General features: G+C 52.1%; 5 protein-coding genes and 2 long non-coding RNA genes across 29 annotated transcripts in view; 5 read left to right on the forward strand and 2 right to left on the reverse strand.

Moving 5' to 3' along the window:
- The first annotated feature begins 2,827 nt into the window (after nt 1-2,827).
- Nucleotides 2,828-15,943, forward strand: SH2D5 (SH2 domain containing 5). Of its 10 annotated transcripts, none has more exons than XM_070510842.1 (10): nt 2,831-2,960; nt 7,772-7,903; nt 8,259-8,342; nt 8,808-8,882; nt 9,914-10,060; nt 11,337-11,585; nt 11,751-11,922; nt 12,301-12,436; nt 12,884-13,043; nt 13,703-15,943. In XM_070510842.1, exons 1-10 carry the CDS (start codon nt 2,901-2,903, stop codon nt 13,904-13,906), a joined length of 1,419 nt encoding a protein of 472 aa, XP_070366943.1. In that variant the 5' UTR covers nt 2,831-2,900; the 3' UTR covers nt 13,907-15,943. The 10 variants fall into 10 exon arrangements, with proteins under 10 accessions (XP_070366946.1, XP_070366943.1, XP_070366945.1 ...); XM_070510840.1 differs by having other exon boundaries at nt 2,833-2,960; nt 11,748-11,922; nt 13,703-15,941; XM_070510841.1 differs by having other exon boundaries at nt 2,835-2,960; nt 8,262-8,342; nt 11,748-11,922; nt 13,703-15,939.
- Nucleotides 15,944-17,111: 1,168 nt separating this feature from the next.
- KIF17 (kinesin family member 17) lies at nt 17,112-64,369 on the forward strand. 9 transcript variants are annotated; one of them, XM_044769882.2, is made up of 14 exons: nt 17,112-17,564; nt 24,985-25,131; nt 26,130-26,231; nt 31,212-31,401; nt 34,269-34,721; nt 39,046-39,152; nt 43,117-43,264; nt 44,801-45,357; nt 48,018-48,229; nt 50,683-50,914; nt 59,642-59,900; nt 61,056-61,126; nt 62,942-63,077; nt 64,013-64,369. In XM_044769882.2, exons 1-14 carry the CDS (start codon nt 17,334-17,336, stop codon nt 64,189-64,191), a joined length of 3,024 nt encoding a protein of 1,007 aa, XP_044625817.2. In that variant the 5' UTR covers nt 17,112-17,333; the 3' UTR covers nt 64,192-64,369. The 9 variants fall into 9 exon arrangements, with proteins under 9 accessions (XP_044625817.2, XP_044625819.2, XP_044625821.2 ...); XM_044769884.2 differs by having other exon boundaries at nt 17,198-17,564; nt 62,957-63,077; XM_044769886.2 differs by having other exon boundaries at nt 17,198-17,564; nt 62,960-63,077.
- A 2,444-nt stretch (nt 64,370-66,813) lies between these two features.
- Nucleotides 66,814-74,603, forward strand: DDOST (dolichyl-diphosphooligosaccharide--protein glycosyltransferase non-catalytic subunit). The gene is made up of 11 exons (XM_014855159.3): nt 66,814-67,150; nt 67,361-67,471; nt 70,260-70,346; nt 71,402-71,505; nt 71,643-71,737; nt 72,027-72,120; nt 72,396-72,544; nt 72,985-73,132; nt 73,736-73,856; nt 73,981-74,087; nt 74,179-74,603. The coding sequence occupies exons 1-11, from the start codon at nt 66,997-66,999 to the stop codon at nt 74,326-74,328; spliced, it is 1,320 nt and encodes a 439-aa protein (XP_014710645.1). The 5' UTR covers nt 66,814-66,996; the 3' UTR covers nt 74,329-74,603.
- Nucleotides 74,604-75,864: 1,261 nt separating this feature from the next.
- PINK1 (PTEN induced kinase 1) lies at nt 75,865-90,764 on the reverse strand. Of its 2 annotated transcripts, XM_044769891.2 has the most exons (8): nt 90,280-90,764; nt 84,844-85,131; nt 83,275-83,375; nt 80,107-80,289; nt 79,406-79,569; nt 78,326-78,453; nt 77,718-77,954; nt 75,865-76,562 (listed from the first exon to the last, which is right to left on the reverse strand). In XM_044769891.2, exons 1-8 carry the CDS (start codon nt 90,676-90,678, stop codon nt 76,305-76,307), a joined length of 1,758 nt encoding a protein of 585 aa, XP_044625826.1. In that variant the 5' UTR covers nt 90,679-90,764; the 3' UTR covers nt 75,865-76,304. The 2 variants fall into 2 exon arrangements, with proteins under 2 accessions (XP_044625826.1, XP_044625827.1); XM_044769892.2 differs by lacking the exon at nt 80,107-80,289 and having other exon boundaries at nt 90,280-90,756.
- Nucleotides 90,765-101,279: 10,515 nt separating this feature from the next.
- CDA (cytidine deaminase) lies at nt 101,280-122,879 on the reverse strand. 3 transcript variants are annotated; one of them, XR_001400292.3, is made up of 5 exons: nt 122,493-122,879; nt 110,381-110,492; nt 105,163-105,220; nt 103,831-104,034; nt 101,280-101,795 (listed from the first exon to the last, which is right to left on the reverse strand). XR_001400292.3 is itself a non-coding variant. In XM_014855161.3 (4 exons), exons 1-4 carry the CDS (start codon nt 122,644-122,646, stop codon nt 101,682-101,684), a joined length of 438 nt encoding a protein of 145 aa, XP_014710647.1. In that variant the 5' UTR covers nt 122,647-122,879; the 3' UTR covers nt 101,280-101,681. The 3 variants fall into 3 exon arrangements, 1 of the variants encoding a protein (XP_014710647.1); XR_011503588.1 differs by lacking the exon at nt 101,280-101,795 and adding an exon at nt 102,063-102,109 and having other exon boundaries at nt 122,493-122,859; XM_014855161.3 differs by lacking the exon at nt 103,831-104,034.
- On the forward strand, nt 110,588-114,721 carry LOC106840024 (uncharacterized). 3 transcript variants are annotated; one of them, XR_006527573.2, is made up of 4 exons: nt 110,610-110,815; nt 111,611-111,761; nt 112,730-112,866; nt 113,185-114,721. It is a non-coding gene; the product is annotated as an uncharacterized lncRNA (long non-coding RNA). The 3 variants fall into 3 exon arrangements; XR_011503589.1 differs by having other exon boundaries at nt 112,682-112,866; nt 113,185-114,696; XR_006527572.2 differs by lacking the exon at nt 111,611-111,761 and having other exon boundaries at nt 110,588-110,815; nt 113,185-114,702.
- Nucleotides 122,880-134,652: 11,773 nt separating the features above from the next.
- The window catches only part of LOC123285466 (uncharacterized), a 10,734-nt gene continuing 7,365 nt past the window's right edge, over nt 134,653-138,021 (forward strand). Inside the window, exon 1 of the long non-coding RNA XR_006527199.2 lies at nt 134,653-134,765. This is a non-coding gene — a long non-coding RNA (uncharacterized lncRNA). The remainder of the gene's footprint in view (nt 134,766-138,021) is intronic.

Below are 138,021 nucleotides of genomic sequence, written 5' to 3' on the forward strand. Positions count from 1 at the left end.
CACCTGGCCAAACCTGGCACCTTAGCTGGCTGTGGATGGGGAGTAGGGTTACAGAGAAAAGGGCAGCCACAGTGGATGGCGGTCTCCCTATGTCTTCACATCCCCTCCCTCCACGTGTCTGTGTCCAAAGTTCCTTTCTTATAAGGCCATCAGTCTTACTGGATTAGCACCCACCCTGATGACTGCCTTTGAATTTAATTCTCTCTTCACAGACCCTGTCTCCAGACGCCGTCACGTTCTGGGGCGCTAGGGGTTAGGACTTCAACTGTTAATGGAGACGGGGGCAGAATTCAGCCTAGAACACGTCTTAGAATTTTATCAAAATTTCTGTTCTAGGCCACATTTTGGGGGGTGCAATATTGGGGATAAGTTGCAAGGACAGCCGTGCGGACATACCTGAGAGGACAGAAGAATGGTGCTTAAGGCGGAAAGTATCAACGTGGGAAGATGCTACTGAGGAAACATGGAAGCATGTGCTATACAGAGCAGACGCGTTTGAGCTGCTGTGCTGAGCCTATTCCAAGCTCACCATCTTGGCTCCAGTGTTCAGTCCTATTGTTGGAGATCAGCTTCGAAATGATTCGCTGTTACTTCCCACTCACATTCGTCAGCTGGCAACTCCAGGACCAGATTCTGGGATTATAAAGAAAAGGAGAGTGTGATAGCAAGCTCACACCTGTGTAGTTCAGTAATTGTCACTGACTCATCAGGAAATACCATGCGCCGTAACGTGTTCAGGAATCATGACCCCACCACCCGAGTTTGCCTTTTTTGTCATTCCTTCCCCTGCTTACTATAGGTAACTTCTGTGGGCTTCCTGAAAAAGTGAGTCAATAATCCCATGGTTGAAGTCCTACCCTGGGATGTGTCGTCATGAGGGTGGGATGAGATACCTGAGGCAAGGAAGGATGCAGTGATGGCTGTTTTATGCCACGGTCCTGAGTGGAGCTGGGTTGGCTTGCCCAGGACGTGGCTGACACCCACTGGAGTTTCTTCCCTTTGGTGCGAACCTCTGAGCTTGGAGGTCTAATGTAGCATTAGGCAGTCTACGTGCGTGGTAGAGGCTTGGAGCGCCTGTGCTTTGAGTTGAATTAGATCAACAAATTTGGTAACCTGACGAATAGCTCAGATAGGCAGTTAATTACTTTAATGCATGAATAAAAATGAAGGAGTGAACTTCAAATGTATAAATGCATTTGGTTTTGAAACATTGTATTCCTGAGTGGGGGTGAAGACCAATAACGGGATCCTTAGTGTTTGTGGAGTCAGGAGTCACCGTCACATGCATCTTTCACACATTTCTCTTTCTGGATCTGGTTTTGTGGTGGCTCGTGTGTTTTGTTGTAATCTCCAGCCCCAGGACCTAGCGCAGTGCCGGCCACTCAGATCTTGACCCTCTGTCCCCTTCTGAGAAAGATTTAGAGGGCAGAATTCTCCCCTTGGTTTTAACTATTTCACCATCCGAATTTAACTCCTTGGTCTATTTTCATTTTGAGCTGAAACAAATTCCTGTCACTATTTTAAAAATGGTACGCATCAGAATTAATTGCGTCAGAAGCTTGTTAGAGCCAGTAGTTAACACAGTTGTGGCTTGTGTTGTTTCCTCTGAGTAGTCTCAAAGTGGGGACTGTGAATCTAGTAACTGGCAAGTCCTCTATTTAAAATGTACATGCTGGGGCCGGCCCCGTGTCGAGTGGTTAAGTTCGCGCACTGCGCTGCAGTGGCCCAGGGTTTCGCTGGTTCGGATCCTGGGCGCGGACATGGCACCGCTTATCAGGCCATGGTGAGGCGGCGTCCCACATGCCACAACTAGAAGGACCCACAACTAAAAAATATACAACTATGTACTGGGGGGGGTTGGGGGAGAAAATGCAGGAAAAAAAAAAAAAAGATTGGCAACAGTTGTTAGCTCAGGTGCCAGTCTTTAAAAAGAAGAAAAAAATGTACACACTTTTTTGGAAGGCTAGCAAGAATTAACCCTTTATCCTTTGTGTACTCTGAGTTTCATAAATTGGGATTTTTGGAAAGCAGGACCAACTTGTAAACTGTCTCCATCCTCATCACTGGACTCAGGCTGTCACATGGCCTCAGTGAAGTGTTTCCTGGAGCACTTGGCACGTGGAACCCAATAAACACTTGCCGTTCAATCATACAGGAAAGAAACTCAAGAAGAAAAGCAAAGTTTAACTCCAGCTAATATTTACTGAGCACGGCACTTCCTATGGGTCAGGTACTGTGCCAAGTACTTAGTCCACACTGGCTCATTGGAATCTTGACATCCCTGTGAGTCAGGTGTTAGTAACACAGATGAGGCACTGGAGGATTAAAGGGATTAAGGTGTTTGTCCAAGGCCCCACATGTGGTAAGAGGAAGTGCCCAAATGGCCACCCTTTACTCCTCATGCTGCCTCTGGAAGGCCTTCTCGGGAGACAAAGGGAACGAATGCCCAGTGGGCCTGCATGGCTCACACCTGCCCCCTCCTGGGGCCCTGAGGCCCCCAGACCCAGTCAGGGTGTTCCCTCCTGGGATGCAGCCCTTGTCTCCCTCCAGGACCTGAGCCCCGTGTCCTAGCCTGTCTGAGGGGTAGCACATAGGCGGGCTCTGGTGTTTCCTCTCTGCAGATTTCATGTTTAGTACACTCTAAAGGTTGGGCTGAATCGTGCTTGCGATATATTTTTTGGCACTTGCAGGTGTTGGCCTGATGGGAACAAAAGTGCCCTCCAGCTGAGAGCTGTGGCTGGTTTCGCTCCCCAGTTTCCCCCCATCTAAGTGGATTTCCCCGAAGGACAGGGTCAAGGCTCCTGCGCAATGATAACGTTCATGCCAAGACTTCTCAGAGCGGGCCCTGAGCTACGCAGGCTCAGTTAATCCTCCTACGAGAAGGGCCCGGAGGGAGGAGGATGAAGACGGGGATGCGCGACACCCCCACGCCCAGCCCTCTGAGGATGACGGAAGGAAGGGTGAGACTGACCCGCTTCCCCCAGAGGCCAGGTCCTGAGCGCATTCATTCACTCGTCAAGACAACCACCACGGAATGCCTCCTACGAGCCACGCTCTGTCCCGCGCACCGGGGACGGAGGCTTCTCCTGATCAGTGCCGCCTGCACTCTACAAAGAGGAGTGGGATGACCAACAAGAGTCGCGAGGGCTCTGCAGGGGGTGGAGGAGTCACTGGTGGTCAGGGAAGGCTTCTCTGAGGAGGAGCTGCTGGAGCCAGGCCAGGGGGCGGGAGGGGAGGGACTCTCCAGGAGGAGGGAACTGGCAGCGAGGCCCGGGCACCCAGCGCCCCCAGCCCGGGAAGATGCTTCCTAGGCGGCGAGGATGGCCCCTTCGCTCTCTAAGGCGGAGCGCCGGGGCGCGAGCCGGCGGAGGCGGAGCCAGAGCCCCTCGCGGCCGCTGATTGGGCGGTGCGGCCGAGCGGAGCCGCTCCGGGGGCGTCGATTGGTGGGCGAAGGCGGGCACCGCAGCCAGGGGACCGCGGGCGCTGGTTCCCGCGGCCACGTGGGGGGCGAGCGGGGCGGGGGGCGCGGGGGCGGCGGGGGGCGGGGCGGGGCGGGGCTGGCGCCGGGCCGGCCGGGGGCGGAGACGCGCGCGGCTGCGCGGGGGTCGCCAAGCCAAGCTGCAGCGACGCCACTCGAGACTCGGCTGGCGCGGTGAGTGAGCGCTGGGGAGCCGGGCCGGGGCTGGGGCCGGCGGGTCGGCGGGAGCGGGGCTCGGTCCCCAGGCGCGGAGAGGAGGGAGGGGATCTGGTGGGGAGGAGCACCTCCGTCCGCTCGCTCCGTCGCTGTCCATCACCTTCGCCGTCACCGTCTGTCACCTCTGCCATCACCTCCACCGCCCCTCCGCCAGCGTCCTTCCTCGCTCGCCCCTCGGTGGGTCCGGGGAGGTTCTCTGCCCCGGGCCGGGGGCTGTCACTGAAAGCCTGGACGCTCCCCAGGCTCCAGTAATAGCGGGACTAATGACCCACGCGGTGGAGCGCTGCGTGCCGCCCGGGCGCCGGCCTGGTCCGCGGGTCCGGCGACACTTCATCCTGCAAACGGCGCTTTCCGCTCAGTGTCGTCTGTTTGGAGAGGCCGTCCTCGACCACCCTGGGCTGGATAGCATCCCCCAGCACGCACGAACATACACATACATCTCATACCCTCCTCACCCTGCTGTGCCTTCCTCCAGATCGCTTAAGCCCCCTGAAATGCTGTTGGCTTCCCGTACCGTCCCCCCAGCCCAGCCTGGGCACTCGGTGAGGGCAGGGACTGTGTTTTCTTCACCTGGCACGTAGTCGGCGCCCGGAAATATTCTCAGAAGGAACAGATAGAGGCACAGCCCGGAGGGAGCTGCTGTTATCACCCCACTTTACAGCTGAGGAAATGGAGCCTGTGAGGTTAGGTGACTTGGCCAGGTCGCATCAGCCAGCGTTGCCTGCACCCCACAGTCCGACCCCACAATCCACAGTCTGAACCCCAGGCCGCAGGGTTCGGTCTCCTCCCACCCTGTGGCCCCGAGCAGGCGGGAGGAGGGAGCACCAGGTGGTAGGTTGGGGCAGGGGGCTCTTGTGTGTGGCTGAGCCAAAGGCAGTGGGGGTGAGGCAGGTGAGCAGAGTGGCTCTGGAAGCCCCGGGCCACCTGGCCGGGAGGCAGTCAGAGAGAGAAAGCGGCTGTTTTGCTGATCAGATCAGCCCCTGGCAGCTGGGGTGTTCTGGGCGGCTGATAGGCTGGGACCCACCAAACCTCAAAGGTGGACGCCCTGCTGACTTGGGAGAGCGGGGTCTGAGCAGAAGGGCCCTGCCGTGGCCTAGGGGAAGAGACCCAGCTTTGCTTCCCAGCTACCCCCTTGTGCTCTGTGACCTTGGGCAAGTGACTTCAGCCCCCCAGTCACCCTTTGCAAAGCCCAGGCTGAGTGGTCTCCCACGATGCTGTGAATGTGGGCCCTCCTTATGACACAACCCAGCTAGGGTGCTGTGCAGCCAAGGGCCTCTGTCCTTGACCCTCAAGGCGAGTCAACCCATCCAGTCCCCTGTCTCTAAGCAGGGCCACCTGGAAAACCTCAGAGGAGCAAGAGAAGAGCCCCAGCCTCATCCAGATGTGTCCCCTTAGGAAGGTGCTGGCGCAGCCAGGCTTCTGTGCAAAACCTTGGAAAAGCAGGTCTGGTCCAAAGAGAGAAATGGACATTTGTGCCTGGAACGGGTCAGCAGGTCTGTTGCCTGGGTGAGAGTGAGCCTGGTGCCCTCCCTGCGCCCCTGGGCAGCCCCCAACTTGAGGCCCCCCTCCGACTTGGGAGGGAGGTACGGGAAGGAGGAAACTTCTCCTTTGCCGGGCATGGGGAAGGATCAGGTGAGGGTGGGTGAGGGGGCCACTAGAGGGCCTGTGTCCTGGCCTCCCCACCCCACAGCCGAGACACTGGGGTGTCCCCCTGGAGAGCTGCAGCTCTGAGTCCGGAGGGAGGAGGCTGTCGAGCCCTCGGCACGGCCGTCCGGGCGAGTGTGCGAGCGAGTGTGTGCATGTGTGATGACCCACGTGGCTCCTTCGCATCCCAGACTCTGGGTGTCTGGGGGCTGTGTCAGCAGCACAGGCCAGATGCGAAATGTGCTCCCTCTCTCGCCCTCCTCCCATCCTCCCTCTCGCTCTCCTTTTGTCTTCTCCTCACGGCCCTTGGTTCCCACTTCTCTTGCTGCCTTTTCATCCTCTGTTCTTTCCCCCTCTCCCTCTCGCCAGCCCGTTTAGTTTTTGGTCTTTGCCTCCTCTGTTCCCCACCGCCTGCGAGTACCGGGCAGCGCAGCCCGTGATGTGAGTGTGAAGCAAAGAGCCGATTCCCTGGAAGCCCAGCTGCATACCTGGAGCCGGGGCCACGTGGCTTTTGTGCCAGTTGCACATCTAACCTTGCTTTATTTAAACATAAAATGAATGATAGGTGATGGACACGATGTGAAGAGTGATCAGGACCGAGGAGCAGAGGGGTGTGAGCGCCCAGAAAAGCAGGAGGGCAGAGGGTGCAGGAGGGAAGAGCCAGGAGGGCGCCAGGGGACGGGGCAGCCTTTATTTTCAGGCTCTTCCCGTGCTGAGCGGTAGATTGCTGCTGGCGACTCTCCCCTGGCCGGAGCCTGGGCTGAAGGTCGTGGGCAGCCAGAGGCAGGGGCCAGTCCGGAGCTCTTGGCACAGAGAGTGTCAGTTCCAAAGCACACAAACCGTCCTTCTCCAAGGGCTCCTAAAGCTGGGGGGAGCACCCCCGGGACGCACCCATTTCCTGCCTAGCAACCTGTCTGATACCAGCCTTCTGGCAGGAATCATGGCCCCCAGACCTCCCCTCCTGCCCTCCTGGACTGGGCGCTCTCCTCTCAGGCGTGGCCTGGTGCAAGGAGGGCACTGAAAGTGGCCCGACCTCGCCGTCCCCCCAGCTCCCTCCTGAACAGCAGGCTTTGGGGTCCCCTCTCCCCCGTGAGACCGTATTTGTTGAGCATCAGCTGGGAGAGTACCTGACATCGTGCTGCTCCTCCATTCCGTTCTCACCAACTCCTCACATTATCCCAGGTTTGGGATCAGGAAGTGGAGGCTCAGAGAAGTGAAGTGGCTCGCCCAAAGTCACACAGGATTTGGACCCAGATCTCTCTGATCCCAAGTGCAATGATTACAAGTAGCCAGGGGAGACGGAACCCGCCAGGATGCGGGACGGGGGTGGGGGTCTAAGTTGGCCCCAGGAAAGACTGAGGGATCTGCGTCCTTGGGGACTTGGGCAGAGGCATTCAGCCAGTCCTCTTTGTGATGCATCCACTCCACATCCACTGAGCACCAGCTGTGGTCCGGAGCTCTGGGAGGAAGGGCTCTCCCTGCCCTTGAGGACAGTCTGTGAGGGAGCTTCCTCCTCTCCTCCACCAGTGGAACTGGGAGACGGGCCCAGGAAAGACCAGAACCTGGGCTGGGTGGGGGCACAGGACTCCTCAGCCCCCAGGCAGTTGTCCACCCTCCCTCCCTCCTGACTCAGCATCAGTGAGCGTCTAGTTGCAGCTGGGGGCTTCGGGCAGGGGCGGAAGCCAGGCTGAGCCGAATGAGCCAGGGGCCTGCGAAACAGTTCTAGCCATCCAGTTCATGGGCCGCCCCCCCCCCCCCACGGGACTAGAGAGCTCCTGCCCTGGAACCTGCGATGGCTCCCCACTGCCCACAGGCAGAGCCTCAATTCCCTGGTGTGACATTTAAGGCTGATCTCAGCCTGGCTCCAGCCTGCTGCTCTGGCTGCTTTTGCTCCTCTGTGCCTTTGCAGACTCTGTTCTTGTTGCTGTCACACCCTTCCTCTTGGGCAGTACCTTCCCAGGCTGCCCCCCACCCCCTGGCGCTTTGTGTAAGCTGGACACGTGTCCATACCCTCGACTTCCAGCCCAGGGCAGGCCCAGAGCACAGAGGACCCAGGGCGTGGACTGCCACACCCCCTCCTTCAGTCCTCTCCCCAGACTTCAGTCCTCAGTGACGCCCTCCTGGCTGCTGTCACCCCCCAACCCCGCGTTCCACATCCTCATCTCCGCTTTATCACCATCCAGCATATTCCATAGCTTATCATTTAGTGTAGTGTCTTTCTCCCCGACAAGAATGTTGGCTCCGTGAGCGTAGGCAGGGCGTTTGTCATTTTATTCAGGGCTGGGTGTCCCCGTGTCCCCAGTGCCCAGGACATTGCCTGGCACACAGCAAGTGCTCAGTAAGAATTTGTCGGATGAGGGGGCGCACCGGCCTCTGATGGGGAGCACTGTGGCTCTACCGCCTGGAACCCACTTTGCCCCCTCCCCTTTGCAGCCTTCCCCCCGACCGGGGAACTTGAAGCTGAGTACCCTGGGGGCCATGCAGAAGGCTGGGGCAGGGGGCCGGAGGGCCTCCGACTGTGGCCCTGCCCCTCACCGGCCCAGGTGCATCACCAGGTTTGCACAGGTGGGTGGGGCTGCCTCGTGGGATGTGCTCTGGTGGGTGGTGACAGTGGCAGCCTTGGGGGTGGGGAGGAGCTGTGTGTCAAGGATCTATTTCCTGTCTTCCCTCCCTGCCCCAGCCTCTGGAATGTGTATGTGTGCACAGCCGAGGAGATGGGGCCTCAGAGGGGCTGAGTGGCTTGACCAAGGTCACCTCCTGGGAAAGTAGCAGAGCCTGGACTCCGAGTCCAGTGCTCTGTCACTGTCCACACTGACCTGACAGAGCAGAGTGTGTGTTTGAGGGGGAATTTGGAGGCCGGAGATCAGGAGCCAAGGGCCTGACTCCCCTGCCACCGTCCCTCCCCCACCCCACCCCCAAGCAGTATGTGGGGTCCTTCCCCGTGGACGACCTGGACACCCAGGAGAGCGTGTGGCTGGTGCAACAGCAGCTCTGGGCACTGAAGGTAGCGGGGCTGGGGAGCTGGGAGGGGACTTCCCCCGTGGGGATCGCAGCCTTGCAATGTCGGGCTGGGAATGGCCCCTGAGACCATCTGATCCATCCCACCCCCAGTCATAGAGATGGAGCAAGTGAGGCCCAGGGAGGGGCAGCACCAAAGCCGTTCTGAGAGGTGGGCCCAGTCAGGACCACACCTAGGTTGCTGGAACCGTGTCCCTTATACCCAGGGACCCCTTCCCTTGGGCAGTCGTGACCTGTGCCCGCAAGTAGAAGCCACAGGTGTGAGATGTGGGGGATGGCCAGCTATGGCTCTGGCTGGGAGGTGGTCTGCCATCCCCACTTCCCCGGCTCCTGGGGGTCCACTGTCCTGGCAGGCAGGGTGGGCTTAGCTGACCAGCCTGTGGTGACTGGTACTGAGGCTGGGCAGGGCCCGGGAGGTAATGCCTGCGCCCACCAACTCTCTCCCTCCCAGGACTGTCCCCGCCGCCGGGCCGTCATCCTGAAATTCAGCCTTCAGGGCCTCAAGATCTACAGCGGGGAGGGTGAGGTAGGAGCCTGTGTGGGTGCCGGCGAGGCCTGGATGGGACAGGTGTCCTGCTCCTTCTGGATGCACTCGCCTCTCCCCGGGCCCTGCGCTGCCCCTTGAGCCACCCCGGCTTCCCAGCCCGCTCTGGACCTTTGGGCATTCTCTCTCCAAGGGCTCCCCCCAGGGCAAGCTCAGGACCATCCAGCCCCGTGAGGTCTTGCAGGTCCCAGCCTCTTTGTCGGCCTGCGCAGCGGTGGCCCGAGGGCTGTGGCCAGCCCCTTATGACTGTGGAATGGGGGCCAGACGCAGGCTGGGGGCCGGTTGGGAGCCCCCGCTTGGATGCCCCTCCTCCTCCTCCTGGGGCAAGTCAGTGTTTGTTGACCACTAACTGTACGACTCTGTATTCTGTACTGTGTACAACTCACACTGCACAACTCTGGGCCGTGGCGCGAAGGTGTCCCAGAGCTGTGCATCACAGGGGCTCCGGGGTCGGGTCCTGTGCCCTTTGCATGAGGCTCATGAAGCCCCACCAACAGCCCTATCAGAGGGGTTCGGTCCCCACTTGACATTTATCATGAGAGGGCTCAGAGGGCTGTACTCACCTGCCCAAGCCACCCGAGAGTGAGTGGCAGAGCCGGGACTCGAACCTGGGTCATCTGACTCCAGAGACCAGGCGTGCCCCCCAGGGCCTGCTGCCGCGCCTTTCCCTGCGACTGAGCAGGCCGTGAATGCGCTGCCCCTAGTGCCATAACATGGCGTGACCATCCCAACCAGCAGCTCGGTGGCGGCGGGGAGCAAGGGATCCAAGCCCCGAGGCTTCGGGGAGAAGGGGGGTTCTGATTTGAAGTGGGGTTTGGGCAGACCTGGAAGGAGGGAAGAGTTCTTCACCCCAGGAGCCGGGTGGGCCCTAAGCTGGGCACGCAGGCTGGAGAGCAGACCCAGGAGGCCTGCCAGCAGGTGTGTGGGGCCCGCAGGGCTGGCACGCACTGGGGTGGCAGCTGCAGGCCAGGTGGCGGGTCTGATGGAGGCCGTCCTGCCCGCTGCCTGCCCAGGTGCTCCTGATGGCGCACGCCCTGAGGCGCATACTCTACTCCACCTGGTGCCCAGCTGACTGCCAGTTTGCCTTCATGGCCCGAAACCCCCGGAGCCCGGCCAGCAAGCTCTTCTGCCACCTCTTTGTGGGCAGCCAGCCTGGAGAGGTATCTGGGACCCAGGGCAGGGGGACCGCCACGTTGGCTGGAGTGGGGGGTGTGCTGTGCATCAGCGTGGGTTCCAGGGCCCGAGGCCTGGGAGGGCTCAGCCACATCGGCCCGAGCCGCCTCCAACCATGCACCCCTCACCACACGGGCTCCTTCTGTGGCTCTGCCCACTGAGCACTCCACCACAGCAAATCAGTGGGCTCAGCATTCCCCAGGGCTGGAAGGTAGGGACCAGGCCATGCGTTTAGAAATTGGAGGCTCATCCTGCCAGGCCTCTGCTCACACTGTTCTACCTGGAATCCCCTTCGTTTTCTCATCCTGACAGATCCCAGCTTGCCCTTCCAGGCTCAGCCTGCGTGTCTGTGAGGCCCCCCTTGAGTCTTTTAGACCCCCCCTCCTTCTGCGGTCCTGTGACGTAAACCACACTCTATCATCGGTCTGTCCCTAATTACGATCACTGCCGTTCTTTGAGAGCAGAGGCTGGCTCCAGGTCTCGAACTGTTCTGGTGCTTGGTCCTGTGGGACAAGCGGGTAGGCAGGTAGATCCTGGAAGTCAAAGCCAGGATGACGCTGTGAACAACGGAGCGTTGGCAGCCAATCTGGCAAGCAGAGGCTGGGTTTCATTCCATCCAGCAAGCATTTGCCGTCACCCCGGTACATTGAGCCCTGTGCTGGCTGCTGGAGTGACAGGTGGCTGAGATGTGGCCCTGGATCTCCTGGAACTCACGGTTCCAGCGTATTGGGGCTGGATGATGTGTGTGGCAGGTGGAATGTGCTGGGCCTCTGCTGGGGGTTTTCTGTGCTCCATTTCACTGAAGGAGCACAGGGGGCTGAGGATGAGGAAACTGAGGCACAGAGGTGCCAGGCTCTACCCAGGGTCACATGGCAGCTCCTAACTGACAGAGCCAGGATTGGATCCCCGGTTCTCTGCGTCCACGGCCTGGGCTCTTAGCCACTCCTCTGAGAGGGCACTGCCCAGTGCGCAGGGAGCGGGCGGTAAACCGAGGGGTGGGAGAGCATTTAGCCCGTGGATTCCCAGCTCCAAGCGTGGTCCTGGAATAAAGGAGACGCTCAGTATTTGTTAAATGAATAAAGGAAGCTGGTATGGGAGGCTGCATGGTGGTGAGCTTTTGAGGGATAAGTCGGCGTTTTCCTGGCCAGAATGGGGAAGAGCACCCCAAGCCGGGGGCCTGCATGCACCGACCATGAGTCGGTTGATGCCTGAAGGTTCCCCAGGAAGATTCGCCCAACTGAGCCCAGCCCGCCCCCTCCCCAGGTCCAGATCCTGCACCTGCTGCTCTGCCGCTCCTTCCAGCTCGCTTACCTCTTGCAGCACCCTGAGGATCGGGCGCAGACTGAGCCCTGCCTGGGGCCTGCAGGGGACGCGCCCCTGAAGCCACTGTCGAGCCCTGGGGGCCCCCCTGGCCTTGTGCGGGAACCCTTCGGCCGTGATCAGCTGTCACAGAATGTTCATGCACTGGTCTCCTTCCGGCGGCTGCCAGCAGAGGGGCCCGTGGGCAGTGGGGTATGCAGCCCCCCAGCCAGGGAGCGGGCAGTGAACAAGGGAACTGGGTGAGGGTTTAGGGGTCCTGTGGGGGGTGCTGGATTTCAGGGGAGGGGGCTCTGCGTGACCTGACCCGGCTGAGCCTGAGTCTGCCTGCCCTGTGGGCCCCTCTTGGTGCCCTAGAAGGAGCTGGCAGAGTTGGAAGGGCGTGGGGGTGCCCGCCACACCCGCCTGGGGAACCCCTACTGCTCCCCGACGCTGGTGCGCAAGAAGGCCATTCGCAGCAAGGTGCTGCGCTCCGGGGCCTACCGCGGCTGCACCTACGAGAGCCAGCTGCAGCTGTCGGCGCGGGAGGCCTGTGAGTACCCGGACGCCCTGCCCCATGCATGCCTGCGTGAGTGTCTGTCTGCACCTGTGTGAGTCAGACAGGGTGGCCTGGCGTCCCTTTCTGCACGGCTGTGCCTGTGTCTCCCAGCAGATGCCTGTGTGTGGATGTGCATCCAGGGCTGTGTGCCTGGGGCTGGCACAGGTGACTGTATAGCTGCCATGTGCCTTAACTGGGGGCTGGGTGTGCATGGGGTGTGCCTGTGTGTGGAGGTGTATTTTTGAGGGGCTGGATGTGTGCCTCCCGGGCTGGGGGTGGTGGCTTGGTGAAGAGACAAGCATGGGGTGATGGGGCCTGTGGGGGTGAGGCGGGCTGAGCAGGGGGCCTGGCCTTTCTCTGACCCCTCCATAGTGGAGGGGTCATCGGTGGTCTCCACAGTTCCTGCCGCATGGGAGGCGTGGCCCCGGGGTCCCGGTGGCCCCTCGTGCCTGGTGGAGAGCGATGGCAGCCTGACGGAGAACATCTGGACCTTTGCTGGCATCTCCAGGTAGGAGGGGCCTGGCGGGTGCCCAGCCGCTTGGGGCGGACAGAGAAATAGGCCGTGGGCTCCCCCAGGGCCCTGACACGGGCACAAGGGCACAGTGCTCCTGACCTCGGCGACCCCAGGCCAGGGACTTCACTGCCCTGGCCTCAGTTTTCTACAGAGGTTCAAACCTGTAATCCAGCTAGATCCCTGCGCACCTGGCCTGTCGCAGGGGACGGCTGGCTAGATGTCAGCTCCTTCAAGCTCTCTCCTGATTGGGTCTTGGTCTTGTGAACAATTAAGGACCCTTAGAAACCTTTCAGAAAGGAAGTCTCAGAGCTTTCCTCGTCCAAGGCGTCTCCGGACAGGCGCCTGTTTCCCGTGCTGTGGGCTGTGTGCCCTTGCCCAGGGGAGACGGGAGGCTGCGTGCGCCCAGGGGTCCTGCCTTCATCCCCTCCCCTCCGCTCCCAGGCCCAGTGCCCTCGCCCTGCTGCGGAGAGACGTGCTGGGGGCCTTCCTGCTGTGGCCCGAGCCGGGCGCCAGCGGCCAGTGGTGCCTGTCGGTGCGGACGCAGTGCGGCGTGGTGCCCCACCAGGTCTTCCGGAACCACGTGGGCCGCTTCTGCGTGGAGGTGGGTGCGGGCAGCCGGCGCCCTGCCGCGCCCCTTCTCACCGCGCGCTCCCGAGCCCGCCTCTCCGTCCCCGTCCCCGTCGGCTCCGGCCCCGCCCTTCATTTGACTCTCCATCCAGCTCCTTGTCCTTGGCCCTGCCGCCCCGCCTCCCCGCCCCCCGGCCCCACCTCTACCCGCGGGCTCCGCCCTAGGGCCGCTCGCCTCATGGCGCTTTGGGAGGGGTGTGTCTAGTAGAGTCTGGGGCTGGGGTCATGCCTCACGTTTCTGTAGGAATCCCGGCTTTTAAAAGTCTGCCTTTCCCACACCCTAACGCATCCTTTAGCAGAGGAGGAAACTGAGTCAGAGAGGGTAGGGCTTGCCCCAGCTCGTACAGCCCCTGAGTCTCAGGTGTGGAGTGGCGGCCCGACGGCAGGTGTCCAGGGAGGGCAGCCAGGGCTTCTTACATGTGCGCCCTTCCTTGGCTGCCGAGCGTCTCAGTCCTGACCCTGCTGGGAGGGGAGAAGGGAGGAGATGGTGGGTGACCGTGCTGTGAGCAGGACGGGGACCTCTCAGCTCAGATTCCCTCCTCTCCAAGGTGGGGCGGGACCCGTGGGCCGGGGTGGTGGTACCCCGGTGCGCTGTGGGGAAGGGGACGGGAGCTGAAGGCCCTTCCCCCCCAGCACCTGCCAGCCGAGTTCCCCAGCCTGGAGGCCTTGGTGGAGCACCACGCGGGCACTGAGCGCAGCCTCTTCTGCGCCCTGGACATGGGTCGCCTGAACCCCAGCTACGAGGAGCAGGACTGCGGGCCCGAGGGCAGGCCTCCCCGGACACTCCGGCCCCTGGGCCACGCCAAGTCGGAGGCAGAACTGCAGGGCCTGGGCTAAGAGGCTGGGCCCCACGCCAACGGCCCTGCCTCGCCCTGGCTGCCGGGCCTCAGCAGGCCACTCTGTCCTTCCACCCCGCTGGTCACCTGTTCCATCCAGTCACTCTGCCCCTTGGACCAGTCTTCCATCACTACACCACCCGTGGGGGGGAGCCCTGAGATTGGGGATTGCCAATGGCTTCTCGCAGGGCCTGGGACCTGTTGGGGTTGCCGGAGGGGCAGCTGGAGCTCCAGGCTTCTGTGAACTTGCTGGGTGACTCTGGATGCTTGTCATCTCTGGGATTCACTTGGCTCCTAGGAGGGGAGCTCTCTGACGTGGGCCAGCAGGTACGTTCACGATGGAGGTGCAGCCGGGGCCAGGCCTGGGGCCCTGCCTGGGAGTCCTCAGAGAGCTCCCGACTCGTTTGGGAGAGGTGTTTGGGGAGCCCGGAGCAAGTGCTCACTTTGGGTAGAGGCCTGGGGGGAGCCGCCCTCTCCCCGGGAGCAAGCAGAGATGACACAGCGGGGCTTGTGGCCACATCCGGGCAGACAGACAGAGCCCAGCCTTTCTCGTGTCTTCTGGGGGTAAAGGAGTCTTCCTGTGAGTTCTGAGGGACCAGGGTTCAGAGGCCGCAGAAAGGGCAGGGTGGACGGAGAGCCATGCCACCCAAAGCCCACATGCAGGTGGCCACTGTGTGCAGGTGGACGTGGAGCAGCAGAGTGCAGAATCTCATGCGTTGCTTGGGAAGGTGGGTTTGTCTTCACTCAGAACCACAGGGTTGTGATCCCTGCTTGCTCGGAGCGCATGTCCTGGTGCCATCCCCGTCCCCAAGCCCCTGAGACCCACCAGGATGCGCACGCACCCAGGCTCCTTTCCTTGGCCGTTTGAATGGGAGGGGCCAGCAGTGAGCCACAGGGAGGCCCTGCCCCCTTGTCCTGCAGGCCAGACTGCGTTTAGTGGCTGTCTGGGAAGCCCCCCGACGGTGGCATTTTCCTTAATATGGCACTGGCCATGGCTGTCAGGGGCCACTTCACTAGGCCAGCCCCATTGCGGATGGGGTCAGAGCAAACCTTCCAAAGACAGAACTGATGGAGGCCCTGCCAGAAGGGGCTTGACCTCAGTGGGCAGTGGGGGGCCTGGGGGTCTGGGAAGACAATTCTCGTCTAATGCAGTGGCCCTGCAGTGACCGAGAGATCAGGCGTCCCCCTTTATAGGTAAACTTGACAGGCTGACTTGAATCTACCGACTAGAGCTGGGGAGCAAGTTCACTGAACGGACTCCTCTTCCTGAGGCCCAGGCCTCCTGGCGCATCTGGGGCTGCCCCTCCCTATCCGTGAGTGGGCTGTGCCTGTTCGGCGCCTTGAAAGTCAGACTTCTGGCTCCTGGAAGGAAGAGGGCAGCCCCACAGAAGAGAAAGAAGGTGGATCCTGGGGAGCTGGGGCCCCCTGCCCAGGAAGTGGTCTTGACTAGGGACCTTGTCACTCTCGTCACAGGGGTAGGAGGAAGCAGTCCCCTGGGGGTCTTTTCCCTGGACCCTCAGCCCTGATTTTATACTGAATGTGAGTGGGAGCCAGGACTCATTTTATGGCCATTTCTACTAAAACCTGTCTCCTCCCTGGGCACAGCCCTGGTCCCTGGGGGAGGCCGCCAGGAGAGGGGTTTGTTGATGTGGGACCGGGAGCACAGGTCTGGAGACGCCCTGGGAACCGGCCCAGGCGGAGGCCGGAGCTCATCGTATGAGGGATGTGTTTTGTTGCACAAATGACCCATGTGGATGGGGCGTCAGGAATGTTCCCAAAGCACTTTAACATTCCTTCACACAGCACTTACTGATCACGTGGTACAAATAGGACAAGGTTTTTGACCCATGTGTGCAAACGCCTCAGTGTCTTAATTATAGATCACCGCTTCCTCTTTGTTCCAACCAGCACCACCCGGGGAGCGCAGCTCTCCTTACTGCGTGTACTTGAAACAAATAAAATGTGTGTCTTCCGATTGTCTGGGCAGACTTTGTCTCTGAAAGGGAGGTCCTGGTCCAGCTGGCCTGCTTTGTTTTTGTTTGCCAAACATACCTGGTGCCCATGGCGAACCAGACGGAGGTCCTGTCCTCAGGGGCTCAGAAGGTCCAGAAGGAATCAGATAGGTAGATTTATTCAAATCCTGTCCCTCCTGCTGAAAACCTTCAGTGGGTGTTTCCTATGGGAAAACAACTCAAGTCCTTATGTTCTGGCAACTCAGGCTTTCCTTCTGCTTCTGCAACAGGCTACAGGACCTTTGCACAGCCTGGACAGGTCTCCTTGGCTTCCTCCCCTCCCTTTGCTTGGTTGACTCCTCAAGCCTACTGTCTCACAGTTCCTGTCGCTCTCAGGAAGCCTGCCCTGACCGCTCGTGCCCGCCCAGGTCTGGGTGGTATCATTGGTCTATGTTCTATAGAACTAGTTCTTTAGTTTGCAATTACTGTTTCATTGATGGGATTTTTGTCTGTGGGATATTTGTTTCCAAGGTCAGTCTGCCCCCCAGAGACTATGGGCTCCCGGAGGGCAGGGATTGGGGTGTCTCCCAGGGCCTGTCATAGTGCTGGAGCATAGCTGACAGTTTCTGTGCAGAGGGGGCCCAGAGGAGGCGTGACAGCTGCTATTGTGGCTGGAGGGGCTTGTGCTGAGCCAGGAGAGAGAGGCCAGGAGCCTCTCCAGGCAAAAGCCTTTGGCTTTCGCAGTTTGTTTTGTTTTGTTTTGTTTTGTTAATCTTGAGTCTTAGAAAAAACGAGGGGTGGCATTAGAAGGAAGCTGTGTTCTGTCCTGGGGGCTGTGACAGGCTCTGGAGCAGCCTTCCCCTGAGGCAATACAGGGGTGTGGATAAAGGGCAGCAAGGTCCATGTTGCCTTTCTCGGTAGGTCTCTAACCCCCTCGTGAGGCCCATCCTCTTGTAGCCATCTCCGAGGTGGAGTCAAGCCCGGCCTCCTTGTCTTAGCTGGGCAACCTCGGGCAAGTTGCTTAACCTCTCTGAACCGGCGTGAGGATTAGAGAAGAGAAAGGATGTGGAGCGCCTGGCACGGAGCAGGCAGACGCTCCTGCGAAACCAGCGCGGGGCCTCCCCGCGGGCAGCCCTCGCGGGCCGGCCTCCAGCCAGGGGATGGATGCTCCCCGCGGCGGGAGCGACCACCGCGCCGACGTCCCCAGGACCGCGGCTGTGACGCCACGGGGGTTGCCCAGCAACCGCGAACGCCTCGGCGCGTGCGTGCTGCGGCGGCGGCCGGGCGCTCGGGGCGCGGGTCCTGCGGCGGCGCCTGCAGCGCGGATCCCCCCTTCCCCGCCCGGGCCGGGCCACAGGGACGGGCGAGCCCGCGCGCGGGGACAGGCGGCGGCCCCGGCCCGGGTCCTGCGACTCCCCGCCGCTCCCCCCTCCTCCCGAGGCCCCCGGCCGGGGTCGCGCGTCCCCGCCGCGCGCCATGGCCTCGGAGGCGGTGAAGGTGGTGGTGCGCTGCCGCCCCATGAACCAGCGGGAGCGGGAGCTGAGCTGCCAGCCCGTGGTGACGGTGGACGCGGCGCGCGGCCAGTGCTTCATCCAGAACCCGGGCGCCGCCGACGAGCCCCCCAAGCAGTTCACCTTCGACGGCGCCTACTCCATGGACCACTTCACCGAGCAGATCTACAACGAGATCGCCTACCCGCTGGTGGAGGTGAGGGCGCCCGCCAGGCCGGCCCCGGGCCAGGGCTTGGGGCCACCGGAACGGACGGCACTGCCTCTCGCCGGGCGCGGAGGCCCTTCGAGGGGTGCAGGTGGACACCTGCAGGTTGATCTGAAGACTTTCGTCCAGGCAGGAGCCAGCTGGAGCCCGCCCGCAGTGTCGCCTCCGGGTGTGCGCTGTCCCCAGTGCCAAGGCCGGTGCTCAGCCCCATCCCTTCCAGCCCGTTTCCCACGAGGACTCCAGCCCCCAGACCACTTGCCCTCCAGCCTCGGCCGAGAGCCTCAGGATTTCTCTGACAGCTCGGCCTCTTCCCCAGCCTCCTCCTCCCAGGCCACCCCTCTGCTTTCCCTCCCTCCCGCCTCTGCCTCCTCCTCCGTCGGGTTTCCCACCGCTACCAGCCCGTGTGGGGAAAAGACGTGGCTGGCTCCCCGCGTCTGCAGAGAGAAGGCCTGGCCTCTGTCTGGGAGGAGCGGCAAACCTTTACCTTTGGTGTAAGGTGCCATCGTCTTCCTCCTCAGCGCGGAGGGACAAGGAGCCAACGGCTGTTTCTCACTCTGTAGGGCTTTTGCTTTCTAGAGCGCTGTCACACTAGGTGGCTCCTTGGGGCTTCACAGCAGGGACGGCACTCAGGTTTCACAGATGGCGAGACTGAGGCCCAGAGGGAGGAAACGGGCCAAGCTCCCACAGTGAGTTTCTGGCAGAGGTGGGGCTGGAGCTGCGCCGGGTCTCCTGGCCAAGGGCTTCCGTTCTACCGTCTCCCCAACTGCTCAGCGAATAGCTCATTAAGTGAGATGTCACAGGTTTTTCGAGGAAAGAAGGAAAAGTTTGGGAAATGCTGCATACGCCCTCCCTCGCTTGAAGCTGCACAGGGATGCCTGAGGCTCTGGCCAGCTCACGTCCCCGAGATCACCTCCTTTGGCTGTCCCATCTCTTCTGCCAAGAGTCAGTCAGAGCCCTTGAGAGGGCTGAAGTGTTCTGAAGCCCAGAGCTCCCCAGTGGCTGGGGCCTGACCAGAGATGACGCCCAGGGCATGAGGGTAGCCCCCCCCCCGGGGGATGGTCCCAGCGTCTGGGGTTGGCCAGGCTGTCCTTCTGCCATCCCGCATTCCCAGGCTGGAAGGGACCTGAGGGATCATCTGTTCACACCTCCCTGCACCGCTCCCCGCCCCCCCCCTCCCCCCCCCCCCCCCCCCCCCCCCCCCGGCCCCTGGGGTCCTTAAATGGCCAGCCAATGGCAGGAGCTCACTCTTCCCAAAGCAGCCCGTTCCACCTTTGCTTCTTGGCTCCAAGAAGACCGTTCTGCACGGTGAGTCAGGGTCAGCCTCCCTGAAGCTTTCGGCCACCTCCTGGGCTCTGTCCCTGGGGCCCCAAAGAGCCCCTCTGCTCCCTCCAGCAGGGTCAGCCCCTCAGAGAGTTGAAGATCCCGGTGTGGCCTGCCTCCTTGGCCTTGCCTCCTTTGGGCCTCAGCCTTGCTTGTTGCCGGGGGCACTCAGTTCCCTCTTCATCCCGGAAGTAACCCAGGAGAGGCCTCCCTTGTCAGGGTCCCCAGGAAGCCCAGCCCAGAGGAGGAGACACTGAGGACACAGTGACTACATCAGAGCTCTGCTCCAGCTCTCCCGTCTGCCCCAGGTTCCCCCAGCACTTGGGACTCCGTCGGCCCCCTGGACAGCCCGCGGCGCCTCAAACTCAGCGTGACATACCTTCTTTCTCATTCGTTCATTCAGCTAACAAACAGCCTCTCCATCCCAGGCCCCATCCCAGGCTTGGGGAGCGCTGCGCTCCGCGAGCTCATGGTCAGGTGGAGGAGCAGCTGAGCTGATAGCTCTGATCCAGGGTGATGAGCGGGAGGAGAAGCCCTGGGGACTTCAGCAGCATAGGGAAGGCTAGCACACCTGGGCTTGGAGGGGATGGGAAGAGAGGGCAGGCAGGGAGGGCTTCCTGGAAGTGGTGAGGTCTAAGCTGAGGCCTGAAGGATGAAAGGAGTTGGCCAGGCAAGAAGGTGGAGGAAAGGGCCTTCCAGGTGGAGACCAGCGCATAGCATTTGATCTTCACCAGGCTCTGTGGTGGTGTGACCTGGGGTCATCATTCCTGATGGGGAAGCTGAGGTCTGGAGTGTCTCGGAACGAGTTAAGGGCAGATTCCCAAAATGTGTGTAAAGTTGTTTTTCCTTAACTCCAGAACAGGACTGTCCTATAGAACTTTCGGCAGTAATGGACAGGTTCTGTATCTGGGCTGTCCAGGTAGGTGCCACTGGCCGTATGTGGCAAGTGAGCACTTGAAATGAGGTTGTTGCTATGGAGGAACTGAATTGCAATTTTAATCAAGTTACATTTAAGTAACCACCTGTGGCCGGTGGCTCCCATATTGGACCGCACAGCTCGAGAGCAATGCTTTCTAATACAAATATAACATGAGCCACATACATAATTTGAAGTTTTGTAGTAGCCACATTTTAAAAAGCGAAAGGAAACAAGGGAGCTTAATTTTCTTTATTTTTTTTTTTTTCTTAGGAAGATTAGCCTTGAGCTAGCTGCTGCCAATCCTCCTCTTTTTGCTGAGGAAGACTGGCCCTGAGCTAACATCTGTGCCCATTTTCCTCCACTTTATACGTGGGACGCCTACCACAGCATGGCTTGATGAGCAGTGCTAGGTCCACACCTGGGACTCAAACCTGTGAACCCCGGGCCGCTGAAGCAGAATGTGCGCACTTAACCACTGCGCCACCAGGCCAGCCCCGGGAACTTAATTTTAATCCTACATTTTATTTAACCCAATACTTCCAAATCATTATCATTTCAATAAAACATAACAATAATAGATATTATCATTATATAATAACTATTAATGAGCTATTTTACATTCTTCATATGAAGTCTGAAATCTGGTATCTATTTTACACTCGGCATGAATCTTCAGATGCTAAAGTGGTAACGGTTAAAATGAAATGAAACACAAAAAATAAAATTGTGTTTAGTGGAAAATATTTTATATCACTTCAGTTTTTAAATATAAATCAATTAAAATAAGATAAAATAAATTCAGTTCCTCAGCCGCACCAGGCACATTTTTTTTTTTTTTTATTGAGTTGTTAGGTTACAATCTTGTGAAATTTCAGTTGTACGTTAATGTTTGTCATTCGTGTTGCAGGTGCACCACTTCACCCTTTGTGCCCACCCCCCACCCCACCTTTCCCCTGGTGTCCACTAAACTGTTCTTAGTCCATAATTTTAAATTCCTCATATGAGTGGAGTCATACACAGATTATCCTTCTCTCGCTGGCTTATTTCACTCAACATAATTCCCTCAAGGTCCATCCATGTTATTGCAAATGGAATGATTTTGTTCTGTTTCGCAGCTGAGTAGTATTCCATTGTATATATGTACCACATCTTCTTTATCCATTCGTCTGTTGATGGGCGCTTAGGTTGCTGCCACGTCTTGGCTATTATAAACAGTGCTGCAATAAACATTGGGGCGCACAGGACTTTTGGGATTGCTGACTTCAGGCTCTTTGGATAAATACACAGTAGTGGGATAGCTGGATCGTATGGCAGTTCTATTTTTAATTTTTTGAGGAATCTCCATACTGTTTTCCATAGTGGCTGCACCAGTTTGCATTCCCACCAGCAGTGTATGAGGGTTCCTTTTTGTCCACAACCTCTCCAACATTTGTTACTATTAGTTTTAGATATTTTTGTCATTCTAATGGGTGTAAGGTGATATCTTAGTGTAGTTTTGATTTGCATTTCCCTGATGATCAGCGATGATGAGCATATTTTCATGTGTCTATTGGCCATCCGTATATCTTCTTTGGAGAAATGTCTGTTCATGTCGCCAGCCCATTTTTTTTTTTTATTGAGTTATTGATAGGTTACAATCTTGTGAAATTTCAATTGTACATTAATGTTTGTCAGTCATGTTGTAGGTGCACCACTTCACCCTTTGTGCCCACCCCCCACCCCACCTTTCCCCTGGTATCCACTAAACTGTTCTTGGTCCATAGTTTTAAATTCCTCATATGAGTGGAGTCATACACAGATTATCTTTCTCTTGCTGGCTTATTTCACTTAACATAATTCTCTCAAGGTCCATCCATGTTATTGCAAATGGAATGATTTTGTTCTGTTTCACAGCTGAGTAGTATTCCATTGTATATATGTACCACATCTTCTTTATCCATTCGTCTGTTGATGGGCACTTAGGTTGCTTCCACGTCTTGGCTATTGTAAACAGTGCTGCAATAAACATTGGGGTGCACAGGACTTTTGGGATTGCTGACTTCACGCTCTTTGGATAAATACCCAGTAGTGGGATGGCTGGATCGTATGGTAGTTCTATTTTTAGTTTTTTGAGGAATCTCCATACTGTTTTCCATAGTGGCTGTACCAGTTTGCATTCCCACCAGCAGTGTATGAGGGTTCCTTTTTCTCCGCAACCTCTCCAACATTTGTTGCTATTAGTTTTAGATATTTTTGTCATTCTAATGGGTGTGAGGTGATATCTTAGTGTAGTTTTGATTTGCATTTCCCTGATGATCAGCGATGATGAGCATCTTTTCATGTGCCTATTGGCCATCCGTATATCTTCTTTGGAGAAATGTCTGTTCATGTCTCCAGCCCATTTTTTGATTGGGTTGTTTGATGTTTTGTGATTGAGTTGCGAGAGTTCTTTATATATTAAGGATATTAAGCCTTTGTCAGATATATGACTTGCAAATATTTTTTCCCAGTTAGTGGGTTGTTTTTTTGTTTCAATCCTGTTTTCATTTGCCTTGAAGAAGCTCTTTAATCTGATGAGGTCCCATTTGTTTATTCTTTCTATTGTTTCCCTTCTCTGAGAAGGCATGGTGTCCGAAAAGATCCTTTTAATACTGATGTCAAAGAGTGTACTGCCTACGTTTTCTTCCAGAAGCCTTATGGTTTCAGGTGTCACCTTTAGGTCTTTGATCCATTTTGAGTTTATTTTGGTGAATGGTGAAAAAGAATGGTCAATTTTCATTCTTTTACATGTGGCTTTCCAGTTTTCCCAGCACCATTTGTTGAAAAGACTTTCTTTCCTCCATTGTAGGCCCTCAGCTCCTTTGTCAAAGATAAGCTGTCCATAGATGTGTGGTTTTATTTCTGGGCTTTCAATTCTGTTCCATTGATCTGTGCACCTGTTTTTGTACCAGTACCATGCTGTTTTGATTACTGTAGCTTTGTAGTATGTTTTGAAGTCAGGGATTGTGATGCCTCCCGTTTTGTTCTTTTTTCTCAGGATTGCTTTAGAAATTCGGGGTCTTTTGTTGCCCCATATGAATTTGAGGATTCTTTGTTCTAATTCTGTAAAGAATGTCATTGGGATTCTGATTGGGATGGCGTTGAATCTGTAGATTGCTTTAGGTAGAACGGACATTTTAACTATGTTTATTCTTCCAATCCATGTACATGGAATGTCCTTGTATCTCCTTATGTCGTCATCCAATTCTCTCAGAAAGGCCTTGTAATTTTCATTACATAGGTCCTTCACTTCCTTAGTTAAATTTACCCCAAGGTATTTTATTCTTTTTGTTGTGATTGTGAATGGTATTGTGTTTTTGAGTTCTTTTTCTGTTAGTTCGTTGTCGGAATATAGAAATGCTATTGAGTTATGCAAATTGATTTTGTACCCTGCAACTTTGCTCTAGTTGTTGATTACTTCTAAGAGTTTTCCAATGGATTCTTTGGGTTTTTCTATATATAAGATCATGTCGTCTGCAAACAGCGAGAGTTTCACTTCTTCCCTCCCTATTTGGATTCCTTTTATTCCTTTTTCTTGCCTGATTGCTCTGGCCAAGACCTCCAGTACTATGTTAAATAAGAGTGGTGATAGAGGGCATCCTTGTCTCGTTCCTGTTTTCAGGGGGATGGGGTTCAGTTTTTGCCCATTGAGTATGATGTTGGCTATGGGTTTGTCATATATGGCCTTTATTATGTTGAGGTAGTTTCCTTCTATGCCCATTTTGTTCAGAGTTTTTATCATAAATGACCAGGCACCTTTCTACTGCAGCTAGGGGCTGCCCTCCTGGACAGTACAGCTGTATTAATTTTAGTATAGAACCCCTTCTCCAGGTCTGGGTGACATTGGTGCTCCTGGAGCGGCACCATGATGTTCCTGGGCTTCGTGTACCCCTGCTGTGGAGGCTACGGGTTGGGTGATCGGTCTGCCACTGCCCCTGCCCAATGACGGGGCCCATCCCTGTGTGTGGCCCCCGCCCTCTGATGAGCTGCAGGAACCCACACAGTGGTCAGGGTTTCCTTGGACAGGGGACAGGTGCTTGTCCAGTTCTGCCCATAAAAATGAGACCTGTCCCTCAGAGGAGCTGTGGTCTCCTTCCCCAGCAGTCCCTGGGGAGCCTGAGCCCCCTGTTGGTCTGCAGGATGGGTCTTTGCAGTGGAACTGGGCGTAGATGCCGTGTGGGCCCTCGGGGCCTGGGAGCAGTTCTCTGGGCCCACGTTCTGATACAGGATTCCTCCTCCCCCATACTAAGTTCTAGAATTTGTGAGTTCCTGAGCTGTGTGAGGGCAGGGACTGGGGTGTCCGCCTTGTTCATTGCTCTGTCCCAGCCGAGCTCAGTGCAGGCACCGAGAAGAGTCAGTATCTGTGGAATGAGCGCATCGGTGCATGAAGAATGACTCAGTTTGCCTCCTGTCTTCCTTCCAGCCTCATCTTCCATCCCCGTCCCAGCTCCCCCTGCTCATAGCCCCTCACCTCTCTGCATCAAGCTGTCCCCTCAGCCTGGAACGCCTTCCTCTTCCTGTCACCTGTCAAAATCCAAGCCACCCTTTCTACTCCCCCGGTTCTACTCCCACCTGCCAGGAAGCTTCGCCTGGTTCTTCGCACACTGTTCGTTCTCTTTTCCCCTGTTTGCACTCCCTCTCGTTGCCTGTTGCCTGACCTGCTCTCATTACATAACTGCCACTCGCCTTCTATGAGAATCCACATCCCGGGCACATTGAATGAGCACGTCTCTTTGCCAGCACTTCATGTGCTAATGCAGGTAATTCTTGGGTAGACCTCAACAGCCTTAGAGGAGCTGCTTTTCTAATCCTTTATTACAGATGGGGAAACTGAGGCTCCATGAGCCTAGGTAACACCAATTCATTGGCACACGCTCAGTAAGAGCGGAGACTGCATATGAACCCAGGTGGCCAGGCCCCACAGCACAAGCTCTTAACCACACCCGGGGACAGTGGCCTACCCACCAGGCAGTGAGCTCCTTGAGGACAGAGCTGTGCCTTATTCATCTCTACACAGCCCAGTACCATTGTGGTGGGAGACCCAGGGAGGGGCCCTGAGTCTGTGAGTTAGAAGGCAGCCCCACAGACCTGGGCCTGGCCCTCAGCCTGGCTGGGCTCGGCCAGCTGAGACAGGGTTCTTGTCCTGCCACGCAGGGCGTCACTGAGGGCTACAATGGCACCATCTTTGCCTATGGCCAGACGGGCAGCGGGAAGTCCTTCACCATGCAGGGCCTGCCGGACCCGCCTTCCCAGAGAGGGGTCATCCCCAGGGCCTTCGAGCACATTTTCGAGAGCGTCCAGGTATGGGTCTCGTGGAGGGAGGGGGCAGGGCTGGTGTTCTGGGCTGGCGGCTCCCCGAGCGTTGCCACAAATGGCCCCAGAGCACCTCTGACCCGTGGCATCGACTGTAGGATGCAATCAGAGCCAGCCTTGACTTGGCATGGGGGAGCAGAGGCTGGCTCTGATTTCTGAAAAGGTGATGGGAGAAGAACTTAAAACTGAGAAATTCTACCTACTGGTTCCGTGTTTTTCTCCTGCCATTTTTTGATTTTAACATTTCATTTAGCATTTCACATGGATACGATGACCCAGAGCGTTGGCCCTGAGAAGCGGTTGTAACAATCATACTTCTGTTTCTATTAAGCAGTTGCAAAGCCCTTTGCATAATTATCCCACTGAACCCCCGCCCTGACCCAGGAGGTGGCTATTATCCCCATTTTCGAGATAGAGAAGCCAAGAGTTGGAGCCCTTATGGGCCAGGCCAGGACTGGTTATCCCGGTGTCCAGGCTGCAGGGGAGAATTGCCCTGGTGACATTCGTGGCAATGTGCAGAGATCCCTGCATCTGGGAAAGGGCAGAGCGGGTCTAGGGCCCTGGTCAGCTGCAGAGCCCCCTGTACCCGCTCCCGGGACTCATTTTGGTGACCCCCAGGAGTATCTGGCAACAGGCAGAGCTGCCAGGCATCAGCCCAGGGCCAGAGCTTGGGTCGGGCCTTAACTGTGGCCTCAGTTTCTCTACCTGAATAATGGGGAGGCCTCTCCCGTTTCCTTTGCCGTGAGGTTTATAGAGAGAGCATTAGACCAAAGCAGTATGAGAACTAGTGAGAAGCAGCTGTGAGAAGCCCGAGGGCCCGCAGAGCTGCAAGGAGGGGAGAGCTTGCCAGGCAGACGGGGCTGGGGACGCCTCTCCCCTTGACGTCCCCCCTCCTGCCATGATGTCGTGGCTGCAGAGGCTCAGGTCGCAGGGGCACGTCTGGCGGCAGGCACTGTGTCTTTGCTCTCTCTGTCCGCTCCCTGCAGTGCGCGGAGAATACCAAGTTCCTGGTCCGGGCCTCCTACCTGGAGATCTACAACGAAGACATCCGTGACCTGCTGGGGGCTGACACCAAGCAGAAGCTGGAGGTAGGTGCAGACCTGGCGAGGGCAGGTTGGGGGGAGGTTGGCATCAGGTGGGGTCCCCTCAGAAAAGCCGGGGAGGTATCTGGAGAGCCAGGTGCTGGCTCAGACCGGAGTGGGGACTTTTGAACTTGATTCTGGAGTATTCTCGGAGTCCAGGTTGCAGGGGAGGGGTTAATGGGCTGACCCTCCACCATACGAGGTGGGGCTGGACCTTGCCTGGGGTAATGCCGCCTGTGTCTGTTGTAATAGATGTTTTGTGATAGATTTCATTTGAAAAATAGGTTTCACTTCTAAAAAATTATTTTGAAAACCTTCAGGCTAAAAGGAAGGTAATAGTGATTGTCACTTATCAAGCACTTACTATTTCTTTCCTGAGTGCTTTAGGCACATTATCCCATTTGACACTCCCGTAACCTTGTTAGGTAGATATGGTCCCAGTTTGCCGATGTGGGAAGGGAGGCTTAGAGAGGTTAATTCATTTGCTCAAGTGGCCAAACCTGATTTGAACCCAGGTCTGTGTCTGACTTTAAGGCCCTGAATCTCAAAAATCATATTTTACTGCTGCTTGGCAATAAATGGGTTCAGATTCTGGGATGTTGTTCCCATTGGAAAGAGGTCAGGTGTGGGGGCGCCCAAGGACCAATCATATGACCTCATAAGGCCGTTGTGAGGACTGAAGAGAGTAAGGAGGGTGAGCTGCTTGGCAGAGTGCTGGCGCATAGTAGGTATTCGATGTGTGAGCTATTTCATGCGATTGGGATTCTGAGAAAGGACAGTGGGTGTGACTGGGGCTTGCAAAGTGGAGTCCTCGGGAGAAGGAGTCAAGGCCTGATGGGGAGCTCACCACAGAAACAGGTAGGGCTGGCTCAGTCAGCCACTGAGCGCTGATAATTACGTTTTGTAAATTGTCCTCAGTTTCCTAAAAGGCCAGAATCAGAATGAAAGAATATCATTTCCAAGCAGGGTGAAGCAGAATTGGATGCTTTGAAGGTTCTGTCAAGATAGGCAGAACTTGGCTGACCCTTTGGGGAGCCCAGTGAGGTCAAGTGACCTGCCAGGACTGGACACCAGTTGGTGGCAAGACTGGACCCAGGTCCAGACCCTTGGGCCTTCATTTAGTGTGAGGTCTTGGTTATGTCTCCTGCTTGGGACTCTTTAAATGCTGGGTGGGCCTGGTCAGGTCCAAGGAGGGGAGCACAGTGGGGAGGAGGCTGACGCAGATCTGTGTCCAGAATGCTCATGGCTGCCCCCCCAGCTCTGGTGCTTCTTGTCTGACCAAGCAACCAATAGACCCCCACGAGGCCCACAGCCAGCGTCGGGGGTCAGCCTACCTCCATCAGGTCGGCGGGCCCAAGTCGGAGGAGTATCAATGATTAATGAGCATCGACCCAGAGGGTGCTATGGAGATGCCCCTTTTATGGGTGAGGAAACTAGGCTGGGGAAGAGGAGGTGACTTGCCTGAGGTCCCCCGGCTAAGAAGCCACAGAGTCAGGGTTGGACGTTTTCCATGACCTGACCTGCTTAAATCTCCCCAGGACACGTGCCTTGACAGCTACGGGGAGGGGGGCAGGGCCACCTAAAGGGGCTGCTGCTGATGCCTCTCGAGCCCCCTGACCCTCAGTGACCTCTCGATGGACGGGATGTTGGAACCACCTGATTCCCACCCCACCCCCACCCATGTGGGGGCAGGACTGTTTCTTTGCTGAGCTCCAAAGCCTTCTACTTGCCCCCTGACCCCCACTTTCCTGGCTTCATTTGAGGGGTATGTGACCATTCTATGGCCCAGCTGAACAAATCAGACCTCAGGGATCAGCTGTCTTGAAAAATCTTGTTTGCACTGGTCATATTGTGGAAAAGTCCTTAAAAATTTGAGCCAGAAAGACCCTTAGCTTCCAGTCCAACCCTTTCCTGGTACAGATGAGGAAACTGAGTCCCAGAGAGGGGAAGAGTCTTGGCTGAGGTCACACAGCAAGTTACCAGTAATGGTGTTGGTGCCAGAACTGTAGGATCTGAGTGATTGGGTGCTTTCCTCCCAGGATTTTGGGGGGTCAGCAGTTATAGGAAACCCCTGGGCAATAAGAAGCCAGTAATGGGGCTCCAGTCAAGGGAGGCACAGCCTTCGGAAGACTTACTGGGATGACCTGGAGGGCGCCAGGCCACACGCTGCCGCAGGTCCACACAGGTGTGAACGCCCTCCCTCCCTCCCTCCCCATCGCCCTCCAGACCAGGACCCGCCCCCACCCCTCCTCCTGGGCTCCTCCCAAACACAGCAGCGCTTTGCCGTTTCTAGGCAAGAACCTCCAGCCGCCCACCTGGCATCCTTCTCTTGTCTTCTCTATCCTGGAGCTGGAGCAGCTGAGTCATAGCTCAGCCCCCAGACAGGGAAATGGGGAGAGGAGGAAGGCGCAGGGCCCTGATGCCAGGTGTCAGCCCTGAAAGACCAGCCTGCAGGATCCGGGCCCCTGCCAACCCACACGGGCAGCAGGGGCCGTCCTCCCCGTCTTCAGCACTCTGGACCCTAGAATGGCCTCCAGTACCCAGGCCCTGAGGGGCCAAGGGCTGGCAGCTGCATGCACTTGCCCCAGCTGGGCCAGAGGCCTCAGGCTGCCAGTGACAGCTTGCTCAGTGACAGTCCCCATGAGCACGCTGGACTCTTGACCTGCTGCCTCGTGGAGGGGGTGCAGATGAGTTCTTGTAGAAACCTCACAACTGCCTTAGCAGGAAGTGCTGTTCTTCTCCTCTATTACAGATGAGGAAACTGAGGCTCAGTGTGCCTAGGTAAGACCAGCCCACGGGCACACAATCAGGAAAGGGTGGAGACCGGATTTGAACCCCAGTGGCCAGGCCCCACAGCAAAAGCTCTTAACCTGTGCTTAACACAGGGCCTGATAATTCTGGTAATTAGGGGTTATTATATTAGCTAGAGCCAGCAAGAGATTCTGGGAAGAAGATTACACCCCCTCCCCCCAACCATCACGTACCACCATCATGGAACCCAACCCGGTACTGCGCAGTCGAGGTGGGGCCATTGGGGGCTCTCCACTTGGTTCCCACAGACACTGTACGGGCAGCGTGTCAGGATCCCCATCCTCCATGAGGGCGTTTCCTGGCTCTGGAGCATCCTGCCTGCCCTGGCCATATCCCAGATGGTTGCCATGGCAACCTGGCTCTGGCCTGCGCTGCCCAGTGGAGCAGTTACCGAGGAACGAGGAACGCAGCCGCAGCTGGCAGCTGTCACTCAGCGCCTCCTGGGCATGGGTGGTGGGTGGGGGCGGGAGGAGCAGGGGAGGGGCAGAGGGAGCCCAGGGTGGAGGGGGATCATAAGGGGGGGGCAAGCCTTCCTGGGCCTAAAAATAGGGAGAGTGGGCGACCCCTCGGCGAGAGCTTGCCTCCCTGCCCCCTTTCCTGCTCCTGAGGTGGCTCAGGTGACACAGAGCAGCCTCACCCTCCCTGTGACCTGGGTTCACTGAGCCCCCTCCAAGAACCCACAGAACTTTTTTTAGATCCCTTCTCCTCTTAATCCTCATAATAGTCTTGCAGAAGTAGGATTTGTTATCCTCATTTTCCAGTTGAGGAAACCGAGGCCGAGAGAGACAAGGTGACTTCCCCAGCCACAGTGACAGAGCCGGGTTCTAACCCCGGCCAGCCTGGCTGACCAAACAGGAAACCGCGTTCTTCTGAGGCCAAGAGCGGTCGTCCGCTCAGCCACTCACCTGGGCCTGCTTTGCGCCGGGTGGGCTTCTAGGTCCTGGGGCTGTGGCAGCGATCGGAACGGGCAGCCCTCCAGGCACGCAGGTGGGCCGCGCAGCATCCACGCTGCCTGCGAGCCACTCTGTGTCGAGGTCTCGCGCTCGTGTCCTTTGTGCTCCATCCTCACAGCCACCTCCTAAGTCAAGGTCAGCCCTTTGTCATTCAAGCTGCAGTTACTGCTGGTGCTCCAGCCTCCCCCAAGCTCTGCCTCTGGAGTTCCCACTGCCTGTGACCCCTTGCTGCCCTGCTACGAATAGCTGTGTCACTTCAGCAAGTCACTTAACCTCTCTGTGCCTCAGTTGCTTAGCCCTTCCATGAAGCCCAGACCTTCTGGCTGGGTCTGGCTATTGCTCTGGTTCAGCAGACAGGGCACGCCTGTGCTTGCCCCCACTGCCCCCATCACTGTGCAGCAGGGGCCCAGCCCACCTGGGACCCTGAAGCTGCCCGGAGCAAAGCCTCTGAGCCTTCTGGGGCTCAGACCAGCAGACAGACGACTTTTGTCCTGATTCATTCTGCTCTTGCCAGAGTGGTTTTATTTCTTCTCACACTTGAAAAATATTGCGTTTCACAGCTCTGTGTCAGCAACAAAACAGTTTGGCTGCCTGGAGAGCAGGCAGGGAGCAATCAGATTAATTTACTCACTGCTGTCGCGTGGAGGGCTGGGGGCCATTTGAGCTGTAGGCCAATGGGAGTTCCGGGCAGCAAATGGCCCTTTGCCCACCATGATCCAAGGATCTGGGCATGTTCCCGTTGCCCTGGAGCTGTGACAGAGAGGTGAGCAGGAGCTGAGCAGGAGCTGTGTCTACGGGGCAGAGGAGAAGCACCTGGAGCCCTTGTTGTGAAGCTGGAGCTCCCAGACGAAACCACCTTCACCATCACAGCACCAACAACAGCAATGAGGAGAGTGGCGGGCATTTCTGGGGCACTTCCCATGTGCCAGGCTCCATGCCAAGCACTGTATTAATTCACTGAATCCTCACCACCTCCCTAGGAGATAGATATCTCATACCCATTTTACAGATGTGGACACTGAGGCTCAGAGAGTTGTTAAGTCACTGGCCCAAGTTCCCACAGTGAGTAAAAGGCCGAGGTGGGTTTGAGGCTGGAACAAACCCCTTGCCTGTTGTAGGGTATTTGAGGTGCCAACCCGCACTGCAGGAGGGGGAAGCTGGTCTGAACTGGGCCCTTCCCTCAGGTTCCTCGGGATCCCTGACCCACCCCTCCTGCCCACAGCTGAAGGAGCACCCGGAGAAGGGAGTGTATGTGAAGGGGCTCTCCATGCACACGGTGCACAGCGTGGCGCAGTGCGAGCGCATCATGGAGACGGGCTGGAGGAACCGCTCGGTGGGCTACACCCTGATGAACAAGGACTCCTCGCGCTCCCACTCCATCTTCACCATCAGCATCGAGATCTATGCTGTGGGTATGTGGGGCCGGGGGCGGGGGAGGGGCCGGACAACCTGAGCCGGCTTCCCACTCCTGGTAGCCAAGACTTTCTAGCAGCCTCGGCTCTCGGAGCCTTGAGGGCTGGCTCCATCTGAAACTCGGGAGAGATGCTCGAACTGCCTGGAGGAACCATAAAAGGACCCTCCCCGTGCTAGGACCCATGTTTTCAGGATAAACAGCGTCATCAACAACAACAATCATAGTGATTGCTGCCACTGAGCGCTTACTATGTGCTGTGCAATTTACGTGCATTAGCTCATTTACTCCTTGCAACAACCCCGTGAGGCGGCTGCTAATATCATGCCCAGTTTGCAGATGAGGAAATCGGGGTCACACAGCTAGGAAGTCTCAGAGCTGGGCCTCTCTCCCAGGTGGTCTGTCCCCAGAGTGTGTAGCACCGAATCTTTTGGATTCTTCTCTTTCTCTGTCCTGCTGTCTCCTCTTTGGTCATCTCACTGTCCCTTCTTTCTGGAAGAGTTACTGAGAAGGGAAGAGGAAGGAAAGAAACTCCTATATACTTCAGGCCACCTATAGACGCTCTGCTAAGCACTTTACACACCTCATTCCGTTTAAACCCCACAACAGCCCTAGAGACAGCATTATAATTCTCATTAGCAGATGAGGAAACTGAGGCTCTGAGAGGTGAAGTGACTTGCTTGTTCAAGGTCCCACAACTGCCAAGTGGTGGAGCTGGGATTTGAACCCAGGTCTCCCTGACATCTGGGTTTTTCCCACTAACACTGCAGCTGCCTCCAAGCTGGTGGTCCATCACAAATAGAACTCCTGAGAACAGTGGAGCAGGAAGCAGCCTCGCCCAACTAGGAGCATAATTCTGGAGAGATCCCTGACCCGGGGTCAGGGCCTAGGTTGATGGAACCTCCCACCGCACTGCCCGGCACCCGCCGTGCTTGCTGGGTGTCAGTCTCCCCTCCGGTCGCTGATATGGGGAGGGCGGGGCCAGGGTGCATCCTCATGTGATAAGGCTGTGGGGCGACGGGGCGTGGGACTAGGGCCGGTGAGAACAGATCAGGAGAGAGGCAGGGACAGTGGCTTGTGGGGTGCCTCTTGGTCTTTGCAGAAGGGTTTGAAGGATGGGGCAGGCTGCTTGGAAACAGGTTTTTAAAAAATTTAAAAGATATGATTTTCATTATAAAATAATATAAGTTCAATAAAGATATTTAGGAATTAGATAAAAGTAGGGAAAATTGCTCATGAGAGTAACTAACTGTTAACATTTAAGCATAATTCCTTTGGGTCCTTTGTTTCCTATGAAGATGTTACAAGCAGCTGAAATCTCACGCTCCAGGCAGTCCCTGCCCACGTCTCCTTTCCCAGGCCGTCACTGAGCATCTTCCCACCTCATCTTTGCCACGTCTTCATGCCCGTGGAGGTGGCTGAAGGACAGTGCCTTACTTGCCCTTTTCCGACCGGTCCTCTGGGAGGTGTTCATGTTGTTTCAGGTTCTCCCAGAACCATCTTGTAAATAATGCTGTGATGGACATCTTTGTGCACAAAGCTTTTTCTGTTTTTAGAGCCCCCACCTCAGACCAGATTCCCTGGAGTCGGCCTCCTGGAGCAAAGGGTCCACACTTGTTTAAGGCTCCTGGTCCATTCCACAAAGAGCTTTCCAGAAGGGCCCTTTCAAGTCCCTCCTTCCTTTTCCTTTTTTTAAAAGCCCAGAGCATCAAGCCCCTTGTCTGTCCAAGTCTCTGCTGGTACCAGGAAAACTTTTCATTTCTTTACTTCAGGCTGCTGTGCTCGTGGGCAAAACTAGGCCAGTTCTAGTTTCCACTGGTGGGAAACCAAGGACCCCTCCCCTCCCCCTGCCTCCCCCCCCATCTCACTTGGAACATTCTCAGTGTTGTCCAGTGATGATAAGCACTATTGATGGTACTAAGAGCAGCAGGCCGTCATCTAGTGAGCACTCGCTGAGTGCCAGCTCCATCCTGGGCTGTCACACAGGCTCTCAGTGTCACCTTGCGACCGCCTGTGGGGCGGGGCTGTCATTCCCATTTTACCAGGAAAGGCTGAGGCTCAGAGTCATGTGAAGTTCTTTCCCGGGGTTTCCCAGCTGCTAAAGGATAGAATTGGCTGCCCCAGGTCTGTGTCTTCAAAACCGGTGCTTCTGAGCCCCTGCTAAGCTGGTATCTGGCTCCTGTCACCCTCGACTCTCGGGGTCTGCCCTGTGAGCACAGCCTGCAGAACTGGGCTTGTTCTCAGGGGAAACGGACACCTGCTCTGTGCCAGGCCCTGGGTCAACTCTGTAAAATGTGCTGTCAGTTTACTTTACTCCTCTCAACAGCCAACCCTAGTGGAGAGCTATCGTTCGTCTCATTTTGTTGATATGAGAATTGTGGATCAGAGAGGTGCATGGCTCTGCCAAGGTCACACAGCAAGTAGGAGGCAGGACTGGGATGGGAACCAGGTCTAAGGGTCTCCAAAGCTGACGTTTTTGCATTAAAAGGTACAATACCCTGGTGACCCAGTCACATCCCTCCATCCCCCACCTTTGGCCCCACAGGAAATCTATAGGGGCTGTTGTGATAGTCATAAGAAATCCTGCTGCACTCAGAGAATAGCCTGTACCTCTCAGTCCCTTCTCCTTGGAGTCAGACAGCCCTGGGTTCTGATCTTGGTTCCACCACTTAACAGCTGTGTGACCTTTCTGGGCCTCAGTTTCCTCGTCTGTAATATGGGCACAGTAATAGCACCTCCTGCACAGGGTTCCCGTGCAGCTGAACTGAGGCCTTTGATAGGTGGGAGCAGTCGGTGCCTGGTGGCTAACTGCCTTCAGGACCGTGGGGCTCGCCTAAAGGCCCTTGCCCTCTGCCTGTCTGCCGGCAGATGAGCGGGGCAAGGACCACCTCCGGGCAGGCAAGCTGAACCTGGTGGACCTGGCAGGCAGCGAGCGGCAGTCCAAGACGGGCGCCACGGGGGAGCGGCTCAAGGAGGCCACCAAGATCAACTTGTCGCTGTCGGCACTGGGCAACGTCATCTCGGCCCTGGTGGACGGGCGCTGCAGGCACATCCCCTACCGGGACTCGAAGCTGACGCGGCTGCTGCAGGACTCGCTGGGCGGCAACACCAAGACACTGATGATGGCCTGCCTGTCGCCCGCTGACAACAACTACGACGAGACGCTCAGCACACTGCGCTACGCCAACCGAGCCAAGAACATCAAGAACAAGCCGCGCATCAACGAGGACCCCAAGGACGCCCTCCTGCGCGAGTACCAGGAGGAGATCAAGAAGCTCAAGGCCATTCTGGCCCAGCAGATGAGCCCGGGCGACCTGTCAGGTGGGCTCATGGAGAGGAAGTGGCAGGGAGGGGCGGGGACAAGGAGACGGGCTCCCCTTGGTCTTCCTCCCACCAGCTCCCACCTGAGAGACGTGGAAGCACACCCTCCCTCCTCTTGACTTCACGTGAGCTCTTGAACGGTCAGAGGGAGCCCAGGGAGTGTCTGCCCGCCAATGCCCAGGAAGAGGCCGGTCTGTCTGGCCCGTCCGTCCACTGCAGCCTGTCGCCCGCTCCCCGCCTCCCGGCTGTACTGCTGTTGTCCCACCTGTCTGCCTGCTCTCTCTGTGGCAGCATCATGATGCTGTGCTGCTTAGCAGCAGGGTGACTCACTCCCCCACGTCCCACCCTCACTCCCAGCTAGGCACCTTGTGATTGCAGCTCCCATGCCCAGGGAGGTAGAAATCCGTACCTGGAGCATAGGCCTGCAGGGTCCTTGCAACTGAGGGACTCCACGGTTTTCTTTGCCTGAGAATCCATTGGGGAAGGGAGCATAAAAGAGTCCATCTGTCCATTCATCCTCCTCCCCACTCACCCTCCTCTCTATCCATCCATTCTACACCACACTCATTCGTCTACCCATGCCTCCACTCATCCACCCATCCATCCACCCATTTACCCATCTATCCACCCATTTACCCATCCATCCACCCCTTTACCCATCCATCCACCCCTTTACCCATCCATCCACCCCTTTACCCATCCATCCACCCATTTACCCATCTATCCACCCATTTACCCATCCATCCACCCATTTACCCATCCATCCACCCCTTTACCCATCCATCCACCCATTTACCCATCCATCCACCCCTTTACCCATCCATCCACCCCTTTACCCATCCATCCACCCATTTACCCATCCATCCACCCCTTTACCCATCCATCCACCCATTTACCCATCCATCAACCATCCACTCACCCATCCACCCGTTTACTCATCTATCCACCTATTTACCCATCCATCCACCTACACGTCCATTTACCTACCCACCCTTCCACCCACTCCATTATTTATGCATCTACCCACTCACCCATCCACCCACCCATCCATCATTTAATCCACCCATCCATTCACCCATTCTGTCCACTACCCCATCCATCCTACCATCCACACATCTACCCATTTATTCACTCCATCCTGTTACCCATCCTTTTATCTGTCTTTCTACTCACCCACCCATCCACTCATCCAAAGTTCACGAAGCACCCCCTCTGTGTGTGGACCTGTGCTGGGACTGGGGCACAGAGATGAGTCAGATCCAGGCTCTGCCTCATGGGTACCTTGTCTCCTGGGGGAGAAGGACACTCCAGCAGACCATCGTGTGCATCTAGGGCAGAGAGCTGCACAGGCATTGCAGGGCAGAAAGCAGTGTGTGGCCGGTCTATCTGGGGGTGGACTGTGGTCAGTCAGAGGGGCTTCACAGGGGAGGGGGCGATTGAACAGAGTCTTGGCAGGTGAGAAGTGTCCCTGTTAGGATGAGAGTGGCCAATGTGTGCAAAGATGCATACAATTGTAGGGTGTGTTTGGGGAACTGTGGATTCTTCTGCTGGCTGCCTGGTGGGTAGGGTGGTGGGAGTGGAGGGGGCCTTGAATCCCACGATGGGGGGGTTCCACTTTGGCAATCTGCCTTCCTCCTCTTTCCCTACTTCCCCCCCCGACCCAACTCTCCCCCAGGATTGGCAAGGGGAAGCTGGATGGAAGAATGGCGAGAGGTACCAGGAAGGAGTTGGGGGGCTCTGCCATTGGTCCCCAGACCTTGCAGCGAATGTTCGTGCAGCCTTCCAGCGCTTGTCATGGCAGCCTTGCTGGGTAGGGCTGTCGGTGTCCCCTCCTCCTGCATTAGGAGCAGGCAGCTCAGCGGCTGAAGTGACTGGTGCAGGGCCGAGAGCCGAGAGCTGAGCAGCAGTAGCCCATTCACATCCGGGCTCCTTGGGCAAGCCACTCCACCCCTCTGAGCCTCAGTGTCCTCATTTGTAAATGGAGAGAACACCGCCACCCGCATCGTTACTGTCGTGAGGCAGTTGGGAGGGTGCGTGAGATGATGGTGTGTGGGCTTCGCACGGAGCCTGGCGCTGAGGCTCATTAGACAGCATGCGATGCTTTCACTTTATAGTCGGGCCTGAAACCGAGCTGCATGTGTCTGACTCCACGTTCCATGCACGCGAAGTACCGCACGGTACTTCCTATTAGCTGCAGCCCCCTCGGGTCACTGGCTTTCTCTCTCTTCTCTGGTCTTTTAGCAAGACTTGACACATCTGGCGGTTTTCACTGGCCCCAGATGCTCTCCTTCTGCTCTCTCTTGCCCGCAGGCCGGGTAGGCCCTGTGCCTGCATCCCATTGAAGCTGCCCTCATCATGGATGCCCTCCTGATTGTTAAAGCCGGTGATGGGTCCTCAGGCAGGCCTCACCGTGTCCTCTTAGCATCAGTTGACTCAGCTGATCCCCTCCCTTCTCCTTGAAACCCTCGCTTCCTGGACCCTCTGTCCTGGTCCTCCTCCCGCCTGCCCAGTCGCCCCCTCTCCTTCTCCCTGCGTGAATCCCCCCTCTTCCCTAACCTCCTAACACTGGGCTATCCCACAGTTGGCCCTCTATCCTCTTCCCTCTCTGTGCTCACCTCTAAGCTGGTTTCTTCTGGTCTTGTGCTTTAAACACCATCTCTGCTCATGACTCTCACATGGGACCTCCAGCCTGGCCATGTCATTTCTGTCCAGTTCTTAATTTCTAAAGGTGACTGAGTAGTGACACAGAGAAAGAAAAGTTGAATGTTACTCACGGTTGGCCTAGAAACGAGAGTGGTGGTGTGTCACACGGGGCCACAGGGCCAGCACCGGTGTCCGTCAGGAGGCAGAGAGGAGGCGGGGGGACCCTGAGCCAGAGCCCTTATTGGGGTGGGAGAGGCGAGGCCGGGCAGGAGAAGCAGCCTAGGATCAGCTCACTGGACTGAGTCTGGCAGGTTTGGGCGGATGGGCCTGGGCCCGGGTGATTTAGCGAGGGGAATACTGGCTTGGCGTGTGCCAGTCAGACAGAGGAGGGGCTGGGGTGTGGACTCAGGACTGGCTGGCTCATATATGAAAGGTGGGCTCACTGACGAGTTGTTTACTCTCTAGGAATTAGCTGGCCCTGGGAGGGGTGGTCTCTCCCTGGCCAGCAAGTCCCCCAAGATGTCAAAACTTCGTAACATATAGGGAAAAAAACTACAATTAATATACCATGTCCTCTGAATTCTGGACTTGAATATCCAGCCGTATAAAATCGTTTCAAACTCAACGTGTCCAACACTGAGCTCTTGATCCTCCCCGAACCTGCTGTTCCTGTGGCTGTCCCTGCCCAGTTGATGGCAACTCTCTCCTCCAGGTGTTCAAGCCCGAGGCCTTGGGGTCATCCTTGGCTTCTTGCTTTCACTCAAACCCATGTCCAATCCAGCAGGGGCTCCTGTTGTCTCTACCTTTAAAACACGACCAGAATCTGTTCACGGTTGTCCCCCGGCCTGAGCCGCTAGCATCTCTCGCCTGAATTACTGCAGAGGCCCCAACAGGTCTCCTGGCATCTGCCCTTGTCCCCCTAAGTACCTTCTCCACACAGCCAGGGAGATCCCATTCAAAAAAGTCCTTTCATGGCCCTGCCAAGCCCTCTACTGGCCAGATTTGAACCAGGGTGGGAGCCCAAGCCCTCGCTGGGGCCTGCAAGGTCCCAGGGTCTGGCCCCATCCCCTCTCCGGCCTCCTCTTTGCCCATACTCTCCCCCACTCACTCCTCTCCAGCCACACTGGCCTCCTGGCTGCTCCTAGGATCGTCCAGGCTCCTGCCTGCCCCAGGATCTTTGCACTCACTGCTCTCTTCTTTATGTCTCCAGGATCTCTGACCACCTCTCTCCCTTCCTTCAGATCACTGCTTTCGTCTTACTTTGTCTCAAAGGTCTTCTTGGACCACACTATGTAAATTGCAGCTCTTCCCCTCAGTTCTGACTGCTGAGTACCCTCGCTGCTTTCTTTCTCTTCTTAGAACGTATCACCTGTAACGTGTTATGCATCTTGCTCATTTATTTCCTTTGCCTTTCTCCCCCAATTGAAAATGAACATGGCCGTGGAGTCCTGTCTATTTTGTTCAATGCCACATCCCCAGTACCTAGAACGTGTAGATGCTCCATAAGTGTTTGTTGAATGAGCGGGTAAATGAGCGTTTTACTAGAGACGTGCTTGACATAAGTTTGATACTTTGAAGTCCTTTTGAATGTGTGTGTAGTTGTCTTTTTATGGATTTGTGTTTGGTTCCTGCAAATCGTGTGCACCTTGGTCACAGCCCCTCATTTTTGTTTTTCTCCCAGCCCTGCTCTCCAATCAGGTGCCCCTGAACCCTGTCCAGACTGAGAAGCTGTTGCCCCCACCTGTGATCCAACACGACACGGAGGCTGAAAAGCAGCTGATCCGGGAGGTGAGACCCCGAGCAGGTGGGGGGATGGGCAGGCAGGTGGGGCCCCGCAGGAGACCATCCATTTCACCCCACCATTGCCTTGGGGTTGGTACTACAATCTCCCTTTTGGAGCTCAGAAAGCTGGGGCTCAGAGAAGTGCCATGTCTTGCCCAAGGTCACACAGCTAAGGAGAGTCTGAGCTAAGATTTGAACTCGGGTTCCTGGCTCCAGAGTGCAGTCCGTCCCACATCAGTGCTCTCCGGGGGAGAACAGGGAGGGGCTGGGGACATCTGCTGGAGCGCCGTCTCTCCTCAGGTCTGCAGGAAGGGGTGGCTGGGATGGGTGGAAGCGGAGAAGGCATTCCTGGCCATGGCGATGGCCTGTGCAAAGGCAGGGAGCTCTGAGTGGAAGGAGTCTCCCCCTTAGCAGGTGCCAACAAGCCGGGAGCTGAGAACAGGGCGGCTTGGTGGGCAGTGGGAGCCCCCAGGGGCCCATTTGACCAGTGGATAAGTGGGGTGTTGGCCTCCCACATGTGTGCCTCCCAGCATCTCTGCGAATCAGTGGGGCAGGTAACACACTGATTTCCAGACTCAGAGCTGGTCCCCAGAGGGGCCTGTATACAGCCAGTCCCGGCGGAGCCTCCTGGCCCCGAGTCAGGCTCCATCCCGACTCCAGGTTCTGCTGGTTTCCGGAGGTTCCTGCCACTTGAGGGCTGCATCCTGGGACCCCACATGTGGTGGAGTTTGACATTCGACAGTCCCTTGGGGCACTGGCTTTTTCCTGGTAGAGGACCTCATGCCAGGCAGGGCCAGCTCTGCAGGACTGGGGCCCAGATGTGTCTGCAGCCCAGCCTCTGCCACTCAGCTGTGACCTCAGGTGCCATCAGCCTTGGGGCTCCTGGAAGCCCCAGTCAGACTATAGGGGCCTGGGGCCCTGCTCCGGGGGGCCACACTGGGTAAGGCCTGGGGGTCTCAGTCCTGTGGCTGGAGGGCTGGGAGAAATCGGCCAGAGTCCCCAAGAGCTGCCCCATGACGGGCACAGGCTGTCACTGTTCTGGGAGAGGCTCAGGTGAACCCCATCCCAGCCCCTGTGAAGGTTCTTGGGGCTCAGCTGCCCACTCTGCTTCCCCCTTGCTGGTCTGGAGCGCCTGGGGCAAGGTCAGGTGTCAGGTTGTCTCTGGGGCCCTGGGCCCAGCTCCTGGTGACGTGTTGGGAGGAGGGGGCGTTTGGGGACAGCCGAGCCCACAGGAATGAGAGAAGTCCCATTTTGGGGGTTCACAGAGGGTTTGAGGATCATGTAGCAACAGGTGGATGCCGGTCACAAAGCGGGAGGGACGGGGCGGGTTGGCGGGGGTGCTGGATGGAAGCTTCCTCCTGGGGAGCCTGGGTGCACGCAGGGGCCCTGGCTGCCCTATAAGCGGGGCGCCTCCGCCCCCTAGTGGTCACCAGGGCGGAGAGCCCCTGTGCCAGCCTGGCTGCTCTCAGGAGCTGGTGGCTGGAGGGTCCTCCTGCCCTGGGTGGAGGGGTCGCCTGCCTCCTCCTCCTGGGGCCGCCTCAGGGCGCTGCCACCGGAGGCCGCGCCACCAGCTTCCGTTTTCTGACCCTGGATTTTCTCCTGTGAGCCACACTTGGAGGCAGAGCTGAGGGTGGCTGCCCTCTCTCCCTCCTCCCCATTTCTTCTTTCACATGTGACTCATAGTCGTTGAGACCTACTATGTGCCTGGAACTGTGCTTTCCTTTCCTCTCCGTTCTAGAACCAGTCAGGGCGCTCAGGATAAGGGGGTGGCCCCCGTGTGTGGTGGAGAGGGTGCTGGGCCAGGAGTCGGTTCAGCCGAGAGCTGGAGATGTGGCTCTGGGCCTCAGACTCCCGGCTGTACCCGGGGCATTTGGACTAGAAGATTCTTCTAGTCCGTCCAGCTTTCACATTCTGCAAGCCCGGTTCTTGCGGGCTCTGTGCTGGGGCAGGCTGTGTAAGCCCTCTGGGCCTGTGTCCTTGTCCCTAGAATGGGGTAACAGCAGCCTTCCTGCTACGGTGAGAGGGCGATGAGAGGGGGTGTCTGCTCATCGCTGAGTGTGTGACAATTACCAAGTAACAGTCGGGGTCGGGGTTTGTGCTCCAGGCCCAATTCAGTCATCAAGCATTTTCTGAGCACCTGCTAGGCGCTGGGCGCTGTAGCTGGAGGCGTGTGTGGCGCCAAGGAGGAGTTTTATTGCTTTTAATGTTGGAAGTCATTGGGCACGTATTGTAGACTGCCGGGAACAATCTGGTACAGGGGACAGGTCCGTGGTCTAGGAGGGAGAGGAGGATGGAAGAGCAAAGTCCTCGAGGGGGCGGCTTGGCTTCCCATGGTTTGTCCACTGTCACAAGAGGACACAGGTGGACAGGAAGATGTGGGGCTGGGAAGGTGGGGAGTCCTTGTCTGATGGCCTCAGTGTTCTCTGTGAAGCACCTGACAGGAAATGAGGGGGAGTGGAGGGTTGTGGAGAGAGGGAGGGTGGAAGGACTGGGGAGGGGTGCTGAGCCACGTGGAGGCCCGCCTGAGACCCGAGGTCGCACATTTACTGGTGAGACTGGAAGTTGGTGCTGCCGTGTGTGTGTGCGTGCGCATGTGTGCATTTCCAGTCAGGTCTTGCTAGGGTGTGAGTGCGGATGAACTGCGCTGGGAGGAGCGATGGAGGCAGGGCTGGGCCCTGGGATCCCAGCTGGGCACGGAAGGAAGGGGGCCGGGGGGCATGAGCCAGCAGACGGGGTGTGCGCTGGGGGGGTCTCTGGGAGGCCCTCAGAGAGCCGCTAGGTCCTGGGAGGCGGGAGCCTGTCTGGGCCTCAGCAGCGTCGCCGGTGCTGTCCTGGGACTTGGGGGCTTGCTGTGCCACCGGATGCGCAGTCACGCTCAGGAGCCTCCGCGCCCTCTCTCCCTCCCTGGAGCAGGGCCTGCTCTCTGAGCTGGTTTCCTCCTTCCGGGAGGGGTCTGGGGAGGTGTGGTGGTGGCCGTGTGTGCAGGGCTCTCCCACCCCAGCCCGGTCCCACGCTTCTGGCTGTGGCCGCTGCAGGCCCCTCCGTCAGGTGTGGCTCCAAAGGACAGAGGGTCACAGACTGTCATTCAGAAGTGCCCGGCTGTCATCCAGGAGATGGGGTCAGGTGCCCGCTCAGGCTCGGTAGTTGGGCTCCCTTGCTTACTGCTACGGTGGCTGCTCCCTGGGGACCCCTGGGGCTGGGCTGGAGGCCACAGGAATGGTGGGGCTGAGAGGGATAGGCCACATGACAGACAGCAGTGGGGTCTTCTGAGAGGGCAGTCAGGGAAGGCCTCTCTGGGGGAGGGCCTGAAGAGAAGAGCTTGCCAGGGAACCAGGGCCAAGGCCCTGAGGCAGGGGGGATGCGCGCATGTCTAGGAGTGGAAAGTGACCGGCGTGCCCAAATATGGCAAAAGTGAGGTGTGGTCAAGGGGTGGGCCAGCCAGATGCCTGGGGACTCAGGTTGAGTTGAGGAGCTTAGGTTTTATCCTTGAACATGGGATGCCATTGAAACATGGTGTGATGGACACGCTGCCGCCGCAAGGAGGAAGGTTTGGGGCAGGAGTGGAGGTGGGGGACCAGGGGAAGCCCATTTGAACACGAGCTGAGGGTGATGGCAGAGATGGAGAGAGAAGCAGATGAATAAAAATAAATGTCCTTGTTGATGGGTTGAGGACCATTTGGTTAAAACGTATTCGTTAATGCAGAACGGTGTTCGTGGTATGTTGCTGTGTGGAAAACACAGACCACAGACAAATATGTGTATTATTAACCCATTAAAAATGCGTAGAGGAGAGTTCCGACGGGTCTTCACCGGCCAGAAATTATCCCAGTGTGGTGTAGGTAATTTTAATTCTGTTCTTTTGGCTTATTTGTATTTTCTGGATTGTTTGAATGACCAAAAAGGAGCCCTGAAGGTCGTGTTCTGTACTGGTGGTAAAGTGCTGCCCCTGGGCGTCCCCTGCCGTCCCCAGGAGTACGAGGAGCGCCTGGCCCGGCTGCAGGCCGACTACGAGGCAGAGCAGGAGTCCAGGGCCCGGCTGGAGGAGGACATCACTGCCATGCGCAACTCCTACGACGTGAAGCTGTCCACGCTGGAGGAGAACCTGCGCAAGGAGACAGGTGGGCGCTGCGCCCCGGCCGTCGGGAGGGAGGCCAGCCTGCTCTCCTCCTGCTTTTACTAATGGAGGTTTATGGAGCATTTTCTACGAACCAGGCTCCGTTCTATTTAATCCTCACAACAGCCAGCCAAGGAGGTCCCACAATTACCCTTATTTTATAGATGAGGAAACTGAGGCACAGAGAGGGTAAGTAACTTGCCCAGTGTCAGACAGGTGGTGACGTGGAGCCAGAATTTGAGCCCAGGCAGTCTGACCCCAGAGCCAGTGTTCTTGCCCGCAATACCACATCGTGATGCTTTGGCCACGGGCTGGGCCCCAGCCCGAGGCTGACTTAGAGCTGTTCATACGTCATCCCTGTTTGACAGCTGAGTCCCTTCCCCGAGTTTCTGCGTTGTCTACAGTCTCCTCTCCCTTTTGAGTCCATCTCTTACCAAAGCAACCACATTCTGTAATCAGCGTTCAATCATTAGCAAGATCTTTAACCTTCCTGGGAGTTTTTGTCTTCTTTTAACATTCTAGAATGTCCCACTCCACCGTTCTCATTCAAATACCCTGCTGCGAGGCAGCCCGGACACCTAGTACTCACCCAGATGTTGTAACGTCCATCGTGTCGCGGCAGTGGTATCGGTCACGTCATTGGCACCATTTATTGGGCGTTACTGTGTGCCAGGCATGGGCCAGGTGTTCCCCCGGAACTGCCTCCGTGCGCCAGGACTCGCTGCAGCCTCCCGTCACCAGTGTGCACTCGGAGGCTGGGCGAGGTCCAGGCCGCTGGGCTAGAGGGTGGATGTCTTCTTCCAGCAAGGGGAGCGTTGGGACTTCTCAGGGGAGCACAGGACACAAGTGACAAAGTAGTGGGTGGGATGCCAAGGAGGCGGTCTAATACCCATGAGCGGGGAGCCCTAAGGAGGCCTGTGTGATCAGAGTCCCGTCCCAGCTGGGAGGAAGCGGCCACTCTTGGTGTAGACCCGGAGGAAGAGGGGAGGGCAGGTTCCAGCATTTTCTGTCTTTCTCAGTGTCCCCTCCAGTCCAGTCTGAGTATGAGGCCTCCGAGTGGTTTTATTTGGTCTCTCTAACATTCATGCACAGTGTTTGTTTAACTCTCATGGATCTAGCTCATGCCATGGGCAAGAGCCCTGAGCTGGACACCCCAGCGGGGGCCCCTAGGGTTCTTGCATGTGAAATCTAATCAGGAGCTCAGCCTTGGAGGCAGTAAGACCCACACGGCAGTCAGCTTCCCTGCTGAGAGCAGGCCCCAGGCAGGCTGGTAAGAGCCTAGCACCTAAGACCTGGGAGGTCAGAGAAAGGAGACATCACAGTGCTGATCAGGGAAGGCTTCCTGGAAGAGGCAGAAGGAGACAGCGTTGAGTTCTGATGGGGGAGAGGGCAGTGGAGCAGAGATGGGAAGCCAGTATCTGGGGGTGCAGGGAGGGCTCTTCAGCTGGTCTCTTGGAGACAGTGGGCTTGGGGCCCCCTTCCAGGGAAGGGTCCTCTCATTCGAACCTGTAAAAAGCTGAAGGAAGTTCTCCACTTGCAGAGGCCGTTCTGAAGGCGGAAGTCCTCTACAAGGCTGAGGTCATGTCCAGGGCTGAGTTTGCCAACAGGTCTGAGAACTCGCCCACGTTCCAGTACGAGGTGGCCGTGAAACCCGAGGTCTCCTCCATGGCCGACACGCTGCCCCGGGATGATGTCTCCAGGACCCAGGGTTCCTCCAGGTTGGAGGGACTGCCCAAGGTAGAGGCCTCCCAGTCGGAGATTTCTTTTGGGTCTGATGAGTCTTCCACATTCCAAGAAACCTCCATGTCTGAGGCCTTCCCAGGGCCCGAGGAGCCCTCCGACCTGGAGTTTGCTCTGCCCGACGTGGAGGCCAAAGTCAAGTACTTCTTGGCTGAGGATCTCAGCCAGGAGGCCATGGAGCCTCTGCTGGAGGGGGAGCCGTTACTCCAGGAAGCCGAGCCACAGCTGATGCCCCCGGAGCTGTTATCAGGCCTGCACGACCCGTTTGCTGAGGTGGAAGCCAAGCTGGCCCGGCTCTCCTCCACGGTGGCTAGGACGGACGTGCCCCAGGCGGACGTACCCAAGGTCCCCATGCAGGTAGCTGATGTCATGCAGGATGCCATGCAAAAATTCAGCAGGCAGAGCTGGGCTGGGGGCACGGAGGTCATTGCGCATGTGCAGACGACTAACCTCTGCCCCTCAGGCACTGCCTGCACCGTCTCCGTGGTGGCTTTGGCTTGGTTGCCTGCTGGGGGGTCACTGATATTCAGAGGTCTGGGAAAGAGAAGGTCTGTCCAAAGCTTGGTGAATCAACAGGAAAGCAGAGATGGAGTTACAAGGCTCTGCCAGGCGGGCACCTGTACTGCCACCGTGTGGAGATGGCTGAGTTGCCATGGTTACACTGAGCATCCAGGCCCCAAAGAGCTGGAGGTCTTGGTCCAGCCTCACGCTCTCGTAGGCTCAGAGCAGCGAGCTGGGCTGGGGGTCTGCGGGAGTCCAGTTCCCTTTCAGGGACCACCCAGGGGTCCTGGGAGGCTGTTCTTCCTCCCTCCTGCCCCTCTGTCCAACATCTTCCCCCTTTACAACCCTTTTTGTTTTAAATGTTTTCCTCTTTTCTCCCCTTTGTCCTTTTTCCTTTCCTCTCGTGTGTGTTTGCGCACACACGCGTGTGTGTGTAAAGAGCACAGGGCTTTCAGTCCGACAGACCTGGGTTCAGATCCCGGCTCTGCTCCTCACTCAGCTGTGTGACCGTGGGCACTCGCCTCTCTGGGCCTGTTTCCTCATCTGTTAGATGGGGGTGCCCATGCACTTCACACGGGGTCATGCAGGTTGCGCTCCTGGGACATAGCCGGTGCTCAGAGCGTGCCCTGTCTCCCCTCTCTCGCCTGTTTCTCTCCCTCCTCCCCTCACCCCTGCTTCCCACCCCTCCTCTCCACAGTGACAGGCAGGAGGAGGAAGTAGGGTTGGTGAGCAGTGTGGGGAGCTGAAGGGGCGGTCGGGGCGGGGGAGCAGAGGATGATTCTGGCCCAACCATCCCTCTCCCTCCCCCACCCCGTTCTCCTGTAAGCACTCCTACCTGCCAGACTTGCTGGAGCCCGGTGACCTCTGGTCTGAAGCCGCAGCGGCCCACGACCTCCAGCCCAGGGCTGTGAGTGCCCCTGCGCCAGGCCCTCTGTGCACTGGGAGGAGTTCCAGGGGCTGGCTCTTCCTGTGACATTCCTGCTCGTCTCCTCCCTCTCTGGGCCTCAGTTTCCTCATCCGAGAAGCAGGGACAGCAACCCCAGCCCTCCCCCAGCTTATCAGAGGCGGCCCACTACAAAGCCGTGGACCCACAGGAGGAGTGTCGTGCCTCCTGTTACTGGTGTTAGTAGGAGGCTGCTCTATGGACAGTGATTGTCAGACTTTCCTCAGTCTTGGAACCCTCGTCTAAAGCGTAGAGGCCCAGTGTGTGCCCTGGGTGAGGCCGCAGGGAGCTGCTGGGGGCCCCTGGGGCACTGCCAGGGAACCCCCGTGGGGGTGCGGGGTGATTTTGAACACTGCTGCTCTCAGACTCTTTTCTGCTTAAGAAAGCACGACAGGGGGCCGGCCCGGTGGCGCAGTGGTTAAGTTCATGTGCTCAGCTTTGGTGGCCTGGCGTTCACAGGTTCAGAACTCTGGGCACGGATCTAGCACTGCTTGTCAAGCCACGATGTGGCGGTGTCCCACATAAAATAGAGGAACATGGGCACGGACGTTAGCTGAGCAACAGTCTTCCCTCAAGCAAAAAAGAGGAAGATTGGCAATGGATGTTAGCTCAGGGCCAATATTCCTCGTTAGCTCAGGGCCAGTCTTCCTCACATACACACACACACGCAAACCACACAACAGGCCACAGGGAGGGAGAGGAAAGCCTTAAATCCACCCCCATTTGTGGAGAGAGAAAACCACGTGCCAGCCTCTGGACCCCATCAGTAGGTAGGAGCCAGCACCTGCTCAGCTCCCCTGGCTGTACGGTGACACTGAGATGGGACCTGAGCAGGAAGAAAGGGCCGGGGGAGAGCATCAGGCAGGGGGACAGCACCAAGGTCCTGTGCTGGAAAGATCTTGACTTTCTCCGCAACGGATAATGTGGCAGGAGAAGTGGCAGGGTGGATGGGTGGGGGCAGGGGAGGGCTGGGGAGGCAGGGAGCAGGCGCGGAGGGCGCCGCCTGCGGCGGAGGAAACTTGTGAATGAAGTGGGAATGGCGAAGGATTCTAATCAGGAAAGGGCTGTGATCAGTTGACATTTTTTTTTTTTTTATAATTTTCTTTCTTTTGGCTTCTTCTTTTTTTTTTTTTTAAAGATTTTATTTTTTCCTTTTTCTCCCCAAAGCCCCCCAGTACATAGTTGTATATTCTTCGTTGTGGGTCCTTCTAGTTGTAGCATGTGGGATGCTGCCTCAGCGTGGTTTGATGAGCAGTGCCATGTCTGTGCCCAGGATTCGAAGCAACGAAACACTGGGCCGCCTGCAGCGGAGCACACGGACTTAACCACTCGGCCACGGGGCCAGCCCCATCAGTTGACATTTTAAGAGAATCACCCTGGCTGCCACGTGGAGCCTGGTGGTGGGGGCGGGAAAGGGAGCTGGGAGACCGTTTTGGGGGGTGTTGGTGGAAGTGGCGGCAGTAAGAACTGGACAGGGTGCACTTTTGTATAACCGGGTGTCTCCAAGCCAGAGGTGACCCGTCCCAGACTGCGAGGGATGCCCGCCTCCAGCTTAGTTTCTCTTTGTGCTCAGGAGGTTGACCTGGACCTGGACATGGCCAAGGAGGTGGTGTTGGCAGCAGAGCCTGGCATGGAGGCCGAGGCTGAGGCCCAGGTGGCCTTGGAGGCTCCGCCTCAGGCCCCACTGGCCATGACAAGTGTGAGAAGGGACAGTGTGGGTGTGGAGGTGGCAGTGCTGACTGACGACCTGCTGCCCATTGTGGACCAGCAGCAGGTGCTCGCCCGGTAAGCACCGCAGCTTGGGGCTGGGGGGACCCCACATTGGGGCGGGACAGAGCTCTACCCTGGGGGTGGGGGTCCCCATAGATTATTCCCGAGCCCTGCCCAGCTCTCCTCCTGCTGTGGCTGGGGAGGCCCTGATGCTCTCCAGGAGCAGTGGGGCAGGGAGGTGCTGGAGTCAGCCAGGCGGGCAGGGCTCTGCTCTGGATGCTGCGCAGGAGCCCCCAGATCCCCAGGCGCCTGCTGGGGAGCAGCCACTCTAGGAGGAGGTGAAGGCGCTCTTGGCCACCTGGCTTTCCAGGGTCTGCCTTCAGGTCGTGGGAATCCCAGGGCAGAGTGATGCAGGCTTTCCTCAGGGCCCAGCCCAGCCTCCAGGGCCCTCCCAGAGAAACGACATGCCCCCCCCGGGGACAAGCCACCCCAAACTCCCTCTGAAGTCGCCTGGGGAGCTGGGCTTCCCTCACTGGCTGTGCCGCTTTGTGCAAGTTACTTAACATTTCTGAGCCTTGGTTCTCACTCGTGTAAATGAGGGCAGTGTCAGGCCCATCTCTGTGACAGAGTCCGCCCCACGTCCACAGTTCAAACAGTAACTCAGCAGCCACTGCCTGCTGGGCACCAGGATGCAAGGACAAATGAGATGCCACCCTGGCCTTCGAGGTGCTCCCTGGCCCGGGGGGAGGCAGATACCCAAGGCCCAGGTTCTGCCTCAGTTAGAAGGGAGAGGGCTGTGCAGTCAGCTGCTTGGGTTCCCATCCGCCTCCACCACTCCCTAGCTCTACCACCTGGGGCTGACATTAAACCTCTCCCTGCCTTAGCTTCTCATCTACAAAATGGGTATAATCAGAGTTCCAGCTTGAGAAGCTTGTTGTGAGGGTCACATGGGACAGGGCCTGCAGAAGTGGCAGCCCAGCCCCAGGCACCCAGAAAACGCTCAGCATCTTCGCGGCAGTTTTCACGATGTGGTCTGGAGTGTAGTCAGGGAAGGCTTCCCAGAGGAGGGGACACCTGAATGAGGTTTGCATGACAGATGCCTCAGGGATGGCATTCGAGGAACAGGCCACAGCCAAGATGACACACAGGCACAGAGGGGGATGTCAGCCTGGGTGTTTGGAGAAGTCTGAGCAGCGGGTTAAAGCTGAGTGAGTTAGGGGTGCAGTGCAGGGGGCGATGAGATAGACCTGTGTGCCCCTGGGGGCTCGGGCTTCATCCTGATGGGGACCCTAGAAGGACTTTACAGAGAACAGTGACTTGGACATGGCTCCCCTCTGCCCTGCTGCCGTCTGGCTTAGAGCTGAGCCTGAAGCTGAGTCTGGGCCCAGCTGCTCAGTGCACAGTTCCATTCTTCCGGTGAGCGTGGCCTGTCCCCAGTTCTGAATCCTGGGTATGCCTTTAGTTACAAGCCCCTTACACCCCTTTGGAAAGAGGCAGAGTCTAAAACACTTTTAGGGCTTTGTCAGACAGTGAGGAGTTCCACACAAGCCTTTCTTTGTAGTTGTTTACAACTTGTACTTTAAAGAACAAAACTCGAAACATTTGTAAGCATTTTGGATATAAATATTTTTAAAAGTGTATTATGCACGTCCCTGCCTGGTTAAACATTGTGGACTGAATTTTTTTTTTTTTTGCATTTTCTATTGACATGTAATTGACATATAACATTATCTTAGTCTCAGGTGTACAACATAATGATTCGATATTTGTGTCCATTGTGAAATGATCACAATGAGTCTAGTTAACATCCACTACCACGCATAGTTAGAAAAATCTTTTTCTTTTTTTTCTTGTGATGAGGACTTTTAAGATCTATTCTTTTAGCAACTTTCAAGTATGCAGTACACTCTTGTTAACTCTAGCCACCATGCTGTGCGTTACGGCCCCAGGACTTATTGATCTTATAACTGGGAGTTTGTACCTTGTGACCCCTTTCACCCATTTCACCCATCCTCCACCTCTGGCAACCATCAGCCTGTTCTCTGTATCCATGAGCTCGGTTTTTTTTTTTGTTTGTTTGTTTGTTTTAGATTCCGCATAGAGGTCATACGGTACTTGCTTTTCTCTGTCTGACTTACTCACTTAGCCTAATGCCTTCAAGTGCACTGAATGTGATGAACATTTTTCACAGCCCAGGGGTATCCTAAGGCTGCAGGTCGCCTGGGAGCACAGACGCCTGCTCTGCACTGGGCAGCGAGTCGGGGTGGCTTAGCTCTGGGTCCACGGGGAGCTTCTCGCCCTTCCTGTTGGGCACAGCCGTCGCCGTGGTTGAGTGCACAGGCTTGGAGTTAGGTAGACCTGGCAGGAGTCCTGGTTCTGACCCTGAGCCAGCGGCTTCACCTCTCGGAGCCTCGCTTTTGGTCTCTGTGAAGTGGGGTTGTTGGAAGGATTCGATGAGATCATGCTGGACAGCAGGTGCTCAATGACAGCAGACATTGTCCTGCTTGCTTTGTCCTCCACGCGGGCAGTTTGCAGCTGTTGGAGCAGCAGGTGGTTGGAGGGGAGCAGGCCAAGAACAAGGACCTGAAAGAGAAGCACAAGCGGCGGAAGCGGTACGCTGATGAGCGCAAGAAGCAGCTGGTGGCGGCGCTGCAGAACTCGGATGAGGACAGCGGGGACTGGGTGCTCCTCCACGTCTACGACTCCATCCAGGAGGAGGTGAGGGCCAAGAGCAAGCTGCTGGAGAAGATGCAGAGGAAGGTGAGAGCCTCGACTCAGACACCCGGTCCCCAGCCTCGCCTCCCCCCAACCCCGACCTGGGCGGCCACTGGTGGGCGTTCATCCATTCTCTCTCTTTTTTTTAATTGAGGTCATATTGGTTTAGAACATTGTGTAAATTTCAGGGGTACGTTGTTATATTTCAGCTTCTGTGTAGACTGCATCATGTTCACCACCAATAGTCTAGTTTTTATCCGCATCCATTCTTTACTCAAGCATTTATTCAGTGCCTACTGTGTGCACACCCTGTTCTGGAAGCAGTCACAGTGACAGATGTGTCTCCGCTGTCTTGGAGCTTATGTTCTAGCGGGAGTGTGTGTGTGTAAGAAATAACAGAGAAACAAGCCAGAAAGTGTGAGAGAGTGATAGTGCTGTGAAGAGAATATGGGGCGGGCAGGACTTTCTTCTTCCTTTTTCACTGTCATTGAAGTATAAATGCACAAATCACAAATGCACAACATAATTCATTTCCACAAAGCAAATGCACCCATGACCCCAGCACCCAGAGGGAGAGACTGAAGGTTAACCGAACCCCAGGAGTTCCTGGGGCCACCTTCGATGGGGCGATGGGAAGTTCTGGTGAGGCCGTGACTTCAAAGGTGGAACCTGAAAGATGAGAAGGGGCAGCTCGTGATGCCCTGAGGGAGGAGAATTCTGGGCCCAGAGAGGGGCCAGGGCCGGTGCTGGCAACGAGGTTAGTGGTTCCAGCAGCAGAAAGGAGGCAGACGTGGCTGAGCCTTGCGAGTGAGGACAAGTAGAGGGTACGAGACTCTGCCGTCTGTGACAGTCACGTATGCTTCCTTCAGAGCATCCTCTGCATGCTATGGGCCTCAGTGTCCTCCTTTGTCACCTGCAGGGTTCCCCGCTCCTCGTCCCCATCCAACACTGGCAGCCAAAGGTTCTTGCCAAAGATAAAGCTCATGCTTTTTTCCTCTTGAAATTTCTGTAGTTTTTAATTTTCTTGGCTCTTTTCATGTCTTTTAAAATACCTCTCGTTATGTTTTCGGTTGAATTTGCTCTTGCATGGACATCTTGTCATTTGGCCTACGTATCTAAGTCTTTAAAAAATTCTTTCCTGCGTTCGGTTAAAGTCCCATTCCACATCTTCTTTGTGTGTGTCCATTTCCATTTTAAGGGTTTGGATTTCTGATTTGAAACTTTCGCATCTGCGAATACTTGTTTCGGGAAATCTTATTCCCGGGGGTGTTGGGTTACTGTTTTCATCCGTTCGGTTCTGTGCTTGTGCTTTGGGAGGAATTTTCTCCGCTGAAATGCTTTGATCCTCCTTTTCTGTTTCTCACAGCAGCTCTGATGAGACACATCTGCTCTCTCCTGTTTCTTTCCTGACGTGTGGTTTTTCTGTGCTCTCAGTAACAGCCGAAAGCAGAGGTGCCGGTTTGTTTAGGCAGTGGCACGCTCTTCTGTTCAGATGGTGAATGCAGTTTTCAGCTGAGATCTTCGTTAGTTTCCTATTGCTGCGTAAAACAACACGTTATTACTTCCCAGCTCTGTAGATCCAAGTCTGGGTATGGGGCGGCTGGTGGCTCTGCTTAGAATCCCACGAGGCTGAAATCCAGGCGTCGGCTGGGCTGCGTTTTTTCCCAGAGGTTCTAGGGGAGAATGCATTTCCAGGTTGTTGACAGAATGCAGTCCTGTGTGGTTGTAGGACTGAGGTTCCCACCTCCTTGCTGGCTGTCAGCCCTAGTCATCCTGCATTTCCTGCCTCCTGTTCCCCTTCAAAGACGACTGGGACAGTTGGGTCCCATGCTTCAGATCTCTCGCTCTACTCCTGCCTCATTTCTCTGAAGCATCTCTTCTGCTGCCTGTCTCTCTGCCTCCCTCTTCTGCAAGGCCCATGTGATTACCGTGGGCCCAGGGGATAATCTCCTTGTTTTAAAGTCATTTGATTGACAACTTTAATTCCATTTACAAAGTCCTTTTTGCCATGTAAGGTAACATATTCACAGGCATAACACCAGGAGACAAAAATCTTGCCTTCCAAACGCTTTTTTTTTTTTTTGGTGGGAGAAGTCAGTGTGTCTTTTGTGTGGTTTTCTCTTGTTTGGACTTTTCATTTCCATCTCAAGGGCGCCTCCTGCTTCTCAATGCTCTCGAAAAGTCCTCCAGGAGCGCTGCCTTACGGAGACTAGTTCCTGGGTCCTGCACGCATCCCCGTCTCTTCCATCGGTTTCCAAGTAGCAGAGCTGTTTTCAGGGTTCCCACTCAGAGTGGGACACTCTCTTTTGGGGAGTGATTTTATCTGCCTTCCATCAGCTTGCCCTCACCACCTATGCTCTCCCAGGTGCCTCCACTCATTTTACCCCTGTGGTGGGGGGATTGGGAGCCATCTGCTGGATTTACAGGGAATTTGAAGTTTCTAGTGCTCTCTGTCTCCCAGTCAGTAGGCCGGGCTGAGGATGGTTTTATTTTCTCTCCTTGTGCTGTCTATTTTTTTGGAGGCTCTCTCTGGAGAGATTCAGATTTAGGTGGCTGCCATTGTCTTCAGGTACCCAGAACTCGGTGTGTATTTTCTTTAATATAAGCAAATATGTGTGTGTGTATGTATACATCCCCCCACCACATCCGTATCCCCCCACTTCTTGGATGAAAGTAGCTATAATACACACTTCTCTCCACCGAGCTTTTTTTCACATAACAGTTTATCCTGAAGGTCACTCCACAGCAGTATCTAGGAATAGTCCTCGTTCCTTTTTGCTGCTGCATGGTCCTCCTGTGAGGCCGTATCACTGTCATTGTCAGTCTGCTCTCGATGGACATTTGGGTCGTTGCCAATCTTTTGCTACAATAAGGAGCACTGGAGTGAGTAGGCTGTGCAACTACTTTTGTGGTTTTGGTGGGTTGCGCTGGACTCAATTCCTCCAGAGGGTTTGCTGGGACAAAGAGTAAACACATATGTGATTTTGCTAGGTCTTGCCAACTTCCCCTCCAGGGGGGAGTGTATCCTTTCGCATCTCCACTAGCACGCTGTGTGTTTTCTTTCAGGCTCATCAACAGAATATAGTGAAAACACTGAATTTTTGCCATTCTGATGGATGATCCATAGGATCTCAGTGTAGCTTTTTTTTTACATTTTTAAAATTGAGGTATAATTAACATATAACATGATATTAGTGTCAGATGTACAACATAATCATTCAATATTTGTATATATTGCAAAATGATCATCACAATAAATCTTGGTAACATCCATCACCACACATAGTCATGATGCTTTTTTTCTTGTGATGAGAACCTCTCTTAGTAACTTTCACAGGTGCCACACAGTATTATTATTATTATTATTATTTTTTAAAGATTTTATTTTTTTTTCCTTTTTCTCCCCAAAGCCCCCCGGTACATAGTTGTATATTCTTCGTTGTGGGTCCTTCCAGTTGTGGCATGTGGGACGCTGCCTCAGCGTGGTCTGATGAGCAGTGCCATGTCCGCGCCAAGGATTCGAACCAACGAAACACTGGGCCGCCTGCAGCGGAGCGCGCGAACTTAACCACTCGGCCACGGGGCCAGCCCCGCCACACAGTATTATTAACTGGAGTCACCATGCTGTATGTTACATCCTAGGACTCATTTATTTTATAACCCCGTGTAGTTTTAATTTGCATTTTTCTTACTTGGAGTAAGGCTGGGCATTTTTTCACCTGTTTTAGCAACATTTGCAGGCTTTTTTCTCTGAACTGTGTTTGCACCTGTTGCCCGTTTTCCTAGAGGGTCATGGTTCTTTTTCTTCTCTACTTGTAGCAGCTCATTATAGCAAGAGTATTATAATTTATATTAGGAAAACTGACTCCCGATCTGTGATATAAGTTGGAAATATTTTTTTCCAGTTTGTCATTCACCTTTTTACCATGCTTTATGGTATTTTTGTCATACAAAAATTAAAAAAATTTTATTTTGTCAAATTGATCAACTTTTTAAGTATTGCATATAGATTTTGAGTCATAGTTGGGAAAGTTCACTCGTATTTTCTTCTAAAACTTTTTAACATTTAAATCTCTGACCCATTTGGGATTTATCCTGGTGCGTGTGTGAGGAGCTGATCCAATATTATCTTTTGTACATGACTCTCCATGTTTTCCAGCACCATTTTTCAAAAAGTCCATTTATTTTCCACTGACTTCAGATGGATGCTGCTTTTATTGTATCCTAAATTTCTATATGCGTTTGGATGTATTTCTGGATTTTCCATTCATTTCTCTTGCTCTGTCTATTCATGTGCCAGTGCCAGCCACTTTATTTAAAATTCGGAGGTTTTATAATATGTTTTACAATCTCATAGGACTAATCCTCTCAGTGATTTTTTTTCCCAGGTTTTTTCTGGATATTGTTTTTTGTTTGTTTTTTGCCAAATGAACTGTGTAAATAATTGGGTTAGCTCAAAAGAAAAAGAGAAATAAAGAAAGAAAAAATTGATAGAATTTCTGGGGGAGGGCTGGCCCAGTGGCACAGTGGTTAAGTGCGCACGTTCCACTTCTCAGCGGCCCAGGGTTCGCTGGTTTGGATCCCAGGTGTGGACATGGCACCGCTTGGCACGCCATGCTGTGGTAGGCATCCCACATATAAAGTAGAGGAAGATGGGCACGGATGTTAGCTCAAGGCCAGGCTTCCTCGGCAAAAAGAGGAGGACTGGCAGTGGTTGGCTCAGGGCTAATCTTCCTCAAAAAAAAAAAAAAAGAATTTCTGGGGGAATCATGTTATATTTATAAATTAGCTTGGGAGTATTGATGTCTTTATGAGGTTGGATTTTCCTCTTCGGGAACATACATGGTATATCTTTCTATTATTAGTTCAAATCAATTTTTGTGTCACTTAGGAGTGTTTTATAAATTTCCTCATATAGGTTTTGGACATATCTTGTTAATTTCACACCAAGGTATTTTATCTATTTGCTTTCCTCTATGGGGTATCCTCTTCCATTATATCTTCTATCTAGATTTTGTTTGTAAAATGAAGCCTATTGGTTTTAAAAAATCATTGTGAAATAGAAGAGAACACTTTTTAAATTCATTCTACTGGGCCAATGTCACCTGGTACCAAAATCAGACAAAGATGTCACAAAAATACTACAGACTAATATTTCTTATGAATATAGACACAAAATGCTCTACAAAGTACTAGCAAACCAAATCTAACAACAGATAAAAACGATTATACACCATGCCGGACTGAGATTTATCCCAGGAATGCAAGGTTGGTTTAGCATCTGAAAATCAATTAATGTAATACATGATATCAATAGATTAAGGGACAAAAACCACATGATTATCTCAATAGATGCAGAAAAAGCATTTGACAAAATTCAAAATCTGTCATGTTAAAAACACTCAACATATTAAGGATGGAAGGGAACTTCTTCAACTCGATAGAGGGCATCCATGAAAAATTCACAGCTAACATCGTGCTCAGTGGTGGAACACTGAATGTTTCCCCCTGAGATGAGAAACAAGAAAAGGATGCCCGCTCTCACCACTTCTACTCAATGTTGGACTGGAGGTTCTGGCAAGGGCATTTAAGCAAGCAAGTGAAATAAAAGGCATCTAGATTGGAAAGGAATAGGCAAAACTGTCTCTAGTTGCAGATGACATGATCTTTATATATAGAAAATCCTGAGGCATCCACTAAAAAAGCTACTGGAATCAATGAACAAGTTCAGCAAGTTTGCAAGATACAAGATCAATAAGCAATAAGAAATTGTATTTCTATACAATAGACAATCTGCAAATAAAATTAAGACGATAATTCTATTTATAATATATCAAAAAGAATAAAATACTTAGGAATAAGTTGAACAAAAGAAGTGTAAAAGTTATATTCCAAAAACTATAAAACATTGTTGAAAGAAATTAAGAATAAATAAATGGAAAGACATCCTGTCCTCAAGGATTGGAACACTTAATATCAGTAAGATGACAGTACTCTTCAAACTGATCTACAGCTTCAAGGCAATCATCATCAGAGTCCAGGCTGATTTCTTTGCAGAAATTGACAAGCTGATCCTAAAGTTCATATGGAAATGCAAGGGACCCGGAATAGCCAAAACAATGTTGAAAAGAAAAAAGTTGGAGGCCTCACACTTCTCAGTTTCAAAACTTACTACAAAGTTACAGTAATCAAGACTCTGTAGTGCTTGTGTAAAGACAGACATATAGGTCAATGGAATGGAACTGAGAGTCCAGAAATAAACCTTCACATTTACAGTCAATTGATTTTCAAGAAGGGTGCCAAGATGATTCAATGGAGAAAAGACAGTCTTTTCAAGAAATTGTGCTGGAACAACTAGCTACCCACGTGCCAAAGAATGATGCTGGACCCCAGCCTCACGCCATATACAAAAACTAACTGAAAATGGATCAAAAACCTAAACGTAAGAGCTAAAATCATAAAACTCTTAGAGGAAAGCAAAGGCGTAAATCTTTGTTATCTTGAATTAGGCAATGCTTTCTTAAGTATGATGCTAAAAGAACAAACAACAACAACAAAATAGATAAGATGGACTTAATCAAAATTAACACTTTTGTGTTTCAAAGGAAACTATCAAGAAAGCGAAAAGAGAGCCCACAGAAGGAAATAATATATCTGTAATTCATATCTCATGATAAGGTGTTTGTATCTACAATACATAAAGAACTCTTACAACTCAAGAATCAAAAGACAAATAACCCAATTTAAACATGGGCAAAGGATCTAAACAGACATTTCTCCAAAGAAGGTATACAATTGGCCAATAAGCACATGAAAAGATGCTCAACATCATTAGCCACCAGGAAAATGCAAGTCAAAACCACGATGAATGACCATCTCACACCCAGGGATGGCTGTAATAAAAGACAGATGATAACAAGTGTTGGTGAGGATGTGGAGAAACTGGAGCCCTCAAACGCTGCTGGTGGGAATGAACACTGGCACAGTTGCTTTGGAAGATAGTCTGGCATTTCCTCAGTTGGTTAAACGTAGTGTCACCACATGACCCAGCAGTTATACTCAAGAGAAATGAAAATATGTCCACACAAAACTTGTACACTAATGTTCATAGCAGTCTTATTCATTATAGCCCCAAAATGGAAACAATCAAGAAGGGAAAAATAAAATGTGGTCTATGCACACAATGGAACGTTATTCGGCAGTGAAAAGGAATGAAGTACTGATACACGCCACGACGAAGAGGAACCTTGAAGACGCTGTGTTAAGTAAAAGAAGCCAGACACAAAAGACCACATGCTGTATGACTGCATTTATATGAAATGTCCAGAATAAGCAAATCTATAGAGACGGGAAGTAGATTGGTGGTTGCCTTGGGCGGGGGGTTGGGGAGAAATGGGGAATGACTACGAATGGGTATGGGGTTTCTTTTTGACTGATGAAATGTTCTGAAATAGATGTGATGCTTGCACAACTCTGAATATACTAAAAACCAGTGAATTGTGCACTTTACATGGGTGAATTGTATAACGTGAATTATATCTCAATAAAGCTGTTATAAAAATCATTGTGATTCCAGATGTACCATATATAAAGATTATCACCATGAGCACCATGTATCTACTATCCAGCTTAAGAAATGGCCCATTATGGGGCTGGCCCAGTGGCGCAGTTGGTTAAGTTCGCACGTTCTGCTTTGGTGGCCTGGGGTTCGCCGGTTCGGATCCCAGGTGCGGACATGGCACCGCTTGGCAAAAGCCATGCTGTGGCAGGCGTCCCACGTATAAAGTAGAGGAAGATGGGCACAGATCTTAGCTCAGGGCCAGTCTTCCTCAGCAAAAAGAGGAGGATTGGCAGGAGATGTCAGCTCAGGGCTGATCTTCCTCAAAAAAAAAAAAAAAAAAGAAATTGGCATTATGAATTTAGTTAAAGCCCCTGTGTACCCTCCCTCCCTGATGGCTCCCGCCCACCTGTGTCCCCCCAGGTCTCCTCTCTTCTCAGTTGGTTCCATGTGGTTATCATTCCCATGAATGTAAAACCTCCTCCTTTACTAATCAAACTGCACCTGCTCTCTGAGGACGCGGACTGTGCGCCCAGGAGTCTGGAGCCTCAGGGAGAGCATGGTCGCAGTTGGAGGTGGGAGACCCCTGTGCTGAGGAGGGAGTGGAGGGCAGTCCGGCAGACCTGGGTAGGCGATCAGAAAAACCTGGAATCCATGTCAAATCAAGGTGGGTCTGACACTTAGTCCAGTGTTCGTCGCATCCTAACAGGGCTGTGCGGTGGGGGAGTGAGGACTGTGGACTCTGAGAGTCTGTGCCTATTGCTCCCCGTAGAAAAAGAATTCATACAATTCTCTGAGATCTTTTGGGACTGTGGTGACCATAGTGTTGTGTCTGGAGCCTTCTGAAAGGCGCCTGAATACACCGTAGGAATGTGGGATAGTGACTGAGGGCTGGCGGCAGGAGTGATGATCCATTTCTTTGCCTGCTTCCTGCAGGGCTGTGGACACTGTAGGTGCTCATTTAAATGCTGGGTGGCGTGGTGGGAGGGTGAGTGAGTGGATGGAAGGAGGAACGGGTGGGTGGCAGGCAAGGTGAATGAATAGATGGAAGGATGACTGGACAGATGGTGGAGATAAGAATGGATGGATGAGTGGATCAACAAACAGACGGTGAGTGGCTGGCTGGAGGGGCAGTTAGTGGATGCAGAGGTTGGGTAGAGGGTGAAATGTCTGGCTGGGCCTCCGGCTCACTGCTTGTCATCCTTTGCTTCCAGCTTCGGGCAGCAGAGGTGGAGATCAAAGATCTGCAGTCGGAGTTTGAGCTGGAGAAGATCGATTACTTGGCCACCATCCGGCGGCAGGAACGTGACTCTATGCTCTGCCAGCAGCTCCTGGAGCAGATGCAGCCCCTGATTCGCCGGGACTGTAACTACAGCAACCTGGAGAAGATAAGGCGCGAGTCCTGCTGGGATGAGGATAATGGCTTCTGGAAGATCCCCGAGCCCATCATCATAAAAACCAGCCTCCCAGTAGGTCAGGAGCCTTGCTGTCCACTCGGCACTCCCCACCCTCCTCCACAGTTCCCCCTCCTGCGACTGACGGAGCCATGTGCCCCTCCCCGCTGGCTGTGGGCGCAGCAGACGTGACCCTGGGTATCCAAAATGTTGGGCACCTGAGAGAATGGTGTGTTCTAGAGTCAGACAGATGGGGGTTGGAATTCTGGTTCCACCCCTCTGTGTGTGACCTCTTTGGGACTCAGTGTCCTCACCTGTGACATGGGGATTAACAGTAGCACCTTCCTTAAAGATCGCTGGGTGGCTTAAAACGTGTTAATACACATCAAACTCTTAGAGCCTTCCCTGGCACATTTTAAGGGGTGGCACATTTTATCCTTCTCTCCATCATCACTGTCATTATTTCATCCTACAACAACCCTGTGAAAGACATGGATTACCTCTCTTACACACGAGGAAGCTGAATCTCAGAGAGTGTAAGTGACTTACCCAGAGTCACAATCATAGCCGTAAGTTGTAGGACCAAGGATAGAATCCAGCTGTTCAGAGTTTTTCATGCCTGGTTCAACTTCAGCTTTTGCCATTGACCTCCTATGTGACCTTATGAAGGTCACTGTCCCTCTCTGGGCTCTGGTCCCCTGATCTTCACAAAGAAGGGGCTAGGTAAGATGATTTTGAGGGCCCCTGCGTCTCCACTGTGGTGGATCTTTCTCCAGCCACGGAGCTGGCTTTGCCCATTCAGGGAGCAGCAGGCTCTTACATCCCGCAGGGCCCCCATCAGTCCTCTCCCTGGTCCGAGAGTGTTCGTCCAGGTCCTACATCTCTGATGTTTACGGATGGCCGCTGACGCCATCCCTGCTGAAACGCCAGCCAGCTCCGTTTCCCCAAGACTACGGGCAACAGCAGTTTCTTTTCTTCCTCCCGCCCCCACCAGCCTGCTGTCTTGCCTGGAAGCAGGGGAATGGCTTCTTTGGCACCTGAGCCCTCCTGCTGTCTGCTTCCTAACGTCATCCTCGGCCTGGGCTTGGAAGCCTGAGCCAAGCCTGAGCCAGGCCTGACCCCGATCCCTGAGGATAGTGTGGCAACCTCCCCGCTCCCGCCGCGCCCCCCCCCGTCCTGGTCCCTCTGGTCCTCACGCCTGGTAGCAGTGACTGCAGCTTCTGTTTTCTCATAGCAGTTTCAACAGGGCCACAGAACAAACCAGCCCGCAAAACCTCTGCAGCGGACACGGGCGAACCCGGCACGGTAAGGCCTCGGGAGAGCGAGTGAGGGGTGGGGAGCTGGCGGGGCTTTGCCCCAAGCTGCAGCGGGCCAGCATTGCTGTAGGGAACTGGACTTGTGCTTTCGTCCCACCGAAGGACACAGCAGAGCGCTGAGCCGGACCCTCTCCCTATGCCTGCCTGGCACCTAGGCCCTCAGCCGCTCTGGCCCTCACGCAGAGGCGCTTACGGTCCTAACCAGAGGGAAACCAAATGGTTCCAGCCAGCCCATCCTACTAGAGAAGGATGGAAGCTTCAATCTCAGAGGCCAAGCAGTGCATCTGGTCCCCTGGGCCCCAGCTGGTATCCTTGGACCAAAGGATCCTCAAAGGAGCCATGAAAAAGTTATTGGGATTCTAAAATCACTTTATTTTCATATCTCCCATATTTTGTATTACAACCAAAATACATATCCTCAAAGCAGAAGTCAGTAAACTTTTCTGTAAAGGACCAGATAGTAAATATTGTAGGCTTTATGGGGCATATGGTCTCTGTCACAACTACTCAACTCTGCCATCATAGCACATAAACAGCCATTGACAATGCAAAAATGAATGAGCATGGCTATGTTCCAATAAAACTTTATGTACAAAAACAGTCTGGGGGCCAGGTTTGGCCCATAGGCTGTAATTTGCTCCTGCCTTAAACCGTTACAGATATTTCAGAAAATCCCTACAGAACATACCTTTGTAGTCACGATAAGGCCACTCATATGTTAATGAATTCCAGCCAGGCATCTCTGCCTGAACAATTCAGGGTGGCTGCAAGGAGTGTCTCACACTGGTCTAAAGCTCTGATTGGCTGCTTCTGATAACTTAACTTTGTATAAAAGGGAAAGTTGTTCCTGAAAAAACCATTCTTAACCTGGGACCACAAAGGGGTTATATTAGTCAGAATGCATTTAGTTCCAAGTGATAGATACCCAAGCAATCATAAGCAAAATAGGGACTTTATTGGTTGATGTTAAGTGTTCCAGTTTCAGGCATGGCTGGATCTAGGGGCTCAAACAGTCAGTGTTCTGTGTTTCTTCATCTCTTGGTTCCGCTTCCCTTGGAATGCTAGCTTAGGACTCAAGCAGGCTTTCTCCACATGGCTGGAAAGATGGTTACTGGCAATTGGTGATCTGATAAGAAGAAAAAACCAGTCTCTTAAAGCAACCTTAAACCAACACTTGTGGAAGGATTCTGATCAGCTCTGCCTGGTCATGGGCCTACTCTTGGACCAATGTCTATGTCCAGAAGATGTAGTTCTGTGATTGGTCCAGTCTGGGTCACATGTCCAGCTGTGTAGCCAGGGGGTGGGCAGGTGGGAGTGGCAGTGCTTAGAGCACTGTGAATGATCACCCCACCAGGACCATGTCCAGTGGGAGAAGGATAGTCCCTGAAGGAAGAGATTGAGGCTGAAGAAAATAATAGTCCTTGGGGATAAAGAGGTTGGGACTCTGGTTCTAAAGGTCTTGAATGTGCCCCTGAGCTGAGTACTGCGTTACCTGTTCCATGAACATGTGATGGGTGTGGGGTGTGGACTATCGCCCCCGCCCCTGATGGAGCTGGCAGGATACCCTGTTTTGAGCTTTGCAGGAGGGAACAAGGCACTTCCCGTCCCCAGGAACGGGTGGGGAGTGGGCTTGGCTGGAGACTGACTCTCTTGCTGTGAGCTGCCTGGATCCCACCCTGGCATCTGGGGTCTGTAGAGGGGAACAGCAAAGGGGGCAGCCCCCACCCCACCTGGCTTGCAGATGCTGAGCCCTGGGTAAGGGCCTGGATAAGAATTGCACAAACAAAAGGTCTTGGCCCCTGAGGGTCTGGAATCTCAGCAGAAGGAAGACCGCTACAAGCTGATGCTCAGCCGGAGCGACAGTGAAAATATTGCCAGTAACTACTTCCGGTCGAAGCGGGCCAGCCAGATCCTCAGCACGGATCCCATGAAGAGCCTCAGTGAGTCCCCTGCGCACCCCTGTCCTCCAGCCCCTCCCCCAGAGCCATCCCCGCCCTCGACCAACTGGGAGGGGCCTGAGGCTGGGGGCGATTTGCAGTCAGACAGGCCTGGGTTGAAAACCCGTTCCCTCTCTGAGCCTCGGTTTCCTCAGCTGTAAACTGAGGGGGATGTACTGACTTCTCAGGAGTAGGTGAGAGGAGGTGGGGAACGGCCCAGCCCAGGGGCTGGCACCCGGCAGGTGCTCAATACACAGTCTCCGCTTTCCTCTACCCCTTCGGCTCCTGGGGGAGGGGTGCTGTGGGATTCATGTCTCCGCTGACACACAGTAGGCCCTCAGCATGCAGCTCAGGGCCCTGGCCACAAAGGCAAAACACTTTTAAAGCAAGAATCAAAAAGCACTTCATTCTTCTGTTTTTAAAACTAAAATCAAAGACCACAGAGCTGCCAATAAACTATCAATGAAAAGCAAATCTCAGTTCTACAGTGAGGTTATTCAAGAGGCAGAGTAAGTGAAGTTGAAGAACAAGGAGGGAAAGAAACATCGGTTGAGTCTCTGGCATCGTGCCCATGCTGCAGATGAGGAAACCGGGGCTCAGGGAGGAGCAGCTCCCCAGCGTTACCCTGCTAGGAAGGGGTGGAGCTGGGCTTCGAACCCAGGCATGTCTGGCTTGAGATCCCAGGCTGCCTCAGTCTGAGGCTTTGAAACCCCACACTCCCAGCCCAGACCCTTGGATGCAGACGTAGTTCTGTCACCCAGAGCAGCTTCTCAGAGCTTCGGCTCCCAGCTGTGGGACCAGGGCCTCTGGCTGGGCGGGGGGGGGGGGGGGGGGGGGGGGGGGGGGGAGGGGCCAGACTCTCCACCCGCCCACAGAGCATTTTCTCCCCATCCCCGGCACTCCTGGCTGACCAGCCCCTCTGCCCCTCTTCTCCACAGCACATCACAGCTCACCGCCAGGCCTCAGCTCTCCACTCAGCAACAACTCTGCCACCTCGCCCACGCAGGCCCCTGAAATGCCCCAGCCCCGGCCCTTCCGCCTGGAGTCCCTTGACATCCCCTTCAGCAAGGCCAAGCGTAAGAAAAGCAAAAGCAGCTTTGGCAGTGAGCCCCTGTGAGCACAGCTGCCTGCTGCTGCCCTGCCTTTATGTTTCCGTGAGACTGCCAGGCCCTCCCAGGGCAGCCCCAGCCAGGCCTCCTCCCACCAGCCCCCCACAGTGACCAGGAGGCCTGAGGGGGCCCTTGCGCTGGGAAGACACATTCCGTTCCCTGTTACCCAGAGAGCCTACCTCTGCCTGGGGCATGAGCCTTCGGCAGGCTGGACCATCCTTGGAGAGGCTGTGCTGGCTCTCCATGTCCCAGTAGTGTTCTGTCTGCTCACCTGCCACAAAGCCCACCGTTTGTGCCCACCAGTGTTGTCCTGTGCCTCTTTGGGCTCAGAACCTCAGCTCTGCCTCAAGGCCTTCACCAGCCCCGATGGAGTGGGCAGCAAATTCCACATGGATCAAGCTCAATATCTTGGCGACTGAAAATCATGCCTCCACCCATGGGCCCCACTTCCTGGGGGAAGCCCTAGGGATGGGCACAGGAGGAGTCGTGGAGCAGCTGTTCCCGTGCTGCCCACCCCCAGCTGGTCTGTGGCCCAGAGGAGGCCACTCCACATTCAGCTGCCCCAATAAACTGCCTTTTACTGATGAGTTCCCCTCCCTGATCCTCTGACAGCGTCGCTGGGGCCCCTCCCTGCCACTGCTGCCAGGCTTTCACAGGAAAGCTCTTTCTGGAGCATGGGTTCTTACCGACCTGAGGCCTTTAAAACCAGCGGGCCCCAGGGTTTCTGCAACTCCCTGAATCACGAGTCTAAGTGCATTTTTCTGGGGAGAGCATCTGAACTGTCATTAGATTCCCAAAGGATCTGTGACCCAGGAAAGCAGAGCCCTTGTTTTGGAAAATAGAGGCCACATCTTGCTGAGGCCCAGAGAAGGCCCAAGTTTGACAGCCCTCAGGGACGCTGCTGGAACTGGGTGTCCTGACATGGTCAGAAAGGAATCCAGGCCACCCCGGCTACCTAGGACATTCTCCTGCCTTTGCCCATTGTATCCCAGGCCTGCCCTGAGGGAGGGCCCCACAATCTGAGGGAGAAGCCTGGGTCTTTGGTGCTGTCCTGAGCCGGATCTCACTCTGAGCCTCACCAGTGAAATGAGGACAGCACCCACCTCACAGGGTCATCGTGAAGGTGAAATGAGATAGTACGTAAAGTTCCCGGGTGTCCTGTGTCGGTGCCCCTCATTCCTCCTGCTCCCTGTTTGTATTAGTTACTGTGGTGGATCCCAAAGCTATGTGCCTGGGCCCAGGAGCTCCCACTCTGGAGAAGCCGGGGCGGAGGGTGCTGAGGTCACATTAGGGGTCACTCTCACCTCAGGCTGGCTGCACTGCAGACTTTGAGTGAAAGGAAGCGAGATCAAGTCTTTAAGGGGAACAAAGCACCCTTGCGAAGGGAGCAGCTTCGCGTGGGGCTACCATAAAGGATGGAGATCACGGGAGGCTTAAGGTGGGAATGTGGGGAGGGGCTCCTGGTAGAGGGGGCTGCACGAGCAGAAGGCAGGAGGTGGGGAAGCTCAGAGCATGTTAAAGCTTGGAGGAGACTCGTTCCCTGGGAGCCCTGAGTTAGGCGCCGAGGGGGATGAGGCCGCCAAGATGAATTTAGACGGAGACCTGAGAGTGAAGAGCCCTTGGGTGTCCCTGAGCTGTGACAGAGGCTTAACTTGTGGTGGAGCCAGTGGGGATGGAGAGGAGGGAGAGTGACTTAAGGAGATGCAGAAGGAGGTTTGGACTTTTGCTCCCACATCCCTGGCTTGGTGGACAAGTGTAAAAGGTCAGAGGGCAGCTACCTTCTCTCTCCACATTACCTTCATTTGCCCCAGGATTGTGGTTGGGTCCCAGAGAACAGTGGAAGCCTTGGAACTCTTGTGGTAGCTTTTACTTCCACCCGTGGTGGGTCTGAGGCGGCTCTAAGGTGAGCCAGGTGGCCCCAGCATGAACTTAAACAGGGTGGGAGCCAGCATTACTGAGTAGATGCCCAGCTAGCCCTGCGCCAGTCCTCCCGAGAGCGCGGGCTGTTCCAGAGGCACACAGGGAAGGGGGAGAGCGGGGCCTCGCTATTATTTCTACTTCTAGCCTAGGACAGGCGCCTGGAGAGCAGTGAAATGCCTGGAGAGAGCCGGAGGCTGGAACGAACCCGGCTAGAGCTGTCTAATCGCCAGGCCAGTCGCCGCCCATCCACGCTGCCTCCAGCGTGGGCCACCAGACTGGGCAAGACAGGCCGGTGCCGAGGCCCCTGGGCCCGGGAGGGGGAGGGGACTCAAAGGGCCCCTGTCCTTGATCTTATTTCTCCAACCCCTTCCTCCCTGGAGACGGTGGAGGTGGGGCCCGGTTCCTAGTCGCGAGTCTGTCCTGGACCAGCGAGGACCCTGCCAGTGAGGACCGAGGAGGTGGCCCAGGGTGGCCACCGCGGCGCTAGACCCCGCCCGGGACACGGCCGGCAGTGAAGACCGAGCGGGCCGGGGTCGGCCTGAAAGGCGGGCTCAGGGCTCCGGGCGGGAACGGCCTGGGCGGAGCCAAAGGGCACTCGGCCTTACTGATTGGCCGCGGCTGCAGAGCTGTCTCTCTAGGATTGAGCCTTTTCCTTCGGGGAGGCGGAGCCTCGCGCCCCTTCCGCCAATAGGGTTCAGAGGCTCCGCCTCCAACCGGGGCACTTCCGGTGGTGCTCCCGGCTCTTTACCGTCCGAGCGGCGGCTCCCGACGCCCGGCCTTGGCGTACCCGGATCACTTCCGGGTGGTACTCCCCGATCACGAGCCGCGATTGGGCGACCGTAGATTGGTACTTCCGGTGTCCAGGTGCTTGGTTCTTTGGCAGGAGGAGGAAGATGGAGCCCGGCACCGCGACCCGTGCTTGGTCCCTCTTGTGGCTGCTGCTGCCCCTGGTTGGCCCGGTCTGCGCCAGCGGTCTCCGCACCTTAGTGCTGCTGGACAACCTCAACCTGCGGGAGACGCATTCGCTCTTCTTCCGGAGTCTGAAGGGTGAGACCGGGGTCCGAGGGGCGGCGGGTGAGAGTCTGGGGTTGGGAAGGTCCTCGAGCCCGAGGGCATCGGCCACCCTCCCTCCCACTCGGTTTCCACGAGCGGGCCGCCCGGGACTGGCCTGCCGCGTGGGGGGCGGTCGTGGTCTGTGCGGCGGTGCCTTCCCTTTGCCTCCCGTCTGCCTCAGCTCCCTGTTTCCCTCTCGTCCAGACCGGGGCTTTGAGCTCACCTTCAAGACCGCAGATGACCCCAGCCTGTCCCTCATTAAGTACGGGGAGTTCCTCTATGACAATCTCATCATCTTCTCCCCTTCGGTAGAAGGTAAGCGCTGCGCGTCGCCCCCAGAACCGGGACTGATCGATCGCTGTCTTCTGGATCTTGGATATTTCCTGGGTCACGGGATGGGTCGCTAGCCCTGGGCGCTGCTGTTCCCGGAGAAGAGGAAAATGTTAACTTCTAACCTGGGCGTCTCCTTCCTAAATGACACAGCCGAGGATTGTGGGGTCAGGTGTTGCCACGACCATGGAGCTGCGGGCCCTGCTGCTCTGAGAAGGGAGTTTTCCCTGTAAAGGGCCTGTAGGAAACGTGGAGAGCTCCCCTGGTTGGGTTGGCTTGTGGAAGTAGCATGCTATAAAGAAGCATGGTGGTAGTTGATTGTAAAAATTCAGATGGATTCAAAGTTCTCAGGCTTAAAAAGAACCTTAACGATAATTTAGCCTAATCTTCTGTTTGAGGCTGGATGGATATGTCCAGGGCCTGGTAGAGGGCTAGTTGTTGAACAGAAGGAATATCGTCACTAGTTTGTCCAGTTGATACCAATATTCCTGTGACAGAGACCTTACTATCTTACGAGGCAGTCCACTCAGCTCTTGGACAACTCTGTTAGCAAGTTTTTATATTAAACTGAAATTTGTCTCCTACTTCCTACTTTTTTGGGGTGGGGGTAGATGGGGAAAGGATTTTTTATACTCCCTGGCGCCTTAGGAAATAAGTTTAATGCTCATTTTGCTTACAGGCATAGCCTTTGCGTAAGCATAGCCTATTCAGGTGTTTCTTCTCCAGACTAAATATCCTCAGTTCTTTGGCCATTTCTCTTTTGCCCTGCTTTTTTGGTGAGCATCCTAGTCGTCCTCTTCTTTATTGACATCAGTTTCTTTTTCTCAGGGAGTCAAGTTGTCCCTGTCTGGGCTGAGACAGGACTGCCGTCTCTCCCTTCAGTTGAAGCTTAGGAAGGCTTTCACTTCCTTGGCAGCTGATGTAAAGTTCTAGCCAGATTCTGTTGCCTGCTGAAGGCTTTGAGCCCCAGGCTTCCTCTTAAAAGAGGAGATGAGCAAGTGTTAGAGAAGTGTTAGGACCAGCATCAAACCAAAACTTTCTCTTTGCTAGAGAAAGCTTGAAAAATAATTGGAAAAGGAATAACCCTCTCTCTGAGATTCAATGTTCTGTGAAGACCTGTCCCACATCACTGTTGCCACCTTTTCTGCCCCTAGCGGAAGGGGTCCCATACTTGGGGAAATGCTGCTGCAGGAGAGCCTCTCGGGCACTCCTTGGGAGAAGGCTTGTGTCTGCTGGGAGGGCTCAGAGTAAGGTTTGGCGCCTGCTCCGAGGGCCCCTCTGTGGTACTGTGACCACCATTAGCCTTCTCACGTGTGAGAACACCGGCCTGGCTTCCTTCTCTGTGTATCAGCAGGTTCTTTGCTCTCTCTGGAATCAGGCAGCTCCCAGCTCGCATGCAGTAATGGCTATAGGAGAAGGATGCTGAGCATATCCTTTGTACCCAGAAAAAACAGGATCCTTGTTTCATAGGCCTCGCCTATCACAGTCGGGCCTCCTAACCCACCATCAGCCTGCTTCCACCCTTGCCCGCTGTGTCCGTTCACCAGAATCCTCCTTTCAGAATCTAAATCCGATCATGTTGTTCTCCTGCTCGGAAGCCTCCAGTGCTCCTCCCCACGGCTGTCACCCTCCCAGGGCCTACAGAGCCCTGCGTCAACTGCCCTCCCTCCCTGCTTCTCCCTGGCCTGCTGTTCCGTTCGTTACTCACCTTGTCACTCTGTCCAGCTGAGCCACACTGGGCACCTTGCTGGTAACATGCTCACTGCCTTGGGGACCTTGCATCTGTCATTCTCGATGCCTGGAGTGCCCCATGCTGCCTGGCTCACTCTCACACCTTCTCCAATGCCACTTGCCCGAGCTCTTCCCTGACCAGCCTGTATGTAACGGCTCCCCCTCACTCCACTGTCCCCTTTATTTTTCTTCTCAGCACACAAGAAATAATTTTCATTGAATGAATGAGTGAATTACTGAGCACTCCCTGCGTTACGTTATGTGGAGCGTCAGGGGACCCTGTGGGGAAGGCTTGAGCCTCTGACAGCCCCACTCACTGCTGGTTTTGGATGCTTGTGGCAGTCACCTGACTGAATCAATTGACCAAAAAGGGTATGATCTCACAGTTACAAATGTAGGAAATTAGTGAGCCTTTTTGGTGATCACTTTAATAAAAGCAGTATTCAGAGTGGTTCTGTCACGGCTATCGTGGATATAACTGTAGGATTAACGGGGAAAAACTACTCAGGTTAGGCAAATGAGTGCTGGAGTAAGTGACAGCGCCATCCTCAGATTCACACGTGCTCTTTCTCAGACACTTTAGGCGGAAGTGAGGCTGACGGGCTCTGCAAACAGTGTTAGGTGACCCTGAAAGTGGCTCTAGTGATGTCAGAGATACTGATGTGAAAGGTGCAGGTGACGAGTTTGAATGAAGTTATTTCATGAAATGTGAGGGGAAAATGCAGCATTTCCAAACGAATGTTTTATATGTGACTTGTAATATGTGTGACTAACTTAACTATAATCAGTAAGTGTTGACTATTTCGTTTGTACTTCTAAAACTTTATGAATTTGAGCCATTGTTTTTAGATCTCCACACTGGGAAAATGGGAGAATTGCCCCAGTCAGGGCATGTATGGTAAACGTCCGTCTGTTTTGGGCCTCCAGAGGGCACGCTTCCGTGATTGATTGTGGCTGGTCTGCGGTTCACCTTCACTGGCCCAAATGTCAGAGGAACAGTGAGAGGAACCTTCTGGGTCACTGAGTCTGGTGCTTCTTTCAGATTTTGGAGGCAACATCAATGTGGAGACCATCAGTACCTTCATCGACGGTGGAGGCAGTGTCTTGGTCGCTGCCAGCTCAGACATTGGTAAGGCTGACCTGGGAAGTTCTGGTACTTTCCACCATTTCTCCAGAGAGTTTGGAGAGCTTTGCAAATGGAAGCTGCCAAGTTGGCATCATGGGGTGGGCTGTGGCCGGGGTCGTGAGGGAACTACAGAGCCATTCCGTCCCTCCTGTGCCTTTCTGTGACCAGAGCCAGTAAGGTGCAGAGCCTTTTAAGGGCTTGGGACACTGTTTGGTTTTTCCCATTTTTTTTGTTTTGTTTTCTGGTGGCTCTTCTCTTACAGAAAGAAGGCAAATGGGGAGGCTAACTGGGCAGAGCTCAAAGTGTTTGACAGTTTTCTTTGTTTCCTATTTTGGACACTTTCAAAGATACTTAGAAGTAGGGAGAGTGCAGTATCCTGAACCCGGTACTTACCCCTCAGCTGCAACAGTTAACACCGGGCCAGTCTTGCTTTGTTCTTTTCAGTATTGACAGATTTTTTTTTTTCCTTTTTTTCCCAAAGGCCCCCGGGACATAGTTGTGTATTTTTAGTTGTGGGTCCTTCTAGCTGTGGCATGTGGGATGTTGCCTCAGCATGGCCTGACGAGCAGTGCCATGTCCACGCTCAGGATTTGAACCGGTAAAACCCTGGGCTGCCGCAGCGGAGCACGCGGACTTAACCACTCGGCCATGGGGCCGGCCCCCAGTATTGACAGATTTTTGAAATCACACTGGGTGGGTCTCTTGCTGGGGTGACGATGAGGAAGAGGGCAGCCTTGTAAGGCCAGGCTCATGCAGGTTGTTTGCTTGAGGTATTACTTCACTTCAGAGGGGTTTTTGTGCAGAAGCAAGGTCACTGTGTCTTTGTGGAGGGAGAGGCCCCGTTGTGTTTTGTTTTGTCAATTCAGATTCTGACCCCTGCGGGCAGGATACCGTGCTGTTGTCCAGGGGTCCAGCTCGGGCTCAGCCTGGCCTGGTAAAGCTGCAGGGCCCTGCAGATGACTGTTGGAGAGTGAGTCATGGGGATGCTAGGACAGTGGACACTGCTTGGCCCACAGCCCACCGGTCAGGGCTCAGCCAGGCATCTCTTGGGTCTGCAGGTGACCCTCTTCGAGAGCTCGGCAGTGAGTGTGGGATCGAGTTTGATGAGGAGAAAACAGCTGTCATTGATCATCACAACTATGACATCTCAGACCTTGGCCAGGTAATCAGGCCTGTCGTCTTCCAGGTGTCAGGCCCTTAGAGCTAAGCTCAGCCTAGAAACCAGGAGGGAGTCGGGAGGGGCACCCTGGCTTGGGGGCCCCTTGTCCTCACCACCTGTCTTTCCCTCTGCTCTTGCAGCATACGCTCATCGTGGCTGACACCGAGAACCTGCTGAAGGCCCCGACCATTGTTGGGAAATCATCTCTAAACCCCATCCTCTTTCGAGGTGTCGGGTGAGTGAGCAGGGAGAGGCCAGCAGAAATGTTGGGCCACAGGGGATCACTGTTTTGTCAGGAAACCAACCCGAACTTGTCATTATTTGGGGACATTCCTTCCCCCACAGGGTGTGGATGAGATTAATTTATGACTTTGAGTCAGACTTCATAGTTACATCCAGAGGAGAGCTAACTGGTTATTAAGAAAGCAGGATTCACTCCTGTGAAGAAATGGGCCTTGGGGACCCCAGGGCCTGTGGGCTCAGTTCTTAGGATCAGTGTTGGGCGTTCTTTCCTCCTCCTACAGGATGGTGGCTGATCCTGACAATCCTTTGGTATTGGACATCCTGACGGGCTCTTCAACCTCATACTCCTTCTTCCCAGATAAACCTATCACCCAGGTGAGGGGCCTTTGCAGCCTCGAGGCCTCCAGCTCCTGTGCCCAGCCACGTGCTTTCTTCTTTGAAGATGAGAACTAAGCAGGAAAGCACACTTTGCTGAGACTGTGAAATGAGAAGATGGTGGAGCGGGAAGTGGGCAGAAGCAGTGGGGTCTCAGGTTCCGCCCTCAGATGGGGCCTAGGTTGTTCAGGTCTGGCCTGCTGTCCTCTTGCCCCAGAGGCCGAGCTTGTCCTTTCCCCTGGCTCTCCTGGATGACAGCCTTCTGTTGTTCCCAGTATCCCCATGCAGTGGGGAAGAATACCCTCCTCATTGCTGGGCTCCAGGCCAGGAACAATGCCCGGGTCATCTTCAGCGGCTCCCTCGACTTCTTCAGTGATGCCTTCTTCAACTCGGCAGTGCAGAAGGCCACGCCCGGCTCCCAGAGGTACATGCCAGGAGCTTAGGGCCATGAGGTCTGGGTGGCAGCGTGTGTGCGGATGGGGAGGACTCAGGTGAGGAGGAAGGAGCCTTTGAGCTACACGTGTCAGAGGCTAAGTATCTTCAGGTGCTTTAAAATTATTTGACGACTTGACTTTGTTGCTGTATTGCTGGTGTTGGCAGTCCAAACTTTTTTGGTAATGACATGTCTGGAGACACTTAGAAAATTGTGTATTTATTATACACGTGACACCAAAGCAACACCACCTCACATCTTCTCATTTTTTCCTGTGTTCCCTTGAACCGGGATCCCTAGGTACGTATGGCCCACAGGCAGGAGTTCACTTAGTGCCGTTTATCCTGGTGGGTAGTGACGAGTCTCGCTTATGAGGCCCCCCTGGAAAGAAGTTGGTGCTGGTGCTCTAGCCTCTCCTTTCCCTTCTGCAGGTATTCCCAGACAGGCAACTATGAGCTGGCTGTGGCCCTCTCCCGCTGGGTGTTCAAGGAGGAGGGTGTCCTCCGGGTGGGGCCTGTGTCCCATCATCGGGTGGGCGAGACAGCCCCACCCAATGCCTACACTGTCACTGACCTAGTGGTAAGAGCTTCTTGAGTGAGAGGGCCCTGAGGGTTGGCCAAGTTGATGCAGCTCAAAGGCCGTTATTGAACACTTCTGTGTTGGGCCTAAAGAGGCCTAAATAAGGAGGAATAAGTTAACCTCTACCCTGAAGAAAGTCCGTTTAGGTGCAGAGAGCCTGCAATGTAAACCAACATCGTAATGGGAGGCCTTTTCAAGAGGTGTGGTTTTGCTGTGGGAGAGCAGAAGCGGGAGGGGCTTCGCTGAGTCATCCTGCTGGGAGCGGGTCTGGAGGATGAATCTGTCAGTCAGGAGAAGCGGGGAAAGGCAGGATGGCAGTGAATATGGAAGCAGGGTGCCGGAGAGTGACCAGCACATTCCAGGAGAGGAGTGCGGTTTGGGTGCAGACTTGGATGGTCCTGTGAAGAGGTGTGGATCCGAGTCAGCGGGATTAACCGCTGGGTGGTATTCTCAGTTGCTGTCCAGGGCTGGATGGTGGTGGCTCACCCAGGGTTTCAGAACTGGGAGTTCCTGCTAGATTCATGGGTAGGGATTCGGTGCACTGAGGGTGATGGCACCCCTCCAGTCACTGGCCACCCCTGGCTGACCAGCCTTTTATTTCAGGAGTACAGCATTGTGATTGAGCAGCTCTCAAATGGCAGATGGGTCCCCTTTGATGGTGATGACATTCAGCTGGAGTTCGTCCGCATTGATCCTTTCGTGAGGACCTTCTTGAAGAAGAAAGGTAAATGTAATTCTTGCACGAGAAAGCTCCAGGGAGACAGTCCCTGCCTCTGGCTTGCTCTCGGGGGGGTAACAGAGAAACATTGGGCCACCCCTTCTGGTTATTTGTCTTGGATCTTCCCCAGGTGGCAAATACAGCGTCCAGTTCAAGCTGCCTGACGTGTATGGTGTGTTCCAGTTTAAAGTGGATTACAACCGGCTAGGCTACACACACTTATACTCTTCCACTCAGGTAAGCACAGCTTGTCGTCCCTGTTTTCAGCCGGCCTGTGTCCTGCCTGAGCCTCTGAGTGGCCAGGACCTGTCACTCTGCCCTGTTGCAGGTGTCAGTGAGGCCACTCCAGCACACGCAGTATGAGCGCTTCATCCCCTCGGCCTATCCCTACTACGCCAGCGCCTTCTCCATGATGCTGGGCCTCTTCATCTTCAGCATCGTCTTCTTGCACATGAAGGAGAAGGAGAAGTCCGACTGAGGCGCAGAGCCCCGGGACTCCTTACAGCCTGGAGACAGAGGCTTTTTAATAGGATGAGTTTTTCCCTTTATGGTGGGGTTTTTTTTTTTTTTTTAAAGCCGTGGGACAATGGCACAGCCTTACCTCAGTGGGAGATGGGGCATTGCGTACCAAGGGGTGGGGGTTTGGAAATGATTTTTATGTAAGCTTTTCCACCTTGAATGCTAAGTCATATTTTTCATATGTGCGGTCACTCTCATTTCTAAAATAAAAAGAAGCATTGCCCTTACACTTCATCTGGGCCCCGCTGTGCTTTGCTGATGGCGGGATGCTGTTTGGTAGCGACTGGATACAAAATAGTGAGTGGCCTCTTAATTGTGCTGAAGACTGGACTGTATTTTCTTTCTTTATGAAATAATAAGAGCTTCCTCGCTTCTCAAGGGCTAAAATAAGGTTAGTAATACACTGAGGCTGGCGAGGAATCACTGAAGTGGGAAATCCAGGGCCCCAGCATTTGACTTTGCCACAGATTGTAGAATTGCTCCTTTGAAAAGAACCTTAAGCCTATGCTCACCTTGCTTAAGCAATAGTTGCGGTCCTGAAGAGCACGTATAGAATTATATGTGAAATCCCCTCCCCATTGTTGATCTCTGCCCACAAGATTTTCTTGTCTTTGTGGTATAAGACTCACTCTTAAAGCCAAATATTCAGTTCAAGGCACATACGTATTCTGCAGTTGTAAATTTGCATTTAATTCTTCACGCTTCCTAAAAGAAATGCTGGTAAAAAGGGAAATTAGCAAGTTTAAAATACTACGCTGTTAATTTCCATTTCCTCAGTCATTTTAGCTCTGCTAGACTCAATTTGGTAGCTGGAGGAGCTCTGTGGAAATGCTTCCTCACACCCCCAGAGCTGGTCCAGACTGCGCCCCCCAGTGCAGGGCTCCCTGCTTCTCGGGCCTCGCTTGGATGTTTCTTCGTTCTGATACCCCATATGTTGACCAACATAAAGCAAAGGTTTGCTTTAGCTCAGGTTACATGCAGACTGATGTCATGGCTGCCATGGTCCATTCCTGGAGCTAGGGGCAAATGTCACAGTCACACTCTGCCACTAACAGCTACTGCCTAACCCTGGGTCCTCTCTCATGTGGAGCACAGGTCTCCCCGCCTCAGCCCAGCCTCATCTGAGACCAGCCCGGCCACCAACTTTTTGGAGGGCTTTGAGGACAGAGTACGAGCTTAGGGCTGGGCATTGGTCAGCAGTTCCACCCGAGTGTCTTCTCACCTGGGACAGAGAATGCGTCCCTTTGGATTCGTCCGCAGAGCTCTTACCACGTTACTGTTAGCGCTGACGCCCGCCAAGGGGCCTCCTGTTGGTCAGCATGGTTTTTAGCCTGAGGCCCTTTGAATTCACATAGACCAGGGTTTGGCAAACTCTGGCCTGTGGGCCAGTCCGGCCTGCTGCCTGTTTTTGTATGGCCTGTAAGCTAAAAATGGTTTTTACACTTTTAAATGGTTGAAAAATTAGAAGAATACTTAGTGACACATGAAATTCACATTTCAGCATCCATAAATAAAGCTTTATTGGCACACCGCCATGCTCGCTGGTTTACATATTTAAGGCGGCTTCTGTGCTCCGATGACACAGTTGCGTAGCTGCGACAGCCTGAAGTATTTACTACCCAGCCTTCTACAGACGAGTTTGCCAGCTCCTAGTTAGATCAGCTTCTTCACTTCACAGGTAAGGGGACTTTAGTCCACACAGGTTATCTGTTCATCCAAAATCGCACAGCTAGAGTTAGTAGCTACAGACCGTGCACTCCGACTCCAATTTTCCCCTCCACTTGCCGCGCCTGAGGCCGTGGCGGGTTGCTCGGCCCTCCCTGCGCCACTTGCCTCCTGACGCCCGCCCTCACCCAGGAGCCCCCGCCCTCAGCATTCACAGACCATGAGACACAGATGCTGAGTTCTTCAGTAGTTCACCAGCTGCATCGGCCCTCACGGGGCTGCCCTCCAGGAGGAGAGCAGGAGGGCCGCCTGGCACAGCGCTTCATACTCCAGGTTGGCCAGAAACAACATCTTCATTTTGGTTTCCACACAGCTCTTCTCGGTAAGCCTGTCGGCCAACAAAGTGGCAGCTGACTGTTGGAGGAGCCAGCCAATCATCTTGTCTGGTTTCAGATTCTTCAGGGCTAGAGTATGCTCCCCCCAGAGGCTTAAATGAAGCACGTTAGCAGCTACTCGGGCAGACGGTCTCTGCAACGGGAAGGGAAGCTGAAGCTGAGAACGTCTGTGACAGAGTATTCGGCCCACAACCCACTTTGTTAATCTTCGTTTCAGCGTCTTCCCTTCTCTGGCCCCAACCAAATTCTTCTCCACCCTCCTCTCTCCTCCTTCACTCACCTGACCCCTACTGGCTGCTCTCTCCCCCTGCTGCAGGCTGTCCACGGGTACAGATTGGCCTGGGGGCAGTTTGCAGGTTGGAATAGCCTCCCCATCAGACTGCCTCCTGGGTATGAGCACTGTCCAGAGGGAGACGTTGTCTCTCATCACTTAACTGGTAGCAGACAGCATCTACTGTGACCCTGACGGCATGCCGTGCACGGGGAGAGGTAGGTGATGGAACAGTAGTTTGAACCCTGGTCTGTCTATGCTCTTTCACTAGGTGTGCCACCTGAACCGGACCTACTACTCTGATTATGGCTTCCAATGTGTTGGCCTTTATATTCCTTTATAGTAATGTCAAAATGTTCAGATCTGGGGCTGGCCTCATGGCCGAGTGGTTAAGTTTGTGTGCTCCGCTTTGGCAGCCCAGACTTTGCTGGTTTGGATCCTGGGTGTGGACATGGCACTGCTCATCATGCCATGCTGTGGCTGCATCCCACAAAGAAGAACTAGAATGACTTACAACTATGTACTGGGGCTTTGGGGAGGAAAAAAAAAAAGAGGAAGATTGGCAACAGATGTTAGCTCAGGGCCAATCTTCGTAGGCAAAAAGCAAAAAAAAGAAAAAAAGGGCTCACCTAGCTGGCAGTCACCTTAAAAAAAAAAAGTCCAGATCTGCTCTCAGGAGATGTCCTCTCATTTATCTGTCTCATTAGATCTCAGCTGTTTGTTTCCATACACTACATCTCCATTAAACATTTCTTAAAAATGCATATTTTCCCCTCTGGGTAACTTAAGCAACTAAAGCCAAGAAGAGTTGAGTTGCTGGAATTCTGACTAATTTGGTGGCTAGCTTCCCTCCTCCTGTTTATACTAAAATCTGTTTTGTGTTCTCCTGTCCTTGCCCATTACCTTTGTAAGACAGAGGAGCTGTTACTCTAATGCTTGCCAAAACCTGATCTTTACTTGAACATGGACTCGGGTTTCCATCCACACGATCCCTGGGAAACCTGGGGACAGCCTCACCTTGCCAGCCTCGCGCTGGAGCAGGGACCTCACCAGCTGTCTCACGTCTCGAGGCACCGACTCGGGCAGTGGAGGCAGCTGAGCTTCTTGGTAACTGCGGCTTTCAAGGTGGGCCCTGCCCTGGCCGTAAAAGGGGTTGGGGAGTCCGAAGATCTCATAGGTGAGCGCTCCCACTGCCCAGGCGTCAGCCTTGCTGTAGTCGATCACCGCCTTGGGGCCAGGGCGGGCCGTGGACACCTGTCGGCAAGCAGCGGGTGAGGCAAGCAGGGGGTGAGTCGTCCTGCTGCTGGCATTTCTAACCTCTTCATGCTCCTGCACAGCTCCTGATTCATGGGCGAATCAGAGCCCTGGCCCCCGGAACCCAGAACTGGAGTGGGCTGTGGCTCAGAATTTGCTTAGGCTGCCTACTTCGTGCTGACAACACGCACACCTCCCAGGAGCATTAGGGAGATCCAGATTAAAGCAAAGTGGCAGGGAAGGGACTGACGCCAAATTTGGGTCAGAAAAGATGGAGGTGTTGAGTAAAAATGAGGTATCAAGTCTCGTCCTCTCAGCGGAAACATGGGGAAGAGTCTGCTGACGGCGCTGCCGCGCTCCGCGGGACTCACCTCGGGAGCCATCAGGCAGCCGTTTCCGCCCCGATCTACGTAGCAGCTGGTGAAAGGCAACCGCAGGCCGATGCGCTCATCAGCCAGGCAGCAACCAAAATCTGTGATCACCAACCAGGGGCAGCCATCTGGGGAAGGGACAGGAGCTGTAAGCAACTGAGCCTCTCCCGTTCCCTCTGCGAGGCCCTCCTGTGTCCCTGCTAAAGCCACCATCAAGACATGGTGAGATGCACTAACTGGGACTCCTGGGCCCAGGAGCGCAGGCCAGCAAGGCCTGGACAGGTGCCCACTCGCCAGAGAGCTGAATGGGGTCAGCTACCCCAATATGGGCCTGCCTCTGGGAAATCAAAGCCCCTAAGCCAGGAACTGGATAAAAGCTTGGCTTAATCCAAATAATTTTCTAGTAATCAGAGCTGTCCCAAGACCAAAGGAGCTGCTCACCATTTACTCACCAGATGGTGCTAGGCTCTAATGCCCTCTAAGGGCCCTCACACCCTAAGTCTTTGATTTGAACTTAACCCCCAAATGCAAACCAAGAAACAGGTGCACTAGGAAGGTATACAAGTATTCATACAGACTTCCTTTAAAAAGCCAGTTCTTCTAGTAATTTATCTTGTAGTACTAAATCTACCAGATGTATGACTCTCCTTTACAATATCCCAGGCAAGTGGCCATCCAGCTTCTACTTGAGTCCTTCCAATGATGGGGAACTCATTATTCCCAGAGGCAGCTGGGCCTACACTTGGTCAGCTTTCACCGTTTGAAAATTCTTCCTTATATCGAGCTAAAGTCTACCTCTTTTACTCTATTGGAGAAAACTTCCACCCCTCAAGTTTTTGCTCTGTCAGTGGGCAAGAAAAATGAACTTGGGAACTGTGAACCATGGCCCCACAAACCCCAAAGAGAGAAGGAAAGCCTCCATTTCGAAGGAGAGATTGCTTTTCCCTGTGTGCAGAGCTAAACTAAGACACAACAACTTAGAATAGAGCATAGAAACCAAAAAGACTCGAAGGGCCCTATACGTCCCGAGGCCTAAGCCTAGTGCTCCTGGCCAGCTCGGAGGGCGTGGCAGGTGCCTACCTGCGTCCAGCTCCACGAGAATGTTGTCGGACTTTAAGTCTCTGTGCGCGACGCCCTGTTGCACCAGATGGTCCACGCCTTCCAGGAGCTGCAAGGCCATCACCGTGGCGAGGCGGGGGCTTGGGGTATTCATGCGAAGGTACTGGCGCAGGGTACAGGGGTAGCTGGTGGACAGGGGGACAGGGTCCTGGCTGTCACGCATCAGTGGGCCCTGGCACCTTATTTACTACTAGGGTGATGGCCTTTCCTCTTCTTCCTGGAGCTTTTTGGTTTCTTTTTTCCCCAAGTATCCTTGCTGTTCCCACCCACTATCCTGAAATTAGGAAGTAAGAGCCGGAGCTTCATGTGTTGAAAGTAATGGTACAGATGTTCATTTCCTTAAAACCCCCATTATGACAATATTAGAGGGTGCAGAGGGTGTGGAAGGAGAACTGTTTTTATGTTAAAGACAAGCAAGCTATAGAGAAGGGGCAAGAGTCAAATGTCCTAAAAGCACCAGGTGAAAAGGATGTTCTGAAGACGATGAGATTGCGTCTTCATGAAAGATCATCCTAAAGGGAAGCAGCTCTCCAGGCGGACGTGCATGGCCTCATCTCCCGGAGGCTGAGCCCTTCCTCCCTGCAACCCCGCCCGGCTCCCGTGCGCAGAGGCAGGGACCAGCTCCCACTTGCTCCAGGTCCTGCCAAACGCCTGCCACTTACTTCTTCATAACAAGGAAGAGCGTCCGCCCGTGGCCCAGGCCTCCGGGGTGAAGACGAGGGGGCAGCACATCGGGGTAGTCGACCAGGGCCCCTGGCAGCAGTGGGACAGGGGAGGTGAAGGCGCGGACGACCCGGATGATATTGGGGTGAGGGGCAAGTTGCTTGGGACCTCCCTTGGATGTTCTATTTAAGCCAAGAGGGACAAACGTATAAGGACAGTATTAGATACAACAGCTAGAAAGGTAATAATCTAAGGCCACAATAAATGCTGACATTCATTTATTCACCCGTTTATTTATCAGATATTCACTGAAGATCTGTGTGTGCCAGGTGCAGAGCCTGGTGTTGGAGGGAAAAAAAACCCATAAAGATGACATCTCATTTGATGACCCCACCCATCCATCCACCCCATGTGGCAGAACACAGAGGTTAAGAGATCTTGGAATTAGACTGCCAGGGTTTGAATTCCAGGTCTGCCACTGTAAGTCCTTGGTCAAGTCACTTCACTTCTCTGGGCTTGGTCCCAAATGCAAAGGGGAGTTAGGGTGGTAACAGACTCATAAAGTTGCTGATGTTGTAAAGCAGCTAAAATCCCTGTGACTCCAGGTTCCAGCATAACGCTTGGCATGGAGTGTGAGCTCAACGAGCCTTTGTTGAATGAATGAATGGTACAGGCATAGTTCGTAGCAGATCTGTCACTGGCCTGCCCTGAGTACCCCTCCTCCTCCAGGAGCCTCCACCCACAGCCCTGCTGAGGCACAGTGGCCATATTTTGGACTGTGACTCTGCCTGCAGTGTATCAGCCCCGCCCCTCAACCAAATCTGACTGGACTAAGGGTGGGCACCTGACTCCAGGGCAACGAGCCTGCAGCCACATCTGAGATTCAAATGGTTGGCAGGGAAAGGGGAGGGGGCCAGTTAGATTCCCTCTTTGAGGGGTGCAAATGCTGAAACATGGCAGTAATGTGGCTGTCAGCCGTGGAGCTGAAGGTGAAAGGATGCCACGAGATGAATGGGGCCATGGAAAGCCAAAGAGGTGTGCAAGCCAAAGGCACCAGGAACAGAAGAGCCATAGGGTCAGAAATAAAGATGCTGGTGGCAGAGAGAAGAGAATGGGGCAGAAGCCCAGAGACATCAAGGCAATGCCAAGGGGGCAAGACACCCGGCCCTGTCCTCAGAGCCACCCCGGTTCCCGAGCTTTGTCGATCCAGTCCACATGCTGCCGCCTTCTGCTCCTTCTCGAGTCCACCCAAGTGGGCCCCCGTTCTATGCAATCCAAGAAGTCAAAGCACTCTTCCTACCCTGGGCCACTGGGGCTCACAGGAGAATCAGGACCACAGCTCGAGGCTGTCGGCGCCACAAGGGGAAAGCTCTGCCCAGGAGTCACGGGAGCCCAGAGGGAGAGTGTGGCTGTGCTGGGGAGATGTGTGTACGTGGGTGTGTTTAAACTGAGACCTGGAGCAGGACAGGAGGCTGTGGGAAGGGCAGCCCAAGTACAGCTAGCTGCATGCACAGAAGATAGTCATGGAGGAGCCTGGTGCGCTCGGGGGAGGGCAGTAGGAATTCAGCCTGGTGGAGCATAGGGTGTAAATGGGACAGGATCGGAAATCGGGTGGAAGAAGAAATGAGAGGAGCAGATAACAAAGGGCGGAGCCTGAGGTCCCTAGGTGAGCAAAGGCTGGGTGGAAATACACTGAGAGTGCTCTCGGGGAGGAGTGTTTCTCCTGAGACAGAGTTCCATGTCATCAGTTTTTTTAGGTCATAGATCTCTGCCATATTCATCTGATCATTCAAGAGACATTTATTAAGCTGTGGGGGTCTGTAGTAAACAAACCATAACAGCCCTGCCCTCAGAGAGCTTAGAGTACAGCTGGAGAGACAATGAGTAAATAGACGAAGAGATCTACAATTTAAGGTCAGACGGTGATAAACACTGTGAAACACCTAAAGCAGGGTAAAGGGCTGGAGAAGGACAGGGATGATTTCAGTCAGGAGGTCTGGGCAGGCCTCTGCAGCAGACATCAGCGTGCTCACAGCTATACGACAGCACCATGTCAGCAGGCTGAAGCCAATGCCACAGAAGGAGCCAGCTGACGACGATTTTAGCCCCCTCAAAATTATTCAGCTGCCATTCAGCCATCCACTTTTCCCTACAAAGGGATAAGGAGAAAGGATGACAGTGCTAAGCCACCAAGCACCTGCCTGTGTTGGCCTGCACACACCCTCAGTCATTCTGGAGCCTTCCAAGCCATGGCAGGGGTTTTCCACAGATATCTCCTTGAGTCCCTATTTCTGCCTTCCTGCTGCTGACAGAGCTAGATCTATAAACCAACCCTCCAGCAAATCACCAAAAACGCAGCAGGCCCACCGCTTCCTGGTGGTCTGCAAATCCTAGTGAGCACACGTGTCTCCTTTGTCATGAGCTCAAGCATTAATCTTGACCACCTGGACCCGGAGGCTTTACAAAGCTGCCAAGGGCAGGCTCCGTCCACCCCCTCGTCCCCCTGCAGAGAAGGCCTCTTGTCCTACTTCTTTGCCTAGGTGATGCCTACTCATCTTTCAAAAGGCAGCACAAATTGTCCCTTCAAGAGGCCTTTCGGAATGGCCCCCACCCCTGCAACGCACACGCCACCTCTGGGCTCCCTCAGCACCTGAGCATACACTAACCCAGCACTCAACACCCCGCACTCTGCTCCTGACTTGCCAGGCTCCTCCGGCGGACGGAGAACTCTTGCGGAACAGGCCACGTTAGTGTTGTTGTTTGTTTGACTCTCTTGGCGCCGTCAGGTGCACTGCAGCTGTCTGGAATGAGCGTTACCTCCACTCCGGACAGTCAGTCTATGCGGAGAGGTGAGGCTCCACCGGGGCGTTACTTAGGAGGAACCAGAGATCGGATCAACTTTCCAACATTCTGAACTGGGCGTTCTTGGGTGGCCCTCTCTCCCTGCTCCGGTGGGAATCAGCCTTCTGCAACTACAGTTGGAGCCAGATGATCTGCAATCTTTCTCAAGTTAATTACCCACCAACTGAAAATCCATTAACAACATCACTCAGTATTTATTATCTACTGCATGTCATGTCAGACGCTGTGGTGAGTGCTGAGGACACTGATAATGGTTTTGCTCCCAAAGAACTCACAGCCAGTCTGGTGGACAGATGGGCGCTTACCTGTAAGTGACTGCTCCATACTCCCCGGCCAAGGCCACTCGACTAGCTGGGACTAGCTCCTGGCTCATTGTGCTGAAGATGGCTTCGCTGGAAGAGCCCGCCTGGAACACATCCACAATGAATCCAGGGTTATACAGCCTCGAGTGGAATGGCAAGTCCAAGCCCTCTTGTAATCTGGACCAGGACAGCTACTGCCTGGAACTGGCTTTGACCTTCAAGATAAGATAACCTCTCTAAAGTGGCAAGCCAAGACCAATTTCTCCAGGGAGAGAGAGGGCACAGGTGCCATCCGTGGCAACTCAGAGGATGCTTCCCACACCTCAAATGCTTGGCAGCTCAGGTGCCCAGGGCAGGAAGAGCTGTCAAGATGATTAGAACATGGAAGCCTTCTTCCTGCCATAGATGCCTCCGGTCACCACCAGGCTTGGAACTGACCACTGGACCGCCAAGACTCATCCTTGCAGGCTCCCTTCAGCAGACAGGCCAGAGCCTGACAAGCCCACCCTGGATAAGCTCTGCTGAATCACAACCAGCCCTCCCCATCCCCCAGGAACGAACGAAGAAACAAAAAAACCCAAGAGGAGGAAAAGCACCTTGTTTTCCTCATTTCATTATGAATGGCTCTCACGACCTGTGAAACCTGTGAAGTATCGAGAAGCTCCTATAAGAATCAAGTCTTTTAGCTCTTTTGAATGCCACAGCTGTCACACCCCAACCAGTGGAAGTTTTGATGCTCAGACTAGATGTTTCATGGGCAAAGTGTTTGGCTACTTGTTGGCTATTAACCCAGTTTGGAAGTGCAACAGTCTAATAACCTTCATTCCCAAAATCAAAACAAGAAACTGCATTCTTCAGTGTCCAACATGAGCTGCTGTGGCGTTTTCCACCTTAACCTTGGATAGATGCTCTGGGTAGGAGAAAGAATGTCAGGTCTTGAATTTTTGAAACCCACCTGCATAATGGCAAGGGAAAGAAATTACTCTAAATAGACAGAGATCTTTGTTTCTTTTGGGAGGGGAGGGAATACTCAATTTCCCAAAGCCTCGAGTCCTCCAAGAGTCGAGAGCATGGAGGTGACACACAAGCCTCTGATCTGGAAGTGAGGAGGCTGGGAGAGTTTAGAGGAAAGGCATGGCCTCTCCTCTCCAGTGAGGCAGGTCAAGGGAAAGAGAGGGGAGGGTGGTAATTGCAGACCTGAAATTAACTAACTTGATCAGCGCTGACAGATTAGAAACCAGTGGTTTGGGCTCTTGCTGCTCAAAGTGTGGTTCACAGGCCAGCAGCGGGGCCTCCCCTGGGGGCTTATTAGAAAGGCAGACTCTCAGGGACCCCCAGACTAGCAGATGAGCATGTGCCTCGTAACCTGATCCCCAGGTGAACAGTGGACATATTACAATTTGAGACACGCTACTTCAGACTCTTGTGTGACAGGGTGAGGCAGCCTAACTATATGGGCCCCTGCACTGGGGAGACTCTGCCTGTCTACTTCCTGGGAAAGGGTGCCATCAGGTCCACCAAGATTGGCATTTTGAGAAATGCTTACGTGACAGATGAAAGGCCCCTCCTTACCGAGATGTTCCACATCATCTTGATGGCTAAGGGAAAGGCAGGGGCCCGTGGCGCTCGCTCCTCCTCTTCTCCTCGTGGAGTGATATCTGGGCCTCTCCCTGGAAGAAGCCCGGTGCTCTTTGCCACCTCCAGGTTCTGGGGCAACACAGGCACGGTGGCTTCATACACGGCAGCACTGCAGCCCTTGCCAATGGACTGCCCTATCAGATACTCCTCCAGCCGGAAGCCCTGCCAGCGTCTAGTGTCCAACGGGTCAGGTAGCAGCTTGTTTTTCTGGGTAAAAATTGCCTGTGAAGAAAAAAGCATGCACCATGTGCCAGAGAGCCTAGGCAGGCTCAAGCAAAGGGAAATGGGAGGGAGAGGTATTGCGAGGCAGGTCTTCACTGACAAGATCCAGAGCTGATAAAAACACAACCAAATTGGGTTTTACTGCTCATCCTGGACTCAGGCCATACTGCCTTTCTCTCCCATTATTCAGAATAACTTTTCTCAAACTCTGTGGCTTCATTGCAATTACAGAGACAGCCTAACACAGAACATGGTGAATTAGTTAAGAGATCAGAACTTGCAAATTCTGCAGCTGGCACACCACTCCTGTACTGCCTGTCAAGCTCCCAGCACAATCTTGGACGTTTCTGATTATGGAGACGGCTCTCTCTGCAAAGACCTTGACAGGCAGCTACTGGAAGGTTACCAGGCGCTGTGGATGGGCAGGAGCACATGGTCAACAGCCAATTCTCCACTGTGAGTGGTCTGCAGGCAAGGGGGTGAAATCAGGAGGATCCCCGGAGCTGAGTCATCACGTCCTGTCTTTCTGTCTCTACCACTTAGTTTAATCCGGTGGGCCCACTCTGTTTTCAGAAAGGAACAAGAGTGCAAGAGTCCTGATGGAAAGAGACGGAAATGCAGGTGGGGGTGTAGGGATGCACTGGGTAAGAGCCCATTTCCCCCAAATCAGGGTCCTTCGCTACTTCAGGCAGGTGACATCCCTTCTTCAGGTGCCCAGGCTCCACCTTCTCCCTCAAATCCTGTCTGATCTGCTGATCCCTTCCTCTCCATGGTTAGTCACCCACCTCCAGACTTTCCCACTCTCCTTCACCTGCTTCTGAGCCAGATGAAACCACATTGCTTCCATGTGTCACTCCTCTGTTCAAAAACCTAACCAGAGCCAGCCCTGATGGCCTAGTGATTAAAGTTCGGTGCTCACCGCTTCAGTGGCCTGCGTTTGCTCCCTGGTTGCAGAACCACACCACCCATCTGTCAGCTGCCATGCTGTGACAGTGGCTCACAGAGAAGAACTAGAAAGACTTACAACTAGCATATACAATGATGTACTGGGGCTTTGGGGAGGAAAACAAAAAGAGGAAGATTGGCAACAGATGATAGCTCAGGGTGAATCTTTCCCTGCAAAAAACACCCCCCAAACCCAAACCTAACCAGGAGGTTATTCAGTCCCTCGCTCTAGTACTTCCTTCATGGCAAACTGTTTGGCCAGGCTGGTCTGTGCACTGCCCGTACTCATCTTTCATCCGTCTCTCTTGGAACCTTGGCTCACATGACTCCCTCCACCTCTCTTTCTCCGTGTTGCTCTGCCTGGCTCATCCCCACTCATCCATCAAGTCCCAGCTCGAGCTCCCCCTTCCTCTATAACCAGCCCTGACCACCCAGCCCACAGCCACCTCACCTTCTGGAGGATTCCTAAAGCACTTAGTATCTGTAAGCTCAGGCACCTTGCACAATAACTTTTAACTTAAAAAAAAATGAAAGTCTATCTTGCCTTGCCAACTAGTTTCTGAACTCCATGGAGCAGAAGCAGTATTTTGTAGAGCAATCCTTTATCAGCCATGGCTTTGAGAATGAGATATATTTAACTTTTTATTTTGAAATAACTATAGACTCATAGGCAGTTGCAAAAAAAATAGTACAAAGTGTCATGTGTACCCTTCACCGTTTCCCCTAGTGGTGACATCTTATATGGCAGTAGTACAATATCAAACCCAGGAAAGTGGCATTGGTACACTACCGTTAACTAGACTACAGACCTTACTCAGTTGTCACCATTTGTTTTAAAATGCATTCACACACTCGTGTGTGTGTGTGAGCGTGTAGCTCTATGCAGTTTTACCCCGTGTGCAGATTTGCATAATCCCCACCACGATCAGGATGCAGACCTGTTCCATCACTGCAAAAGAACTCCTTTGTGTTCCCTCTTTGTATTTGTTCCACCCCCACCTGTCCCCTGGCAGTCACGGACCTGTTCTCCATTTCTATGTTATATAAATGGAATCTCACAGTATGTAACCTTTGGGACTCCTTTCACTAAGCATAATGCCCTTGACATTGGTTTAGATTGTGACCTATAGCAATAATTGAGTCCCATTATTGCTTAGCATTCCACTGTATGGATGCAGCAGAGTTTGTTTAACAATTCACCTGCTGAAGGATATTTGGGTTGTTTTTAATATTTTGCTATTATGAATGATGGTTCTATGAACACTCGTGACAGGCTTTAAAAAATATTTTTAAGAATTGTGGTAAAATATACATAAAATTGACCATTTTAACTATTTTTAAGTGGTCAGTTCGGTGGCATTAAGTACATTCACACTGTTAGGCAACCATCACCACCATCCGTCTCCAGAACTTTTTTCATCTTGTAAAACTGAAATTCTCTACTCATTAAACAATAACTCCCCATGCCTTCTCCCTCCAGTTCCTGGTAGCCATCATTCTACTTTCTGTCTCTATGAATTTGACTACTGTAAGTACGTCACGTGAGTGGAATCGTACAGTGATTGCCTGGTTGTGACTGGTTTATTTCACTGAGCATAATGTCCTCAAGTTTCATCCATGTTGTAAGCATGTGCCAGAATTTCCTTCCTCTTTTTTCTTCTTTTTTTGGTGAGGAAGATTTATCCTGAGCTAACATCTGTTGCCAATCTTCCCTTTTTTGCCTGAGGAACACTGTTGCTGAGCTAACATCTGTGCCAATCTTCCTCTATTTTTTGTGAGATCCACCACAGCATGGCTTGATGAATGGTGTGCAGGTCCACGCCTGGGATCCAAACCCATGAACCCTGGGCTGCTGAAATGGAGTGCACAAACTTAACCACTTTGCCAGCGGGCTGGCCCCTTTCCTTCCTTTTTAAGGCTGAATAATATTCCGTTGTCTGTATATACCACAATTTGATTATCCATTCATTCATTGATGGACACGTGGGTTGTTTCTACCTTTTGACTATTATGAATAATGCTGCTATGAACATGGGAGTACAAGTATCTGTTCAAGTCCCTGCTTTCAATTCTCTTGAGTTTACACCCAGAAGTGGGATTGCTGGATCATATGATAATTCTATTTTAATTTTGGGGGGTGCTGACTACTGTTTTCCATAGCAGCTACTTGTGTACAGGTTTTTTATGAACATAAGTTTTCATTTCTCTGGGTAAATGCCCAAGACTGCAATGGCTGGGTGATATGGTAAATGCATGTTTAGTTTTGTAAAGAAACTGCCAACCATTTTCCAGAGCGGCTGTACCATTTTATATTCTCACCATCAGTCCAGTTTCTCTGCATCCTCTGCATCATTACCATCTTTTATTTTAGCTGTTCTAATAAGTATGCAGAGACATCATATTGTGTTTTAATTTGCATTTCCCTAACGGTTAGTGATGCTGAACATCTTTTCCTATGCTTATTTGGCATCTGTATCTCCTCTTGGTGAAATATATATTTATGTCTTTTGCCTGTTTTACACCTGGGTTTTTTCCACACGCCTCCATCTAAAGGGCGCAGCCACTATTCTACTCCAGTCTGACACCTCATGGAATTTTAGCTCTAGAGTTGCCAGATCTGGTGATTTTTTTTCAAAAGAAGTCAAACACCTGAACTTTTAAAATAAATTGGGAACTAATTAAAAATTTAAGGCACAGGAGAGTGCAGTGTGAGAAAAGGACGTGTGGACAGTAAGCTGAGGAGGATCACACTCCTTGGTTAAAAAACGCCTCCATAATTTTAAGCAGGATTTGTCAAGTTTCCCACTCTTGGCTTCTGTCTGCAAAAGACAAGGACAGTGGCTGGGGACTAGGCCAAATGTCACCTGTCACGCCAACCTGGCCAGAGCTCAAATATGAGACACTGGTGATGAGTAACAAGAGCTGGGCTGAAAACCAGGACACATGGGAGACGCTGCTTGGTCCTTAACCGGCTGTGCCCTTGGGCAAGTCACCCCATCTTCCACGGCCTCAGCCCTAAGCTGTCAAACGCAGGTGCCGTACCAACTCAGTGAGTGGTTCCAAACCCCGGGAGGAAGACTGACCTCCCCGGAAGAGGAGGGAATTCTGCAGCAGCCTGGAACAGCGACACTTGCTCTTCCTGGCCTCCAGCCTGCCCGCCTGCCCTGCAGATTCTGGACTTCCCAGCCTCCATAACTGCAGAGCAAATTCCTTAAAATAAATCTCTCTTTCTACAAACACATCCCATTGGTTCTGTTTCTCTGGAGAAGCCTAACTAATACAGATTTTGGTTGAGTAGTAACAGAGGTCTCTGAGCTATTTTAAGCATTTAAAAGCCTAAGAACCCCTATGTACCTAGTCACCCCTGATAACTCTGCAGAGGTTAACTAAAACGCGTCATGTCTGATGTTTATGCCTGCTGCTCAGGGTTTTTACTGGGGCTTCAGCTATGTCACTAATCTGCTAAACTGTGGAGGCAGCCTGTCAAGGCCACAAGCTTTGGAGAGTCAGACTTTGGGCACCGCCCTTTATTAGATGTGTGACTTCGAGCAAGGTACTTCACCTCTCTGAGTACGTTCCCTCTCATCCATAAATTGGGGATGACAACTACCTTAGTGACAGAAGTGTTATGACTTAGTTGTCATTAAATTTTAGAAAATTTACACAAAGCCGTTAGCCATGGTGCAACAGGAGCTACAATTAGCAGCCCTGTCTTCCAAAACATTATGCTGTTTGAGGAAGGGAAAACAGTAAAACAAATGTGAGGTGCTGGCCCCACATCAGGAGATCAGTTACAACGAAAATGAGCCTTAATCGGTGATTTCCAAGGAATTTCTGGCTCCGACAAAGGTAAATCTTGACCCAGCGCCCCAATCAAGCAAATGCCTCCCAGGCCCGCCCCATCACCTCAGGACCCCGCCCACACCCTAGCCCCGCCCCTGATCAGCGTTGGACTCCACCCACACCCTAGCCCCGCCCATCAGCTCAGGACCCCGCCACACCCTAGCCCCGCCCCGATCAGCGTTGGACTCCGCCCACACCCTAGCCCCGCCCCCTTGTTAGTGTAGGACACGTTCACGCCCTAGCCCCGCCCTAGCCCCGCCCCGATCAGCGTTGGACACGTCCACACCTTAGCCCCGCCCCGCCCTAGCCCCACCCCCTCACCTACGTAGGACCCCCGCCCCGCCCGCGGCTGGCGCTCACCTGGATGTCCTGACAGGCCGAGGCCGCCCGCCGGCCCTCCGCCTGCTTCTCCTCGATGAGGCCCAGGCCCAGCCCGAAGGCCAGAAAGACGGCCCGGCCGCAGGGGCCCGCGCCGCCCCGGGCCCGTACCACGAACTGCCTCTGGAGCCGCGCCGCCAGCCCGGCCACCGACTGGCGGAAGAAGCGGTAGCGGTCGGGGAGCCCAAGCCCGAGTCTGCGCGGCTCCGCGCCGGGTCCCGCGTTCTGGCCTGGGGGGCGCTCTCCGCGGCCCCAGCCAGCCGCGGGGCCTGGCCGCTCGGGCCGCCCCCAGCCGTAGGCCGGGCCAGGCTTGGCCGTGAAGCGCAGCAGCAGCGCTCGACCCAGCTGCAGGCCCCGGCCCAGCGCCTGTCGCACCGCCATGGTAGCGCCGGCCCGGTGTCGCCGCCGCCGCGGGCGTCCGGGGCGCCTGTCACAACAAACTTCGGGGCGGCGCCTCTGCGCAGGCGCGGACGCCGGTGGGCGGGGCCGCTTCTGCGGCGGTTCCCCGGCCGGGCGCGCGAGGGCGCTGTGCGCGCACCTGAGCGGCGGGTAGTCTTGCCCTTTGCGCTTTGGACCCGGGCAGGGGGTTGCATGTCAGGGAGATCCTGAGTGCGAACATTGCTGGGCCTGGGCAAAATCGAGAAATTAAGAAGGGAAACTGATATTTATCGTCACTCCTCCCTTGTGTCAAACTCTTTACATCTGTTAATTTAATGTTCCCACCAACGAGATAGGAATGCCGTTTTTATAGATAAGAAAACATAGAAAGGACAGTGACTGTCTGAGGTCACATGCAGTAAGTGTCAGAGCTCAAAGTTCATGTTGCCCTGATTGTTGAGTCCTTGCCTCCCCCAGTGCCCTTAGGCTCCCCCTACAAGCCCACAGGCCCTGCTTACTTCTTAGGACCCCGAGAGGAATCTCCCCGAAGGGCTGCATTTGTCAGATGGGAGAGCTGAGTCCTTAAGACGTGGAGCGACCTGCCCACCACAGTCACACAGCTCATTAGCGTCAGAGCCCTGTCACCCAAAGCTGCTGTTAGGAATGACTGATAAAGGGATTCGTACTGACCGATTTCTTTTTCCTTTCTTTTTCTTGCCTTTTTTTAAAATAGGAATTTTCAAGCATACACAAAAATAGAATAGTATAGTGAAGCCCATGTACCCATTATCCAACTTCAACAATTATCAATAAATGACCCTTATTTCATTCACCCACACCTTCCTACTACCTGCCCCCCTCATTACTTTAAAGCAAATCCCAGACATCATATTATTTCATTTATAAATACTTCAGTATCTATCTCTAAGAGAGATGAGTGATAAAAAATGTATACAATGTTATCACCTCTAAAAAGATTAAAATTAACTCCATAATTCATTTACCATTCAGTTGATATTCAGATTTCCCTGATTTTTTGTTTCATTTTACACTTATTCAACTGGGGATTCAAAGTCTCCATGATTTATTTGGTCAGCGGGTTATTCTTTAGCAAGGGACTAAGCCATCCCTGGGCTAAGGAGGTATATTATGTGATGCTGCCATTTAAAAAAGTTCCTGTAGTCATGGCTACCTCTACTCATTACTCCCAAGGCTGTTTGTGGGTGAGAGGCCCTCCAAGATGTGTAAAATGTTTTTGTAGGTGTGGCCATGTATCTCTGTGTGTCACTGGGTGAGCCTCAGGGCAAGGAGACATTTGTCTGGCCTGAGACCCACCTCAGCATTGCTTGAGTAGAAAGGGCACAGCCTAACCTGTTTATTTCAGAGCTCATTTGCGTCCTTCAGCACAGCCCTGGTTCCATGCTGTGGAGGAGTAAGTAAGAATAGGAGGCTAGCATCTAAAATAAGGCAATTGCAAAGGGATCCATCTTTGAATTGGTGAATTTAAACATATTGAAACTAATAAATATCTATTAAGTGGGTGATGAAGATTATTTTAGACTGGTTACTTTTAAAAACTGCAGATGGGAAGGAGGCTCTGAGGAGTACAATTTACTTACCCTTTGTTAAGAGATATTTACATTGTAAAGGAAATCTCCATCTGTAAAGCTGTCTCCCTCTCTGTACCAGGAAGAAGGGGGGATGACCTTATCTCTGGAAACTCTTAATCAATGCCAAAGGCAAGGACTTAAATCTGTATCTTGTTTACTGTACTTGTGTGGTAATCTCCCATAATCAACTCCCCCTCCACCCCCAACATCCTCCTTTGTCTTTAGCTAAAAATAATATTTAAGGTGGTGGCTTCAGCCATTTACTTAATCCGGTTTGATTCTTATCTGAAAATTACAGGACCACTCAATAACCAGACCCCACCTGCACTGATACCATTTTAACAACTTTTTTTAAACATATTCTTTCCTTTGTCTTGTAAAGAGATAACTCACATACCTATGCCTTAAATTTAGCCCTACCCTCAACCCATTTTTGCAGCAGCTCTTACTGCCCATGGGTCCTAGCCCCATACTGGCAGCAGCTCTTTACTGCCCATGGGTTCTGTCCCCATGCTATTCCACACTATTCTCTGAATAAAAGACCACTTCTGCCAGACCTTGAGAGTCCAGGAAATCTTTCTTTCGACTCCTCAGCTCTCTGACCCCGCATCATGGAGACCTGGTAATTTCACTCCTAGGTATAGACCCATAGAAATGCATACATAATTTCCCCAAGAATGTTTACAGCAGCATTATTCCACACAGTGTAAAAGTGGAAATGAAGCTGGGTACCTGATGATTACTGTAAATATTTAATAGGGTTACCTTTTGACCTTGTTATGAAAAGAAGTTAATCTTGTCAATTTGCTGTTTTCTTGTTTAACCTGAGAGGTGACTCAAGGGTCACAAGGATTTATGAGCTTGTTTTACAGAAAGAGAATGCCTTCAAGGATTATGAGACAACCAGCTCCCAGCTGCTCTTGTTGCCCAGAAGTTAGATTGCCTGGGGCGGCTTATTGGGAGTGAAAGAAACAAGGAGTACCCCTTTTTTTCTCCCAAACTCCTCCTGCCACACCCCTCAGCTCTATAACCCGCCCCCCTTCCCCCCCCCCCCCCCCCCGCCTTTTTCTTTTGTTAAGGCACATTTGAGAGAACCCATGCTCCTGCCTTCTCATCTCGGCCAATTCGAATAAATCTTTCTCCACGTCCGAGCACCCCTGACTGGGTGTTTTGCATGGGCACACGAATTTGAGGTTAAGAGGTCCAGTATCAGAAAGAACTCAAATGGCCATCTACAGTAGACTGGATAAATTGTGATATATTCCCCCAATGGAATACAGATCAGCCATAAGAGTGTCTACAACTATATGCAACAACATGGAGATATTCTGCCTAAATGAAGTTCAAAGGCAGACAAAACTAATCTACAGTGTTAGAGGTCAGGAGAGTGGTTGCCCTTGGAAGGTAGTTACTACAAGGGGACTTGAAGAGGCTTCGGGGTGCTGGTGACATTCTGTTTCTTGATCCGAGGGTGTTCATGTGATGAAAATTCATCTAGATGTACACTTTAATTTGTGCAATTTTCTGTGTGTAATGTGTCAATAAATATTTTACATAAAAAGCTTTTTAACATAATGAAAGCTTTTTTCCAAAGTTCAGTCTAACTCATTCAGGGTCTCAAATTTTTTAAAAAATGAATAGTACATTAAAGTTCATGAAGTTTTCTCAATTGTCTCTGAACTTAGTGGTTTCAAACAACAAATACATTTGAATAATGAGCTCATTCTTTAATCATAAACCTTGAGGTGAGCTTTCCTCTGCAGCAGCGCACGTCTCAGTCGCCTACTTGTGAAACATTGAGGATGGGACTTTCCACTGAGTGGGGCCAGCCAACATTAGGGAGCGCCTACACTTTGGTTCTTTTCATGATGGTGTGGTGGGAAAGGCAGGCGCCAAGAGAGAGACATATCTCTTTCTTCCTCCTTAAATACGAAGTTGAGGAACATGTAGGTGGTAGTTGTTGCTAGAGGGGGTCTTCCATCATCTGAAGAGTTCTGGCTCCCCAGGCTTGCTTGGTCGTGGGGTGGACCCCTGGCCAGGGAAAGGTGGCCATCTGTTTCCGTGATGTGTGTGTGTGTGTGTCCTGATCTCTCTGATGAGAAATTGCAGGGCCCTTGTGATCCCCAGTCATTTATTTGGGAGAGATGTAAATAGATGAATTTCTTTCCAATTTATTTATAAAGGCACATGGAGAACAGATATTGTCTTTCATTTTTTTGATTGATCTCAGAGAATTTTAAGTTACAATTTAAAATGCTCCGTTGAAATTGTCCTGTCGAGAAAGTTGGGGAAGAGAAGGTTTGAGAAACTTCACACTCCAGGGACCACAGTCTCACCTGAAAGGTTTCATTTCAAGGTTAAATCTATACCCATCTGCTGTGTGTCATTATCATTACGACTCTTCTCTTTAATGTTCACTGAAAAGGAACAAGAGATTCTCTGAGATATTTAGTGTTTTAATGACTAAAAGGATTTTCTTTACTCTCCTAAGACTGTAACATTTTTCCATGAGGCTTGTGACGACCACACAGCTTGTAAGATGTCTTCACTAAAGGGACATTGTATTGGTTGTTTTGAGATAAAAGATGCATCTGTTATCAGCCTCTGGACTTGTGCCCTTAAGCTTCAAGTGACCTGTGATGCTTGACCCACCCAGATTTCATTCTGGAAGCGAAATCTCCAGACTGATGTTAATTAACCCTCCACTGTAGGCTGTGTAGTTTCTTGTTCAACAGAGAGCGCTGGACTGGTTCACTTCTCCTTCTGTAGGAAAATCTAAGTTGCTTCTGACAGGTCTGAGGCAAGCACAGATTGATTCTTCAGCAGATGTCCAAATGGAAGAGGCGAGCATGTGGATTTCTACACAGAGAAGCTTCTAGCAGGGATGGCTGGGGTTCCATGTTCTCCATTCTCAGGGCAGAAATACAGCCTTACCGTGGTGGGGCTGTCTTTCTTGGGGATCATGGCCCTGATTCCATTTGTCCCCATCTGTTCCCCTGAGAAGGAAAAGTCATTCTGTGGTGGCACCAAGTCTCAGGTCTCAGGGAATCGTCCTGAGGTTCTCCCATAGTATCTTTTGTCTCTCTTTAGTAGTATCCTAAGAAGTCGGGGATGTGGTATATGGTTTTCTGCTGCAAAATCTGTTGACATTGCAACCTTAATATTCTGTATGAGAGTCTGATTCATTCATGGAACATTTACTAAACATCAGCTATGTACTGGGCAAGCTGTGATATGCTCAGCCACAAGAGGAGAATGGAGAGGGGCTATTGAGAGGCGGCAGGACTCTGGTATCCACTCTGCTCTGAGGGCATCCTGGGTCTTCATTGTACCCTTTTCCCTCCAGGTGGCAAGACTGCGTGGTTTTGGTAAAGTACATAATATTCCTAAGAAGCATCATTTAACCTTCCCCCAGAGGACATGGGGAAAAAAAAAAGCTGATGCTAATGTGAAAATGGAAAAAGACAAGCCTTTAAAAAAAAAAAGAGGACTGTTGAGGGCTGTTTGCCCTTCCCTTCTGGATGGCATCCTTTGGCACCATTTCAGCACTCTTTCTCTCCTCCTGGCAGGAGACAGACAAATTTTCCCAGGGCAGCAACATCCTTTATCCACGGACCATTTCAGAAATGCTAGCTCTGAATTGCCAGCAGAGGTGGAAGGAGTTTTGCTAAAGCTGTTGACGGAGCAAAGCTGCTGCCAGATCAAAATCCGGCTACTTGAAACTCCCAGGCTGCAGGTTTTGGAGGGTAGAATCGGGCAACTGTGGGCAGAATAAGATTTCACTGGGAAGAAGTGTCTCTGTTTTGCCGGGGCAAGGTGCATGAAAATGTGATGATGGTGGATTAGGAAGATGTTGCATTGTTGACAAGTTCGGACAATAAATTTACTGCCCCGCAACGATCATTCAAAGTAAAAATATGGCTGCATCGCCTGCTGCTTCAAGTCCTTCCCAGGCTCTTTGCCCTTGCCCGTTGCCCTCAGGATAAAGCCCAATTTTTTTTTCTGGCACAGAAGGTCCTTCACTGTTTGGCCCCACCATCTTTCTTGCTGTCACCCTGCCCTGCTCTTTATGGTCCAGCAATACTGAATTACTTGACTTGTCCCAAGAATCATGCTGATCCCTCTGTCTTGCTTTACCTCTTTGAAACAATCCTCATTAATACTTGAGGTCATCTCCTCCAGGAAGCCTTCTTTGACCTTTCCTAGACTGGGCTAGATGTCCCTTCTCTCTACCCTTCTAAACTGTGAGTTCTCCAAGGTTGTGATTTTTAAACCTCATATCCCCCAGCACCCAGCATGGAGCCAGCTGAGTCCCCAGCCCTCGTGTGAGAGCCATCTGGGAACAGAAGCCCTCAGTAGGCAGGCTCACTCCCAAGGGGGAGGAGAGAGGAAGGGGCGGGCTATCCTTTCAGACTCCCCAGCCACGTGACTCACCCCTCCTTCCCAGGAGTGAGGGAGGGCATGGGGAGGAGTCGGAAGGAAGCAAAAGGAATGTCAAGTAGCTTACCCCCGACCCCCAACAGAATCAACTACTGCATTTGCTCTCTAGAATTTACACAACATTATTGCAAAATGAATTTTCTTTCTATGGCTTCTTTCTTGTTATTCTCTTTCTGTTTTTTAAATTAAAAAGTCCTTTATGGGCTGGCCCGGTGGTGTGGTAGTTAAGTTTGTGCCCTCTGCTTCAGCGGCCCAGGGTTGCCAGTTCGGATCCCAGGCATGGACCTATGCACTGTTTATCAAGCCATGCTGTGGCAGGTGTCCCACATATAAAGCAGAGGAAGATGGGCACAGATGTTAGCTCAAGGCTAATCTTACTCAAAAACAATATAAAAGGTCCTTTAAATAGAAGTAATATGTATACACGGTTTAACAAAACACTAACAGTATCTATAGGTAGGCTATCATGAAAAGCAACAATCTCTTGTTCCAACTGGCAGAGGCAGAGATATTTTACTCTTTTAGCTATTTCTTCTACAGTTTCCTGCAGATCTCTAGTATCTCTTGATTTGGCAGACTGAGCTATTTAAGGCACAAAGCTGACCATGTCAACTTCCTGTCTGAATCTGATGGCTTCCCTTTGGAGTAAGATCAACTCCTTATCAGGGCTAACTGGCCTGCTTCTTCTGGCACTCCAGCCACCCTTACCTACCTTTTTCTTTTTTTTAAAGATTGGCCCTGAGCCAACATCTGTTGCCAATCTTTCTCTTTTTTTTTCTCTCTTCTCCCCAAAGCCCCCCAGTACGTGGTTGTATATTTTATTTTATTTTATCTTTCAGGTTTTTTTTTTAAAAGATTGACACCTGAGCTAACAACTGTTGTCAATCTTTTTTTTTTCCTCCCCCAATCCCCCCAGTACATAGTTGTATATTTTTTCAGTTGTGGGTCCTTCTAGTTGTGGCATGTGGAATGCCGCCTCAGCATGGCCTGATGAGCAGTGCCATGTCTGCGCCCAGGATCCCAACCGGAGAAACCCCGGGGCACCGAAGTGGAGTGCACAAACTTAACCACTCGGCCATGGGGCTGGCCCCCACCCTTACCTACTTTTATGTTTTCTTTTCCTCGTCCATGTGCATTTGCAACTTTTATATCTTTAGAGTCCCCATCCCCTGGTAGCCATGGCTTTGTGTCCCCTTGACTGTGGGCTGGAACTTAGTGGCTTGGGTCTAACAAACAGAATGTGGCAAAAATGATGGGATGTGACCTTTGTGCTTATGTTACAAAAAGACTCTGGCTTCCGATTTGCTCTTTCTCTTGCTCTCTTGCTTGCTTCTTCTGGGGAAGCTAGTTGCTGTGTTGTGAACTGCCCTGTGGAGAGGCCCACGGAGCAAGGAACTGAATAGCAACAGCCACAGCCCACAAGGCACCGAATCCTGCCAACAGACTTTGGAGTGGATCCTTCCTCAGCTGAGCTTTCGGATGACACTGCAGACCCGGCTGACACCTTAACTGCAGCCTCGTATGAGACCTTGAACCGAATGACACAGCTCAGCCCAAATTCCTGACCTGCAGAAACTGTGAGATACTAAATTTTTGTTGTCCCGAGCTGCTAAATGCTGGCATAATTTGTTACACAGCAATAGATAACGAATGCAATCATTATGTCATATTTTTTTCGGTTCGGTCATAGAGTTTTTAATATCCTCTCCCTTAACTTCCCCTTCTCATACCTTTCAAAAACTATGTTAACAGACTGGGTGTTCCTTCCATGCCTGTTTCTGTGCTCATATAATCATATACAAAATATTACATGCATGTGAGCCTTATGAGGCCATTCCATTATTTATTCTTGAACAGTGTTTTCTGGCTTCCTGTCCGACCCAGGCACCCAAAGCATTCTTCGAGTCTGTCAGTTAGAGTTCTGCCCTCCTCTCCGCCAAAAGGAAATCCCAAAGAATGTCATAGTTTACATAAGCAATTAGCAGCAGCTGGCGAGAGCAGCACAAATATACATGCTTCTATTCATTTCCATGAGAATCTGGAACTCGGCTTTAGGGTCCTAAAAAACACAGACATACTGAACAATAGAGCGTGTGCTGCTCTGAAATCACAGGCCCTCAGAACAGGGGGACTGCAAAATGAAAATGCTTTTCTTTTAAACAAATGCCCCAGCCCCTCTCCAGCCAAATGGGTGTTGTTCTTCCAAGAGGACATTGTTCAAATAATTTCTGGAATCTTCCTTTGTGAATTGGCTTCCCCTGTATTTCCACGAAGTGTAGGCACACTGGGCTTAGTCTGTTGGTCAGTCTGCCTTCTTTGGCCCTCCCCAAGCCCCATTGCTTAACCGGATGACGCTTCTTGTGCTCAGACTGGAACATGCCCTCCTCAGGGCTGTCTTGCCCATTCTTAGGCTGCTACTCCCAGAGTGCTTTCTTCACTTAGGTGACGCTTGGCATGAAGTACTTATTTCATGAGATTATGGGGATCTCACTTCCCACCGGGAGACTGAGAGCCCCGTGAGAGCAGGGATTTCGTCTGTCATAGTCACTGCTGTGTCCCCAGGATCTGGCCCCAGCCCTGGAACACAGTAGCACTCAAGAAGTAACTGTTAAATGATTGAAAAGCTTGGCTAAAAAGACCGTTGCCTGTTTGCAAAAATCAAATCCATCCTCAAAGGACCAAAATTTGTCACTCTTAATAAAAGTCGCAGCTGACATTTATCAAGAGCTTGCTGAGGGTCCAACCCTGGGCTTAATATCACATTGTTTCATTCACTGTGCACAATGCTATGCATGGGTACTATCATCCCTGTTTACAGAGGAGGAAGTTGGGTCTCAAAGCAATGAAATAACTTGCCCAGAGCCACACGGTTTGGGGGCTGGCAACTCCAAAGATCAAACCTGTCACCATTATGCTATACCATTCTTTTCTTATTAAATTTTAAAAATGCTTTGGAAATTTAAAAAATACAGAAAGAAAAAAAAATCACTAATTTATATTCCCATCAAGCAGAATTTTAACTGATGTTACTATCTTGGCATATTTTCTTCCAGCTTTCTCTCTTTTTTGTTTTTTCCAGCCACTTTGTTGAGAACATTAAGGAGAGCGTATGGAAGGCCCCCCCAGTCATCACTAAAGACAGGCAGGCTGGAGTCTGCATCATGCAGCGACGTTGGAATTACAATCTTGTCTCCCAAGATGGCGGCAAGCGGGGCTGGGTGTGTTGGGAACGAGCCAGTCTTACCAGACAGTGACACCTGCAGGTGCTCTGGATCTGAGCGGAAAGGGCTCCCACGGAAGGGGCGACTTACCTGTCCACTTCCTTGCTTGCCTCGCAAAGAGGAAACCTACGCTCTATTCTTGCCACTGAGGCTGGCCCCAAGGCCACCTCCTCCAGGGAGGACAGCCAGATCTATCAGCCGCCTTCAGAGGGCCAGCCCGGCTCCCACCCTCATTCAGTCGTCACTTTCCTAATTGTGTGTATGTACGTATGCATATGTGTGTGTGTGTGTGAGAGAGAGAGAGAGAGAGAGAGAGAGAGAAAGTTTGATAACCAATGCACCAATGAATTAGTCCCCTCCCTGGCCCTCCTCACACCCAAGAAGGGGCCCCCCACCGTGCCCACCCTGCACTTGGTACCTGCCTGGATCACAGTGTGTATTTCTGTGCATTAGACCTGTTTACACCTCTCTCTTCCTGTCTGACTGCGAGTTCCTCAAGGACAGAGCCTGTTTCTTATATGTCTTGCTCTCTGCAGTATTTGGCATATAAAAGACACTCAGTAAATAAAGGCAGCTAGACATCAGCTGTGAGAGACTGGAAAAAACACTTGGAGTCAGACAGATCTGGTTCAAATTCCAGCTCTGCCTCTTTGGGCAAGTGACTGAACTTCTCTGAACTTCCACTCGCTCATTGGCAAAGTGAGGGCAATATACTTTGAGCTTACAAGTGAGGACTGAATGGGTTCACATACATTAAACACATTAGCACAGTGCATGGCTAAGAGAATGCACTGTCTCTACACGGTACTGGGAGTCCTGAGACCTGGATTCTGGTCTAAGCTTTGCTGTAGTCCTAGAGCAAGTCACTCAACCTCTCTGAAGCCCAGTGCCTTCACCTGTAAGGCACTTCACCAGGTCATTGAGCACTTTAAAAAATAATCCACGTGAAAGTACCTGACACACAGTAGGTCCTCAGAGAAACATTTGTTGTGCTGTCTAGACAAATTCATGCCTCCTCCTTTATGCTTTGGAATCTCAGAGACAGCCATGGGGGTGGACAGCATCCAGTGCTCAGGTCTATACTGAACCCAAAACAGACTCTAGAATGGCCAGTGGCAGTTAGGCCCAGCCCAGCAGGGCCTCCCATCTGGAGAATGCAGGGGCAAGAAGCCTAAAAACTCAGCTTTCTACCCCAAAGGATATACAGTTCCGAGATGCCCTTTTCCTCCCCCAGCAGTGAGTGTCCAAGTCTTTCTGTGAAGACAGATCACCGTGTCCCTCCTAAGAGCTGCGAGCAATGACACAGACACGGAACAAAACACACTCTCCCGAATCAGGATGTTCTGTGACGATTATAATTAGGAAAGTCGCTCAGAACAGGGTAGAACCTGGGACGGCTGGTGGGGAGGCAGTCCAGACTGGGCTGGAACTTTAAAGAGGGCTCTCGAGAAGGAAAGGAAAGCATGGGGTGCTCTTGTCCTGGGGAGGACAAGGTGGGTTGCAAGGCAGGTGGCCCAGGCCGGAGAGAAACCCTTTATCACTTCAGTGGAAGACCGTGGTTCTTGAGTGTAATTCGGAAAAGCCATCTCTGCCCAGCCCCTGTAGGGTTGGGGCCCATTTGACAGATGTCCCTAGGTCCGTGAGAACACCTTCATGAAGTTTTCCAGGTGGCTGCCCCCTTAAGCACAGGTGGGAACCCAGGCTCTCCCAGGAGGTGGATGTTCTCTGACTGTCGCTATATCTTCTGCAGGTCCTGGGGCCCAAAGGAGGCGGGCAGCAGCTCCTGGACTGTCTTGACAACATACGTGCCATCCAGCTTGGTCATGTAGACATCCCAGTTGGTGCCAAACTGGAAAAGAGGCAAAGCCAGCATGAGGGAGGCAGTGTGGCCGAGGGGTTAGGAATGACCTGGGTTTGAGCCTGGCTCTCCCTCTTACGGTCTAACGTTCCTCTCTGTGCCTCCGTTTTCTCATCTGTGAAATGGGAATGACAATACCCATACCGTGCTCATAGAGCTTGAGAGACGAGCCAATGAAAGAATGTGTGTTAAGCAGTTAGAGTGCTTGGCATATTGTTAATGGGCAATAAACGCTCCGATCTGTGATTAAGGACTCACCAGGGCTTTATATGAACAATATCCAACTTCCGGGGCCAGACCTCCTCCTGTTATGAAGGAAAACAATATCCATTTCCTTCACAGTATCACATTTACTCGTCACAACCAGAAGCTGCACGCCCACCTCGGCACACACGAGATACCGCACACGCCTGATGTCAATATCTACCCTCTGAGGTCGGTGCTATTCTTATCCCCATTTTACTGATGAGAAAACTGAGGCTTAGCAGGGCAAAGTCTGCAAAGCAGTCCCTGGCCCCCAAGCCTCATCTCTTACTATTTGCTTTTTTTTTTTTTTTTCAGTTTTGCCTTTCTTTCCTTCAGCTTTTTCACTCGACTTCTCTCGTTTGCCACCATCTAAACTGTTTGGAGAAAATAGCAGTGAGCAGCTGAACCTCGGGAGTCAGGGAGGGGGCGTCCTGATGTGGGTTCCTCACATGGCCTGAGACAGGCCCTGGAGCTGGGCAGCCATTTCTGCCCCTCTGAAGTGACCCGAAGTCCATATTGTGAATTCAGTGCCTTCATAGTGACACTTTTCATCTGATTTGGGAAATGAGTTCTGCTAACTGTGTCTGGTTTGCAGTCCTGGCAAGAAGCGGGAGGAAGATGGAGATGTCTGCCATGTTCGACAGATGCTTTGAAACCTAAGGGCACAAAAGCAAAACTGATACAACCCTCTCTTCCCTGAATTTACACAACTCCAAAAGCAGAAGCCCGCGTGGAACCAGCAGCTCCTGTTCTGCAAAGTGTCATTATGTCTCCTCTGAGGCTGAAAATAATTTGTCCCATTTACAGAACCATAGAGGCAGGGAGGCAGCCGTGAGGAGGCAGCTTTGCAGTCGGCCTGAACTGACCATGAATGCCAGCTCGTCACCGACTGGCTGTGTGTCCTTCAGCAGGTCATTTCACTTCTCTGAGAAATGAGGACAATGACACATCCTTTTCTTATAGGCTGGAGGTGGGGATTAAATGAGACGATGTATTTAGAGGGGCTGATGATGTCGCATCAGAGCCCTGGGTCCTGTGGGATTCTCCAAGCTGGTGGCTTTAACCTTTCGAGACTATGGAGGACAGAGACCTCTTTGAGAGTCCACAAAAGCTGCTGAGAATGTCATTCTCAGCATTCTCACATTCTCCTTCCCCAAATGTACACACACACGTCAAAAACTTCCTCTGGGCCCAGATTAAGAACTCATGCTGGGATCCACCCTTCTGCTTTTAGAGTTGAAAAACTGAGGCTTTCCATCAAGATGACCTTTGTATAAAGTGCATCGGATCCCTTGAGTCCTTTCCTTCTTTTTCTTTAGGAAGATTAGCCCTGAGCTAACCTCCACCACCAATCCTCCTCTTTTTGCTGAGGAAGACCGGCCCTGAGCTAACATCCGTGCCCATCTTCCTCTACTTTATATGTGGGATGCCTGCCACAAGGTGACTTGCCAAGCGGTGCCATGTCTGCACCCAGGATCCAGGCGGCCAACCCCGGGCCACCGAAGCGGAAGGTGCGCACTTAACTGCTGCACCACTGGGTCAGCCCCTTGACTCCTTTCTTAAAAACACACAGTGGCTTCCCTTTACTCTTTTTTTTCCCCAACTTTTTTTTTAACGTGCTAAAATACACATAAGATTTACCATTTTAATGGGTACAACTCAGTTCCCTTTATTCTTAGAATAAAATATACCCTCTGTCCCGTGACCTCCAAGGCCGTGTGCCATGGCGTCCCTGCCCACCCTCTGACTTCATGTCCTGTTGCTTTTCCCCCTCACTCACCGTGTTCGAGCCTCTCTGGCCTTCTTGCGACTCATCAAACCCACCAGGTGTACGGGCATTAAACGTCCTGGCTCTTCCGCCCGCACGTCTTCTCTAGGCCTTTGTCTGCCTCATCTTTGCTCGTTGTTTATATCTCTACTCAAACGTCATCTTCAAATAAAGGCCTTTCCTGGCCATCTAAAGCAGGAGTTGGCAAACCTTTCTCTGTAAAGGACCAGATAGTAAATATTTTAGGCCTTATGGGCCATGTGGTCTGCTGTTGTAGGGCCAAAGCAGCCACAGACAAAACCTGAACAAGTGGATGTGGCCCTGTGCCAATAAAACTTTATTTACAATGTGGAAATTAATAAAAGAAACCCTAACTAAATTGGAGTGGGGAAGGGGGAGCCGTAGGGGGGGCTCTCATGCTCTGTTGGATATTGTCAATTACACCAAAAAGGAAGAGGGACACACTGGCATCTTGCACCGGAAGTAAAACTCTGTCCTACTGAAGGAAGATTTCTCTCCCGACCTGGGAACAGCTCAGCCAATGCGAAAAGCCGAGGCTCAGCCAATGAGAAAAGCCGAGGCTCAGCCAATGCGAAAAGCCGAGGCTCAGCCAATGAGAAAAGCCGAGGCTCAGCCAATGAGAAAAGCCGAGGCTCAGCCAATGAGAAGCCGCTGCAGCCCTCGACTGTCGCCTTCCCCCAGTGGACTTCCCTTTAGGACAGCCCCTCCCTCCGCCCCCTTTTGCCCTTGAAAGGCCGCTCCCTTATTTGCTGGATTTGCCTGTGGTTTGCCATAGCATGTACATCTTGAATTACAATTCTTTTGGCTATTCCCACATAAACTCATCCTGAGATAAAATAACAGGCAAATTTGCTTTTTGAGTTGACAACAAGAAGCAGAAGGCTGGCGCCCTCGTTTGCTGACCCTGATCTAGAATATCACCTGCCGCCCCTTCTGTCACTCTTGACTGCTTTTTCTGCGTTCTTTTTCCATAGCCCTCATTACTCTCAGAAACTCTACTGTTGATTTCTTTTGCTCCTCCTTTATCGTCAGTCTCCTGCACCAGACGGTGACTCTGTGAGGACGGGGCCTGGCCTGTCTTTTCACCGTGGCTCGCAGCGCTAGCTCCATGTCTAGCACAGACTAGACACTCAGTAAGTGTTTGTCGAATGAAAGAATAATTTCCAATGATTCATGCAAGCTTGTGGAGGCCTTAGAAGCCGGCCAACGTAGCAATTAGGACAGTGGCTGTGTCTCCCAGCTGGCAGCCTGGCCGTGCTCCTGTAGGCTGGGAAAGCAGGGAGGCATCCCTTTACTTTCCAGAAAGAAAGAGAAGCTGCTTACCTCTCTCATGACTTGTCTGCAGGCCCCGCACGGGGAGATAAAGTCATCTTGCAGGTCACTGGGGAAGTAGAGAATCAGACATGGATCAGTGTCTCCTGAGGCACGACCACAAATGCTGAGATTCAGGCCCCGAGTCCTGCCCTGCTCCAGATGAGGTCAAACCCCATCGGGCAGCTCCTGAGTCACAGACGCGCTGTGTCCTCGAGGTGGAGAAGAAGCATGCGCTGGCCTCCCACACTTCCAAGAAGCAAGGCCATGGGCAGGAGCATTAGTGCATTCCGTAAACGTTAGTGATCGCTTACAGTCACCCACACCCCAGGGACACAAAGGTTAAGGAGAATTTGTGTCTCGCCTTAAAGAGATTGTTCAGCCCAGTGGGCAACATGGAAAACTGGATGTTATCATTTTAAACACAATGCGGTAGGAATGCAGGGTGAGAGGGAGACAGCCCCTGCCCACAGAGTGAGGAGAATGTTTTGTGGGGGAGGTGGCATGTGGCTCAGTCCTTGGAGGAAGTGTAGCGTTCATAAGCCACCATTAGTGAGCAACTATTATGCTCCAAGCTCTGTGCCAGGCACTCGATATACATTATTTCATTTCATTCCCGGTACAGCCTGAGGGTCAGAATGACCAGGAAAGAGGTTCAGTGAGATGAAGTAACAGAGGTGCTCTTCTGAAGCCCCAAGTTTTTCTGTGTTGCAGGAAACGGAGACAGTATGTGCAAAGGCCCTGAGGCATGAAAGAATGAGGCATATGTGAAACAAAGAGAAAACTGGGCTCCTTGCATTGGAGAAAGTCTGGAGAAGACAAGCTTATAGTGGAGGGGTAATCCTTTGTTTTTGAGAATTCAGGCACCTCCAGGCAGTCCTCCAGCTCTGAGCAGGGTGGAGGACGGTGATTAAAGAAAGTAAATTTAACTGTCAGAGCCTCCAAGCCTGCTGGGGCACCAGAGGTTAAGCCAGCAGCTGCCATCATCCTTGCTCTTCTAGACCCACAGCTCTGTGATACCTCTGGAAAAACAGCATTTAAAGTTCGCTTCTTCGTCAGCTCCTCCTCTTGCCAATTTGACCAAGTCATTTTAACCCATGCAAGGGTAATTTCTTTGTCTATAATATGTGGGGAATAATGTCATCTATGTTGTTGTTGAAAGATAAAATGAGATAAGGTATACGAAAGGCTTCATAAATTTTAGAATGCTGTATGCATATTGTTATTGCCCATGCTAATTATTGGGCACTTACTCCTTTCCATAGATAAGCTCTGTCAGAATTTTAGTACCTTATCAAATACTGTTTTATTATATACTATGTGTTCTGTGTACTAGTTTATAATTCGTCTTATTATATATTAATAATACTTATCACATTGTTTATTCTTTTTTTTTCTCTTTTTTTGAGGAAGATTAGCCCTGAGCTAACATCTGCTGCCAATCCTCCTCTTTTTGCTGAGGAAGACTGGCTCTGAGCTAACAACCGTGCCTGTCTTCCTCTTTTTTATGTGGGATGCCTGCCACAGCACAGCTTGACAAGTGGTGCATAGGTCTGCACCTGGGATCCGAACCGGCGAACCCTGGGCCACCGAAGTGGAATGTGCGAACTTAACTGCTGTGCCACCAAGCCAGCCCCATATCACATTGTTTAATATGTGCCTAGAATATGCCAGGCATCCTGCAAAGCACTTTATATACATGATCTCATTAATTACCACATATTTATTGAGCATGTACTATATGCCCAGCACTGTGGGTGCTGGGGATGCAGCAGTGAACGGACAGATGAAATTCATTGCATGCAGGAGTTTTTGACTATTGAGGGGAGCCGGACAGCCGACCGACTGACTGACCAGCCGTGCATGAAGTGGGGCTAGAGGTAGATGTCGTGAGTGTAATAGAGCAGCTGAGGGCAGAGGGCTGGGGTGCTGTTTTATTTAATCCTCATGATAACTCCCTTTTGTAGGTGGGGGGGTCCAGTCAAAGAACGGTTCTGCTCCATGGAAAGGTGGGGTCCTTTCTGAGCACACTGCCAGCTTCAGAACAAAAACCCATGGGGATATGAGAAGGTGGGGACCCCTGCCCTGGATGTCTACTGAAGCTAATTAACCCTTGTGAGGACCAGGTGACAGGTGTTACAGCCAGAGCCTCTCATAAGCTCTTTGGAGGTTGGACTCTGTGTTATTTTTACTTCATTTCACCCATGTTGACTGAGAGCCTGCTCAGTGCTAGGCAGGCAGGGAGAAAGAGCAACAAAGACCAAGCAGAGAATCCCTGCCTTCAGGGCCCTTACTGGCTGGAGGGGGAGATAAAATCTGCATGTAAATGCCATAACACAGGTAGACTGTAGGAAGCACCATGGGAGAGGTGCTCTGAGTGAAATTCAGCCTCCTTTCCCTGGCCTGTAAGGCCTTGTATGATCTGGCCCTTGCCAAGATCACCACTTCCTTTCCCAGTCTTGTGAGATGCATGGCTAACTGCCCAATGGATAGCTCCTTGGACAAGATGACCTGCTGCATTAGGGTTTTCAAGTTGGAGGGGGTGGGCAGTGAACATACACTCCACTGGGAAGTTGGATTTGGCCTAGGGTTCAACCACCAAAAGTTACAAGATGGTGCATGCAAGCAGCGTAGCTCTGGAAACTGGGAGGCAGCCGATAGTAATAATGGCTTACACTTACATGGCACTTCCCTGTGCCAGGCACTATGCTGAGGACCTTAGGTGCATTAATTAATTTCATCCCCTAACAACCCTATAAGGCAGAGGAATGTAGGTGCTCTTGTCATCCACGTGTTACGGATCATGAAAGGTGACGTGACCTGCCCAACGTCACAGAGCTGGTGAGTGGCAGAACAGGATCTGAACCCAGGATGTGCGGCCTCTGCCTTCGGTAGTTTTGCAGTTTGCAGAAGTGATAACGATAACTTATAACAAGAGTTTTAATTATTGCATTCTCTGTGCCAGGAGCCTTACAGAAATAATTTCCCGAGTCCTCGCAACAGCCCAGTGGGGAAGTATTACTCTCCTCCACTTCACAGATGAAAAGCCAGGCTCAGAGAGGAGCAGCAACGTGCTTCCTAGTGAAGCCCAGCGGAGGTCCGCAGGGGAGCAGGATTTGAAACCAGGTCTCACTAAGCCCGGAGCCAGGGCTTTACCCATGACTCAACGTTCCTGCCAAATGGAAGAATTAAAAGCTTGGAAGAAGATGCACCCCAGATCCTGCTGGGGCCATCAGGCCTTTCCCTCCACGCTTCTGCCTTTCTCCCTCTCCCCCGCCGTTTACCTCTGCCCCCTTGTGCTGGGCATGGATAGTTTCCTGCGGCTTGTGCTGACTTTAGTCACACACTAGGGCCATGCTTATCAGACTCAACCAGCCAAGACCTCAGCAGGACAAGCTAATCTTCCAATTAGCAAAATCCCGTCTGGGCTCTGCAGTCCCCGTCTCACAGATTTCGAAAGGGCTCTCTCAGACTGTTCACACCCGTTAACAAGCGAGTTGGCGCTATCCTTTCATCCTCTAAATCCACGCTCTCGATTTAACAAATCATTAGAGCAATAATGGCCGCATTTCTGCCTCAGGGATGCTGGTGCGGGCTGGATCCCTGGAGTAGAGCAATTGAGTGCTAGAAAAATGCAGGTTTTGTGTAAATAAGGACATTTGCTAATCATTGCTAGCAATATCCGGTCGTGTTTAAAAGTAGATAATGACCAAGAGAAACCACCTTTCATTTGGAACATTCTAAACAGAGCAAGGCTACCGTGCCATCATCCTTTCTTTGACTTTGGCCTGTTTTTCCCCAGAATATCATTATTTTCTTGGATCAGCTTTGCAATTGAGTTATTCTTCCCCAACTTTTTTTTAATAAAGTGTAATTCACATCCTGATGTCTGCTCATCCGCACAGAATGTTCCCAGCACGGCCTCATCTATTTCTCCCAAAGCTGAAGGGACTCCAGGCCTGACCTTGGCCACAGGGAGGGCTCTCGGAAGCCGGGGCCCTTCTCCCTAAGTGCACCTTGGCTCCAGTTACTCAGGACAAAACCTTCGATAACCTGGTCCCCCTCAGGGCCAGACCGAGGCAGAGATTAAGATCTTATAAAAGAGATGGAAGCTCGTTTCTGTCACACAGCTCCCATCAATCTCCGCAGCTTGCATTTCTGCCAGAAAGGTCGTGCAGCTCCACTGCAAGGAAGAGAGAACGCACTGCACCCAGGCGTCCCCAAAGACCAAGATTGGGTGGGCCATGCCGTCTCTCTCCGGGTGCGTTCAACATTTCCCATGTCGTTTCCCCCGCACCATTAACGTGCTAAGACGACTCTCTGAGACAAGGCACAGGTACACGCAAGAGCAATTCACCATTAGATCAGGAGTGTGATGGGGTCCGAATTAGTCAAAGAGCCCTTCGCATGCTTGAATCCTGAAGCCACTGAGTCTGAGTCCAGAGCCAATGAGAACTCAAGGAGCATCCTTTGAGGGTAGCACGCGGGGACTTGCATGGTGATGTTTGGGGCACAGAGAGCGTGTTGCTCAGTGCTCTGGTTCAGCTGGAACCTGGGTGGGATTAGATGAGTTGGAACCATAACCAGAGTTTACCTGGCTGTCACTGTGCCAGCTTGTCTTTGTGTTCTGGTTCTTGGCACTAGAGGCGATTGACGCCCAGGGCAGGAGTCAGCTGGCACAATGAAGGGGCCCAGCGTCAGCTCAAGGAGAGCGGGGAATGGCGTTTGAGTTCCCGGCACAGCATGGTGCAATGGGATGAGCCTGAAGTGAGACTCTAAGGATCTGGTTTTGTCCTGGCTCTGCCACCAACTCCTGGGAGTGTTGCTCAGCCTCTCTGGGCCTCAGTTTCTTAAGCTGTAAAACGGGGCGCAGGGAGTCCCTACCAGGTGATTCTTAGGTCCCTGCAGCTGAGGATTTCTGTGCTGCTTTTCTGTTGTATCTCATGGGGTTTCTGTTGCCCTTTGTGCCGTTATCAGAACAAAAACACACCTGCCTTGTCTTCAAGTTGCCTTGGTTATTTCCCTACTCTTCGGCTCGCCGAGGGCAGAGTCTGTTTCTTATCTATCTCCTTATCCTCAGCGCTCAGCCCTGCGTCCTATAAGGTGTCTGGCACTTACGAAGTGCGGCATAAGCATATGTTAGGTGAATGAATGGATGAATGATAGGTGCGTGGTGGATGTTGGCTGGACAGATGAATGGATATTGCTGCGACCCGCCTGTCCCACTCACCTGGCGATAGCAATTGCCTTGAAGTCTTTGTACCCTTCTGAGACGGCCTTTTGGATGGCAGTCCGTTCAGCACAGATGCCCAGAGGGTAGCAGGCGTTTTCTATGTTGCACCCTGAGAAGAGAGGAGCGCCTAGTGAGCGGAAGCCCTTCCTGTTGCACATGTTGAGCAAGAGGCTTGCCCCATCCCAGGGCAGGGAGGGACCTGTTGCCCTGAATGGGGTGGGGAGAAGGAGAAGGCAATTTGACCCAGGGCAGGAGACTCTGTGACCCACTGGGGCAGGGACCCTGCCCAAGAAATGCCCTCTCTCCTCACTTACCCAAGGCCTCCATCTCGAAGCACAGCCTGGGAGCAGGGGCAGCCTAACAGGGCGTATGAACCCGGCCTCATCTCCCCAGGGGAGGTCAAGGTCAAGGGAGATGCCGAAGCTTAAGAAGGTAAGCCAGACCCCCAGCCCTGAATCTAAGAGACAGAAGCCACAGGGTGGGTTGCAGGCTGGTGGCAGTGGTGGTGGGAGGGGCTCCTGATTCAAAGATTGGGCCTAGGCAAAATTTTTGGTGCTGGTTATCAGCTATCAGAGATCAACCAGGGTTCTATGTGACGTGTGTTTCAAAACAAACTGTCAAAACCATCAAACTAACCCAAGAAAAACACCCAAGCTTTGCAAAAGGTCTCTGTGATTGCACAAGACTTAAGGCAACCCCAGGCTTCTCGTGAGAGGTAGGCTGTGAAGGTGGCACAGCCTGCAGTCAGGAAGTCCTCCCCAGTGTCCCTCTCAGGGGTGACCCTGGGGGACAGAGGGCAATGCCTGCTCCCAGGAGATAAAACGTTGGCATAGCCAGGTTGACTGACTAAGAAACTCCCCATATGCAGGGAGGGAAGGCCATGGACAAATGGCTCCAGGAGCTGGGCCTTCCCCTGGCCATCAGGACATGTTATATGGTCTGTATCACCCTTCGCAGCTTGCCTTTCTCCCTGAGGCAGAGACAGTAATTGTTCCCCGGTATTCATTTTCTCCTCCTTCCTTTAAGTAATACAAGTGACCCCCCTCCCCTTCCAATATGGTGGATCACATGACCACTCAGCCAGAGACTATATTTCCCAGACTCCCTTGCTGCATAGTGTGGCCATGTGACTAAGTTTGGCCAATATGTGGTCCAAAGAGATTTCTGGATCACATTTTTTGTAAGAAGATTGCTCACTCTTTACTTCCTTTCCTTGCCCCTCCACAGGCTGCGATGGGGTGACAGCTTTGACCATGTGGTTTGTGGTCATGGGGATGGAGGAGCAATGAGACAGAAGAAACTTGGTGTCCTTGTCAACTCATGGCTCAGAGTTGAGCTGCCTTTTGCCCTGGACCCACAGCCTACTCTGAATTGTTATGTGAGAGAAAAAGAATTCTGCCATGTTTGGGTCATTTTACTTGGGGATTTTTGTTACAGCAGCTTAACCTATATCTGACTAATACAGAGACTGAAGGTGGGATGCGGGTTTACCATAAAAGTCTACAACATGTGGCCTTGGCCTATCAATTAGGCAATGTAGAAGAAAATACAGACACGGCAGGTGGAAAGCTGAGGGCCCCTGCCACTCCATCAGATTGGTGAAGGCCCACCCTGCAATAACCCAGAAGGCAGACCACGTCACCGATCATTAGGATTTTTCTACCTGGCAATGGCAATGGGAGTCAGCTCTGTGGCAAAGTTCTGATTAAGAATGTCATCTTCCCACCCAGCCTTTTGTTTCTGGTACCTCAAGGTAGCTAGTGTTTAAATGAGGCAGCAGGGCTGGGCTGGGCAGGAAAGCCAGTTAGTGAAAAAGGAGAGTTGGTAGCTTGAGAACCGTGTCCAGCAAGGATCTCTGGGTGTGGCACTCCTGTCTGAAAGGGATTGGAAGCAAAGAGACCGGAAAGTTTCCAAGTTTATGGTATTTTGGAGAGCCAAAGAAGCCAAAAGTCTGGCCTACAAAATCCTGTGATTTTTCCATCCCTAAATAAAGCTCTAGACCCCCATAACTCCACCAACGGAAGTGAGCTGAGAGAGCTGTATAGCCCCAAAGAGGGCGTTCTCTCCAACCCCCACTCAGATGTGGGCCTGAGGATAATAATGGTCAAGGAAGAAGCTCCCAGAGGGCCAAGCCAGGGGCCCCAGCGGACAGTGGACAAGGAGGTTACCCCCAGAGCAGAAAAGAGAGGCAGAGTGTCCGCCAGAGCAGGGAGTCTGCAGCCTTCTTGCCCGGCGAGGGTGATAACTGCGTGGACGAGTGGTCGCCGTGTGCTCTCTGTTCTCCCCTTTTCCTAACAGGTGATTTGATGACTGTTATCCCTTCCGGCTTCATGTCGTGTATTGCAGGAGTGGGTGTGAAGTGGCGGGCAGACGATTACTTTTTAGTGTTCGGGCCACTAAAACAGCAGGGCCACATCTGGACCCAAGGAAGGGGACTGTGCACCACCATGAGATCCTACTCTTGGAGCTGGAGCAGTGACTGGGTGAGACTTTGGGTGGCCTCCCTTGAGGGGGTGGGAAGTGGGTCCTATGTGTGGGAAGAAGGATGTGCACAGATATTTACAGGCCACAGGGGGCTTGTGGCAAAGACCATTCCCAGTGTTCCCTCTCCCAACAGAATCCACTGCACTTTGGCTGGGCACATGGCTACCCAGCTGGAGATACAGTTCCCAGCCTCCCTGGAGGCGTGTAGTCCCGCAGTTTTGGCCAATGGGATGTGGACAGAAGTGATGGGTGCAACTTCTACATGACATCTTTCTGGGGACGTGGCTTGCCCCCCGCTTCATCTTTCCCTTTCTCAGAGGCTGGAACATGGATGTGATGACGTGTGCCAGTTTTGAACAGGGGGATGAGGACACCACTCTGTGGACGGCAGGACATCAAGACAGAAGGAAGCTGATCTCCTGAACCACCTTGCAGAGCTGAGGGGAGCAGAAGAGTCCGCATGCCCAGACTCCAGCCCTGCCCTGCTCTGTTAGAGGAGAGACCTGAGTGAGCAGGGGTCTTGTTCGAGTCGCGGCATTTGCGTTTGTTTCCTCAACTTAGTCTGTTCCTCACCTGTTACACTCCCTTTTTCTAAGTCTGAGCTTTCATTGCGATTATGCAGTATTTTGTTCCTCCTGTATTTATCAAATTTGGAAAGTGTTTGGTCATTCTCTACTCATATATTTTTGTCCCCTATTTTTCTGCTCCTTCCTTATTCACATCGACGTGTGAGGAGGAGGGGTTAAATTAATCACAAATTAATCCTTTAACCCCCTACCCATTGTCACGGTTCTCAGGATCACGGGCACTCCTGTCCCACTGAGGGAGGAGAATGGATGTCCCTGGACAGCTGGGTACCTTCGCTGCAAGTCTCCTGCTGGGGTACCAGGGGGTGTTCACTAACAGGCTGTGTGGGGTTAGGTGGGGACAGATTTGGAATTACACTTTTGGGAAGAAGGGCAGGTGTGTATCCTGGGCACCAAAGAGCAGACTATACTGAGCATTTATTGTTTTGATAATTTAGCACTTTTTCCTCCTTTTTTTTTCTGGGGAATGAGTCTTACCTCGTTCCTCAGTGCGTAGTTCAAGTGGGAGTGGCCACCCTTTCTCACATGACCTTCTTATTGGTCTAAGGATGAGCACCTGACCCACACTGGGCCAATCAGAGTTCTTCTCCATGCAGGAAATACAGTTCCTCTGTGAGACTAAGAGTGTGGACCTGGGTCCTGCTGGTGGCCTAGTTTCCATTCGTTATGGAGGAGATCATTAGGAGACAATGAAATGGACATTCAGAAGAACGGATGAGAGATGAGATGAGAGATGGCCAGAAAAGTCCGGCCTGGTGCCAGTTGTCCCTGAGGCCCAGCCACACTCCAGCTCTTCCTATAGTTAGTTATATGAGCCAATACACTCTGCTTTTGTCTAAAATAGTTCACTTGCATTTCTATCACTTGCAACCATAAAGAAATCTGTCAATACAGTTGGGATGCAGGACAGGGAGCGATCAAGGAGTGGTTAACTTTTATTGCCCACCTGCTTTGGCCAAGCATTTGTTCATATCCACATGTGAGTTACAGTGGCCAGGACAGCTGGCCCCTTATTGCTCAGCCTCTCTGCTGGGTCAATGAAAGTTAAGTGAATAAATGAATACATCTCTCTTGCTCCCCAGCAAGACTCCCCAGACAGGTTCCTGATGGCCACCTGAAAAGACTTCCTTTAAACCCATCCTTGCCTGCCCGTCCACATCTGCCCTTCCCACCTTTGCTGACTTTGACCTCACTGCATTTGACTTCTGCCTCTCCCAGATTTTTATTTAATTAAATTAAATTAATAATTTTTTGTGTGTGTGTGAGGAAGATCGGCCCTGAGCTAACATCTGTGTCAACCTTCCTTTATCTTATGTGGGACACCACCACAGCACGGCTTGATGAGTGGTGCTAGGTCCACACCCGGGATCTGAACTTGCGAACCCCAGGCCACCAAAGCAGAGCGTGCAAACCCAACCACTATGCCACCGGGCTGGCCCCTTATTTTTTTTTAATTGGTTCATTGTCTCTCCCAGATTAAGATTCCTGCCAGGCTTGCTCCCCACTCTCCATCTAGCAATCCTCCCAGCCCTGCCGTGTCCCTGACTCGTGGGCACTTCCCCTATTCAATGTGATTCATATAAATCTTGGGTTTTATGGAGGAGCTGCTAAAGCAAATAGCCAAATTGCAGAAGGCCCAGTCTGTCAGGACGGTTGCCCGTGTCTGCGTGTGAAGTGCGGAATGGCCTCATACAGAGAAACCTTCCTTTCCTGTGGGCAAGATTTCAACAGGCCAGTTAGAAAGAGAGAGGCGTTGTTTCAGAAGGCAGCACGCTTACAAGCCCTGCTGCTCAGAGAGGCCTTTGTAGGAAGAGCCCCGAGGTTCTACCCTGCGACCCTTTGTCCTACTGGCTCTGAGAATTTGGGGAAGGGACTGAACCTTCTGGAGGCTCAGTGTCCTCATCCGTGAGCTGACAATGGCAGTGCCCTCCACAGAGGCCTCCAGTGAGGATGAGTTGAGATGGCGCGTGTAAAGCAGTCAGTACAAAGCCTGCTAAGTGCTCTGATTAATTGCCTGAAAGTCAGCGTTCTGGTGGCGGTAGGCCTGGGTGACTGAGCTTCTGCTCCGTCTAGACAAGGCATGACAGTGGCCCTATTTCTGTCCTTCAGGCACTTGGACATCCTTTCCAGGATTACAAGCCTTTACATAATATAGTGCCAACCTGCCTACCTCTTGGACCTCATCTCATTTTGCTCTCCAGGCCTATTAGCCTTGCAGCTGTTCCCAAGGATGGCTAGGAAGCTTCTGCCACAGGACCTTTGCACTGGCTGTTCCCACTGCTTGGAACTCTTTACTCTCTATATGCACATAGCTGGCTCTACTCAGGTCTCTGCTCAAATGTCACCTCCTCAGAGAAGCCTTCTGTGATTGCCCTATCTAAAATTGCTTCCTCCCACCACTGCCTCCAACCCTCTCAATCCATTTATCCTGCTTTAATTTTCTTCATAGCACTTAACACCTTCCTAAATATATGTCTTTATTATCTAATTCCTCCATTGTAGTGTAAACTTCCTGAGGGCAGGGACTTTGTCTATGCTGTACATTGCAGCATGCCCAAGGCCTAGAACAGTGGGGCCAACGAGCCTCCCAGTTACTTATTATCAAATGATGAAATTTCCCACTTCAGTGCTAGAGCTCTGAGATGCAAGGGAATAACTGTATTTGGGGCGTCTCGCAAGTTCAAGCGTAATTTCCGTCTTGCTTTAAAAACAAGGAAAAAAGAGGAAGTCCTTGGCCATGAACTGCAATCTGAAAGGCCAAACAATTTGTTTTGCTTCCCTAAGCCTGGAAAACAGGCTGTCGTCTATCTAGGCAAACCAATTCCATTCCTGGTGTTGCTTTCACTTCCTCCAAAACACACACGAGACGGGCTGGGATGGTGCCAAGTGAGGAATCCATAATTAGAAGATTGGACCAAATAATACTATGATGATGGTGCTATTATTACTAATTGCTTTCTTTTATTCTTTTTTGAGGAAGATTAGCCCTGAGCTAACATCTGCTGCCAATCCTCCTCTTTTTCCTGAGGAAGACTGGCCTTTAGCTAACATCTGTGCCCATCTTCCTCTACTTTATACGTGGGACGCCTACCACAGCATGGCGTGCCAAGTGGTGCCATGTCCGCACCTGGGATCTGAACCGGTGAACCCAAGGCCGCCGAAGCGCAACGTGCGCACTTCACCGCTGCACTGCTAGGCCAGCCGCTATTCTTTTCTCTAATTGCTTTCCTTTTACTGCCAGGCACTCTGTGGAACACTTGCTCTGCACTATGTCATTAATCCCATTAACGACTCTGTAAGGCAGCTCCTGCTATAACCCCATTCTGCAGAGGGTAAGAGCTGAGGCTGGTGGCGGGGAGCCAGGACTCACATCCTGGCCTGTCGGATACAAGGACTGTCCTTTTTCTTTCTGGCATTTCTGTGAGGCCATGTTTTGAGGTGGTTTGGTGCTTAAGCCAGGGTTGGGGTCAGATGTCATCTAGACATCAGCAAGGAAAAAGTTCACAAAGAGGCAGTTCTGACCCGGTCACCCAGAGTAGAGAGCAGGGCAGGAGAGCATGGCACGGGGCCTGTGCCCACTCTCTCTTCTGAGGGATCTTAGTAAGATTAGAGCAGCAGTTCTCACACTCAAGCATGTGGGCATCAGAATCCTCTGGAGGGCTTCTTAAAACGGATATCTGAGCCTTACCCCTGGAGTTTCTGCTCAGTGGGTCTGGGTTGGAGCCCAAGAATTCACATTTCTAACAAATTCCCAGGAGGTGCTGAGGCTGGGGGTCTGGGACCACATTTGAGAATCAAAGGACTAGAGAAACGTCATGTCCACGTGCTTGAGGACTACACTCTCTCCGTGTTCCTGCCCCCCTGCCCACTGCCAATGCAACGCAGTTTCACGTATGCATTATCCTAACTCAGACTCAGAGGTGTTAGTGAAGCTCATCCTTGTAATGAGCCACTGTTGAGTGACAATGGAGTGCACCAATGGATGAACCCCAGGTGTGGCAGGTGGGCAGGGCTGCAAGGAGAGGAAGCTGGTCTGGGGAGCCTGCTTTGACTCACTTGGAAGTGCTGTGGGTGGGGCTGAGGGGCCTGCAGTAAGTCAACCGCTGTGCAGAGAGGGTAATATAAAGCACCAAAGAGTGACGTGGAGGAGAAAGGGAGCCCAGGGAGGAATCAGGAGGGTGGGGGCTGATCTGGGGAAGACGGGTGAAGGGCCAGATTGAAGGCTTAGCCAAGGCAAGCTGGATTCAGCAATTAGCCAGGATATCCTTGTCTTTTTTTTTTTTAAGGAAGATTACTCCTCAGCTAACATCTGCTGCCAGTCCTCCTCTTTTTTTTGCTGAGGAAGACTGGCCCTTAGCTAACATCTGTGCCCATCTTTCTCTACTTTATATGTGGGATGCCTGCCACAGCATGGCTTGATAAGCTGTGTGGGTCCATGCCTAGGATTTGAACCTGCAAACCCCAGTCGCTGGAGTGGAGTGCATGAACTTAACTGCTACGCCACTGGGCTGGCCCCCTCAAGTGTCTTTGTAAATGTTGTTCGTTCCTCCCAGAATTCATTACAGCTGATCCAGTAAAGTGTTTTTTTCCCTAGATGGCGACGGCATGTATAAAGCGCCGTAGTCCTTCTAGAGAGAGGGAGGGAGAGATAGACCAAGGGCACGAGCTGAGGAGAGAAACTCTCATCCCTTGTGTGGAGCCAGCAAAGAGCGGTCCTCCGTGATTCTCCTCCACCATCTCTCATCGGCTTTCCACAGACCCTGGCTGAGGGCTGCCACCTGGGAGGCCCTGGGCTGGCTCCGTTTCCCCTGCCCAGTCCCGCTTCTGTCCCATCTTAAGGCTTCTCTTTGTGTCCTCACCTCACCCAGCTCCTCCTCTCTCTGTGGCTCTCCCGACAGCAGTCACAGAAGGTAGTTGTTGTAGCTATGAACTACCATTCTGGTGGCCCATCTGCGAGGGCCACAAGGCCTGGGCGGGGTTGGGGGTAATAGAGGGAAAATGATCGTTATTACGAGATCGTGACAGAAAGGCTGTCCTTGCAGCCAGACCTGCTTTTGAATTGGATGGAACACCAGCTGCCTCTGGGTGGGGAAATTCCACGAGGGGCTGGTCTTTTGTGCAGCTGGAGAAAGTCGCAGGACTGGGCAGACCTGTCCCACTATAAGCTGTAAACTCACAGCGTCTAAATACCGCTGTGCCCTCTCTGCTTCCTAATGTCTCTGGATCACCCCTGATGCCCTATCTGGTTTCCTCCGTGGTTCAAGGTCCCCTCCCCTCCAAGCCCTGCCATACTGCCGTCTGTCCTCCCTTTCCATCTCAGTAAGGAGATCCAGAGATTCTGGGGAAGGTCCTCCGTTGGTTCCCCTCTCCTCATCACGACTCTCTGCCCCATCCGCATATCCACCCTGCAGCAGAAAGAGTGTGGCATTTGGAATCAGATCAAACTGAATCTCGGATAGCTCATTTATAAAACGTGGGGCGTTTGGCAACGGTTTTGGTCTGCTTGGCACCTCCACAGTCCTTGTGGGTACAGACCCCCATCAAGGAGGATATGCGAATCAGCAGGTCCCATCACAGTACTCCCTCACAACTGTGATTGGTCCGGGGATGAGCACATGCAATCGAGCCCTTCCTGGAATTTTTCCATCTCGAGCCTGCACTTATGTTCCCTGATGCCTGGAGAAAGTCCACCTGCAGGGTAAGAGAAAGAAACCAGCACCCAGAAGGATAAGGAAGGGCGTGGTGACATCTGAGTTCCTGGATCCAACTGTTTCTGAGACAACATCTACCCTTGCCCATTACGGTTCCGGGGGGTTTCTCTCATTTACAACTGAAAGTGCTCTGACTAATGCATGTGACACTCATTGTCCTCCCTCACATAGTGGCTGTCACATTACAAGAGATCTTTCATACGAAGAGCTTAGTGAGCGCTCAATCCATGGTGTCTATTAATATTGCTCTTGGTTCCTGCCCGTCATGTCCCCAGTATCAGCCAGCTCTGCTTTCAGTGTCCCACCTCGGTCAGTGCCTCGTCACTCCCTGGCTGCTCTGGCTGGAAATCCTAGAACAATATTCCTTTCCTCTGTTTCTAATACTGCCCATCCCAGGCCCGGTCCATTTGTCCCACACGATATCTCTGAGACCTTTCCTTCCTCTTCATTCTACCTGCTACTGTCCTAGTCCGAGCGATTCATTCACACATTCACTGAACCTTACCTGAGGACGCAGTATAGGCCAGGCAAGGTGCCGGCACCGTGGACAGGTCAGTGAACAAGACAGACATCGTCCCCCTGACACTCTCTGCCTCTGCCCTCCTTGAGTACTAACAGATGAATTGTCCTCGAACACCACTCTTGTGTTACTCTTCTTCTTAATAACATTCCTTGGCTGCCTACTTCCTACCTCATCAGATCTCGGTGTCTCTGCTCAGCCTTCAAAAGCCCTCCGCAATCTGCCTCCCAGTCATCATCATCATCCCTTTCAGAGGAGAAGTAGAAGCAGCCATCATCTGTGACATTCTTATTGTGGGCCAGAACCTGTGCTAATCTGTTTACAGGCATCAGCTCCTTTAAAGCCCCACAGCCAGGGATGAGAGTCAACACATGCACTGATGGAGGTGGCGCGGCTCCAGCAATCAGGCAGGACCCTGGCCGCCACGCCAGGCCAGGCGAGCCCGCTCCGATCACAGCCGCCCTGAAAAGCCGGCTTAGTGATCCTCCCATTACAACCGTGTAAGCTGACACTCAGAAGGGTGAAGGGTCTTGCTAGGGTCACACAGCCGATAAACAGCAGCCCAGGATTCAAACCCAGGAGCCTCTAACTCCAGAGCCTTCGCCCCATCCCATAGGGCCTCCCTAAAGCCCCACTGCACAGCCCTTTCTCTGGGGACACCAGGTTCTTCCCTGCGACTTAAATAGGCTACCCTCCTGCTCACTTCATTCATTCACTCCCACAGTCATCAGGTGAGGCTCCCACTTTGAGCCATGGCCTGCGTAAGAGGAAGGGACCTCCTCGAGAGCAGGGACTATGTCATTTCTGTTCGCTGTGATATCCCCAGCACCTGGTACGTTACCCAGCACGTAACTGGTGCTCGGTGAATACTTGTTGAATGAATGAATCAGTGCAAGGATGGAGGGGGGCCCCTCCCTGTATACCATCTGAAGGGGATGTGGAGGCGTTGGAAAGAAGCAATAGCTGATTCCGTGTGCATGGTCCTGGAGCCATGGGGTAGGGTGGGTGGCAATGTTGTTTGTGATAGTGGTTAATGTTTAATACCCATCTGAGCCACCAGGCCAGGCCTGAATTTCCACATGGGACGCAGAGATTCTTTATTCCCCTCAGAGTAGCAGACTTTGGAGTCAGAGGAGCTCAGGGTTCACATTCCAGCTCTGTGGGCTTACGGGTTAACCTCCCAGAGCCTGTTTCCTTCTCTGCAAGGTGGGGATATAGCGACCACCTTGCAGGCTTGTAAGGGTTAGACGGGTAACATTAGGCACGTTCCTTCCATGTGTTAGCACTCGCTCAAGGTTACTTCTCCAGCTCAAAGCTGTTTAAGACTCAGGTGACTCATGAAATTGGACAGAACCTCAAAAGACAAAGAGATAACACGAACATCAAGGAGAGCCCAGAAGGGGCACTATGGGAGGGGAGGCAGGGGCCCCAGTGGCCTCACAGCTGAGCAGCAGTGGGGGTGAGTGGCTCACACCTGTCCCAGGGTGCTGGGGGTGACCAGTTAGATGCACATGTGGGAGTCTCTGCTCCTTTAACTACCTGCTGCCAAGCGGAAGGAGAAGGCTAGGCACCGGGACTGGGCACTCCCATCCAACCCTTTGTGCCAATTCTCATCTGCCCTGGGGTGGTCGTGGGAAGGAGAGGGGTGGGGAGGGGCATGGCTTACCAGCCACCTCCACACCATGTTCCCCACCATCCTGAAAGAGAATCCCCCTTAACTTAGCAAAAATAAGTGTGAACTTTTGCTCAAGTGAGCTTTTCTATAAAACCAACAAAACAAGGGTGGGCCCAGTGGCATAGCGGTTAAGTTCGCATGCTTGCTTTGGGCGCCCGGGGTTCACCAGTTCAAATCCTGGGCGTGGATCTGCACACTGCTCAAAAGCCATGCTGACGTGGCGTCCCACATAGAAGAACTAGAAGGACCTACAACTAGAATATACAGCTATGTACTGGGGCTGTGGGGAGAAAAAGAAAAAGAGGAAGGTTGGCAACAGATGTTAGCTCAGGGCCAACCTTCCTCACCAAAAAGCATATAAAAAACCCCACAAACCAACAAAACAAAGGAAAGTTGCTTAGGAACAGATTCATGCTGACTCAGATTCCTGTCTCCACCTCGCCAGGCCAGCACTCATTGCTGGTCACCAAACCCATCCTGGCTCTTTCCTCCAAGACTCTCTGCAAGGCCGGCACCCTATCAACAAGCCGCCTGACCTGGATTCCTGGCTTTCTCCCCCAGCCATCCGCCAGCATGGTGGGTGATGGGAAAAAGCAGGGTTTTGGGGACCCCAGCCATGGGTTCCACCACCAGTGTCGCCGTGTGACCTTGAGCAGGCTGTGTCACCTCTTTGGGCCTCAGTTTCTGCATTGAAAAATGGGCGTAACACCTGGGTCGGTGGGTCGGAGGGGTGGACTTGCTGACAGAACTTGTGGGGGCCTTAGCAGGGTCCGGACACAGGAGGGCTCAGAGAGAATTAACCCTCTCCCCCCCAGGACATGAGGACTGCCGATGCCTCCCATTCCGGCCTCTCCTTCCAGCTCCCTTCCTCATCCCACCTCCGGCTTCCCAGTCCTCCAAGAATCGAAAGCCCTTGGATTTAAGTAGCAGATGGGTTTTTGGGGCTCCTTGAGACCTTCAAGCCCCCGTGTCGGACAGCAACCAGAGCAGGGGCGAGAGGCAGCATTGCCCTCTCAGAGCTGCCCTCTTCTTGGCCTGTGCCTCCCACGCGTCCTTCTCGCTTGTCTGCTTGTCCTCCTCTGACTTCCCCATCCAGGCTGCCGGGGATGGGTCCCCAGGCGCCCGCCCTTACCCGAGAAGATCCTCCCGTCCAGGGTGAGGAGGGCGGCCCCCACAGGGAAGTGACTGTAGGGGCAGTAGGCTGACTTCTTGGCCTCCTGGCAGGAGAGCAGCAGCTGCTGGACCTGCTCGGGCTCCAGGGCGCAGGCGGCACGTTCCTGGGCCATGTCGGTTCCAGCCGGTGGAGGAGAGGAAACAAGAGCTCGCTGTCTGGCGAGGCTGGGCCCCACTAAGACTAAGACGGCAGCTCCTCCCCCCCGGGTGTGTCCCTGCGGCAGGGCCAGACCAGGGAGAGGAGCCTCCAGCAGTTTGGAGCCAGAGGGGATGATGTGTAGGGCTGAGCTGGTGTGTGTCCCCGTGTGGAAGGATGTGTCTTTCACACTCTCCCTTAGGAACGGTTCTCACTGCTGACTCACTGATGGGTGAGTGGGTGAGGGGATGGGTGTCACCATGTAGGAGGTGACTGTGGACACATATTCCTCAGGGAAGACGCTGTTGGGTGGATCGGCATGAGGTCTAGAAAGTCCAAGGGTTGAAAACTCTCAGTTTGTTGAATGACTTTTTCTCTCATTTGCTGAATGAAGGGATGAGGCTGAAAGGGCAGGGCTGGGGCAGCCACATTCCAAGACAGGGAACGTGAGGGCAGCAGTAAGATTGGGGAGCTTTCTTATTTCACCCCTTCCCCTTCCAACTCCTCCCTGTCTCAACACAGAATTCAATAATTATCTCAGCCGGAGGGAACCTCAGACATCCTCTACCTGGGCCTTCTCGTTGCTTTGTTGGCAGAATGAACATTGGGTTGGTGGGAAAGGAAGTGGGTTTGCATCCTGGCTCTACCACATTCCACATGTGTGATGGATGGCGAGTTACTTGACCTCTCTGAGCCAGTTCCCTCGTCTCCACGGTGAGGGTAGTGTTAACCTCTTTTCTCTGTCCTGGGATCATGGAAGAGCTTGAGTGTTGGAGTTTAGTCGACCTAGTTTGAATTCTAGTTCTGCCATTTATCAGCCATACGACATTGGGGAGGTCATACCACCCCCTAAGCCTCAGTTCCCTCATCTGTAAAGTGGTGCCCTGACAGCGCTTCACAGAGCTGTTGTGAGGATCGAATGAGATAACGTGTGTACAGCGAGCGTGGTTGGAGGACCCTGTGACATCATGGTGTGAGCTCCCTTTGTGGCTCGATGCAGATTAGGTTATTGTCATTAACAGACTCGGCCAAGATCACCTAGGAAGGCAGAACACCAGTTAGAGTGTCCAGAGGTGTCCCAGCGTCCCCAGACCCCCGGCGAGCAGGAGTAAATCAGCAGCTTCACCGAGGGCATGGACGGAAGGCGAGGAAGGGAACGGGGAACAGCAGGCGAGGGGCAGAAAATGAGGCAGCGTCTCCAGGTCCTGCATGCTGACATCTCTGTGCTGTGCAGCCCAGCATCCCTGTATCCTGCAGCCTGGCTCCTCTGTGTCCTGGGCCTGGAGCTCCCAGCCACGTAGAGACTCAGCTGGGCCACTGGAGAGTTGGCACTTTGCCTCATTTCCTCCTCCCCCCCCTTCCTTCCCCACTTCTGAGTCCCCCCACACCCCTTCCGCACATCCAGCCCTCAGAGAAGCAGCTGGTTTCCTCTCGTCACTATTGCATTTTCCTGCTGGATCTATACCTTTGGCATCCAGAGAGGTTTCCTGGATCTGAGGCAGGGCTGGCAGAGAATCCGTGGGGAATGCTCTCCTGTCTCCTCTATTCCGGCACTGCCCAGACACCCCAAAGGCCCTTCCCCCCAGGGAAGAAATCAAAGGATGTCCTGGGACCATGGGGACCCGCTCAAAATGGGAATACTTCTATAGCTTTTGGTGGCCAAGTATAATTACAACTGGGAGAAGAGTTATGGTGCCCTGCTGGCCTGCCAGGCCTGTTCCTGTCCCCTGCCTTGTCTTGACTCACCCAAGCTCAACCCAGTTCTTCCCAGGCCCAGGGCTCAACTTCTTGGCTGCACACTTCCAGGAGAACTTGGATGACTTCCAGGCTAATTATGACAGACCTGGGCACCTTCAAAACTCTGTTCCTGCACATGGTCATAAATGGGGACGGTGCCCGTTGCAAACCCAGCTGCATGGAGCTTGGGAGCCAACAGTAGCTCTAGATTTCGTTATAGAAGGGGCCATCTTATAGCAGGTGGCCATCTGGATGGAAGGGGAGAGTGGGCCTTCAGACTTTCTTAGAGCTAAATTATAGATCAATAATATTAACAGCATTTTCTAAACACGCTTTAATCTCTACTTTACATAAAAGCAAGAGAAATTAATTGCCTGAAGAATTAACTCAAAGAATAGGAATATGCAAGGAGGGTATTCTGAGTGGTGGCGGAGATTGTCAAGGCCCCAAAGCCCTCCTCAACCCACCCCCAGGCCTTCCCTCTGTGAAGAGAACCACCCAGAGTCCCCGTGTTAGAGCTCAGATACCACTCGCTCACTTAGTCATTCAATGAATAGTTAGTCATAATAGTACCCAACACTTGCTTAGCTCTTTCCACGTGCCAGGCCGTGTGCGAAATGCAGGACTTGAATTATTTCATGTGATCCTCACCCCAAGGTAGATACTGGCCACTTTACTGCCTGCATTTTACTGATGACGACACTGAACTCGTGGCGATCAGAGGTGCCTCTCAGACTCGGGTTTGTTTGCCTCCGTCGGAATCATGGGCTCTTGTCCATCCCAGAATGCATGGGCAGCTGGTGTGGTGGACTGGCGAGGAGTGCAGGCCTTGGCATCAGGCCAATCAGTTTAAATCCTCCTTCTGCCTCTTATTACCAGCTGGGTACCTAGGCAAGTTAGCTCGTCACTCTGTGCCCCTCTTTCCTCATTTATACAATGGGACAACTCCAGGACACAGCTATGGTGGCTTACGGTGACCAGAGTCTTATTCTGCGCAGGAAGGTTTCTCATTTATTTTATTTTGGTTCCTTTAGGGCAAACCTCTTGATGGGCTGCCAGTCCCTGTGCTTCCACTCCCTGGTGGGCATAGCCAATTGACACAGGATGGCCAATCACAGACCTCATCTTTCTGCTGGAAATGTTGGTTTCTCTCACTGTGGTGGCTAAGCTTAGAGGATGTGACTATTGCTGATGGCTAGCTTGCCCTCTGGGTAGAGTGAGCCTGCTTGCAAAGTGAAGCCAGGTAGAGAGAAGCAGAGCTGAGAGATGGAGGGAAGGAATCCTGATTTCTCTCTGGGTGTCTGGATCCAGCCATGCCTGAGGCATGCTTCTAGACTTTCCTTTTATTGAGCCAATAAATTCACTTCTTGCTTAAACTTTTCTGTTTTGTATCTGTCAGCCCTATGGCATCTAGACTAACATACTACTTCCTAGGATCGTTGTAAAAATTGAGTGAGATATTGTATGTAAAGCTCTTAACACGGTGACTGGCACATAGTAAGCACTCAACAAGTATTAGCTCCTATTATAATGAAAACTGTGTGCCAGGCCCTGTGCGGGGCACTAGAGAAACAGAGGTGAATGAGACTTGATACCTGCCTTTGAGGAGTCTATACTCTAGTGAAGGAGACAGACAAGTCAATGGACAGGTAGAAAACACTGTAACACGTGATTAGGTACTGGGTCCTGTGACAGCACTGAATAATTAATTGTCTAGGAGGAGCGATGGGTAGGTGGGCTGGAGAAAGCTTCCCAGAGGACAGGAGGCTAAGAGAAGTCTTAAATGATGGGTGGATGTTCAGAGTGGACAATGTGGGTGTTATGGTTTGAATCATGCCTCAAAGATGATCCCTCAAAGATGGTTCTTGGGAATCAGTCCCTAAAGGTACATTGAAGTCCTAACCTCCAGTGCTCAGAATCTGGCCTGATTTGGAAATAGGATCATTGCCAATATAATTTGACAAGATGAGGCCATACTGGAGTATGGTGGGCTCCTAATCCGATGTGACTGGTGTGCTCATAAGAAGATGGTCGTGTGACGACAGAGAGACACAGGGAGAGTGCCATGTGCACACGGAGGCAGAGGCTGGCGCAATGCATCTACAAGCCAAGGATGCCAAGGATTGCTGGCCATCGCCAGAGAGGGAGGTAGGAGGGAGACGTGGAACAGGTTTTACCCTACAGACTTGAAAGGAACCAACCCTGCTGACACCTTTATTTTGGATTTCCAGCCCCTAGAACTGTGAAAGAAGAAATTTCTGTTGTCTTAAGCCATCCAGTTTGCGGTACTTTGTTCTGGCAGTCCTAGGAAACTGATACAGTGCCTCACCTACCCCCTCAGCCTCCCCAGAGGTCTCCTCCAGCGTTAGTGGAGAGATCCTGGACGTGCCCATCGCTTCCCATCTTACGCATACCCTGGGAGTGTGCTCAGCCTCTGCGTGGGGTAGACCAGAAATGTCGGGGAGGTCACACTGCCCAGAGGGATTAGGATCCACGGTATATCAAGAATTCTTAAAATCAGTAAGAAAACGACAAGCATCTCAGTAGAATAGCAGGCAAAAGACTTGAACAGGTATTTTACAGAAGGAATGAGGGTGGAAAGAACTTCTCTACGAATTTTCAAGTCTTCAAACTTGGCCACATAAAAATTAAGCAGTTTTGTTCAGTTAAGGACTTCAAAGACGAAGCTGGCAGAAGGTTGAAAAGTTGGAAAAAAAAAAACCCCTTCATTGACTAGAACAATAACAAACGAATAGCATAGCGATTATGTAAGCAACTTACGGCAAGTTACCAAGAAACAGACAGGAAACTCTATAAAGAGGTGGACAAAGCATATGAACAGGCAGTTTATAGAAGGGGAAACCCACATGTCAGGAAGGACTTGCTCAATTTCCTTACAGTCACAGAAATGAAAATAAAACAAGTCACTTTATACCCAGCAGAATGGCAAAAAGAAAAAAAGTAGGAGGACGCTAAGTGTAGGCAAAGGTGATGGGAAACTGGGGCCCTCATGTGCTGCTGCTGGGGTTTCAGACTAGTATAGCCTTCTGGAGTGCAATCTAGCAGGATTTGGGTGAAATTATGTGCGTGTTTACCTTGAGATTCAGTCATCCAAGCCCTGGGTAAACAGAGGCACTCTCACAAGTATCCAAAAGGGGATTTGTATGAAGATGTTTTCCAAAAAATTTTAAAGTTCCACTTTTGACTTTTAAGTCTTTTCTTCACCTGAGATTAATTTTTATTAGTTCTGGTGTGAGGTAGGGGTCCAATTTAATTTTTTTCCATATGGATATCCAAGGATCCTAGCACCACTCATTGAATACTCCTTCCTCTGCCCAGAGATCCACAATGCCAGCTATGTCAAATTTCAAATTTGTGTATATGAGTGGGAATCATTTTGGACTCTCTATTATGTTCCATTGGTAATTTTTTCATTCCTACACCCATACCGTACCTGTATTTACTATTATAACTCTAAAGTATTGATTTCTGGAGGCCAAATACCTCCACCTTTTTTTTGAGGGGGGGGGTCTTTGCTCTTATATATAAATTTTAAAATCCGTTTTTCAGTATCCTCTAAAAACTCTCTTATCTAGCCTCTGTAGGAACTTCTTTAAGTTTGGAATAATCTATTCCTTGATGTTTTTGGAAGAATCTTCCCATAAAACCAACCTGAGCCTGGTGTTTTCCTTAAGGAAAAACTTTAACTATTTTGATTTCTTTAAATATTGTAGAGCTGTTCAGGTTCTTTATTGTTTCTTGAGTCAGTTTAAGTAAACTAGTTGTGTTGTTTTTTATTTTAAAAATTTGTCCTTTTCGGGGCTGGCCCCGTGGCCAAGTGGTTAAGTTTGCACGCTCCGCTGCAGGCGGCCCAGTGTTTCGTTGGTTCGAATCCTGGGCGCGGACATGGCACCGCTCATCAAACCACGCTGAGGCAGCGTCCCACATGCCACAACTAGAAGGACCCACAACGAAGAATATACAACTATGTACCGGGGGGCTTTGGGGAGAACAAGTGAAAAATAAAATCTTTAAAAAAAAAAATTTGTCCTTTTCATCTAAATTTTCAAAATTGGTGGCATAAAGTTATATATAGTATTCTGTTATTATCTTTGAAATCTGTGATATACCAGTCTTTATCTGTGACTTAGCACATGGTTGATCTTTGTGACTGTTCCATAGGTACTAGAAAATTTGTGTATTTCAGGTTTGTCGAGGATAAAGTTCCATATGATGTGTGGGACTTATCAATCATGCTCTTCAAAAAACTATACCTTTCTTATTTGTGTCTGATTGACTTAGTTCCTGGGAGGTTTTAAAATCTCTAACTACAACTATTCATTTTACATATTTTCCATGGATTTGTATCAGTTGTTGCTTTATATTTTTTTGAAGCTATATTGTTTGGTGCATATCTATTTGTGATTATTATATCCTTTTGATGTATTGTTTATTTTATTCATGTGTAATGTCCCTTTTTGTTTCTCATGATTTTTTAAAAAACCTTATCTCTTTTTTTCTGATATTAATGTTAATATCTTGGAAATCCCCTTTAGTTTAGGAGTTCTTAACCTTTATTGTGCCATAGACCCCTTTGGCAGCCTGGTGAGGCCTATGAAGCCTTTTCAAAATACATTTTTAAATGCATGAAATTACAAAGCAAACCAATTATGTTGAAATAGTTATCAGAATAGTTAAAATAGTTGTGATATTATATTATATATACTTTTGTTAATGCATTAAATAACAAGATCTAACAGTAGGCCTAATAACAACTGTGATTTTGAAATTGTGATAGGAGTAAAAGAGATTTTGGGATACTGCAATAAAGTGACGTGAAAATATTTGTGATTTTTATTGGCGACAAGGTCACAGGTACTGCTAATATTTCTGTGATTTGTTATCTACGTATATAAGTGATAGGAATGCTAAATTTGAGTTAGAGGTTAGAGAAAATAAAGGTATACGTTTCCCCTCCAAGTTCACGGAGTCCCTGAATTCTATCCAATGACTCAGCGGGGGTCCATGGGCCCTGAGACAAGAACCCTTGCCTTGCTTTCAATCTTTTAGTCCTTTGTTGTAAGTGAGTCTGCTATAAATGACATATTATTAGCTTAAAAAAAAGTCTTCTGAAATTCTCTGTCTTTTGATGAGATACTTCAATCCATTTATACTTATTGTAATTATTGCTATATTTTAGATTTTTCCCTTTCATATTATTTACTATATATATCAGTTACAATTCAGTTTGGCTTATATTATAGAAAACTCCAAATAATAGTGATTTAAATAAGATATAATTTTATCTCTCTTTTAGTCTAGGACTCTACAGTCATCAGAGCCCCAGTTTCTGCCTTCTTAGTTGTAGCTTCTATATTCAAGTTCATCTTATGATCCAGGAGCTTTAGCCTTTGCAAACGCATTCCAAGCAGCAGGAAGGAAGGATGGTGGGAGGATAAAAAGGGTACACCTCCACTTACAATTCATTAGCCAGAACTTAGTTGTGTGGGCTCACCTAGTACCAAAGGAAGCTGGGAATATCTTTGTTTTGGCTGGGTACATTGATGACCTGAATAACATCAGAGTTATTTTACTAAAGAAGAAGACGATGGTGGATATTGAATGGCTATTAGCAGTCTCTGCTTTAGGCTCCTCACCACAGCTCAGTGCCCAACTGTCAACAGCAGTGGCTCTGTATTTTCAATATGGTACCTGCTCTGGAGAGGACCAGCCTGCCCTCTGGTGGCAGGTTGGTTACACTGGATTCCTTTCATTATAGAGGCAGCATAGATTTGCCCTCATTTATTCTAGCTTTGGGTTTGCATTCTTTGCTGGTCATGCTTCTGCCAGCAACAATATTGGTGGATTTACTGAATGTCTAATTTGCAAATAGCATCGTAGTAGTCCAGAGCACAGTAGTCCAGATAGCATCGATTCTGACCAGAGACCTCACTTTTCAGCAAAAGAAGTATAGAAATTGGCAGGTGAGTATGAGATTCACTGGTCTTGTCACAAACTCTTATCACCAGAATCATCTGGCTTTATGGGTTGGTGACATGGTCTGCTGGGGCTCGGTTAGTGTCAGCTAGAAGACAGCCTGGTATGAATCTGAAGTGCTGGCCTAAAGATAGCATATGTTCTGAATCAGCAACCAATGCGAGATGATCTTACTCTCTTTTCCAGATTCCATAGATCTAGAAATCTTGGGCTGGATAACTTACAAAATTTTTGCTACCCTTCCCCTAATTCTGCTAGTTTAGAGGTCTTAGTCTGCAAAGGAAGAGTGTGTCTACCAGGGCACACCACAGAGGTCCTACTGATTTGGAAATTGAGACCCACATCTGGCCATTTCAGGCTCCTCATGCCCTGGATGAACAGGGAATATAAAGGCATGCAGGTGGTTCTGTGTTGACTGGAGCGAATGATCCCGGTTGTCAAGGGAGAAATACTGTGGCTGCCACACATTGGGAAAGGGGAGAAGTGTGTCTCTGGATTTCATGAAATCCTCTGGGGTGCCTTCTCTTTCCATGGCCAGTGGTAAAAGTTAATGGAAGATGACAGCTACCCAGTATGATCAGGACAACCATGGGCTCAGCTTCCTCCTGAATGAAGCTTGAGTGATGAAGACAAAGGGAAAATGGACGGGACAGTAGAGGAAGGATGTTATAAATGCCTCATGACCTACGGCAGAAATACAAATTATAATACTTATCCATAAATTCTTTCTTCCTTTCTATGTCATACATATATTTATTGATAATGCTAATTGTCCCTCTTTCCTCCTCTACTATTTTGTAAAGGGTGGTTTGTTGGTGGTAAACTTTACAATTCAGTGCATAGATTACAGAATATCAAGATGGGATTGTGACTAGAGAAGACGTGACTATCACCCAGGCTCCCTGGAGTGGGAGCTGGGATGCAGGAACTGCTGGGGCTTTGGATTTTTTTCTGAGGTAAGGATAAGGACGCTCTTGTTTGACTGAGATACATTTGCATTAGGTTGAATGGTAGCATGTTGTGGTCATTTTATGGAAGCTTAAGAATGGGAAGTAGAGTGGAAATGGATGCTGAGGAACTATGGAGTGGACTGTGGCAGATACTGAAGATCGACTCTGCTCAGCACCCCTCCAAACCTCCTTCCATAATGGCTTCTTCTACCATAGAGGCTAGAAGGCTAGAGAAGACATTTCCAGGCTCTCTTGCAGCTAGGATTTCCATATGTCATGTGGCCTCTGCCAGGAAGATGCAAGTCAACCAGAAATGGAAGGTAGAATTGAGCCCTGAGAGGAGGTGGCCACTGGGCTCTTCTGAATATATCGGCAGGTGTGTGGGGGTATTTCAGTTCTTTTGAGGCCGCTGCGGTGGAAATCCTAGTGCCAGGTCAGTTCCCGCCTTCTTGGTGCTGACAGGCATGTCAGCTACTTCCTACCTTGGCAGTTTTCCTGAGCAACTTGAGCAGCGAGGTCCTTGAGCAAGCAGTGGTGGCAGGAGCTCCCCTGCCAGGCTAGTTTTGCAATGAGATTCGAGAGTTATTCCTGGAGTAGAGTCTGCTTCACAGTGCTTCTAATGAGTCTAAAACCAATCTGATCACCTTAGTTAATCTGTTTCTTTTAAATCTACTGGGTGAACTCTGTCATTTGCAATGGAACCCTGATCAATACTTCATATTTTATTTTTACTTCTTTTTCTCCTCTCTTTTTCTGACTTTCATTAAATCCATACTTTTTTTCCTGCCGGTTTGAAAGTTACTATAAACTTTTTCTTTGCCAGTGGTTATCCGTAATTATTACGATTCATTTATGTTAATTTCCCTTGTCCATTTCTAAAGCTTATCAACATTGATATTTTCCTTCCCAGCAAGACAACACCTTGGCATATTCTCACTTCCTTCTATCCACTGCCACTCTACTACCAAGTTGGTTTTCGGTGGCACTCCCTGGGCAAGGTTTGAGAGAAGGAGGCAGCTGACCTTAGTATCATCAGGAACCAGAAGTATATTATTTCTAATGCATGTGTTTAACTCTAAAAAATTATAGTGAAGAACAAAACATCCCCCAATTTTTCATATAAGAATGTTAACACATTGGAGAGGAACAAGCTTGTTTATTGGGGCACAGTTAGCTTGTTTTTCTATAGACCTTGGAATCCAATTTCTCCTGCCTTCTTTGTGTATACACTCAATAATTCAACACACATTTATTGACTATGTGCCCAGCACTGTCCTAGGCTCTTGAGATGCATCAGCGAACAGACAAAGATCCCTGCCCTCATGGAGCTTACCTTCTAGGAGGGGAGAAAGGTAATAAACATGATCATAATATGTGTGTATGTTATATAGTATGTGAGAAGGTGATAAGTACTATGGCAGGGTGGGAGGAGCAGACAGTGCCCTAGGTGGGAGAGGTGGGTCATGGTAGTGAATCAGGTGGTCATCCAGGTGAGCCTTATTGAGAAGCAAAGCCTTGAAGCAGGTGAGGGGATGGGCAGGTATCTCACAGATGTCTAGGGAAGGGAGTTCCTGGCAGAGGGAACAGCCAGAGTGAGGGCCCTAAAGCCTGGTGCATCTTAACTTCTTTTAAACACGTCATTGATAAGAATCTTTTTTCCCCTTTGAAGTTCTCAAATCTCTGCTTATATAAAATTATGCAAGCAAGTATATGCTATTGCACCACTGTTTAGCATTCTTAATTAAATGCCAGGCAAATCTCGGCCACTATATGTTAAAGTGTGTGCCTACCACCAGAGCGGGCTGGATACTGTCCATTGGCACTTGATATCCATTCTGACCCCTCCTATGGCCCTCTACTGCAGAGGCTAAATGACTAGCAACTACTTTTTCAGGACTCCCTTGTAGCTAGGGTCTGGATGAGATGCAGTTTCTGCCATTGAGATTCGCCCACATGCCATGTGGAAGCCTCATGTGGGACTCAGCTATCTCCCTGTGACACCAGTAGTTGGTGAGCAAGTTCTGAGCAGTGTGACCGTGTAGCTGGACTCTGTGTTCCAGCGTCCAGTCACCAGCTTCATGGGTGCAGGACAGTTGGGCAGGAGCAGTGGAGATAGTAGTGACCTTGGCAGCTACTGCAGTGTGACCTTGAAACCAAGGAGGCCCCGGACTTCCACTATTCCAGCCCTCCTGATGATTTTGTAAGCCTCACTTCCCTGTATTAAATTCCCTCCTGTGAGAAATACCTAGATAGGTTTCTATTTAGTAACTTCCACATAATACAATTTTGCAACAACTGGTGACCTTTTGTCTAATGTGCATTTTACTGCTTGTGGTACATTTTGGATAGCTCCAAAATGTCTTTACTAGGAATGTGAGCAGCTTTTAGATGATTCATTCATCCTTAAAACTAAATGTGTCTATTATGCCTCTTTTAAATTTCTGAATCAGAATTAGAGAGTATTCTGATATTGCAGGTGAACTGTTCATAAACAGTTACGTTTGTAGCTACTTATCGAGGAGAGTGAGGATTTTCTTGTTATTGCCCATTCATACAAAGCTGTTATAAATTGAAATATCAGCTGTGACCTCGAACTCCAGATTTTTAAAAATTACAACTGCCTCATCGTTCTCAGTGATTGACTTTAGAATAAATTTATAAGTTTGAACCAAAAAAGACACATGCACTAAAAAGGACTGCTCTTTTCTGTTTGATGAGATGAAGAATTTTATTTGGAAAAAGAGTTCACTGCTAAAACACCTGGGGCCAAGAACGACCTTGATCATTCCTTAACTTCTCTCTGAGCCTCATTTTCCTCGTCTGTACAATGGGGATGACAATAGCACCTCCCTCACAGGGGGGTTGTGAGGTTTACGTGAAATAGTGCATATGAGGCACTTAGCCCAAGTCCTAACGCATGGTGAGCATTCAATAAACGTTAACTGCTATTACTATCGTTGTCGATGTTATAATTGTTATAAACCTTGGGACTTTGGGGACCTGCTTGGCTGAACCACATCCTCCTCTCCCATCTACTGCTTCCTTGAGTCACTATTCTTCCTAGCTCAGGGCCCCCATGCTCTAAATATCCCAGGGGAAGCTCCCAGGTCAGTGCTTCCCCTTCTCAGAGCCCAGGAACAGGGGAGTAGGGGCGGGCTGGTGGGGGAGGGACAAATTCTTCCGGAATTTTCTGCAGAGTGGCCTACTCGGGATAGCACAGGCACCTACAGATTAATTTTTAACATGGCCCAGGGGAGTCCAAAGGGCTGAGTTCCCACCTCTGAGATCATGAGATCCCATGCCCTTCCCGGGGTTCCTGGGTGGGTCGAGGCTGGCTTGTGGGGGAGGCAGCAGGGGAGCAGGACCCAAAAATGCTCCTTCTGTCATTACCCTCTATGCATCTCTGACCAAGGTGAGCCAGGAAGTATCTCTGCAGGGTTCCAGTCTCTTCAGAGGTCATGGCTACAAGGACACAGGGTGAGGAGGTAGCAGGACTCTGTCTGCCTGGGGAGGGGACAGCAGGAAAAGCCCCAGAGAGGAGGGGACACTGCAGCTGGATGTTGAAGCATGAGAAGTTCACCGGTGAGTTGGGCAGGGAAGGGCATTCCAAGAAGACAGAACAGCTTGAACAATGGCTCAGAGACGTTGTCCACCCTCCCACCACACTTTATTTCCCTACAGGTATAAGGAGTAGTAAATCTTTTGTGTGTGTTTGTGTGTGAGGAAGATCGACCCTGAGCTAACATCTGCTGCCAGTCTTCCTCTTTTTGCTTAAGATTGTTGCTAAACTAACACCTATGCCAGCCCTTCTCTATTTTGTTCGTGGGACGCTGCCATGGCATGGTTGATGAGCAGCGTGTAGGTCTGTGCCCAAGACCCGAACCCATGAATCCTGGGCCGCCGAAGCAGAGCACACGAACTTAACCACTACACCACCGGGCTGGCCCTTGTGGTAAATCTTTAAAATGTCAAGAGTTTGTGGGCTTGTTCTGGGGCCTGCAAAGGAGGATGCTGGGGAGAGCAGCAGAACCAAGATTTGACCCAAGATTTTTATGACCCTAAATGCCATTAAGGAGAGGACGGCAGGTTCAGAACACATGACAGAAACAGGCAGCTGCATTTTCTTCCCGTGCTTGGGCAGCTCAGTTGAGGCTGGGCCATTCCCATAGCAAGCCCTGGTTCTTTACAGAGAGGGGCCTTCTGCTCTCCCTCGGGAGGGCTCTGGGGCTAGATTGGGGGGCTGCAGAGGGCCCCTTTGCCACACCAGCTATGGGGTCAGGTATGCAGACTAGGACACATGCCCCCTGCCCCAGCCTCCCTGCTCAGGGAGACCACGTTTTCCTGGTTCTTCCTGCTTCTCTGCCATCTCTGTCCTTAGCTCCTGCCTTCTCTGCTCAGCCACCAAGCACGGTGGTCTCTTTGCCTCTGTCTACCTTCGCTGCTCTCCTCTCCCAGGTGATTTCATCTAGAATAATTATGGCTTGAAATGCCATTTAGAATCATCACCCTGAAGCTTATGTGCCAGTTCCTGGAGACAGTCTCGCATATCCCGCTGCCCACGTGGTCTCTCCATCTGGAGGTCTGTTCGCATCTTAAGCTGAAGAGATCTAAAACCGAACCTCTGCTTCTCTCCTCACCCAACCCCCAACCTGTCCCCACCTCAGTTAAAGGTATGACCAGTCACCCAGTTACTCAGGCCAGAAACCTAGAAGGGACCCTCTGTGCCCGGTGTTCCCTCATGCCCTCATTCGCTCTATCAGCTCTGGCTCTGCCTTTTGAATTCAGCCACCCCTCCCTGTCATCACCACTACATTCCAAGGCACCACTGGTCCCCAGCCGGACCTCTAACTGGTTCTCCTCTTTCCTCTTTTACTCCCTCTCCCAATTCCACTCTTTAAAAAGTGGCCTAAGTGAGCTTTTGAAAACACAGATATTCCAGAAGTTTCCACTACTTAGAATAGAGCCCAAAGTCTTCACCATGGTTAAGCTGCCCAGCCCACCTCTCTGGCCTCATGCCCTGGTGGTCTCCCATCCCCCACCAGCCTCATCAGACATGACAAGGTTGTTCGCATCACGGGATCTTTGCACGGCCGCTCTCTCTTCCTGGATGTCTCTTCCCTGGGGTCTTCAAGTGCGATCTCCTTTGGGAGCCTGTCCTGACTGCCTCCCTCCATCACTCTGTCACTTTCTTTCAGAGCACTTACTGCTATCTGATGACATTAGTTATGGGTTTGCTGTCTGTCTGTCTGGAACGACATAGATGTCTATCTTGGATCCTGGGCATAGACCAATGCCTGGCCCACAGGAGAGGTTCAAGAAAACAAATGTGCAAGGGAGGGAAGAAGCCACTAACGTACAGTTCGGGGCAAACCCTGGGGCCCCAGCAAAGACCCAAGAGGCCATCATTGGTTACCAATCTTGGTTACTTAACCTTGTAACCCAACCTCCCTGTTGCGGCCATCTGGTCTCTGTCTGAAAGTGCCTTCTTCCCCTATTCAAGAGAAGGCAGGCTAAAGTCCACTGAGGGCAGCCTTTAAATCCCAGTGTGCGGCCACCAGGAAGACTTAGGGCGACTTCACAGATTTCTCCAGTGTCAATTCACTCTATGCGAATAGCTAGAGAGGTCAACAGAGAGGGTTCCCAAAACCTAGAAACTTGGCTCCAAATAATATGATAATAATAATAACTACTTCTTACTGAGCTATTATTTTGTGCTAAACAAGATTTTAATTGCTTCCCTTGCATTTTCTCATTCAATCCTCAGAAACACCCCTTGAGGTGGTTGTATCGATTATTGCTGTATTACAAACCACCTTAAAACTGAGTGCTTTAAAAGAACAACCATTTTATTTGCTCATGATTCTGTAGGCCAGCAACTTGGACTGCGCTCACCTGGGTGGTTCTTTCGCTGCTCTTGCCTGGGGTCGCTCACGTGCAATCATCCAGGAGCACACCAGGGCTGAACGGTCTAAGGTGGCCTCACTCATGTGTCTGGTGGCTGGCGCTGACTGTTGATGGGGCCACGTGTCTGCAGCGGGCCAGCCTGGGCTCCTTCCTCATCATGGCACAAAGCCCCAGTGAGCAGGAGTTTTCAAGCTTTTGCTTGAGTCATGCTTGCTGACGTCCCATTACCAAAGGATGTCACATGGCCGTGCCCAGGGTCAGTGTGAGTTGGGACTAAACAAGAGAGTGGGTGCAGGGAGAGATAATTCACTGGAGGCCCTTACTGAACAATCTACTACAGAGGTTAGTACCTTACTAGCCATGTTTTACAAGCGAGGAAACCGAGGATCAGAAAGGGTGAGAAACATGCTCTAGGCCACACAGGGCAAAGATTGTTGTGTGTTTTGTTCACCATCGTCTCCTCAGCACCCAGGACAGTGCCCGGCATGCAGTAGGCACTCAATATTTATCAAAAGAAAGTTGAGTGGATGTGGGGTATGGACTCCTGGCCTGCAGCCCAATCCCTAGGGGACGGTCAGCGCTAGGTAGATGGTCAGTCTCTCCTCTGCCTGCTGGGAAGCCCACGGCAGGCAAGGGTTGGGCATGGCTGAGAAAGGAGGCTGTGCCTGAGCCTTCCAGGGCCCCAGTCAGTAAACCCGCCCTGCTGGAGGCCAGCAGCCCTCTTCCCTGTCCCAAATCCAGGATGCCTGATCCCCTTCAGCATG

Source organism: Equus asinus, chromosome 5 (assembly GCF_041296235.1).
Source record: "Equus asinus isolate D_3611 breed Donkey chromosome 5, EquAss-T2T_v2, whole genome shotgun sequence".
Classification (NCBI taxonomy): Eukaryota; Metazoa; Chordata; class Mammalia; order Perissodactyla; family Equidae; genus Equus; species Equus asinus.

Bases quoted from the DNA above. Each gene is read 5' to 3' on its own strand.
- SH2D5 (XM_070510840.1), top strand. From the start codon at position 2,901: ATGAAGACGGGGATGCGCGACACCCCCACGCCCAGCCCTCTGAGGATG. The intron at 7,904-8,258 runs GTGGGTGGGGCT...CCCACCCCCAAG, and splicing joins GCATCACCAGGTTTGCACAG to CAGTATGTGGGGTCCTTCCC. The intron at 8,883-9,913 runs GTAGGAGCCTGT...CTGCCTGCCCAG, and splicing joins TCTACAGCGGGGAGGGTGAG to GTGCTCCTGATGGCGCACGC.
- KIF17 (XM_044769882.2), top strand. From the start codon at position 17,334: ATGGCCTCGGAGGCGGTGAAGGTGGTGGTGCGCTGCCGCCCCATGAAC. The intron at 39,153-43,116 runs GTGAGACCCCGA...TGCCGTCCCCAG, and splicing joins AAAAGCAGCTGATCCGGGAG to GAGTACGAGGAGCGCCTGGC. The intron at 45,358-48,017 runs GTAGCTGATGTC...CTTTGTGCTCAG, and splicing joins TACCCAAGGTCCCCATGCAG to GAGGTTGACCTGGACCTGGA.
- DDOST (XM_014855159.3), top strand. From the start codon at position 66,997: ATGGAGCCCGGCACCGCGACCCGTGCTTGGTCCCTCTTGTGGCTGCTG. The intron at 67,472-70,259 runs GTAAGCGCTGCG...TGCTTCTTTCAG, and splicing joins CTTCTCCCCTTCGGTAGAAG to ATTTTGGAGGCAACATCAAT. The intron at 72,121-72,395 runs GTGAGGGGCCTT...TGTTGTTCCCAG, and splicing joins CAGATAAACCTATCACCCAG to TATCCCCATGCAGTGGGGAA.
- PINK1 (XM_044769891.2), bottom strand. From the start codon at position 90,678: ATGGCGGTGCGACAGGCGCTGGGCCGGGGCCTGCAGCTGGGTCGAGCG. The intron at 85,132-90,279 runs GTGAGCGCCAGC...TTTTCTTCACAG, and splicing joins CGGCCTGTCAGGACATCCAG to GCAATTTTTACCCAGAAAAA. The intron at 76,563-77,717 runs GTGAGGCTGTCC...TTCCCGTTGCAG, and splicing joins TCCAGCGCGAGGCTGGCAAG to AGACCGTCTGCCCGAGTAGC.
- CDA (XM_014855161.3), bottom strand. From the start codon at position 122,646: ATGGCCCAGGAACGTGCCGCCTGCGCCCTGGAGCCCGAGCAGGTCCAG. The intron at 110,493-122,492 runs GTAAGGGCGGGC...CTCTCTTCTCAG, and splicing joins GGACGGGAGGATCTTCTCGG to GGTGCAACATAGAAAACGCC. The intron at 101,796-105,162 runs GTAAGCAGCTTC...CCTCTTTTCCAG, and splicing joins GCAGACAAGTCATGAGAGAG to TTTGGCACCAACTGGGATGT.